Source organism: Mesoplodon mirus (genome assembly GCF_964341445.2).
Source record: "Mesoplodon mirus genome assembly, chromosome: 17".
Taxonomy (NCBI): Eukaryota; Metazoa; Chordata; class Mammalia; order Artiodactyla; family Ziphiidae; genus Mesoplodon; species Mesoplodon mirus.
Window position 1 is genome coordinate 75641601 of NC_138993.1, and position 144179 is coordinate 75785779.

General features: G+C 45.9%; 1 protein-coding gene and 1 pseudogene across 2 annotated transcripts; both read right to left on the reverse strand.

The window, feature by feature from the left end:
• Positions 1-52751: 52751 nt before the first annotated feature.
• Positions 52752-82962, reverse strand: IRS2 (insulin receptor substrate 2). The gene is made up of 2 exons (XM_082602323.1): positions 78803-82962; positions 52752-55197 (listed from the first exon to the last, which is right to left on the reverse strand). The coding sequence occupies exons 1-2, from the start codon at positions 82869-82871 to the stop codon at positions 55193-55195; spliced, it is 4074 nt and encodes a 1357-aa protein (XP_082458449.1). The 5' UTR covers positions 82872-82962; the 3' UTR covers positions 52752-55192.
• A 16497-nt stretch (positions 82963-99459) lies between these two features.
• LOC309792649 (proteasome activator complex subunit 1-like) lies at positions 99460-117029 on the reverse strand (annotated as a pseudogene). Its single transcript has 3 exons — positions 116013-117029; positions 111907-112015; positions 99460-99634 (listed from the first exon to the last, which is right to left on the reverse strand). The product of its transcript is annotated as a proteasome activator complex subunit 1-like (transcript).
• Between the last annotated feature and the right edge of the window lie 27150 nt (positions 117030-144179).

Here is a 144179-nt window from a genome sequence, read left to right on the forward strand (position 1 = left end):
CCGTTCCTCTTGTCTCCTGCATGGCGGCCCCTGGAGGAAACTTCAGTCATTCATTCAAAAGGGATTTATTCAGCCCTAGTACACACCAGGCACTCACTGGGCACCCTCACCAGGCACACAGCAGTGAAGGCACAAGTTCTGGAATTTTGATGCTTATTAATCAGCAATCCTATAAATCAGCAACGTAATTTCCGAGTGTGATGGGTATGCTGCGACTGTAGCTTTTTCTTCTCTATCCTCCAAGATCCAACCTAGGTTTTGACACAAAGGACACGCCCCATAAATGGGTTGAATGACCGTGAAATGGTAAGTATCAGCCCGATGATGATAATGAAGTGTTCAGTATAGAAAACTATGTGTAGAGAACATGGGATAAAGAGCAGAAAAGGGGGGCTTCCCTGGTGGCGCAGTGGTTGAGAGTCCGCCTGCCGATGCGGAGGCACAGGTTCGTGTCCCAGTCCGGGAAGATCCCACATGCCGCGGAGCGGCTGGGCCCGTGAGCCATGGCCGTTGAGCCTGCGCGTCCGGAGCCTGTGCTCCGCAACGGGAGAGGCCACAACAGTGAGAGGCCCGTGTACCGCAAAAAAAAAAAAAAAAGAAAAAAAAAAGAACAGAAAAGGAGAAGAGCAGAACTTCATCAACTGATGAGCTGATGAAGAAAAAGGCAGTGGTGAGCGTTTCCTTGAAGAGTTACAGGATGTCTTAGTCGGCTCAGGCTGCTGTAACAAAACACCATAGCCAGGGTGGCTCAAACCACAGGAATCGGATCCTTGCAGTTCTGTGGGCTGGAAATCCACAATCAGGGTGCCTGCATGACTGGGTTCTGGTGGGAAACACTTCCTGGCTTGAAGAGAGCTGCTTCTGCCTCCCAGTGTCCTCCTGTGGTGGACACAGAGCTCTGGTGTCTCTTCCTCTTCTTATAAAGACCCCAATCCCATCATGGGGACCCCACCATTGACCTAATCTAACTCTAATCACCCTCCAAAGGCCCCGATTCCTAATACCAGCACACTGGGGGTGGGTAAGTTTTCAACATTAGCATTTCGGGAGATGCAAACATCCAGTCCATAACAGAGGCACAACCTCCCCTGCCATGAACTTCAAAGAGATATGTGAACAGATAGAGTCCTTGGTGGGGAGGGGGTCTGCAAGGCCAGGGTTTGTCCTGCTGACTTCTGTTTTCTTTGAAAGTCTAAGTCAAGGTCACCTGCTCGGTTGAGGGGAGGGACAGGTTGGGGAATTGCAGGGAAACCATTAAAGTGTAAAATGACCCTTGAAGAGCATGGGAAAGGCAGCTTTTTCCAGAGGCCAGAAGACGACCCTCCCCCAGCCCCGCAGCACCGATGTACAGCTGTTTGGACATCACTCGACACAGTTGCGTGCTTTTTTGGGAAGGTCCGGGGGCATCGCGGGAAACAGAGAGATAGAGAGAGGGGCTCGTGGCTGAGCAGATGCTCATCACCTGGGCAGGGGAGTCAGGAGTGCAAGCAAACCACGTCAGGGTTAGCGGCTCTAGAAAGTGGTCCAGGTCTAGTGTCTGGGGATGGAAGTGGGGGAAGTCAGCACCGAAAGAATGATGCTGTCTGAAAGTTTTGCTTTTTAAACAAAAGAAGAGTCATTAAACTATATAAAGTCAGGTGAAAATGTAACGTGATTTGACCCCATTCCCAGAATACTGGTGCCCAACCCAGCAGCTTTCAGTTCTGATTTGTGTTTATTGTACGTCAGAAATATTTCCTAAAGTTGTTTCATGGCCTAGCGAACCTGCCAGCCCTGGACTTTAATCTCCGAGAGGCAGGATAACGCATCTGTGTAACAGGGCCCCTCCAGGACGAACCTGTAACTGCCCCCAGTGCTGAGCCCTCGGGGTTCATGGGCTTCCCCTGGAACATCTGCAGAACTGGGCACATCTAAGTCAGCCCACTGGGAAAGGGGAGCGTGTGGTCAGATGGAGAACCAACAAATTTTTGAAAATGGGACACATGAGAAATGACCTTTCCTCACGTTAAATTTCACTTAATCGAAATAAGTGTGGTATGGTTGTCTGTGGCCCAGAGGATAAAAAGCCTTGGGTACTGTCTGCCGGCCTGGGTGCCCATCCCCGCTTGGAAAGTCGAGCTGAGCGTGAGGCAGAGGATTTGCTCTGTTGTGAAAAGAACTGGGCTCATGGTCAAGTCCAAGTGTGTAATCTGAGCAGGAAGGGGTGGGTGTGTTTTGTGCGCACCAGCAGGTCGACTGGGGAAAAGGTGATGTTTACTGCAGGGCTCGGGAAACGTGAATTTTCTGCAGCTCCGGAGCTGAAATGACAGCAAATGAGGAGGGGCCCCAGCAAGCAGCCCCTCCGAGCCAGCCCTGCACAGATGGGCCAAAGGGGACAGTTAGGCAACCGTCTGAAAAAGGGAAGATTAAGATCAGGAGACACAGCCTGGGGCAACAGGCAAAAAGGAAGGGAAGGGTCATGAAAACGGACCGGGAGAAGACGCCGGTGCCAGCTGGACTGCCCGGTGCTGAGTAAATAGACTGGGATCCGCTCAGGATGGATGCCCAGGGAGGGAGGCCATGGGGATAGACACAGACCCAGCGGCTCTGATACAGGGGTCCTCGAGCTCCAGCGTTCGTCTGTTTCTGCTCCTGAAAAGTTGCCACTTGCTGATTGATTGCAACCAGCTCGTTACAAATCTCTTGGAGCAAATGGAGCCTTTCAAGGCCAAATATAAAAGATGTTGGCCCAAAGGTTCTGGGGCAAATCTGGACTTTTGTCTTGAAAGGGTAATGTGGTGGTTGACTTTTTCAACTCTAACAGAATGGCTGACATAACCGAAGTGTTGAACAGTTATTTGGGGCAATTTCGGGAAAGAACTCATCTTTATCACACAGGAAAAAAAGAAAGATGAACAATGTCAAGTGAAATGGACCCCTCCTCAAGTTCAATAACACATTTCTGGGCATAAATTGTCTTGGAAAAAAATGCCTCAATTCGTGTTTTTGACTATCCAGTAGAGTCATTTATTGAAACAGGGGTTCTTAAAATTATTTAGGGAGTGAACCACCAGAAAGTTACAGAGCCTAAGAGAAGATTGACATTCAACTCTATTTTCAAAACTAGGATCTTTTCCTTCTTAGTGCTTAGAAGAATGTCAATATCGAAAGTACGCAACACACAGTCACAACTACGAAGACAGCTCTCTATGAAAACCCAGCTGTCAAACGACATCCCTGAGCCATTTCCAAGGGATTCTGCTCAGGGTTTGTACTTGTTCACTCTTTTCTGTATCAGTTTAAGTGTTTTCTGGCAGATAAGCCATAGAATGTGCAAAAGATTTAAGGAAAAGTAGCTGCGGAAACTTTTTAAATTGAGAAATTTCTATCCATTTTCTCAACCTTGTGTGTGCCGTGAGAAAAGGCCTTTGTTTTATTTTAACAGTAGAAACCTTGGTTCAACCCGTAGAGCACATGCTTTCCACAAGAACACAGGTGGAGAACCATTGTCCTGAGATGTCTTTGACTTCCGATGTTCTGTCTTAGAATATATTAGAAAGTGGTTTCTAGAAGTGGTGTTTTCTTCCTACAAGATCAAAGTTCTCTTCTTTTTCACTTGGCTCTGACCTCATCATCTGTTTTGATCTTATTCCCTGTACATTTTGTGAGACATTCTACATTCCTGTTGAAAAGAGGTGAAAACTATTTAGATAAGACGCAAGAACAAAATTCGACGACCACCCTCACCCCCCAAAAAAGCAAACTTTGGGGGCTTCCCTGGTGGCGCAGTGGTTGAGAGTCCGCCTGCCGATGCAGGGGACACGGGTTCGTGCCCCGGGCCGGGAAGATCCCATGTGCCGCGGAGCGGCTGGGCCCGTGAGCCATGGCCGCTGAGCCTGCGCGTCCGGAGCCTGTGCTCCGCAACGGGAGAGGCCGCAGCAGTGAGAGGCCCGCGTACTGCAAAAAAAAAAAAAAAAAAAAAAAAAAAAAACAACTTTGGAATCAGAGGGTTTAGAGTTTTCAGAGTTCTGTTTCCTCATTTTTTTCTTTCGTTTATTCAACAAGTAATTAATGGGCGCTTATTCTACCTACGCCAGACACTATTTGAGGGCTGGGAATATAGCAGTAGATAAAACACACCAAGTTCCGGCTCCAGGGAACTGACATTCTGGAAGGGGTAAACAGGAGACAAACAATTAAATCACCTTTAGTAATACAACATGACAGGTGGTAGTATGGGCTATGATTAAAAACAAGCGGGGCCTAGGGGGTGAGAAGGAGGTTTTACCTAGGGTGCTCAGGGAAAGTCCCTCAGATAAGGTGACATTTAAACAGGAAAGTGAAAGAAAATTTCAGGGCAAGGCCTGAAAGGCTCTCTGGGGCAAGAGCCTTCCAGGAAGCGGGCTGGCAGGTGTCCGGCTCTGGGCGGGATTTACTCTTTAACCCTCCTAGAGCCGACGTGTCCATAAAGCCTTTGGAGGTTTCTACATCGAAAGAGCCTCCAGATGAGTTCTTTGATGGGATAAGTAGAAAGTCGAAGGCTTTAAGAGTGAATTTTTCTGTCTTCAGGCTCCCCATCTTAACTCCACCGGGCACCCCTGTATCCTCAACGTCGGACACAAGTTCTCAAAGCGTGCTTTCAATGGTTTCCTCTCATGTACTTTCACTGCACGGGGGGCAGAGAAGACTGAGCTCTGCAGCAAATTCACTGAGACCACGGAGCACGTCTGCTTGCAGACGTTTCCTGATTCCCGCCAAGGTCATCTTGATATTTTCCTGAAAGTTGTCAGAGAGCTTCCTCAGTTGACCCAGATTTCTTTGACACCGACAGGAAAACCACTGAGGGCGCAGGGCAGGGTCCCGGCTCCCCCTGGACTTGGTGTGGGAGCAGCAGCCATTCTCAGAGCCGGGGCCACAGGGTCCTCCGCAAAGGCCTGGGCTCCACGGTGCCGGGTCAGAGCCCCGTGCAACTTGCGGTAAAACCAGCCATGCAGAAACCCAAATGCGGGGGCGGGGCGTTTCCCCAAAGACGCACCTGCGCCACTGGCATGACGGTCACACCTGCTCACTTCAGAACACCTTGCCCCGCCTGTACTTCATCCCTCGCTGCAGACGGCAGAGGGAAATCCCACCCCGTCCCACGACAAGCCTCAGTCGGCCTGTGAACACGGCGGTGGGAACAGGGGCTGGCATGCTAGTTATGTAACAAAATGACACAGAGCGTAGGACGCAAACCCCTGCGTGGAAATGGATGACTTTATCCACCCATCCAGTCAGAAAGCGCCCAGTGGCCACTACTACAAAGTTACCTTTTCACAGAAATGCAGACAATACAACGACCACCTTCATGGGATTGAGGTCATATAACCTTTACATTCAAGCGGCTGGTGCGGTCTGTCAGGGCCTTCCTTTCTCACCCGACCACAGAGCCCGTGCGTTCTAGGTCATGGCCAGTTCCCGGCAACCCCCAACAGCAGGTGCTACCAGGGAAGAGCTGTCCTTTTGTTAACAAATGTATCTTCTCCGGTCACAAAACCAAAAATAGGGCTGAAACAGAAAAGACATTTGTTTGAAATCCACACGCATGTGAATTTCACACCCAACAGGCCTTGCAGCTCCTGTATTTCACCCTCAGAGAGAAACCCCTTGGGCAGAAATGTCAGGTCTTTAACTTTGTTGCTTTACCAAAAGAAAAAAAAAGAAAGAAAAAGAAAGGACCATTTAAAATATTTCAACCTATATGGGAAAAGAATCTAAAAAAGAGTGGATATATGCACATGTATAACCAATTCAATGTGCTGTACACCTGAAACTAACACAACATTATAAATCAACTCTACTGCAGTAAAAATTTTAAAATAAAATAAGTTATTTCAGAAGGGCTAGTAATTAGTAGGATGGGCTTCTACAGAATCTAATAGGTTAATTCTTTAAAAACTATCCCAAGCAAACATGGTAAAATGCTAGTAATACACAGCAATGCTGGGTGGTGAGGACAGAGTGTTCCTTGTATTAGTCTAGCTTTTCATACAGATATATTTTAACAAGAAAAACATATATATTTAATAATGAATATATAATAAAAGGTCATCAATATTTAATAATAAAATATATTAATGAAAATGCTGCTGGATGCTTTGAGCTTCACTAATATATAGGGTGGAATACATCTGTGTATCATTTATGTGTAATATTTGCTATTAATGTGTAGACTCCTCCCTCCTCTCCCCAGAGGTTCTAGGAAAGCAGACCCCATACCACTTCACAGCCGGCATCTATTTGTCCTTAGGTGATGATGTTATAAGACGGTGCCTCTAAAGCTTCCAGGATGCTGTAGCGTCCCGCCGCCATGCTGGGGACCAGACATTTCTTCCCCTGGGCTGAGATTCGCCTGCTGTGTGGACACCTAACAGCCGGCCACCCCCGGCGGGCTGTGGTCCCCAGACCCAGCAGACAGGGGCAGCTCTGTGGCCTGGCACCAACCAGCAAGCATCCCAGTCCAACTGCAGATGCCCGCTCAGGGCTGAGACACAGAGGCAGGAGACTGGTGACCCCAGGCGGCAGTGTCTCCTGTTTCTGTTAGTTTTCACTTGAGCTGCTCCCAGAGAGACCCTCCCAAGGAGAACGCATCAGACTGCAAAAGCAGGAGATTTTACTATCGCCTGTCGAGTGGCACTTCTCCATCAACCATCGCCTGCCTCAGCTTTACACACGGAGTTTGAGCTCTTGGGGACGTGACGGTGTTTCTCCACCTCGATTCTTCTCTGCCGTCAGCACTGGCCGCCTGGGCCACTGGCCAGACGATCCTCCACCTCGCCTCGAAGCCCTGTCAGTGCAGTGAGGTCTCCGGTGCTTGAGGAGTCCCGGTCCGCATCCCGCGCAGTGGGAGCCGCCGCCTGCACCGCGCACAGTGTACCCCTCCCTGAGGAAGGACAGGGAACACTCTGCTACGGAGGGAAGACTTAGGGGGTCGGGGGATCAGCCGGGCCGCCTGGGCACGGCCCACCCTCCTTCCTGCCAGTCCTCCGCACCCACAGTGACCCGTCTGCCTCGGCCGGGGGCCAGGGACAGAGGGAAGTTGAGACCAAACCCCACCATCCTAAGAGGGCAAGCAAGGAAGGACGAGCTGGAAGTTGCTGGTTTTCACCTGTCCTGAAGTCACTCTCACCTGGACGAGGCCTCAGGTACCTGCCAATCAGAGCCAGGGCATCTTAGCGGGACGCACTCGGACCTCGAGGTTGTCCCTTCAAAGGAGAGCTGGGCGTGAGCCAGAAATCATGCAACATCTGTCCACACACTGTACGCTGCTGCGCTGGTATTCTGCTCGGAGGAGAGGCGTTTCTTAAAGGTGGGCCAGCTGGTTGGAATTTAACACTTTATATATATATATATATATATATATATATATATATATATATATACACACACAAAACACTCTCAGTATCTATTCCTAAATGCTAGTTGGGGCTTTTTGAAAACTTAAGAAGCCCTTGGGAGGCCATTTAATTGCAAAATCTTTCTAGATCTAAATGCAAAATCTTTCTAGATCTGGTTGCCTCCTTATTTTCCACAATTGCCACACCTACACGTACTTAGAAAAAAATGTTAGTGACTCACCCATGTTCTCTCCAAAGCGTTAACTTCCTGGGAACAACTTTCTTCTCCTGTGACGGCTCTTTGTGATGAAGTATGGCAGCCTAGTGTACCTGTGTGTTCACGTGTGTGATGAGAAGTCACAAGACGCTGTGTATACTGTAAGTCACACACTCTGTTATGCTCCATGCTAGTCTCATGGAGTCGAAACAGATCTATTTTTTAAATGCAGGTCATGACCCACGGAAGTGGTTTAATGACCTGCAAATAGTCAGGACCCGAGCCTTGAAAAACACTGGTTTGCGGCTCTGAGTTGACATCGGGTGAAGTATGGGGGGCCTTCTCCCATCCCTTCCTCCCTGCCCTTCTTCCCACCTCCTTGTGATGTCCAGTATCTCAGAGGATGGAAGTATCAGGGATATTGACATAAATCCTGAACTCTAAGTAATAGTTTGTTTTGCAAAGATATAAATGTTCACAAATTTTCCATCAAGGCAGAAAATTCATACACAGAAAACTTCAGTGCCTCTTCCTCCGTGCTGTGAGCACTTACTCTGTTCTGCCAATTATTTTTTTCCTCCAAGTCAGAGGAAAACATGACATGTCTCGCTGCTTTGAGATGGACCCTTTCCACCCTGTGTTAGTTTAATTTGTTTATTGGTTTAATGTCATGACACCGGAAAGTAATTTCAGGCACCTGGGATTATGGTCTATTTTGTGGTCTCCTATTTAATTTTTAACGCATATGTAAAATTCACAACCTGCTTCCTACTGTATTTACATTAATATTAAAATTACTTATTGTCAAGTAAAATTCATAGTCCAGGAAGAAAAGCGGTGTTTACTCCAGAGCTTCAAGGACCCCAGAACAATAGGCCACCATTTCTCTTCATGGTGTTCTGGTTCTGTTTGAAAAGTACGGCCTTAAGGCAAAAGAAACTTTACGAGGAATTTCAAACACCATCATAAGCCAGCTGAGGAGGTTTGGGTCAGTGGCTCCGAAGGCCACGACAAGAAAACCAGATGAAAATGATCTGCTTTCATTATTACCATAAGCTAGTCATTGTGAACACAGTGACAAAATCCTCCTCCACCCACATAAAAGCATTTGTTGATCTAAGATCTAATAATTGCTATCAATCACTGTTGAGCTGTGTGTGTGTGTGTGTGTGTGTGTGTATGTGTTGAACTGTGTCCCCCCAAGACTTATGTTCACATCTTGACCCCTGGTACCTGTGAAAGAGTCTTTATTCTGAAGGAGCATCTCTATAGATGTAATCAAGTTAAGATGAGGTCCTACTGAAGTACCCTGAGCCCTGAATCCAATATGACGGATGTCCTTATAAGAACAGAAAGGAAACAGACACAGGGACAAGGCCACGTGAAGATGAAGGCAGAGACTAGAGCCACGTGACTAGCAGCCAAGCAACTCCACATATCGCTGGCCACCAGCAGGGCCGGGAGAGAGGCCGAGGCCGGGACCAGATTCTCCCTCACGACCTTGAACCAACCTTGGCCACCAACTTGATGTCATACTCCTGGCCTCCTGGACTGTGAGAGAATAAACTTCTGTTGTTTTAAACCACCCAGTCTGTGCTGATTGGTTACCGCAGCCACAGGAGACGAATACAGATGTGTAAACTCCCATGAATGCATTTGTATTTGTATCATTTAATAAACATTGATTCTACGTGAAAGTTCACCCAGAGAACCCCAGGTTACACAGTGGCCCCTGCACAGGAGGACCCAGCTCCTGTCTTCACTTGGTGGGGAGGAGCCTGAGGGTAGGAACCAGGTCAAGCTTGTTCCAGCTGCTTCTCCAGCCCCTGTGCTTAGACATATTCTTGCAGTTAAATCTTAGATTCTAAGTAAGAAGTAATAGTACATTGACCATAACAACAAAGAAACATACTTGAGTTATTTTAATTCTGTCTTTCATGGTGACCTTTTTGAGCTTTTATTTATGGTTAAAATTTAAAACATTGGGACAGAGGGAGGACTGCAAGATGGAATATTTCTGTTTGGTAAATGCAAATCTCAGTTCATTAAATATTTTACTGAATTTGAAAAACATTTTTTAAAATAGAAAGGTACTATCTCAAATGCTATTTGTTTTAAAACTAAAAAAAAAATCAAGAAAAGCATTATTATCACTGACTATGACATGGTCATCACTTCCCCACTGTGGGGAGGAAGGCCAGTCGGCACCCTTTGTCACCCCCATTTTTGCACCAATAAACAAGTATATGCTGGCACTCAGCTAGGTCTGAGGGATACAGAGATTACAAGAAAAAATACACACAGTCTCTTTCTTCAAGCAGCTTATAGTTTATGGGGGAGACCAACATACATGTGATTACACACAGCCATGGTTTCCAAACCTACTGTAGAGTGTTTGTGTGTCCCCCAAAACTTGTATGTTGAAACGACCCCAATGTGATGGTATAAGGAGATGGGGGACCCTTGGGAAGGTGATTAGGTCATGAGGGTGAAGCCCTCCTGAATAGGATTAGTGTCTTTACAGAGAGCTCCCTCATTCCTTCCACCAAGTGAGGACACATGGTGAAGATGGCCGTCTATGAACCAGGAAGGGGACCCCCCACCAGACACCAGATCTGCCGGCACACTGATCTTGGACCCTCAGCCTCTAGAACTGTGAGAAATAAATGTGTGTTGTTTGTAAACAACTAGTCTATGGTCTTTGTTACAACAGCCTGGACAGACTTAGACAACACCAGAATTAACTATGAGTCTTTAAAAAAATTATAGGCATCCACTCTGAAAAACGGCTTTATAGGTTCTTATAAAGTTAAACATACCCCTATCATATGACCCAATGATCCTACTTCTGGGTATTTACCCTAGAGAAATAAAAATGTGTGTTCACAGAAAAACCTGTACTTGAATGTTTACACCAGCTCTATTTATAATTGCCCCAAACTGGAAACAATCCAAATGTCCCTCAATGGGTGAATTAATGAGCAAAACGTGGTATCTTGGGACAATGGAATACACCTCAGCAATAAAAAGGAACACATTTGTGACACACAACAGCTTGGATGAATCTTAGAGGCATTGTGGAGAGTGAATGAAGCCAATCTCAAAAGGTCGTATTATATTTGCACGATGTTATTGAAAAGGCAAACCTATAATGGTGAAGAATAGATTCATGGTTTCCAGGGGCGAGCGATGGGGTTGGATATGACTGTAAGGGGATAGCCCCGAGGGAGGTTTTGGGGATGATGGAGCCATTCTGTGTCCTGACGGTCGTGGTGGTCACGGGAATCCATACATGTGTCCAAATTGATAGAACTGCAAACCCCCCCAAAAATCACCATTGCTGTGTGGTTGAAAGGTCTTAGTGGTAGAGAACAAAAGCTTGAGAAGCAGGTGAAGACAGAGCTGTGAAGAGCTGCAAAGAGGTTGTAAATGAATTTTGAATGCAATGGGGAAATGAAAGATTTTTAATCACGAGAGAAGCATGATTAGATTTGGGTTTTAGTAGGGTCATTCTGTTGACAGGATGGAAGACGGATTGGAGAGGGTTACATTGAAGGGGAAAAATTCAATTAGTATTCTATTGTGAGAGATCAATTAAGGGCAAGAGATAATGATTTCAGCTCTGGACATTCTGAGTTAGAGACATTTATGGACATTGAAGCAATGATGTGTATAGGGGGTTGAATATATGAGTCTGAAGCTCAGAAAGAAGCCTGGGCTAAGACTATCAATTTGCTAGTTGAATTCATACATACGGATGAATTTGCTTTTCATGAATTGTATACAGGGTAGCAGGGGGGAAACAAGCAGTTTGGGAATGCAACTAGGGGAATCACAGTATCTGAAAAGAACAGAGAGAGAAAGGAAGCTGAGAATGTATGGCCAAAGAGAACAGGAAAAGAACCAGGAGAAAATGACGTCCCAGAGGCAAAGGAGGAAAGAAGAGAGAATTCAACACGCTGTGTCTGGTTTATTATCACATGATAGATGGATGAGCAACCCAGCCGTTCACAGAGCCAGGAAGTCATCTGTGTGTCCCCCGGTCCACAGTCTCATTTCACAGCTAAAGAAACCGAGTCCTAGGGATGCTACTTGGCTTGTTTGAGAATCATGGCTGATTCATGGTAAGGCTATCACTGGCCACCAAAACGCCTGGAGGTTGGAATGAATAGTTGGATCTTTCAACGTCTTCCATAAAATATATCTATAAATATATATTTTAGTCAACACATTTCCCCATCAGTTTTTGTTACGTCCCCTTATGGGAGAAAAACCTCATCTATCCCAAGCCAAATAAGTCAGAGCCAGCATGAGTGGATTGATTCCATTTTTCTGTTTTTTTATGTGAATAATCACCAACCTACCAGGGTATTTCATTTGCCTTCCCCTTCCCATTCCATAGAACACAAACATCACTTTTGAACTACCCATAAAAGCCCCAAATTTGGCTCCTAGATAGGTTTCTTAGGTAATTATGACAGAAATTCTATTTTGCCCCGGCCTTGACTTTTCCATTTTCTTTCCCAAAATACTTGCCACTTGCTACCCCACCAGGGTACAGAGACGCTCTGAAGTGTATGGGATTTACTACGAACTGGGATAACTTACCCAGGCCTTCCAATAGCTTGAACACTACCACATAGCTTTAAAAAAAAAAAAAAAAAAAACCTTATATGTGTTTCAAACCTTACAACTAATCTATTATACAACTGAAATTATTCTATCCAGAAAGGTTAAATGTCACACATTAGAGCCTCAGATTCTCAGCGCACTCCGTTCTTCCCAGATAAATCTCAGTAAGTGGAAAAAAAAAAAAAAACATACATTGCCGACATGCCAAGTTTGCTCCCTGATTTATAGATTTCTTAAGAATTGGATTTTGCTTAGCAAGGTTGGAAGAAAGAAGAACATTGCATCCAAACACGTGGCGAAAGGATAACTAGTCTAGAACTGAAGTTATAGACATTTGGAGTAGTATGAAGCCACTCTATTCTTTCTTGGAAAAGGCAATAATGAACATTCTTTCCCATGATGTCATATCTTTTAGAAGCGAAGTTTTTCAACAGCCGCTGAAATAACGAAAAGCAAGTGAATGACAAAATCAAGGTGGACCAGAAAATGCAGGATGAGGTATCTGATCCGACCCCAGGGCTTGAGATGCAGTGCCATTCTGTCAGGCACATCCAGCCCACCACGAAGTATGGAGGTTCTTTTGGTATGGCAGAGAAATCCTGTTTCCTCTTTTAATTTACTTGTATTTGGGGGTGTTTGTTTTCTTTTTTTAAATTGAAGTATAGTTGATTTACAGTGTTTCAGGTGTATAGCAAAGTGATTCAGTTATATATATATATATATATATATATATATATATATATATATATATATATATATGTATATATTCTTTCTCAGATTCTTTTTCTGTTCTTAGTCCTTACAAGATATTGAATATAATTCCCTGTGCCATACAGTAGGTCCTTGTTGTATATCTATTTTATATACAGTAGTGGGCATCTGTTTTCATCTTTTAAACAGCTACTAAGTTGTTAGGACATAAATAGTTAATAAGTTGCTTGAATCTAACTACTTATACAAAGAGCAGTTAGGACCCACTTTTGGCTTAGGAGTTGCTATGAAAAATCACTGAGACACCAAGGGGCCAAGAACGGAGGAAGCAGGGAAATCTCTATGCTCTGTTATCAATGCCCTGGTTTGGCCCTTGGCCCAGGAAGGGGAGGGCCCCAGCATGCCCACTTGTTTTTCCTACTGTTGGTGCCTCACCCACTTATATGGGGCCTGAAATTAGCCAGTCACGGAAAATGCCTGCTCAGGAAACAGATGTGCAGGCTGCAGAGGAAACCCACAATCACCGCCCATGTGAACCAGCCCAGGCCTCCATTCATAAAAATTCAGCAAACCGAGGGCCACGAGACAGAAGGAAAACACCAGCACGGAAGATAACAATAATGATGAACAAATAAAACAGCTCACTGGAGAGAAAACAGAAATAATAATAATAATGAAAGAAATCCAAGGGGCTTCCCTGGTGGTGCAGTGGTTGAGGGTCCGCCTGCCGATGCAGGGGGCATGGGTTCGTGCCCCGGTCCGGGAGGATCCCACGTACCGCGGAGCAGCTGGGCCCGTGAGCCATGGCCGCTGAGCCTGTGCGTCCGGAGCCTGTGCTCTGCAACGGGAGAGGCCACAGCAGTGAGAGGCCTGCGTACCACAAAAAAAAAAAAAAAAAAAGAAAAAAAAAGAAATAATGCAAGAAATCCAATTTGATCTTGAAAGGTTAGAGAGGAAGTTGCACCCATAAAATTAGAATTGGGAGAAGGAAGGGGGAGGGGGAGGGGCAAAAGAAGACGAGATCGTAGGATCAGCAAAATAAAAATGGATGGAAACACCAAGCTGGTTATCTAGACCAGGGCCCTTCTCCACTGTGCAGACCAGACAGTCAGCAGATACTGTCAAAGCAATCTCCCAGATCCAGAAGCAAAAATACACAGACAAGTGAATAAATGAAATCTTAACAGTCTTGCAAGATATATCCAGGAGGGTCAAACTAATAGAGACTTAGAGACAGAAACGTGAGAAAGAAAGAGAGAAATAATAAGAGAAATAATTGAAGCATCATTCCCAGGGCTGAAGTTTCTTAGATAATGGTCCACCAAGGCCAGAACAGGATGAAGAATACATCCACATTCTGATAAAATATAAGAACACCAAAAATAAAAGGAACATTCTAAAAGCTCCCATAACAAAAAATAAGAGAGGGCCATGTGGTATGAATGAACCATTGGCAGCTATGGGAAGCTAAGAAAATTCACAAGGAAGTTTAAAGGAATCCAGAAGACCTTGGCCTCGGCTCAGTCTTCTTCAAGCGGTTGGACTGAGTGACGTGAATTACGTTGCCTTTGCGACAGCTTCCACCACCTTGTTTTGAAGAGGACAAAATGGAGTAATTATAAGACTATGTGCTGCCGTGGAGGGGCACGTACTGTGTGACAGAAACAAGTCGCAGACCAAATGGACAATCTTATCCTATTGAAGCTAGATACACACACATGCACATATAAACTGGACAGATAGAGATGATGATGAAGATAGATAGAAAGATAGATAGATTGATTGATTGATAGATGATAGATAGGTAGATAGAGATAAACATTTAAAAGCACAGAGTACACAGGTGGAATTTGGGAGAATACATTGGCTTTTTATCTTCAACATTTGATACTTTCTTTCTCTCCTTTTTTTTTTTTAAGAAGGAGTACAGATTACTTTTGAAACTTTTTGTTTAAAATGGGGGCTGCAGGAGCATGGTGTGCTCAAGCAGTGAAGAAAATCCGCGTGGCTGGTGAATGCCGAGAGTGGAAAGAGGCAAGCAGGAAGATGCCAGAGCTTTGGGCAGGAAAGGATCAGGTCCCCACGTTCAGATGGGGCCAGAGAGGGAAGCCAGGAGAGGACAGAGTAGGGAAAGGATGACTTAGCTCTGGCCCGGAACACGGAAATCACACATCTGACCCTCGGCAGGGTTTGTTCTATGACCTGAGTGGATTCACCCATCGTGCACAGACAGAAGAAGTCAAGCACCGTGAAGCCTGGATCGATTGTTCGGGGATCTAGACTCCCTGCCCTAAACCTTATTTCTCTACACGGCACCACCCCTAGTGGGGAGTTAAATTCCCGGACATGCTCAGAACCAAAGCAAGCAAAATGAGGGTCACTAGCCACACGATTATTCTCCTTGCCCTCCATGACTTTCCCATCAGCAATGGCACCAGCTACCCCTGGGTCTGAAATGCAGTTGAAAAAATGTCCCCAAACGTGGTGGAAAACTCTAGATTATCTTGGGAGAACAGAGCATTTGATTGAATCCCCAATCCCACCCATTCCTGGTCTACCGTATTGGGGATGCCCCTCAAATAGGTGGACATGTGGGAGTGAGCTAGAGTCACACAGGCGACCACAGCCCCGAGGTTTCAGGGTGGCCTGCTTTTGCCATCCCCGAAGAAATTATGAGTGAGGAAGGAAACTGGACTAATTCTTATTTACCCTTACCGCAGAACTGTGAGTTAGAGGGACAGATCATGGCATGTGATTTATTTTCCCACCATTTTGTGTATGTGTTTCTGATGCTCAGAGGCGTTTATCACACTAAAGACTCCCATAGACATAACCCCACATCTGCAGCGGGCAGGTCCCCAGACTCTCCAAAGGGCTGCACAGCTGAACCTCGTGCTCTGAGCAAAGACCTTAGCTGGTTCCTGGGGATTTCCTTACCCTCCAAGATCTTACCTTGGCATGTTGACCAGGATATCACTAGCGAAGAAGTATCAATGTGAGTCAAAGGCTTTTTTCTGAAATGTAATCAAAGGGCACCAGCAGAAGAAAGCATGATAAAAAGAAAGTATTGATAAGTACAATTCAAGTCCTATTGTAGCCTTTGTTTAAAAAGAAAAAACAAAACCACAGACATTTTTTGTATATAACTTTTTATTTCAAAGCATCTGATCCCCAGAATGTATTCCACAATAAGTGATTTTCTTAAACAAATCAGGACAGTCATCAGTAGGATATTAGTTCTGGGGTGAAGTTTTCCACAAGGTTCCCCCAGTACTGTGGATGGTATTTTAATCATCTGTCCTTGGGAAAGCATGAACACAAAATCAAGTCGTGTACTGAAACTTGAGTGTTATTCTATAAACAAAATGAGTTTTAAGCCTCAGAAAACACTTCAGAACAAAGAACATGTTTTTAATGCCATGAGAAGAAAACAAATATGATCAAGATGATGGGTGTAAAAGATGACTATTTAAAGCAGAGGTAGACGTTCTCCCAACGAAATCTTCACCAAGTCTGTTGTTGTGAGTCCCAGGTCCTGGGGGAGGACACTTTGTTTTTTTTTCCGCGTTCTGACATCATCTGATGCAACCTGATGCAAAGCCACATGCAACTTGTCACAGGAGGAAATAACTGCAGCCAGCATGGAAACTCTCAGGGAGCCCGGGGGCTGGGAGGCCAGCAGTTGAGGGTGGGGCAGACTGCCTCTTGGGGGAGCTCACAAAAACAGTGCTGCGGTTCCAAAGGGAAAGCAGGATCCAGTCATTAAAGAAAAGGGTGGGAATCCTTGCAGGCGGGAGTCATGATACAAACCTTTGGATAAAAAGTCAACGCTTATTTCAAAATGGCTGTGTGAATGCTCCACGCTTCCTGGGAAGAGGGCTTGGAGCCGAGCATCCATAGATACAAGATCCCCTAAGAACAGAGAAAACAGGGGTGATGCTAGTGGTCCTTGGTGCCTCTTCTTAGGCTGGGGGCCTTGGGGGCAGGACCGGGAGCATCTTCTTACTTTCCTTGCTTCCCAAGGAGCAAGGCCAGCCTGGTGAACATCACAGCAGGTGAGCACTGGCCAGGCCAGTGAAGAGAATTAAAGCTCCCTGAAATGTGCCCTGCATTGCTGGGGCCCTCGGGACGGCTCCATGAAAACAGCATGTGAGCCTCCTGCAGCCTACAGGGCCCAGGCAGGGAGACTTGCTCTCCAGGCCTTACATAGACATGTAGCACGTAGCACGCTGCTTCTCACAGAACATGCACTCAAGTAATATGTATGAGCACACGAATGAGAAGTAGCTATTAAAATGGTTTATTTTATCTGTGGATAAATGGATGAACTAAATAAAGAACAAAACCCAGACCAGCAAGATACTTCATGACGTTACTATCTTATTATAAAATTCATTTGTGCAATAATAAAAACAAGCACGTGTGCCAGGACTAATGTAACAGCTTCGTGGATTTTGAAGCACATCAGTCTTCACGCCATCCCCACTTCACAGAGGAGGAGGCTGAAGCCCCAGAGGTCGGGCAACATGCCGAGAACAGAGCAGCAATGAAGAGCAGGCAGGATTCGACCCCAGGGAGTTGGAACCAGTCACAGCTCTAGGCCACTCTGATGGGCAGCAAAGTCACAAGTTCAAGAATCCCTGTCTTTTCCTGGTTGTCATATTTGCTTCATCTTGTTCTTTATGTATACTCCAGATGTCTTTCAAGCTTTCAGGTTACGTGGTTAACAGCTTGGCCAACAAGAAGCAGACCGGGGCTTGTTTATTGCCCTCTACGCAGCTCTACAAAGATGGGTGTTAAACCTAATTTCCTCATTGCTAAGTGTGAGAGAATACTTAAGCTTGGAAACCTCCTACCTCACCGTTTAAGGCTCAGACAAAACAGGATCCATGAAACAGTTTCAAATGCCTTTCAGGGGTTCTGAACCCAGGGATTACCATCACTGGAGGGTTTTAAGATTTTATTTCAGTTGAAGCAGAATTAAAAGAAAATAAGTTTTTTTAATTTTTTGAGAAATTTTTCTCCACTGAGATTGTGAAAATATCATTAAACAAATTTTATATACCTACTAAGGACACCCAGGTGTTTCGAAATATCTAAGCATTTGGAATTGTATGTAATTAAGAATTATCAAAGAATACCTTTGCTGTGATTCATAAAATCTTTAGCAATTGATTAAGTAATTTTTAAAAATTATTAGCTCTTGAAAAAGACCTGAAAATATAACTGTTTCATAAATTGAAAATGGAATCCTGTTAATTGAAGATCTTCTCTGTAAATCACACCTGGGGAGCCATGGAGGAATTAAAGCTTTTCCGCAATCTTCCCCAAATGCACGCTCAGGTAAAATAATATTACAAGACAGGAAAAGAGATGAACTTTTATCCACCATCAATCATTTACTGATCGTGCACCTGGGACCAAGCATTGTTTCGGTTAAGCTTGGGATTCAGAGACCAGTGGGGCAAACTTCCTGCCCACAAACTTACTTCCTGTTCACAAGCTACTTCCTGTCCACAAACTTGACCCCTATCTACAACTACTTCCTGTACACAAACTTACTTCCTATCCATCAGCTTCCTGGTGGGAAAGGGAGGTGAGAAGGAGCAAAGTAGTGGTTGCCATGGGAACCAGGCCAGGGAGTCTCTGGGAGAGAGGACACCTGAAGATGGGCATCTGCACTGAATAGGAAGGGGCTACAGTTCCTGGGAAAGCACGAGAATTGGGGTGGGGGGGGTCTACAGAGGAAGTGAGAATTGTGCTTGCTTTTGGAGAACAGGTGGAAATTGGATACTCAGAGGGAAGCAGTGAGGGCCCAGGAAGCAGAGGGGACGCCTTGGTGATCCAATGTCAGGGTGACAATAATAATAGAAATCATTGTAACTGGAGAGAATGACTTTAGTAAGGGAGAAGGAGAAATGTAAGTTAGAAAGGCAGATTGGGGTCAGAATGTGGGCATTCTCAAATGTTAGACTGAAAGCATTATCCTGTAGGTATCAGGGAATAGTGGATGCTTTGGGAAACAATATTAACATAAAATAAATCACTAAAAACATATCGGAGTTGGAAATGGCTTTAGAGAATATCCAGCCACCACTCCAGCTCCTCTAGATTGAAGGCCCTTGTGTATAGAAGGCTGATTTATTTTCCCTGTATCCCCACAGTGCCTGGCAGAAAGTAATCACTCAATACAAATTTAATTTTAAAATGAAAGAATAGGAAAGTGTAGCCCACAGCAATTGATTTAGTGACTTGCCTAAGGTCACCCTGCAGGGAGCAGACCCTAGGTTCTCTGTTCATCCAGGACCAGAACCCATTTTGACCTCATTCGGTCTTAAACATAAGCTAGATATTTTATCCACACAAAGACAGCTATCTAGATATAGGAACTTCCAGAAAGTTGACTGTATTTTTCCAGTTGACACATGGACATCTGATGTCTTTCAAATATACACATTAAGTCATTAAGTTTAACATTAAAATATAGGTGTAAAACTTTCTGGAGTCAACCTTACCATACTAATATTACAAGGGTTCACAAGCTATATAATATATTAAAATACATTTAAGAGGAAGAACTAAGAAAGCCCTAATCCTACTAATCTCTTTCTCTCTCCTTCTCTCTCTCTCTCTCTCACACACACAGAGGAACACACACACACAATAACTGCTCACTAAGATTATTAATTCATTAATTCTCCCCTCTTTCAAGCACTTCATTTTTCTACTGTAACCCTGGGTGAAGGGAAATATGTGAAGCAAGACTGGTCGTGAGTTTATAACTGCTGAAACTAGGTGATAAATATATGGCTACTCCTTATACCTTGCTCTCTACTTTTGCCCATTAAAAAAATTTCTCATTAGAAAATGTTTTTTAAATAAGTGTGAAAAAGTAATATCCATTAACAAATAAATATTTCATGCCAAATTGGCTTATTGAGCAACATTCTGAAGAAAATAATGAAAACTGAAAACTGGGTGAACAGGGTATCTTTAGAATGGGTTCCTAGCAGGTGGCTGCAGGGGTCTGGATGCACAGAGTGTAGGTAATTTGGGAAGTTGTCACCCTAGAAGAGGAAACAGAGCTGTAGGATTTTCTATCCTATTGTACAACTGCCTGCTGAACAGAGAGCTGCCACGTTGTTTCAGGGACAAAGCCATTTTTTAACCCCAAGCTTAAAAACAGGGTTATTATTCAGAAGAGATTAAAAGCATTTCTAGCAATGTGAGTATTTGAAAACTCAGTGACTAGGAAGCATTCATCAAATTTTATAAATCGAGACTCCTGATTTTGTTTTTGCTTGTATACCAAAATAGACCTTTGCACATGGGCACAGCTCCCCGCAACCCATAAGCAGAAGCAGGTTGGGAAAGCCGGCTGCCATGAACCCCTTCACCACTGGTGCAGTCCATAAAGCTGACCATCTGCGCCTGCAGGTCTGTAGCGCCTATGTGTGTGAATGTTAAACATACAGGACGAAGCCCCTTTAGAAGGTATATTCTCATGTTATTGGCTATAATCCTTGACCAACCCAATCCGAAAGTAGACAGTTGTAACCCTAAGGACTAAAAGAGTCGAAAACTGAACTTACCTCCCTAAATTGTGAGCACGATTGTCTGTCTTCATTTTATCATTTGCTATTTTTGAAGGAGAAAAATGGAGAAAGATTGAAATGTGATAAGAGAAACCGTCAGAACCTAAAGTTCTATGTATACATTCCTGGTTGTATAACCAATGTCAAGGGTTGGCTGGGCATAGAAAGAACTCCAGAAATGTCTGCTCTTACTAGTATATATAGGATGGATAAACAAGGTCCTACCGGATAGCACAAGGAACTCTATTCAATATCCTGTGATCAACTATAAAAGAAAAGAATATGAGAAAGAATATATATGTATAACTGAATCACTTTGCTGTACAGCAGAAATTAACACAACATTGTAAATCAACTAGACTTCAATAAAAAATTTTTAAAAAAAGAAACGTTTGCTCTTGAGCATAGAAATCATTGTTATCAATCTCATTACATGAGAATAAGTTGAAAGTATAGGCATATCCTATATACATCTTAACACACATAGTTATATACAGTAGACAAATTGTTCATACAGACTTGAGCAGCAAAAAACCTTAGTGAGTGAACCCTGGCACACTGGATGCTTCATATTTCAGTGTGTTCAGATATCTGGGAAAGTAGCGAATCGAATTTGTAATTGCATTTTAAATGCAAAGCCTAAACTATATTACTATGTTTATAAGGTGTGAATAGTTATAGCAGGTACAGGGTCCTGGAAATATACCAATTCTTTCTTCACAGGCTGCTGAGGCATACTTTAAGAACAGAATAGTTTTCATGTTTCCATTAGGGATGAAATCAACCACACTCAGCCACAATCTGTAGCTAAGACAAAGTGAGTAAACTGGATTTTAGGCTGAAATTACTGTGAGGTGAAGCTTGAAAGGCAGGAAGTGCCTCTCAGAGTCCTGGGCTCTTGGGATTGGAGGGAATTATGTGCAGAAAGGCCCTCAGAGGGGGCTCCAGCTGAAGATGGAGTTAAATGGCCTGGAACTCAACTTACAAGTAAGTTAAAAAATAACAAGTGTCCTCCCTTTTCCCTGTTCCTTTAATTGAAGTATTTTCTATCTTGGAGGCCTCTTTTGAAATGCAATACTCCTGGGAGTGGTCACACCTTAAATTATCAGCTGACACTTTTGGAGAGATTAGCGACAGCCCACAGAGAGAAAGAATGGGATTTAGGCAAAGTGCCTGGGAGTGGAGGGACAAAGGGGGGAAGAAAGCCTAGTTGATAACCAGACAAATTCTCCTACTCAAGAGCGTTCTGGTCTACAATCCAGACTCCGAACCTCTGAGTGCTGTCCTTCGACCAAAAAGATAAACGATGGCTCACGTGTTGCTATGTAAGCTATTTCGGCACAATCTCCCAGGTTATCTTGGAAGCAATTCGAATTCCCTGAGTGGGGCAGGCAGAAAGGCAAACGAAATAAACCCTTAATACAATTGAAAAGCATTGACTTTTTACTTCAAACATATTTAGACAATCCCTGAGGGGTGTTTGTACACTTGAGATCAGACTTTAGAAAAACTATAAATGCACTTCAAGGTAAAGACATAGTCAACAGAATAGCTAGTACTGATAAATCTATATCCTGAAAACTCATCAGATTCTTCTAGCAATGCAACTAAGATACTCTACCAAAAACTATGTTGCTGAAGGATTAGAAAAATAAATTTCTGCTTCAAGAATCTATTCTTTTTTTTCCTTTTTCAGATGTACTTTTAAGATTTACTCTTTTAGCAGAATGAAATAATGCCATTGGCAGCAACATGGATGGATCTAGAGATTGTCATACTGAGTGAATGAAGTCAGGCAGAGAAAGACAAATACCATGTGATGTCACTTACATGTGGAATCTAAAATAGGACACAAATGAACCTATCTACAAAACAGAAACAGACTCACAGGCATAAAGAACAGACTCATGGATGCCAAGGGGGAGGGGGAGGGGGAAGGAGGGATGGATTGGGAGTTTGGGATGAGCAGATGCAAACTCATTATATAAGATGGGTAAACAACAAGGTCCTGCTGTAGAGCACAGGGAACTATACTCACTATCCTGTAACAAACCATAATGGAAAGGAATATGAAAAATAATATGTATATGGATACACATATATAAGTATATATATTTATAACTGAATCACTTTGCTGTATAGCAGAAATCAACACAACATTGTAAATTGACTATACTTCAATAAAATAAATTTTTAAAAATACTTATTCTTGGGCTTCCCTGGTGGCGTAGTGGTTAAGGATCCGCCTGCCAATGCAGGGGACATGGGTTCGAGCCCTGGTCCGGGAAGATCCCACATGCCGCAGAGCAGCTAAGCCCGTGTGCCACAACTACTGAGCCTGCACTCTAGAGCCCACAAGCCACAACTACTGAGCCCGTGGGCCTAGAGCCCGTGCTCCACTACAAGAGAAGTCACCGCAATGAGAAGCCCATGCACCGCAATGAAGAGGAGCCCCTGATCACCACAACTAGAAAAAGCCCACGCAACAAGGAAGACCCAACACAGCCAGGAATCAAGAAATAAAATAAAATTAATTAATTAATTAAAAAATACATATATTTACTCTTTTAGCAACTTTCAAATATGTAATTCAGTATTGTTAACTATAGTCACCACACTGTACATTACATCCCATGTCTAAAAATAATCTATTTTTAATTTTTCTTAGTACCCTGGCTAGAGTATTTATACATTACCTTCAAATGTCTGCTTGTATTGATCAATTCGCAACAGCAGCTTGTTGCAATGCTTCCTTGGAACCATACCACGCAGAGAAAATAATCTGTTGCGTTTTTTTCTCACTTCTTCCTATAGACTTCCTAGAAGCAATAGCACTGAGCAAGTTCTTCAAAGTTTAATTGACCTCACTGGGTCTGTAAGGGCATTGCTAGACCCTAACGGCCTTAAGTGTTACCAGAAGTCGCTGAGCACGGGCTTTGTAAATACATGTTTTGTGAATATTAGCTCCATTTCTCCAGGTGTGATAAGGGGCAGTGTGTACAGCACAGAGAGAAGAAACCAAAAGTTGCCTCCTAACTCCACTTTCACATCCATGTGTGTCTCCATTGCCACGAAACTTTTCACCATCACTAACAATGAACAGCAAAACAGACGTGAGTTTTAATTCATTTTCCTTATTTTCACACTGAGGTGACCATATTCATGAGCAACGGAAGGGTCAAAACTATTAGTATCCTTAGATGAGCAACAGAATCACTTGAAAGTGAGCGTGAAGGGAAAACAGGTTTGTTCTTTAAGTTTAATGTGGTAGATGTAGCTGAGCTCCTTTTGTGCACCAGACAGTGGGTTTGAAAAGACAGGGGAGGGAATACGGCCATCACCTTTCAGGACAGTATCATGTGGCCATGTGCAAACTGGGTCTGATTTACAAAATAACTAGTAACAGTGGAATTGTGCTGAGAAACATTCAACTAAGGATCAGGAGACTTGGCTTATAACCTCAGTGTTCTCAATTACTCGGTGTGTGACCTTGGACAAGTCACAGTGTCTGTCTCATGGGTTTCTCCCCATAAAATATGACATTTGGCCACGGCGAGATGGTTCCTTTCTGATCCAGGATCGTCTGATTCCATGTGAGTCAAATCCAGTGAGGGAGCAACCGGGGTTCATGGCTACAGCACCTGTCACCCGTTGGGTGGGTGACATGTGTTACATCCCTTAAAGCACCTCAGTCCCGTCCACAACCTCTCTCTGCTGAAGGTCCTCAGTTTAGACTCTTAACTGCTAAGGAAGAATAATTATTTAAATGTGGACCAATTGGTAAAACCAGCATATTTTAGAAAAAAAGGGGAGGAGTGTTCAACTTCTCATTATGTAAAAAATTCAAAATATCACATCGGATGAGGGAAATGTGTAATGAGGACCAGCACAGTCCCTGGTTAGTACAAGAATTCCACAAAACCGACAAATCAACTGATCTGATTTGATTGAGACAACCAAAAATGAGGTATTCTCTTGCTATTAGATTTTGGACTTTAAACAGTTTTAGGGGAAAGTTCTATTAGTTAGCTGTATAAATACTATAAATCTACTCTGATTTCCCCGAATCTTTGTATGGGAACCTGTGTGTGTAAGGTCAGTAAATCTTAGAGAAAGCAATAAATATTGAACAATCTGAAAAGGTAAATCAGAGAAATCCAATTACAAAGGCCACAGCTCACCCCCAAATGGATGTATTGGAAAGGAACGTGGCTAACACAGGCTCGTCAAAATGGATGACGCCCAATCTAGTGTCTGATTTTCAAAGCCTCACTCCCCTTCTGCGCCCATGGCCATTTCTAGGTCTTTCAAGAGGAGAAGGTCTTCTTCAGCTTCCTGGGGTGAGGGGTGCAGGCAGAAGGGAGCCTGAAACCCTCCATCTCCACACGAACCCTCAGAGATAGGCCGCCTGCCACCCCAGGCCCACACGACGGACGGGAAGTCAGGCTGCTTCCCAGGCAGCAGTCACTTGTGTGCTGTAAACAGTGACCCGGTCATTAAAAGTATATCCTACGTGGCAGCCACTGGCTTTGTTCAGGACCCAAACCCTGTGTTGCCAGAGATACCAGCAACCCTGTTTGCTCGTCAGCTCTGAGGTGATGGCCTACGGATGTGATGACCTTCTTTGTTCTAACAGATTCTCCTGCTGTTTGGAGACTAGGAATGAAGAACCCTACTTAGTTCAATGCCCCCTGAACATTAGACTGATTTGAAAAAATCGTCGTTGTTTGGACAAGGGTGTTGACATTTCAGACAGAAGAGCCATGCACGGTGGGGACGCCTTGGGCTCAGATCCAGTAAATTGGAAGGACTTCACGCAGACAGGCTAAGGGTAGCAGCTCTGGAGCATGAGGTGTGGTTTCCACCCTCATTTTCCACCTCCAAGCTGGGTGGTCTTGGGTGAGTTTCATCATCTCTAAATCTTAGTGGCACTGAAAGCATAAAGATGTCTGGGAGGTTTATAGGTGACAATGCACTGAAAGCATTTTGCTCTGTGCCTTAAAGGCACACAGTACCTGGCATATATATAAGAGATACATAATATACGTAATAAAAACTAACAATTAGTGCTGTTTTTATTCCATTGTCAGGGCTGCCATAACAAAGTACCATAGACAACAGAAATGGATTCTCTCACACTCTGGAGGCTGGAAGTCCAAGATCAAGGTGTCGGCAGGGTTGGTTCCTCCTGAGGCCATGAGGGAGGGTCTGTTCCAGGGCTCTCTCCTAGGCTTGCAGGCAGCCGTCTTCTTCCGTGTCTTCTCACATCATCTTCCCTCTGTGCACGTCTGTCTCTGTGTCCACATTTCCCATTTTTCTAAGGCCACCAGTCATATTGGATTAGGGTCCATCCTGGACCTCCTTTTACCTTGATTTTCTTGTTAAAGATCCAATCTCCAAAGACAGTCACCTTCTGAGATGAGGACTTCAAAATACGACTTTGGAGGGGACACAATTCAACCCATAACACTCTTGCTATAAATAACAATAATAATAATGGATATTTTTACTGTAATTATCATGATCATTTTTGGAACAGAGGTCATTCATTCCAGGGAAGTACATGATGTCTTTGAAACTGAGAATTCCTACCCACTATCTTATAATAGCTGAATGAGAAGGGGGTGACTGGTTAAATGAAAGAACGAATAAGTGGCTGAATTGTGGGCAGGATGTAAGTACCACTAAGGGTTTATAACCAACAGGACTAACAGAGCTCCCAGCATCCGAGGGAATGAGTCACAGACACGAATACGATGCCCCATAAAGAACCTGCAGTTCCAAGGCCATGGCAATAGGAGGACAAAGCAAAGACGTATGTCTCAGAGGAACCAAGGTCAGAAAGAAAGTTGCAGCAAAGCAGGCTTGAGGACTTCCCTGGCGGTCCAGTGGTTACGACTCCACACTTCCACTGCAGGGGGCACGGGTTCGATTCCTGATCGAACTAGGATCCTGCATGCCACGGTGTGGCCAAAAAATAAAAATGTATTAAAAAAATAATTCTTATTAAAAGGAGAAAAAGCAGGCTTGATGCTGAGTGGGGCTCCCTTTCCCCTCCCCCACTCCCCAGCTCTGTATTTCACCTCTCAGTACCTCAGGGTCCACAAAGTTGAATCTATGGGTAACTGTAAAAGCACCCAGCTCAGAACCTACACATCGCACCATCATATGCACACAAACATGTTAGGTTTTTTTTCCTTCCCACAATTATGTGAAGCTCCACAATTCTGGACCCTTCGGGATGGCCCCAGGAAGCCCAGGGACCAGCAGTGGAAATCCTGGAGGAAGTGCCCAGGGTTCTCCTCACTGAAGCAGGGGTGGGAAAGCCCTCCGAGCACAGAGTCCTCAGAATTTCCACAGAAACTACCTGAGGGATGACTCAGAGGACATGGGCCTGTTTAACTTAGGTTTCATTGTCACCAGGTTGAGAGCATGGGGGCAACATAGCGTTGGGTGCATAAGAGATTCAAAGGGTTTTGGGTTATACTTAGAGGGTTTGTTTGTTTGTTTGATTTTAGTATAAGAGAAAATTGCTTTATTTCAAAGGCCAAACTCATTTTCCTCAGAAGTCAAAATATTATTTAATATATACCTATTAGCCAACTGGAGTTGAATTATAACTTACAAATAAGAAATAAGAATGTCCTTTATGAAAAGCAATGGGGGGCTTCCCTGGTGGCGCAGTGGCTAAGAATCCACCTGGCTATGCAGGGGACACGGGTTCGAGCCCTGGTCCGGGAAGATCCCACATGCCACGGAGAAACTAAGCCCGTGCGCTACAACTACTGAGCCTGTGCTCTAGAGCCCGCAAGCCACAACTACTGAGCCCGCACGCCTGTAGAGCCCGTGCTCCACAACAAGAGAAGCCACCGCAATGAGAAACCCATGCACCGCAACGAAGAGTAGCCCCTGCTCGCCGCAAACTAGAGAAAGCCCACGCACAGCAGCAAAGACCCAACTCAGCCAAAAATAAATAAATAAATAAATAGATTTCAAAAAAAAAATCAGTGGGACACACTCACAAAATCTAAATCTAAATACCTAACTCAACAGGCTGATTGTAAATATGATTGTAAGTAGCCTGTGGGCTACTCCTACTTCCAACAAAATATGCCTTCTTCCGGGTGACAGCAAACTCAGATAAACAGGTAAACAGACACAGGGAGTCTGACTGATTAATACGAAAGGTGCTGGAAGGGTAGAGCTTTGGAAGAAGAGAAAGCAAAAAGGCCCCCCAAGAGGTATTATCAGTCTCCTGCTGATTGGACAAAACAGCCTCATTTATTCTTGGAACTTGGTTCACCGTTGATGGTGAATTACAGAAAGGGCAAAAAGATGAAAGTCCTTAAAGTATAATTCTCAAGGGTATGGAAAGGATTCAAAGAACCCTGTCAAACTGAACACAGATCATGCTTTGTTTTCAAGGAAAATCATAGTTGAATGACCAACCTAAATATTTCAGTACACTTTTATGAGATAGATATTTTCTTGGGATGATAAAATATGCGTTTTGCAAAAAAATAGAAAGCATGTCCAAAAGGACTGAAATATGTATTTAGGGGGTGTGTGTGTGTGCACATACACACATATGGACTTATATAATATAGACATCCATATGCATATGCACCACATACGTGCCCTGTATTACATTCATACACTATCTATCTATACACACACACTAGGAGTCATTATTCATACCAGACCTATTTCTGAATACTGTGATCCAGCCTCACAGCCCCCACTTAATGGAGATGCACTACCACTGTGCTAATCACCAGGGTAAAACACCTATAGTTAAAGTTTAGTTTTACACTTAGAATTCACAGTTGGTCTCACACACACAACGGGATTTGAGTATTTAACAGTTCTGAGAACTTCATAAAAACTAGTAAAAGAGAGATCCCATTGCTTTTGGAGAAGGAGAAAATTAGTGGTTTGTGCAATATTTATAATAAATGTAGATGGAATCCAAAACAAGAATTTGTCTTTAGGATGAACAGCTGAATTGGCAATACCTGGGCTAACAAAGGGTCGTGAACTCCTTGACCATATTCTGTTCAAGGACTTTGATAAAGGACCGGTCATGGGGTTTTGAAGGTCCAGTGATCTCATCAGGAAACATCCGACTCCCATTGCGACACTGCTCACTGTGGACAACGGATCCTCTTTGGAAGAGCTAGGACCTTGTTAGGACAGAGAACGGCTGCACCAGGGTCAGACCTGAGAAGCCAAACAACAGCCATGCACCCGCTCCCAGACCCTGACCAGCCCTGGCGTCTGGACATACAGAACCCAGAGCAGAGGTCAAGTCCTCTGCAAACTGGCAGCAAGCGTGACTCTCGGGCGATTCTGCAGACAGCCCAGTCACCCTCAGCTGGTTGGCTGAAGGATCGAATTTTACCACCTGTTGGAGACAGTGTCTGATTTTGTTCCAATATCTGAAGAAACGTTTAAAGCCAGAGTGCAGTCACGTGGTCTCCTTTCCACATCCAGTGGGGGCTGGGAGGGCAGAGACAGACACGACGTTGTCCTGCTGCCTGCAGTGCAGACGGTGTGCTGGGGACAATACGCATAATGGGAGAGTTAATCAAATTTCAGTTTTCAACTCTGAACCGTGAATGGAGCCCGCCTTGTCCCCAAGTCATCAGCTAAAGAGAAAAGGCTAAACCAAGAGACCACGTGGATACACTGATTGCTGACCTTGTGGATGTCGGACGTTGGAAAGGATCAGGGAGCTCAGGGGGTTCCCTGAAGAGGAGGGGTCCCAGCAGGGCTTTGAAGGAGACGTAGGGTCCATGAAGGCAAAGTGAGAAGGGAGGTCTTTCAGAGCCCCACCCCCAATCTATAAACCAGTCTTTCCCATTTTCTCATCAGTATTTGTCAGCATCATTTACCTTTAAAATTCTGTGCAAATGAAAACCATTAAAAGCAGTTCAGTTAATTCAAGATAATTATTTCAGTGGAAGAGATTTTTGTTTTCCTAACCCCCTCTCTGTCTGCAGAGAGGCAGCTCTTGGTTACACCTACCGTGGAAAGCCTTCGCTCTGCTTACTTTAAAGAATAAGCCACTGTTTGATTTGGTTTCTTGTTTTCAATATGTAAACCCTGGTCTCTTGTGTCTCCATTCCAGGAAGGAAAAAGAAAAGAACAAAGCTCTTTAAATATCAGAGTGATGGCTGCTTACAGATGCACACAGCCTCAATACTTTATGTAACAGCCGCTTAGGAGAATGTGTAAGAATTTCCAAGCTGGCAGCCTCGATTTGACAGGTGTACCTCCATTGAACCAATCACTTTTTATTTGGCTGCAATTTGTTTGGTTTTTCTGGCTGCATTGCAAGAGTGTGTATTTATTCCAAAAGTTCGTTCACCTATTCCACGGTTCAAAGGGACAATTTTGTTCATTTGAAGGGTGACTGTAATGATATAGGAAGACATAGCCAAGGAAGGTGAGTTAGAACTGTGAGTAAACTTAGGAGGAAAACTTAGGAGTATAAACCACGAAATACAAAAAACAAAATAAAAATATCGTTCCTTCGTTTAAAAAAATGAAAAAACAAACAAAAATCGCTAGAGCAAACCACACTGCAAGAGTTTTACTCTATACTAAAAGTAATAATCACAGCTGCTGTAAATACTTCATTTATTTGTTTGATTCATATTCTGCATTGGCAACATATTCTGTCTGCTTGATTTAACTAACCCACAGCAAATGAAAATAGAGATTCATATAAATTTGTACATAGATTGTAATGGAGTCCCTACCTGAACTTAGGGTTTACTTGATTGGATGAATAGTGATGTGTCTTACCCACCTCCTGTCATACTGCTCGCCACGTGACAGGCCAATAGGTCAAGAGACCAGTTGTTGGGACAAGGAATAGTGACTTTATTCAGGAAGCCAGCAGACTGAGAAGATGGTGGACTAGATGGGTCCCAAAGACCCATCTTCCCTGAGTTAGAATTCAGGCTTCTTTTATACTAAAAGGGTAAGGGGTAAAAGTCCTGGTTCTGGTCAGACTTAGGAGGGGATATGTTAATTGCTTCCTTCCTGCAGCCATTCACAGGTGGGCCTGGTCAGGATGTCTCCTGAGAGCTAAAAAAAGGTATCTTAGCTTATCGCTCATAACCTGGGAGACACACTTCCCAGAGATGGGCCAGTGTGTAGGAATTAAGCTTATAAGCAGCATCCCCTTAGTGATGAGCTCACAATAGAATACAAAGGTTCTTCTCTGCTACATGAATAGCTTTCCCTACCCCCATGGGCTGGCCCACTTCTGGTGAACAAAAAACTAGACTGTGGCTCCATCATCTATCTTTTTATTCAGAAAAGACCACTCTTGCAGCAACGATGAGGGCAAGTATTTCCAAAAAATAGCAGGTTTACTAGTTATGATCATATTCGACAAAAATCTTACTTGGCCAATCAAAGGCTATCTTCAGATAAGACAGGTGGCTGTCTTTGGTTGTACCGTATTAAAATATTTGATTTACATCAGATTTTTATAATCATACTACTGTGGTTTTCACAGATGTTTGGCCTGTAAAAATGCTGAAGTTTACAATTTATGTGCTACCATCTACCTGTATCTATGGAAGCTACGAGAAAGAAACCAGAACCACTTGGGAGCCAAAAAACATTTGAATGAACTTCATCATTGACTGCCATAGGACTTTCAGATCTGAGTCCCCTCTGAGTCTGATTTTCCTCAAATGTGAAAAGGCAGACAATATGACCTACAGCAGAGCTGGTGTAACTGCAGAGTTCACGTGGGTGGAAGAAGGGCTGAGCACGCTGCCTGGCAGGAGAGAGGTATTCGGTGATGCTCATCAGCGCCCTCCCCTGTAGAAACCTCCACATCGTCCCAGTGGCAAACACAAGCACTGACAGGTGTGTGTCTGACCCCTCGGCAGGTGTGCCGGGCTGGGAGCAGAGGTCAAGCATCTGGACAGCTGTATTTATCCACTAACTGACACCCTTAGGCTCAGCCTGAATATCTAGATGGAGAAGCCCGATCTCCCCTCGAGGTGGGAACGCAGAGTCATGGACGTGAAAGCAGATGTGGTGGGGTAATTACAGCTGTGTGCTGCCCATCAAGCCTTTCCTGTTATTTACATGCTCAGATGAAGTGGGCCCTGTTCACAGCCATGGCATCTACCCTGGGACTTGTACCAAACAGAACCTCGAACACAAACCAGAACAAACTGCGCTAATTTGCTGAACCCCAAATGGAGCCAAATTCAAAGCTTTTATTTTCGAAAGTGCCAGTAGAGAACCACAGTTTCAAAAACACCAGGAAAACAGTCTCAACAAGACATCACTACAGGAAAGATTCCTGCAATCTATTTCAGTGTGCTGTGGGTTTTTCTTATTCTACTTTCTCAAATTGCTGAATTCGTTATTAAAACAATGACCTAAGTAATCTGACGGCTCCTCCATGGAACCAGGCTTTATTTACCCTAAGATCTCTCAATCAAGTGGAGATATGATCAGTGTGATCAATTTAGAGATTTCTACGGCATCTGTTCTGTGACATAGTAAATCTATGTCTCTGTGAAAGAAGTACATTGATTTTTTTCCAGAGCAGGATTATTTTTTTCAGTTCTAAGAAAGAACTGCTGAGGGCTGCAGAACTGAGCAGATCGCCCCATGGAAGAATCTGCTTGGTTGATAAGATGGTTTAGAAGAAAAATCACCTTACTGCACATCCTGAATAACTGTCAGACTAGGTCACAAATGCTGTTTGACTGGACCATATCAAAATATTTAAGGTATCGAATATTCCAGAGCTCACGGTAACTGTCTTGCCCAAGACCTGGACTTCAGCTTAGATTTTCCCGTCATCACTTTGTTCACAGCAACCAGTCTGGGGCCATGTCTGTGGATCCAGTCTTTACTCTGTTGACCACACAGGGGTCTTTGTAATAATACCGCGTCTGATCTGAGTAAAAGGTAATCAGTAAAAGGTGATACTGAGTGCTGGGTGGTCATCACCTGAAGACAGGGTTCAAGGACCTAGCCAAGACCTGAAGCTGGATGTGACTAAGTAATTCTGTAAATCCTCAAACAAGCGCAGTGAGGTGTTTATCAGAGCAAAGAGATGCTCCTTTACAAAAGAAAAAACATTTTCTTGATCTGTGAAAGTGACAGAATGTCTCCCCTCTACCATGATGGGCAGCCTCTGCCTTGAACAGCAAAGTTGCAGATTAATGGGGGTAGTAAAATACAGCACATCCTCCTGCCTCCAGGTATAATATTTTATTCATAGAAGAGCTGTGTGAGCCTTGATGTATATGGACTTCCATTAATAGGCAAAATTCAATCTGAAGGTGTCACCTCCAGGCTCCCTTAAATTCAACTCTCAGTCAGATGTGCTGGGCGTCGCCCCTCCTCAGGTAATTCTTCCCAAAAAAGAAAAAGAAAAAACAGGGGAAAAGGAAAGACAAGCAGGTTAGAAAGGTACTCCGGCGAAACAACTTGAGCGCCAGTATAACTCATGCGGGTCCAGGTAGAGCCCTGAATCTCCCAGTCACAGAGAGAACAGCTCTAGGTTACAGTAGAGCCATTTTATTTTATTCTCTAAATTTGTACTCCCAGGTTTATTTATTTATTTTATTAATCGAAGTATAGTTGACTTACAATGTTGTGTTAGTTTCTGGTGTACAGCACAGTGACTTATATATATATAAATACATATATGTGTATATATATACATATGTATATATTCTTCTCCATTATGGTTTATTACAAGATATTGAGTATGGTTCCCTGTGCTATACAGAAGGTCCTTGTTGTTTATCTATTGTTTATATAGTCGTGTGTATCCGTTAATCCCAAATTTCTAATTTATTCCTCCGCCTCTTCCCCTTTGGTAACTGTTAAGTTTTGTTTTCTATGTCTGCGAGTCTGTTTCTGTTTTGTAAATAAAATTCACTTGTATCATTTTTTTAGATTCTACATATAAGTGATATCACATGATATTTGTCTTTCTCTGTCTGACTTACTTCACTTAGTACGATAATCTCCAGGTCCATCCATGTTGCCACAAATGGCATTATTTCATTCCTTTTTATGGCTGCGTAGTATTCCATTATATACATGTACCACATCTTCTTTATCCATTCATCTGTCGATGGACATTTAGGTTGCTTCCGCGTCTTGGCTATTGTAAACAGCGCTGCAATGAACATTGAGGTGCGTATAACCTTTCAAACCATGTTTTTCTCCAGATATATGCCCAGGAGTGGGATTGCTGGATCATATGGTATGGTAGCTCTATTTTTAGTGTTTTAAGGAACCTCCATAGTGTTCTCCATAGTGACTGCACCAATTTACATTCCCACCAACAGTGTAGGAGGGCTCCCTTTTCAGAAGAGCTATTTAAAATCTTCTCAGATAGGTAATGTGTGGTGTCAGATACATCAAAACGTGTGATTTATTTTCTCCATAAACTGTGAATGTTTTCCAGTTAGCCCCAAACCTTTAAGAAGCTCTAATTGGCCTTAAATAAAAATTCAATTACACATTTATCATCATTTCTATTCTCAAGTGTTTGATTTCTTTAGGTTCAGAGCCTTCATTCATCCACTCATTCATTCATTCACTTGGTTCTGAGCCTGACATCAGACAGAAGCAGAATTGCAGGAAGTGTATAAAACCATGTAGGGACCCCCAAATTGATTACTTTTAACTTTCTTAAACCATTAAAATGTAACTCAAGTACATAAATCTATCTGCCAAGAAAGGAAGTGGGGTGTTAAATTTTCTGACATATAGGACAGGATAGTGGACTCCTTGCGATTTGAAGCCCAGTATTTTAAGCTTCCGGCCATTCTAAGCCCTTGGCACTTGCCCATGACATTGGTGCAGGACCCTTGACCCGCCCCAAAACGGCTCCAGTCTGGGCTGAGGGCAGGGACAAAGGCCGAGCTGCCCACCCCACAAGCTCACCGCTGGCTGCCACTCCCAGAGAAAACAGAAAGGTCAGCTCTTCCTTATGCAACTCCTAAAATTAATTTGGTGCTTAGCCTCAGAGGTGGATCAAAGGGTGGATTACCTGAGGTTGCCTCTGTGCTAACAAAGGCATCTCTTCAGCGTGGTAAATCGGTGTGATGGCCCTGGGCCCAGAGGAGCGATTTGAGAAAATCACCCATGGCAACAATTAGGCCATGAGCCTTCAGTGACTGCCAGGAATCTCACTGAATATTGGAGGGAGAGAGAATTTATATGTAATCCAATTTAGAACAACAACATCAACTGAACATTCCCTGTTCTGCGAGGGCGAAACCCAGCCCAGGTCTGAAGGGACCCGATGGGTGTGCCTCCAGTGAGACATTTATCTCACAAAGCCTTGGCTTCCTCATCTATAAAATGGGATATCAACCTCACAGGCTCTGTGAGGCTTCAAGGCCGGCACAGAAGTGCTCAGCAAACAAGTTATTATTATCATGATCCTTCAGGCCGCTGTGATAGAAGGAAGTCCACACCAAGAAGCAAAGGCCTCCCAAACAAGGGAGCACCCTAACTGTCCTAATATAAGCCTCACAGAGATGCTCTCCGTGTGGAAGCTCAGAGGAGAGACCTGCAAGAAAGAGGTACAGAGCTGACATCATCAGCTCCAACAGGAGGGAAAATTCAACCTCACAGCCTTCTTGCAGACCTGTGAATATCCGAAGTCTTGGAGAAAAACTTCAACAAGGAAGAAATAGCAAAGCCACAAAAAATGAACTTTAGCAGCAGGAAGGAGCCCCTTTGGGCCCCAGCATCTCTGGCCAAATGGAAGCAGATCTTGACAGGCGCTAATTAGGTGAGTGCTTCTTAAACATATGCCTCATTTTCCAGTGGAGACCCTCAACCCTCACATGAATGGATGGAGGGCTGTGGTCACTGGTCAAGGAGCAGGAGATGTGTGAGGACGAATGATGGGGGAGGTTATCCTCAATGGGGCTGCACTCTGTCAGTTCCCAGGCATCTAAGGAACCACCTTTGCTGGGAGAGGTAGGGGTCCAGGACGAAGCAATCGTCCCTTAATAACTAATTATCTTTTATTCTACATATTTTATGTGGCAGGCAATGTGTTGGCTATTTGAAGCAGGTGATATTTCTAATCCCCTCAATGAGCCTGGAATGGAATATTATTGAATCAGTTAGCTGGATAAGTGACATGAGGCTCTGTGAGACTGAGTACCTTGCCCAGCTCAATACACATCAATACATGTAACATTTTGTCCACCCTGACGTCCTTCCTTTCACTAGGATTCTGAATGCGGGTGGGCAGGAGAGCTGTCACATAGGGTGGACTCTGACCCAGGCTGCAGAATCAGGCTACCCCACAGGGTCCCCCAGTGACTGGTCTGGGAGTGAGCATGCAACCCATACAGAACCAGAATCATCTGGAGGAAACTTTGTACGATGTTGGGAAAATCTCTTTTTGAAATTGCTAACTCTGAAGGGAATGTAGGCCTGGTGCTGCCAGGAGCTTACTGGTCAGGACTTCAACCCAGAGGAATACAACACGGAGAGGTGAGGAGAGGAATAGACTCCTAGGAATTTCATCCCTGGGATCCAGCAGTGACGGGATCTCTGGGCCAATGGTTCTCAGAGTGGGATACCCAGAGCAGCAGCAGCAACATCCCCTTGGACCTTGTTGGAAGTGCAAATTTCAGCCACCCCAGACTCAGTGAATTGGAAAACCTGGAGGTGGGGTCCTCCAGGTGAGGCTGATGCAAGTTCCCCTAGAAAACCACGGCTCTATGTCAACCATGGAGTCCTTATTTCATGAGCTAATAAATGCCTTTTTTTTTGCCTAGACTTTGACTAAAATAAAAGAAACAAAACCAAGATAGTTTTGAATTATTTTCATGAAAAAGTTAAAGTCTTTCTGCACATCACAAGCAAACAATTATTTTCTCATGAGAAGCTTTTCACTACAGAGGTGCCTTGGGGGGTGTTTTAGTTTTGTTTTGTGTTTGTTAATATCTCCCTGATGCTTACAAGAAAGAGGAATTTGAAGCTCCACAGACAGAAGTCATATTTGACTCCGTGAGTGCTTAACCGTGGAAAGCACTGCTGGGGATATGGAATCTGAGTGGCCGTCATTTACACAGGAAGCAGTTAGCAATAGGAGTCCAGGCCACAGAGAAAGGAGGGGCTGGAAGCGTAGATGTGGCCATGGGAGAACACCGCAATTAACACAAAACTCTAGTAAAGAAGAGAAAAATGACAGACGATGAAATCTTTGAAGAAAAATTTGAAGACTTGGAAATGACATGCATCCTTACCTTTGTTAAATGCATGGAGAAAGAATGGCCGAAAAAGATATAACAGGAGATCGGAGCAAGGAGAACAGTGGATGAGGGGACAGTTCTCATGGGCAGTGGTCCACAGCATACGGTGTTCCTAGAGAAGCAGGATGTGGCCAGTGGTTTAAAACTCCTCCCAGAGGTCCAGGGCTGTGGGCTTAGGAGCGTCCTCTGGATCTGCCCATGGAGAAGACTGGTGAGCTGTTTCAGCAGGGGATGGAGACGGGAGGGAGACTAAGCTGGAAAAGGAATGAGTAGATGCTACAGGCAGTTGTCCTGGGGATGGGGTGTACACCCCGAGATACTGGTTGTGGATGGCAGGTGGCTGACGTGGAGCCTGGAGGAGGGCGTGTTCTGGGAGAATGGATCGCCGCATGCTTATAAACTGAGTAGAGGAGTGAGTACGAAGCAATGGGAAAGAGAGGAGGTGTGAGGTATCCTATGAGGCAACCCTCTTGTAAAAGTGGGGAGGCTCACGGCTGCAGAGGTGTGTGAGAGAGAGAGACAGAGGCATCACATGGCTCTCGGGCAGAGCTGGGCTGGACCCCCTACCTTCTGGCTCCTGGGTTCCGTGCTTTCCCCTCATAGGTCTGCACTCTGTCCCTCCAGAGTCACCCATGTATTCATCCAACAAATGTTCAACGAGCACGTTCTACGCCAGGCAATGTGACCGTGCACAGAGACATAGCAAATCCCAAGGCGAGAGTCGTGTGACCAAGGCTGTCGCCCCAGAATCATACCCCTGCCTCTCCCTTGAATAGAAACCAATTACTGTTATCCAAGTTTCAGGAGGAAGCTACAAAGAGAAAAAAACAAGACCTGGTTCAAACCACCGTGACCCAAGATGGCGCAAGATTCCACTTGCAGTGGACTTTGAGCCTCATTACAAGCTCACTGTGATGCATCAGCTAAATGACACACCCACCAGCTGCACACCGTTGCCAGTTGCCATGACAACAACCGGAAAAGCCAAAACAAGGATTGAAAAGGAGGGTTGCGTCAATTCTGGGCCCAAGCCACAACCTGTTTCCAGATAACTCATGTATTCCTCTCACTCTTTTCCAAATCCCTCCCTTTTACCTCAACCTTCCTATAGGGTCTCCACCCGAACTGTGTTGAGAAGTTGATTTGCAAACTAGGTTCCCACTTCCGCATTCTTTGGCCACTGAATAAACCTGGTGCTGTTCCAGTCTCAGCATCAGTTTTGTTATTGGCTGCGTGAATCTCATCAGAAAAAGAACCTCCCCAACCGAGACAGGGGGTCTCCACCCGGGCTAGGACCCCAGCATGGGTCTGGTCAACCCATCTGGTAACAGTTGCAGGGTAGGGTCTGGGGCCTTAGCTCCTGCCCTGTGTAATCTCCAAGCCCTCAAGCCCCCTCAAATACATACTGGAGATAAGTTAGAAAATAGTATTTACCATGAAATTCAGCTTCCAGACAAGTGCCCTCCTCAGATCTCACCACCTCCCCACAGGTCCTCCCTGTAGAAATCCGGGGCTGCTCCTGCCCTGGGAGGTTTAGAGATGAAGGCACCGACGACAGAAACTGTGACTGCAGAAGCCCAAGGTCAAGGTAAGGAGGTAGTGACAATGCTGAACTGTGTAGAGCACAGAGGTCGACCTGGGGTGCTCCTGGGCGGCTCACAAGTCCATCGGAGCATGGAATTCCCAGAGGGAGTGAGAAGGGCCTGCGCCTTAGACACATAGGAGCCACCCATTTGGAGAAGGTGACTCACAAAGAGGCAACAGGATGTAGCACGAGGAGAAGCAGGAGGGCAGAAAGACCAAGTGCAGGAAAACCCGGGGCATTTGGCGTCCCCAGAGCAAGGGAGGAACTCCTGGGATCGTGAGGCCAAGCTGGTGCTGGGGCTTCATCGTGAAGGCCATCGGGAAGCCCCGGGACACACGGCAAGACACCTGCCAGCATCACGGATGGAAAAGAAACCAGTGCCAAGGCTGGAGGGTGAGAGTCGCAATCCAGGCAAGAGGCAGGTGGCGGGCGGTGTTGCCAACGGCAGCAGTAGCAGAGGAAATGGGACAACGGGGCAGTATGTGCAGGAGACAGCGTAACTGGGTTAGAAGGGGGCATGTGAAAGACTGTGAAAACGTGGGCAGATGTTGCATACGTGTGCAAGTCGGCCTTTCTTCCTGGGGAGAGTGGTCATTCTTAAAGATGTCCGTGACCCAAGAAGACGTCCTTATCTAATTTTGGAGATGCATGCTGTCCATTGGGCAAGACTGGATTTTTTGCTGGGTAATGAGAGGTAGTAATGGGGCGTCACTCTCAACACTTGTGGCTTCTCTCCAGGGAGCCCAGGAGGAGGGCAGCCTGCAGACAAGCCATGGAGAGGGCAGTCAGAGGGCACACGCGTTCACAGGTCAGCAAGTCTTAGCTGCACATGTTCTTTTGTGTGTTTTTTTATGTATGTATTTATTTATTTATTTTTAAACATCTTTATTGGAGTATAATTGCTTTACGATGCTGTAAACACTTAGTTTCTGCTATTCGTATACATATATCCCCATATCCCTTCCCTCCCATGTCTCTCCCTCCCCCTCCCTACCCCACCCCTCTAGATGTGGCAATATATACAATGGAATATTACTCAGCCATAAAAAGAAACAAAACTGAGTTATTTGTAGTGAGGTGGATGGATCTAGAGTCTGTCATGCAGAGTGAAGTAAGTCAGAAAGAGAAAAACAAATACCGTATGCTAACACATATATATGGAATCTAAAAAACAAAAAAATGGTCATGAAGAACGTAGGGGCAAGACGGGAATAAAGACGCAGACATACTAGAGAATGGACTTGAGGACACGGGGAGGGGGAAGGGTAAGCTGGGACGAAGTGAGAGAGTGGCATGGACGTATATACACTACCAAATGTAAAGTAGATGGCCAGTGGGAAGCAGCCACATAGCACGTGGAGATCAGCTCCGTGCTTTGCACGTGTTCTTTAATTGGGTTAATCGGTCCAGCGTGGAAGGAAGCTGTTTCAGTTCAACCCAGGGAAGACTTGTCAGCTCTGCTTCTTCAGGCACCTGACCTTGGAGGGACCACGTGAGCCCAGTGAGGGTGTGATACACTCTGCCCAGGTCGGGGTTGGAGACCTCAGCCCAGGAAAGAAGCTACAGTCTCACCCCAGGCAAGTAGGGTTTCCTGAGCCCAGAAAGACGACCTGCTTCACACGTTCCAAAGGTAGCCAGCAGCAGCGAGAAGGAAGCAGCAGGAAAGAGAAAGAAAGGCAGCCGCTCTCCCCCCATCGACGCTGCTTTCAGGCTGGTCCCAAACAATTGCCCAGAGCCACCGGGAGGCCCTCTGATGGCCTCACCAAGGGGAGGGTGCATTGCAGATTAAAAACAACAGCCTGCCAGTCAAAGGCAAGGCTGTTAAGCATAAGAAGAGGAATGCCACAGTGGGGAGCAGATCAAAGGGCTCTGAGCATCTCAGAAGCGGCTCACAGACTCACAAAAGCGCCTCTGTGCCTTTAACAGCAACCCCTGTAAGGGTCCCCGGGTTGCACAACCTGAATGCTGCCCAGAGTGATGTGGTTTGGAAATTAACCTGGCTTTTCTTCCCACTGCTGTTGTACATATTAATTAAAGTGTTCTCCCTGGATCTGGAATGCCTGCAGGCTGGCTGGGTTCTGCAAAGGCCCTTCACGCCTCCGGCTCTGCCGTGGCCCCAGGCTCCCTCACTCATGCAGGGTTCTAGGATTAAATCTCTCCCGAGTCTGCACGGGACCCTGTCCTCCCTGGCCGGTACCGTGCTAGAGAACGCACACTCCAATAAGGCCTTGAAAAAGTCACCCATCTCTTCCCCCAAAGATGACTGTGCAGTGCAATTTAAGGGAGCTGGGCTGTAGGAGAAATTGCTGGAAGGGCCTCCATCTCTTTCCTCCCCGCCAGCCATTCCTTTCTTTTCTTTTCACGAGAGCCTATTCCTTTCTTCTTCTTGTTTCCTATTCCAGCAGTGTTTGGAAAAATGTGCAAACAACTCACGTTTTAAGAATAAGCTGACTTGTTTTAGATCATATATTTTGAGGGAATCACAGTGGCTTGTTTAAAACCACGGAAACCTGAGCCCTCAACATGCAGAATCGTTCCACAGAGCTCAGCTTCCATCCGCCTGCTCCAATCTCAGGCTCTGTGTCCCCTCGTGCATCCTCGAATATCTTTTTTTTTTAAATTGAAGATGCATAGTGCTGCTTCAGCTATACAGTAATGCCAGGATTTTCTACTTAGATACATGTGGTTCATATATCTGTCACCAGGATAATAAAGTTAAGCCATAGCACTGCCTTAGGGTTTGGATAGTTCAGCCTCATACATCCTTTTCGGTTCTGAATTATAATTTGGACGGTATCCATGAACTTCTTGGATTATGTTAAACTTACGTATTTCTTTGTGATTTTAGAGAACTTTGTTGCCTATAAAATCAAGCATCAGGTGATTTAAACTCAACAATGCAAAATGTAGGGCTAATTGGTCATCTGTAACAAAGGCAACTCTGTTTCTATACCAAAGAGAAGATTATTCCAAAATGTATGTAACACGTGGAAGTAGATAGCAGTATACATAAGGAAATCCAGTTGATTTACTGAAAATAAAATAAAGCTACTCTCTCTATTTCCCTACTTAGCGTTCATTTATAAAATTCAAAAGAGATCAGTGAAGGTCAGGATTCATTGTAATGAGGGTTTAGGGGAGCCATGGAAAGGTGACCTCCACACCGAATGTGAGCTGTAGCAGCAGAAATTCCATCACCGTTGACTTATCCCTTGGAAGTATGTCTACAGTCTATACCACACGCTCACCTCCACCCCCGCCCCTGCGTAGTGAGAGGGCACCAGTTAGGGTGGCAGAAATCCTGTACCAAACTAGTTTAATTAATAAGGAAATGTAGCGGCTCCTCCGGACCATCAGTCCAGAGGCAGGGCCTGCTTCAGGGCTGGAGGGGCCGGGAGTCCTGTGTTTCCCCCTCCCCTGCCATCAGCCTCAGGTCTCCATTCTTCTGCTTGTTCATCCCACATTAGCTCCATCCCGGGCTGGCACCTCTTGGAGTCCTGGGCTGATTGCCTGAGGACTTACCTACATTCACTGAGTGAACTGCTTCCAGAAGGTTCTCAGCGGTGCTGGGGAAACCCTTCCATGATCCCTAAGCCTCCCTCACATGCCATCCGGGGTCCCGAACCACCCAGCAACGAGAAGACAGCCCCCCTGGAGCTGCAGGGGGACCAGTCTCCTTCCCGCATAAGGTCTGTCTGGGCCTCAGCATTCTCTTAGAAATGTCTGTGGAATGAAGCAGGGGATCTCTAGCAGAGGAACAGTGGTGCAAAGTTGCAAGTCCCCATCCCAAGAATAACTTAAGGGGACGGAAGTGATGGATTACCAGTCGGGAAGTTCATCCCAGGGTTTCCGTACTGAGAGCTAGGACTCAAGCCCAACTGAGGCTTCTTCCAACTCCAAGAGCCTGTAACGTTACACCTGTTTGAAGTGTCCCACTTTGTCAGGACAGAAGATTCACAAAGGATTTATCGAATGCCTACTGTGTGGAGGGGACTCTTCTCCTAGGGTCTGGATAGCAGGAGTGAGCAAAGCAGACCTCACTGCCCAGGTCACTTACGTTCTGGCAGGAAAGACGGACAACACACAGGGTCAGTACATGGAACGACAGAGGGACAAGCGTGAAAAAGCAACAGGTGGGAAAGCGGATAGGAAGTATGGAGGCAGCGCTGGAGCTTTCATTTTAAATAGTAGCCAGGGAAGTACTGACTTCGAAACTAACCAGCCCCCACAAGGATTTGGGTTCAATTCCTTTATTCAGGAGGCAACTCCAGGAAGTCCAGCGGGGAAGTAGGAGGTGAGCAGGGAGCCTGGAGAGTGAGCTGCACTGGGGCAGCTGGGACTCAGGGCGGCTGAGGGCCAGCGGGAACATGGGGAACACAGCTCAGGACGCCCCTCAGACGGAGGACCAGGCGGGACAGAAGGTTCTGGAGCACAGGAAGCTGCCCTCCGTGGTGAGCACGGGGGGACGCGCCGGGCACCAGGCCCTGCCTGGTGACTTTGGGAGATGCGGTGTGGCGTGGCCTGGGGGAGCAGAGCCGGGAATGGAGCCAGGAAGGTTTTCAGGACACAGTTAGACTTTTCCCCCGAGTCAAGTGGGGACACATCTGACCTATTTTCTTAACAGGGTCACAGTGCTTCCTAATGAAGAATGAACTGAAAGGCAGCGAGCGAAGCTGGGGGACCAGTCCAGGAGGAAACCAGGGCCCAGGTCAGGGAGTGGGCTCTTCTGAGGACCATGTGGGGAGGTGTCGGCCGGGGAAGAGTTGGGTCAGGGGGTCCCAGGCAGCGTTAGGTCAAGTCTGCATGATTGGAACATCTGCAGGAAGAGAGAGAGCTGGAAACTGGAGAGAGGGAGAGAGAGAGAGAGAGGAGAGAGACGGAGAGAAAGATGGAGGGAGAGACGGAGAGAGAGATGGAGAGAGAGGCAGAGAGAGATGGAGAGAAAGATGGAGAGAAAGATGGAGAGAGATGTAGAGAAAGATGGAGAGAGAGACAGAGAGAAAGATGGAGAGAGACGGAGAGAAAGATGGAGAGAGAGAGAGAGAAAGATGGAGAGAGAGACAGAGAGAAAGATGGAGAGAGACGGAGAGAAAGATGGAGAGAGAGAGAGAGATGGGGCAAAAGTACAAGGAAGTTGGAGGGAGACGGAGGAAGTGTGAACTAAAACAAATCTCCTTGTGTCGCCTTGTTTGTGTGTTTGCCTTTCTGACGCCAAGTCGGGATTTCAAACCTTAAATATAGCATAAGAGTGTGAAACATGCAGCTCACTGGAGTAAGGAAATCTTTGTATTTGCTGCTGATGGGGTAAGAAATGTGGATCTGGGGGATGATGTCCTTTTCCATTAAGATACCTTGGCCTCAGGGAAGGAAAGTTGGACTCCACTACCCGCCCCCTCACACCCCCGCCACGACTCAAATTGTTATTTTATTCCTCGTCATGTCTCTACATCCTAAAAAAATGACTGTGCATATTATGGGGTTTAACATAATTTTCAATGAATGAAAGAATTCGGGGAGAGGGTTTCTCAAAATGCCAATACCAATTGGTTAGATCTTCTGAAGATACAGCTAGGATTCTTTGATGAATAGATTTATTTAATCTGAGAGTCCAAATAAAAGAAGCGATACACACTTATGATATGTTTGTCCGAGTTACACGTAATCCTATCATTCAAGAACAGACCTGCCAAGATATAGAGAGCAGAGTGTAGCTGGCTAAGCTGAGCTGGCCACAAAAGTCATTTATCAAAATCCAAAGGTAGCTCCCTACAGAATGGCCTTTTCACACCGACCCACAAGTCCACAAATGATTTTGAAGACCCACACTTTGATATTCTTTGAGATCCAGCAGCTCTCGTGCAAACACTTTGACCAGGGAGAGGCCAGCCCCTTGCTAGGGTTAATCCCCCATCAAGCTGTTCGCGCCTCAGCACCCGCGGAGCTTACCTCCCCCGTCCACTCTTCTGGAGTATGTTCACGTCTCTAAAAGGACTATCCCTGAGTTATAAAACCACAGTTACCACCATACTCTTATTTTGAGTCAGTTTTCTAAACATTTACATCCGTGAAAGTCCAGGTTCAGGGTAGGCTGGACATTCGTCCATCCCTACCCTTGGAGAACGTACACTTTAGTAGAGGGGTGACCAGATACCTCAATTCAGGGGCAAACGTGAGCCGCCACCGCCACCCCCGTGCTATGGGTCCGTCGTATGTTGGAGGGAATCAGGGAAGTCTTCCGGGAGGAGGTAACAGTGGCGAAAGGCCTTCGAGCGTGGGTAGGCTTTTACCAGGCCGACTTAGGGGACAGAGGAAGCAGCATCCACAAAGACAGGGGCGCGTAAATGTGTAGGGAGGGCTCCTGATTCCTTCCCGCCGCCCTGGACCACACGGCACCGGGGACGCCCAGATGAGTCGCTGGAGATGGGGCTGAGTCGTAAGGGCCCGGAACCCTGAAGACCAGAGTTTAGACCCTGCTGGGTAACAAGAGGGATCTGTCGAGGTTTTGTGCGCTGAGCAGAGATGCGACCTGAGCTGAGCATCAGAACGATGAATCTGTGACGCCACAGAGGTGGGCTGGACGGGAGTCAGGCTGGAACAGGGAGTCCAGAGGAGCGGGCGCAAGAAGCAGCGTCCTATCAGCGGGGGTGGCCAAGAAGGTGTGGAGCTGAGTGCGGCCCCAAAGACAGACACTGGCTGCGTGTGGGGAGGGCCCAGGGGGCTGTCAGACGGAAGTCTCAGCCTCACTGACTCAGAGAAAACGGTCAGGACGTGGAACTGGGTTTCAGGGAAGACAATGATCCGTTTTTGGACCTGCTGGATTGAAGATGCCATCAGGAAAACCAGGTGAAGGCATGCTGCAGGCCACTGTCAATGCGAGACCGTGGCTTCTGGGACTGAGAGATGGGAGCAGACATCAAGAAGGAGGTCGCAGAGGAAGGAAACTCAGAGCCGGGAGGTTCCGGAAGGCAAGCTGGGCTTGATGAGGGTCAGAGGGCAGAGGACGCAGGAAGGGCTGGAGGAGGAGGACAGCTCCGCCACCAGAGCCCCGGGGGCAGGGTGGACGCCCTGCAAAGGTGTGGAGCCAGACAGACTCCGCGGGAGCCCTGGGCCCACCCTCCTGAGGCCACAGTACGGCGAGGCGCCCCCTGCCCGCATCCCCTTGTGTTCCAGGGGGAGGCTGGAATGAGACCACAGGGTCTGGCCCACGACCGCCCGCAGAAGCGGGGCTGTGACTTCATCACACAGCTGCGACAGTGGAGGCCACTCAGAGGAGCCGGGACGTAGGGCTCTGGTGGCCGGGAGGCTGTCAGCACCTGTGGCACCCGCTGGCAGGGGCCGGAGCCACTGCGGGTCGTCCCTTCTCTACCTGGAAGAAATGGAGACTGTCTCCCCGCCTTCCTTCCAAGCTATAACTGACAGTTTCTCCCTCGAATGCTTTCCTCAACTCTTCAAAGCAGAACTGGGATCTCAGCGACTGGCGTCTGCTGGTCTTTGTTCTTCATATGAGGCCCAAGGCGGGGCCACTGACTTTCTCACCAGCTGGTTTGGCACCGGCCTGCCCACACGGATTAGACAGAGAGAGACTCAAACAGGAATGATGTGCATGTCCTAGAGCAGGATCGGATCAAGTGCTGGCTGTACAGTTGGCTGACGAGGTTGAGGCAGGAGGAGGGGAGGGAGGAGGTCTTTGCGTGGTAGACACTCCGTCGCCCCCCCAGCTCCATGCAGAACCAGGACCCCTGGGGCTGGCTGGACGGGGAAAGGGAGGAAGAAACCCAGGCGGCCAGCGTCCTGGAGAGCGGGAGGGGCGGGGAGCTGTCAGTTACAGACCCGAGCGGGATGAGAAAGTGCAGATTTGACGTGGGGTGTCCTCGTAGCCCGAGGTCGGGAAGGCCCTGACCACAGGGGCCTCTGGGCCAGGAAGGTGAAACCTGTCAGGCCTTTCTGGGCTGATCTCCTGACTCCATTTATGCTTGCCCACCTGCTTCAGGATGAATGTGCACCTGAGACCACGGGGTGGCGGGGAGGATGGGCTGGGGACGTAGAGAGAAGTGAGGGGCAGTGTCGTCACCATGGACGGCATGGGGGGAGGGGGCTCGTTCAGGAGGAGACCTTCCTGTCACCGAACAAGCAGGGAAGCCCGGTGGCAGACAGACCTTCCCCTTTGCTCCGAAGGGCGGGCTGGGAGTCTCTGAGTCAGCTGGGTGACTTCTCGTCTAGCCTGGGCTCTCAGAAGGCTTTGGGACAACCGGCCTGACGGGTATCTGCTGTGTGTGGTCCCCCGTCAGCCAACAGACCAGCCTGGGCTTGCTCCACGGCCAGCCCCAGGCTCCAGGGGGGCAGGCGGAAGCTGCCAGCCTCGGGGACGACCAGGCTTGGTCCCTGTCACTTGTGCCAGCATCCTCCTGGACACAGCAGGTCACGGCCAGCCTGACTCAGGAGTGGAGAAACAGACTCCTTTTCCTGATGAGACAGGAGTCACAGCTCAGGGGAGAGATGCAGGCCGGGGCTGGAGAGGGACATACGTGGGAGCATTTTTGCAGTAAATCTATGCCTGAAGCTTGGGGAAGAGGAAGGAGACAAAGTAAAATGGTGCTACGGTGGTGTCTGTCATCAGGCAGGGAACTTCGGAGTGTGAAGTCTTGGCAATGGGTCATTTTCAACTCCTGATAAGGCCGAATGAGTTGCCACTTGATACGATGGTCTGTCATGTAGAATGTTGTTTAGGGAATTGGGGGAAGGATCTTCAGAGTTTCTTATATGATTTATTTTCGTGTTTGTCACTTATTATAAAATTAAGGAACTTTTATGAAAGACCTGTGCCTGACACAAGGTAGGTGATCAGTAGAGGTATTTGCTGAATGAATCTAATTCAATCCCCTTTGAGATCATTCACGTGTAAGGAAAATGAGGCCCAGAGAGGCAGAAGAGTTGGCTCTGTGTCACACAGAAGAACCTTTTCCCCCGAATGCTAGTTAAGCCCACCTCCTTTTCATTCTCTGTTAATTGTGTTTTTCTTTATAAGTGATAAGAAAAGAGAAAATGATTGAAGACACTGTAACATTAAGTCACGTAATATGTTTTATCATTTTAAATGTATTTAACCTAGCTTCGCTCAAAAGTTCTGTGGCTACAGTGGTATATTACACGATATGAAATAGATTATCCTGTAACATAAGGAACCAGTTTCTCTGCCGACTACCTACCACCACGCCTTGGGACATCAAACCCAAGAATGTTGTTCAATTATTTTATCAAATGGTACTTATTTTAGCCTCAGAGTTTTCCAGGACAGCTGATTCCATACTCACTCCAGATCCTCTCTTTAGGTCTGGAGAAGTCGTTTCTTGAATAACTCAACAAAGACTTCAGTACAAGAGGATCTCCTTGGCTTTTTATGCTCAATCTGCTGGTCAGTGTTTCCCTTTGTCAAAAGCAAGTGGGGATTCCATCCTCAAACTGCAGGAGGGCCCTTGGCTAAGAGCAGCCCTGGACCACAGAGCAAGATACTACGGAAGAAAGCCCAGGGGAAGTAGTCACAGACAAGGTTCCCGAAGAAGCATGTGCCACGGGCAGTAACTGGTGGACACGTGATTTGGCTGGGAAACATCTGTAGCAGCAAAAAAGACGTGATCAGCAAAGGATAGCTGTGTGTCCTGGGAGTGGATTTATAGGCATCACATCATGAAGGAAATCATGGGATACTATTTTTTCTATAAAGGATTCTATCCTTATGTGCTGATTATATAAATCAAAGCAAAGTGGGATTATTTAAAATAGATAACCAACAAGGACCTACTGTATAACACAGGGAACTCTGCCCAATACTCTGTAATAACCTAAATGGGAAAAGAATTTGAAAAAGAATAGATATATGTATATGTATAACTGAATCACTTTGCTGTACACCTGAAACTAACACAACACTGGTAATCAAGTATACTCCAGTATAAAAGAAAAATTTAAAAAATACAAAAACAAAGCAAAGCAGGGCAGATGGCTGGTGTCACAGGAGTGGCCATGTGGCTTTAACACCTCCTGACACGAGGCTTCACTCACTCTCTGGAGAGCCTTCATGCTTGTTCACCATGTTGAGGGCACAGCAGGGCTGGGAGATCTCCCCTCTACCCATGGCTGCCAAAGGGCTCCAAGCCATTCGTCCAATGCTGAGCGAGACTCGGACCCAGGCTTTGGTCTCTATCCTGGGCCCCGAGACAGCTCCCTGCAATGTCCAAGTGCCAGAGACTAAGAAAATCAAGCGCATCATTCTTTGCCGTCTCCTGGCTTTGACCTGGCTTTGACTTTGAATTGTATATCGTCATTTTAGCCATTTTCATATCCTAGGTGGGTGGGTACTTTACAAAAGTCTCAGTCCGTTTGGGCTACTGTAACAAAATTACCGTAAACTGGGCTTCCCTGGTGGCGCAGTGGTTGAGAGTCCGCCTGCCGATGCAGGGGACACGGGTTCGTGCCCCGGTCCGGGAAGATCCAACATGCCGCCGAGCGGCTGGGCCCGTGAGCCATGGCCGCTGAGCCTGCGCGTCCGGAGCCTGTGCTCCGCAACGGGAGGGGCCGCAGCAGTGAGGGGCCCACGTACCGCAAAAAAAAAAAAAAAATTACCGTAAACTGAGCAGCTTAAGCACAGGAGAAACCTATTGCTCATAGTTCTGGAAGCCGGAATTTCGAGGTCCACGTGCCAGCCTGGGCAGGGTCTGGTGAGGGCCTCTTCTGGGTTGCAGAGTCCTCCTTGTACCCACGTGGTGGAAGGGGGCCATCTCAGGCCTCTTTCATAAGGGCCCTAATCCCACCCACGACCCCCTCACCTCCCAAAGGCCCGGCTTCCCAACACCAACACCCAGGGACGTAGGTTTCAACAAAGGAATCTGGAAGAGATGCACACATCCCGTCTATAGCAACAAATAAAGATGAGAAGTTATTTTCTAGAAAATGACACAGAAACCATTTCAACCTATATTTTCAATTTCCTTACATGTTCATTTTGGTGCCTTTCAATCACTACAAGTCTCACTTTTCTACCAGATCTTGAATGCAAAGGAATGTAATGAAAAGTCTTATATTCTTCCCCAAGATACGAACGAGCTTAGCGAGCAGGGTCATGAAACCGTGAAGTCCAGAAAGAATGAGGACGTGTGAAACCCTCTTTCCAGAGAACTTAGGCAATCAGCACCCCAGCATCCTTTGCAACAAGCCAGCCACCTGGCCCCTGCATCCCTCCTGAGTCACCAGGTAAATAGCTCAGGTTACTGTGAGCATCGGTGCCCTGCCCAGCTGTCTTGCACGGCTGTTCACCGCCCTCAGGAGTAGATATTTACTCCGGGATTGAGCATATTTTCAGCCACACCTGGATGCCTCCAGGTAGTCAGGAGAAAACGTTTAGTGGAAGGGAAACAACATCCCTTTGGCTGATGGGAATCTGTGTGCAGAGGAGGGATAAGCGGGGGGAGGAGTTTACTCACTGTCCTTGCAGCAGAACAGCTTTGCTTGCTACTGGAAAAGTATGTGATGAAAAGCTTCCTGCCGTGTTCAGTTACCCTTTAGAGGAGGCCAGAAAGGGGCCGTTAGCAGCGTGACTCCAGAATTTAGGCAAGCACTGGAGGACCACCCCGGGGGCTGCCATCTGGCAAAATCAAGGTGGCTGAGGGCACGGCTGAGCTGGAGACAGAGGTATTATCAAGTTTACATCCCGTGGCCCAAGTTGGATACACTCCCCTTCACGTGAGTCTTCAAAGGTCAGCTTAGTAAGTAGCTCGGAGGAGAGTGAGAAGAGGATGCCCGGGCCTCTGTGTTTTTGCAGGACCAGTGGTCCTGCCGTTGGAGGGCTGCTCTGGCCACTGGCCGGACGTCGTTGGTCCAGGCCAAGCAGATGAAAGCAGGAAGCGATGTCTGTCAGCCAAGAGCTGAGTGTTTTCAAAAAATAGACCGGACGGGAGGAAGCAGCACGGGTTTGCTTTGAGAGCAGTAAACAACACTTTGGCTGCCTGCCAGGGAGGAGCTGACATCTCCAGCAGATCCTGGAAAGCTTGGCGGCTGCTGGGGCCTCGTTAGGGCTGGGAATGGGCAGCAGGAGGGCTGCTGGGCAGGGGCGGTGGCGGGGGTGGGGGGGTGCGGTGGGGGGGGGGTCGTCCCTTCTCCTCCCTCCCTTCCCAGGGAGGGCCATGGTCCAGAGGAAGAGCCCAGGCTGGCTTTGGTGTTTGGGAGAAACTCCATCAGGGCTCAGCTCCCTGATGGGAAAGCGGATGGAGGGAAACGGCCAGGCGGCATCTCCCGAACTCTGCCAGCCGGTGCTTCTGGCGGGACAGGAGCTCGTTCACGAGAAGGTCCTGTTACCACGGGGTCCTGCAGGGAGGGCCTGGCCGGGGCTTAGCCCAGGGCTTCCCGTCCTCCCTCACAAGGAGTCTGAGAGGGGCATGACCACATCCACAAGGATAAAAGAACTTTGCAAAGACAGACCCTTCCCTGGGGTGTGTCGTCTGGTGCCCTCGCCAATTAACTGGACTCTCTCGCTTTTTTAGGGGAAAACCTGCCTCTGCACATCCCGCAGGACACAGTTATAAACCGAATCTCTAATCTTGCAAAGTTGCCGTGGGCGTGACCGCTTCTGGGCATCCTCTGGCCTCGCTGAGTGGTGGCCTGTGAAAACACTGCGAGAGAGACGGCAACTTTATTAAAACCTTATCTTCGATTATTGTAACAGGAGGTGCCAATCTCCGCTCCTCAGCACACCTGGAAGTGTTCATTCCATGTGAGGACAAGGACCGTGACTCGTGTGTGTTTTGCTTTTTTTGGACAGCATGGCCATGTATAGCAGACATCACTGATCACCATAATGTGCTAACAACAATTTTATCAGTGGATGAAGAAAATACCCAGCCTGGCAATTTTGGATCACCCTGACTCATCACATGCACTCTCTTAAATGTAGGGCAATGGAAACAGCATCATCAAGATCTAAAGAAGCAACGAACCCCTTTGTCTTTCAACTGGTGGCACTGAAGAGCAGAAATGACCAATAAGTCAAATACTGGTATAGCTCAGGGTTGGACACACAAAGGAATGAACCGCCTGCCCAAGTAGCCTGCAAACTTGCCAAGTGATCTTTAACCTGGGACTCAGGGGCTTCAAGAGGGACTAGCTATGATCCTGCCGGACCCTTGAAGATGGTAACAGCATCACTAGATCACCAGGAGTCAATGTGCATCTTCCAAGCTGACCACTAATGGGTCAAACTCTCCCAAAACAGTGCAGGGGGGCCCTTGAGCCTTCAGCACGGGATGCCCTGGAAACTAGCATTCTCCTCCCAGTTTATAAGTTGGTTTCTGGTGAATAGTTCTAGCATCTACGGGACTTTGAAACAACTCCTCACTTCTTTATTTACAATCAACTTTTCTGGGTAAATACACTCACCGATTCCTGCCTTGTACGACTCCCTTAGAATGACAGCCCTCTCGTCACTAAAATAGCAGATTTCAGGGATTTTAAACCCTGCAGATCATGCCTTCTTCCCGGTGCCTAACAGGAGCCCCCAGGAACCATCAGTCTGGGCACCAACGGGCCGCACATCACCGACAAGTTCCCAGATGCCACACAATGCACGCCAGTCTTGTGACTTAAACTCCATCGTTTAAAAATCACCTTCCCCAGCGCTCTGATTTTATTTGTTCAAAAGAGCCGACACCCATGTTATGGCATTACTGTAATGCCCAGGTAAAGCGGAGGCACAGAAACACGATTTCTAACAAGGAGGTGGAACCGTCCTTGATGAAAACCAACAGACACCATTTCCAGATCTTCCGCCTCCTGAATTGCACCTCTTGGCTCTGCTGACTTACCTGCCACGTGCTCTGGATGTTATCTGTCCCATGCCTGTGTCTCGGGAGCAGGATGGCAGCAAGCACACGGGCACAGGTTCCGGGGCTGTGCTTCTGCGTCTGAGTCCTGGTTCTCTGCTGCTCGTGAGCTCTGTGCCCTCCGGCGAGTCCTTTAACCATTTTGTGCCTCAGGCTCCTCATCTACAAAATGGGGTGGCGATTGCCACCACCAAAGGGTGTGAGGGACGATGAAGGAATGGGTATCTGTACAGGACTGAGAACAGCATCCAGCACACAGGCAATGATTCTACATTTGGTGAAGTGAGGAAAATATTATTTGTTTTATTAACACATCGACTTTTCATAAATGTTGTGATGTGTGGGGTATTTTCTGGTTTCCAGAATACAAATATTAAATGAAGAGGCCACACAGTCACAAAGTGTTTTTAAAGAACCAAATATTTACTTAACGACTCCGAACACCAGAAGAGTGGCTTGATGTCAAATTCATTATCCACAGAGGAAAAAGCATTCTCCAGGCTTTCTTCATTTCATAAATAATGTATTTTATTGTATTGCATATGGCTATTAAGGAGAGCATCCATGATCATTACAGACTAAATACAATGCACTAGTCTAGTTCCATTGAGTCTGGTTTCCAGCAGTGCCATATAGGCCCTTATATACAGCAAGGACAGTGGAAGACAGCAAGAGAAGGTCAGTCTTTTGTCATATCACAATAGCAAGAAATATATTTAACATCTTGATCTCCAGAAACAATACGTACCCCAAAAGAAAACACTGTTTAATAACTGTTAAAGTTTATATAGCAAAAAATATTTTAAATTTAAGGTAAGTCAGGCAAAATGTACAAAGACCCAATATACATTGTGAAGTTTTAACAAACATAACATTTATACATTTTGGTTCCATTCTGTAAACTAAATTAAAAATGTAAATATTGCATATGCCTTTTTTTGAAATGTACAGGATAGAAGAAAATTTAGTATATTATCAACTTTTTACTTCGCTTGTTTAAAGTTGCAGGAGGAACATGAACCATGGGAAGGGTGGCAGGACCACGCGAAGGATGGGGAGAGCTACTTAAATACGAGTCAGACACTGCAATCAGCAGCGCCCACGTTCAGTCCTAGCTACGGGCGCGGGGTGGGGGTTGGTTTCCATAGCAACTCCATCCATCCCGAGTCCCAAAACTAAACCAGAACTTTAGGACTTTTTATACATTTTAATAAAGTCTCTCTATATTACACACTGAAAATGACCATCAAACTAACATGGTATAGTTTACGCACTGTTGTGCTGGGTGACTCTCTAGAAAAGTGAAACTTGGAAAATGCTCAGGGCGATCACTTTACATTCAACTTTGTCTTGCGGTACAATCCTCTGTTCTAAAAGGTCAGCATGGCAGGAGAAAGACTTTTGCATTGCGATTAAATATATGTTTAAGACATTGAATTTTTTGGTCTTCCTCTAGAAAAGCCTCATTTTATGAATGCATTATTCTATAGTGATATCTATCTATATATATTTTTCTCCCCCCCACCAAAAAAAAAAAAAACCCCAACTCGTATCTCCAATGAATTCATGTAACCTCTACAGGACTCTCAGAGAAGAGGCACTGGGGACCCAGCCACGGGAGGGAGGCTCTAGAGCTCCCCCAACGTGTCAAGGCAGCCGAGAGATGACGTGACATCCTGCAGGCCAAGGGCAGCAGTTTTCCCTGACACCCGCGATAACTGCCACCACACTGATATTTTCAGCACACTGAAAACATGTAAAATGGGGGTAGACTTGTCGGGAATTTTTTTCACAAGTGACATGTACTGTAAGGTTGTTTTTCTTCTTGTCTATTAATAACATAGGGGCCAGAATGCCTCTTTTATCAGTTCCTTTCCTTTTGTGTGTGTGTGTGTGTGTGTGTGTGTGTGCTGTGTGTTGCTGTTGTTGAGGGCAGCCTCGTTGCCAGACACAATAGCGTCGTAGTAAAGATAATATATTTTAAAAGAAATCTGCCAAACCCTTGAGCGGTCTTGAACCGCTAGCAGGCCTACGTGAAGTTTTGGTTAGAGAAATGCAAGCTCAAGATTAAGGATAGCAGAGACGCTTGAGCTTGTAAATAGGATCAAAGGCGTTTGCAATTTGAAGTACCTACATAAACATCTACAGAGAGAAGATTAAACAAGTCTGTTAACGGTAAAAAGAGATATTCACCCCCTTCCCAGACCCTGCCCCTCCCACCCCCCATCCCCCAATACAGTTGATGGTTTTCCAAAGTAGGTTGCTTCAGTTACATATAATAATTATTATTTATCCATCCATCTTCAAAGTCCAATCTCAAATTTCATCTCCGTTGGGAAACGTCAGTCCCACGCTGGGCTCTGTCTGTGAGTAAACACGCAGGTACCTGGGTTGGAGTCTGACAAGCAGCTGTGTACCGGGCCTGTCTGATGAGGCAGATGACCGCGCTGGGACTCTAGGTACCCAGAGGTCCTGCCGGCCCCTGACCACGCCGATCTGGCTTCACCTGGAACTGAGGTAGGACGGTGGTAGTTTTGAGAGGATGCCAGTAAATACCAGATTTTACCACTTTAATGCGAATTGGTAGAATCTCCTAGCATGCTGAGGGATATATCTGCTTTGCCAAAATGAAAGTTAAGGAGAAATTAAGACACTGGCCACAACGGAAAAGGCCGATGAAAACGTCCAATTTTCTCGTGAATCACTCCTTCCGCTAATTTTGTCGAAAAACAAAACACAACACGACCAGCACAAGGATGAATGCCCCCTGTGGGAACGAGGGATACAGATGGTTCCACGTCTAATCCAGAGGCGTCCACACGTGGTAATCGCTCAGATTCAAAAGGAAACTGAGCAGCTTCAGATTTTAAAAAAACGCTGAGCATCTTCTGTTCATGTTTTTCTCTGATGTGTATCATCACGGGGATCAAGCCAGGCAGATCTTCACTCTGAAAGAGGAAGGAAAGAAGTCAGCGGGACTGCTGTGCACACAGAGCCATCCTATCGCGGGAGACAAGGTCCCTCTTAACCCTCCTTTACCATCCGTGTCACTTTCAGGAAATGATCCGCTTTGGGAAGCACACTTTTACTCATTCGTTTTCCAGAGACAAGTTCAATGGGGAAACTCCCCTTCGGATTCCCCAGAAACAGGGCCACTGGGTTTACAGTGAGTTGTGAGATCCATAAGGTGAGGCTCACATGTTCGATGCAAGAAAACCATTCACGACTCTACCCTTGGGAGAGGGGCTGAGCGACCTGGCAGCAGCCCCTTAAATGCCCAGGTCTCAGTTCTTCGTGTGGACAAAGGGGGAGGAACCACTGCCTTCCTCACAGGGCTGCAGAGAGGATGAAAACCACGCCACGGGTCACCGCGTGTTCTCAGCTGCACAGATAATGCCAATGTGTGTCACGGTAAGAAGGTGGGAGAAGTAATACGTTCACACCTCTGCCCTCGGAAGACCCTTCCCACTGGGTACTCTATCCTGTTGCTAAAACGACCCAAGATTCCAAAATAAGCCCCCGTTACACACCCCCTTCCTCTGCCCTTGGGCAGAGCCAGCAGGACCCTCACCAGCTTCAACTGCTCCCCTCTTTCTGGGCTGAAAGATCAAACTTCCTTAACTTTTTCCCAGTCCCCAATGTTTTCAGCATATTTTTACTGGATGTGTTTGTCCCTTTAGAGGACACACCAACTGGAGAGACTGACATTTCACAGCATCCTGCCTTTTTTTCTTTTTAAGCCTCTTGGCTTTTCAACAAAAATGCCAAGTTGTTCATCACTCCCCGTGCTGGTAACGACTCGGTCACATGCGTGCCCGGTGGGTCACGCCCCACCGTAAACAACACAGTGTCTCCCTTTGCAGCTGTAGTTACTTAACCTGCACCTCTGAATATTCCTCTAAAATCACTCAGAATTCTGTGCTCGGTGCTCACCACACTCCTGGATTTGCTTTGTTTGTGTGTCTACTTCTTTTCTGTTCATCTTGAGTTCAGAGGACTAATCCCAGCAAGAGAGAAACTTCCAGTATCCCACAGCCAAGAGTAAGCACCTGCTCTGTAGCCCGGCAGTACGCAAACAAGATCCTGTGTAGACACGTGCTGTCTACACGCAACATAAATACTGTATCTTTTCATGACTTGTTCAAAAGTTCCCTACAATGTGACATTTTGAGGCAGTGCCACTTTATTATTTTTAAAGAAGCTTCGTCCTTTAAGAAATGTAACAAGTAAACGGTTCAGCACATGAAGCTTAATGGAGAACTGGGTCCCAAAGCTCCTCCGAAGCGAAGACGTGTCTCCAGCTAGTTTATTCATTATCGTGATTTCTGGTCCTAAGAGACTCTGGTGAGAACCTAAAGGTTCGTGTCCCTTAAATACAGGCATTTGCTAAAATCCACCTGGACTTGAGTCTCACCCTAAACGAGTTTGCATTTTGTCACTCCGGCCCTGACTGTGAAAAGAATCTGACGGCCACCCTAGAGGTAGTGCTACCCTGTGGGTCCACTTTCAGAAGGTTTCTATTCAGAGTTTTATTTTTACACTAACGATTAGCTAAATGTACCTAATTGTCTTCTGTTAACGCTAAAACTCCATTACCTTGAAAACAGCTAAGCAAGTAAATTCTTTAATCCCTCAAACTCAAACACACAGAGTTAATTATTGCTGAAAAACTTACATTCCTTTACTGCAAACTCATAGGGCCATGGACATTTTTGCTCTGTTTTTAAGGATGCATTATTGCTATGAAATAACTATCATTAGATCGTCATGAGCTCTAATCAAGTTGAATGTGTAACTTCATTTTTTTGAAGTACAAACAACACAATTGTCAAAACCTTAATTTCTAAGCACTAGCATTATGAAAGAAAAGAGCTGCTAAGAAGCAAGGAAATGATTATGCATTTATTCACACAATGACCTTTCAACATTACTTCCAATTCTGCTCCAGTGCAGGGCCTCTGTGAGGCACATGGGAGAATGATGAGGAAGAGAATGGGAGTCACATGACAGCTGTTTTCTGGGCAGGGAAGGAAGCAACTCTTTCAAAGGTGTGCTGCCCTCTGCAAACACCTGCATTCTGAAGGATGCTCGACTGCAGTTACCAGCAAAGGGAGAAGAAAGCTCTTCCAAGGGCACAAGAGAGATTCGGGCTGTCGGCCACCCAATGAGCCAACTTGATGTGGGGACAGTAAGGAACATGGTCCCCTAAGATGCTGAGCCGTGGGCCGAGCAGCCTCAGGCTTCCACGGAAGGGAAGGGCCAGGGATGTGGTCCCACACATGGCCAGGGAGAGCCACGGATGACTGGGGAGAGAGGCTGAGCGCACGCGCACGCACACACAGGTACCATCACAGGGAGGGGGATTCGTTCACGGCACGTGGGGAGGACGTGAGCAGCCTCAGGCCAAGGAGACCAGAAAGAGGACGGCCACCAGCTCAGAGACAGATGTCTGGGCGAGAGCTGTGCAGTGCTTCAAACACATATCTAAGCGGATAGATGTGCCCTGGAGCCAACACATCGACCCAACGTGGATGCAATCTGTCTCCTACTGGGTCAGATAACAGTGGCCTTGCACAGACACCTCGAGGCAGAGAGCCTCCGCACAGCCCCGGAAACGTCAGTCCATGCCACCCAAGTCACCTGCCACTGAAGCCTCTGGGGTTCAGCCCCAACTCACAGGGAGATCCTCCTGCACGCACTCCAGCGAGAATCCTGACCTAGGATCACCGGGAGGGGGCCACTCGGGGAAGATGCCTGGGATGCGGGGCTCAAGTGCGCCAAGCAAGCAGGCTCTCTGCGGTCAGGGGAGCAGCCAGCCAGCAAAGCCAGACCAGCCTGCCACGAACCGCCTCTCACTGATGTCACTCCATCCCGTGTCCCAGGAAGACGGGGACGGAGGCAGGAGCGGGGACCGAGGAATGTGAGCCCACTTTTGCCTTTTATTTAGTTACTTTTAGTTACTTTTAGTTACTTTTAAAGTAAGTTAAATTACCCCTCCCCCTGAAAATTAGTCTGGTTCAGCCAACTAGAAAAAAAAAATCTTCCAACACTGTTAGCCCATCACACTCAACCGTTAAATATGTATGCTTCGTAACGATGAGATTCCAGCAAAATTTTACTTATTTTATGACCTATGTTAATTCTACTGGAGGCAAAGAACCAATGATTAATTTCATGATTCCTCCACAGTGAATATCATTAAGATGGGAGACATTCTCTGAACTGTGAGGGTACAGGGGCCACACAGAGAAGAAATAAAGGCCAGAACCACACCACGTGTTGCTGGTGAACACAATTACAGAGTAACACACGCCAGTTCTGAATCTCCTAGATGTAATGCTTCTAAAATAATTTAAATTTATTGATACACATTGCATTTGTGGTATAATTACACACTACTGTTCTGTAGCCTAGACACTGCTTCGTAAAGAAACTCATTCATGGAAAGCATCAATCTAGAGTTACTTGATTGAAAAAAAAAAAACCGTTCAGCACAAAGATTGAAGTTGTTCCATACGGCATGTCATGCAGCCCAGCTATCCTTTTCCTTTTCGCTGTGACATATGACAAATGACGTTCGTATGAGGGGTACGGTTCCTTATGCAGTTATCGTAACTCCCTCCGGACCAGCGCTAATTCTGCCCTTTCTCTTCCATTTAAAAGACCAATCAGAATGCAAATGAGCACGGGTGTTGTCAACAAAGGCCCCACCTCCAATTTGCTCTACTTTACAAAAAAAAAAAAAAAAAAAGGAAAGAAAGAAAAAGAAAACAATCACTGAAAAACTTGGTCCTTGAGACCCAGTGGGGAAGCTCCCTAGCCACGGAAGGCTCGGATGTCAGAACACGGCCACATCACACCACCGCCGAGCTGGCCTCCAAGATCGCACACACTTCAGTGGAAAATGCAGTGAGCATCAGGTCGAGAAGGTTTTAGAAATCAATCAGGTAAATGTGCTCTGGCAAATAAACTCAAGCAGCATTCTGGGAGCATGTTCTGACTCACGGCTCTTTTTTTAATGATTTCTTATGATTATTTGAGTTTGGATGCAGACAGAGTCCCACGTGGGGCTCCACGGCACAGCAGGAGGGAACGGGGCGTCGTCTCATGGGCCTTGGGTGAGCAGCACTGGACAAAACAGACAGCAAACCCATGTAGCAGGTACAAATGACTTCATATTTTCAGGCAGATCTGAATGAGGAGCAGTGCAGACACTTATTTGCATGACAAAAATGAAACATTATACTTAAGATTAAAATTTATATTTCTAGTAGCAACTATGATTGAAAAAAAAATAAACCCTATGGCGAGCCCAAACATGTCCTTCAGGTCCATTGAGACTGTTTATGTTAAACACAGAATGACGGGAGAAAATAAACTTTTCTGTTACATGAGAAATTCCTAGAAAAGTCAACCTGATAATTCAGTATCTCCTCACTTTACTAGAAGCAAAAACACTCTTAGAATATACAAAAAAAAAAAAGGTAAGGTCGGGTGTGATAACAAACAAGCCAGGGATTCTAAGAAAAACGGTTACTTGAACTTTGCAAGTGGAAAAAAAAAATAACTTAAAAGGAAAATATGGAAGCACAGGGTCCCCAGGACAAACAGGCTCAGTAAGTGACTTCACCACCCCGACTTGTGAAAGATTCAGAAGCTTCTTGGAGTTGAGCTCATCATTTCCACTGACAATTAAAATCATCTCATCCTGAATGCTTGTTATTAAAGACATTTCCCAGCATCAAGTTGCAACTTGATGTTAATGACACAACGTGAAACAGGATGAGACAACCAAGTTTTCACGTGAGGCTGGGGTTAATGAAAGGCATCGCTCCTTCTTTAGCTCTTGTTTAATCCTTCACATAAGACCTGTCTTAATCACCAAAGACTAGAGCAATCAGGTGTCCTAGACTGTTATCGCACTTCAAATTTCCCCCATTGTCCAAGTTTCACCCACAGCAACCAGCATAAACTTTATAGTGAATAGCCTACACCAACTTTATGTTGTAATACTTAAGTATTCATTCCTTTTCTGTTTGTTATAGAAAAGTCTGGTGTGTGGATCCTATAAGCTACCCTTTTATGGCAAGTATTTTCTAGCATCATCGGAGAAATATTATCATGCCCTAACACAAACACCCGAGAGGCAAAAATGTCCTTAAATTGCTGGTAGACCCTTCTCTTAAATTATGAAACGTCAGACCTTTTCTAGGTAAAAACCAGATGAGGGAGCCTTGGTGACTTGCCCGCTGCTTTGGAGCTGATCAGCAGGAAAGGACGATCCTTAACTTCTCCCAGAACTTTCCTCACTGCTGCACTGCAGGCCGACAATGCAGCCCCCATTTTTGCAAATAAAAGACGGGAGGACTGGGGAAGGAGTGAGAGGAGGTCTGGAACTTCCATTTGGGTCCTGGAGTTTAAACCTTTACACGGTACCATCAGCTGTTTATAAACTCCCCAAAGACACCAAACCCTGCAAACTGTGCGTTTCTGCTTCGTGCACCTATCTCTACTGCTGGTCAAGGGCCTGGACCACCTCGGTCCCCAGCATACAGCACATGCCTGTTAGGTCCTTGACGAAGCTCTGACGAGCTAAACAGAAATAAAAACCCATGTGGTTTATGCCATTTCTCATAGGCAGAAAAGCAGAATAAAATCTTCTAAAGGAGCACAGAACTTTAGGACTGTCTGAGGCCCAGGAGAAAAGAAAACCTTTGTCATCTCACACGAGAGTGGCCTTCTAAGAGAGAGGTCAGCAAAGTACGGCCAAATCGGGTCCTTGCCTGTTTCTGGAAATAAAGTTTTATTGGAACACAGCCACGTTCACTCACTTGGACACGGCTGATTCTCACTTTAACAGTGGAACTGAGGGACGGTGACAGAGACACTGTGTCCCAGGACACGAGGAAGACAAGGAGGGGAAAAAGCGTAAATTTGTGAAAGTTACAACATATATTTCCATCTGCGTGTTACACCTGGAGACTAATTGATACCCCCTCTGAAAATTATCGGCAGGCTTACGTGCTTCAGAGATGCAATCCCATTGACTTAAAAGCCTGCTATCCTGTTACAGACCCTACTGAGGAGGAAGCAAGTCATAAAATCATTTATGAAGCTAGCACACACTTTAGGAATTAGTTTTCCTTACTCTTCCATTTGGTATTCCATGCATAATCCCACAGTACCGAATAAATCTGATTATTACTAAATATATCCTACAGTACTACTTGAACGTAAGTAAAGTTATATACGTTAGATCTGCAATTCAGAAAGGGCCCAAATCTCTTCTCTTGCTTGAGTCATTTGAGAATGTGACTATACGCATTATGTTCCTACCCTCTGAAACAATATTTGGGCCAAGTGATGGAACTTGTGTTAAAATTGCAAATATCCTATGAACGGTGTAATTCTCCCTCGGGTGTATATTTTTGTACACTATAAAAATGTTTATATTGTGTCTATCTGAGGTTCTCAAACCTAAATATTATAGTTTTGCTATAAATTTAAGGGAATGCAGAATAACAGTTTGTTCAAAATACATCCATCCCCAAATATCCTGTTACGTATCATTCAAATGAACCGTTCTTTACTTCCAATATTTAAATATTTAAGAGTTGCTACTGGGTTTTCTTCATTTTATAATTTGATACCTTTTTTGTTTTTATTATTGAAACTGAAATCAGCATTTTCTGGAAGTCTGAAATTATGCCAAATATAACTCAAATCACCTCTAGAATATCACTAATACGAAACGTACTTATGAGTATAGTTAAAAAGGTACACCTTCAGGAATCTGAAATTTACTCTGGTTTATACATAATGATAATGCAATAATTTGGAAATGTACTGAAAACGGGATTTGTGAAGTGCCTGTCTGTCATTACAGAAAAAAAAGAAAAAAGAAAGGATTAGAAAAAAAGGGGGGACACATATTGTGACCCACGGCCAGCCCAGCCAGTGACCCGAGCTGTCTTGCTGGGCACAGACCCACAGAGCCTGAGCAGCCTCAGCTCCAGACTGCGAGTAAATTCTCTCCCATGGATGACACCTCCCTGATATGGATGCCAGCGTCCTGGCTCGGGGGTAATAACACACCCTGTGCAGACGGGCACCTGGCCTTTACATTGAGATGCAGGATCTCCCAGCAAAGAGGAGGCTGAGGGCCGTGTCCTTTGCCCTGGCACAGGTGGACACCCATTCCTACCACCGGCCACCTCGGGAGCCTTGCTGGGAGCTCAGGAAGGACTCAGGGCAACCGTCCCCACGGCTCAAGGACAAGCGAGTGTGGAGAGCCGCTGGCCTCACCAGAGTCGGGGTCCCCAGGCCCAGCAGGCAGCACCCACCAGGCTGTTCCCCGTTAGGAAAATGGGGACATTATTCTTCTGCCCTAGATTTCTCACTGGGCACGGGGAAACTACCAGAAGAGATTTTATGCATACAGTATATAACTAAGTAGTACAAACAGAAAAAACATATATACACACACAAAAACTGGTTTTTCCACACACAGTAAGCACGTGCTGCTGGCAGGATGTGCACCTTGGGGCCGGGTCCTTCTGCCTTCTTCCCTCACCTTTAAATGATGTACACGTGTAACCACACGCTGTGTTGTGAATGACAACGCCCTAGGCCGGGCAGCCCTGTGCACTGGGAATCTCTGAGCACATCCATCTGCCATCACGGCTTCTCCTCCATTCAAAACTACACCCATGAATGACATCACCAGCAATTGCAACTTCAAGCAGTAAGTAAACAAGCCATGAATGCACAAACACGAGGGCAAAGAGCTCTCGGGAAAAAAAATGAATAAACTTGTTTTCATTGGCTAGAAGCAGAACAGAAGCAGAATTGTATTTTTTTTTTTGGGGGGGTGGGGTAACTCAGGGACATTTAAGGCTAACAGTTCTCAGACGCTGCCCAGAGCACCCTGCCTGGGTGCTTTCTGCACGCCTCGTGCACAGGCCGTGCGTGTCTCTGCATCACGGAAGAACGCACACATCCCTCTCCACATCGCACGGCCCTCGAGCAAAGATGCCGGAAGCCGGCAGGGCCCCAACTAGGCGGGGCCACCGGGCACAGGACCTCTATTCTCTCGGGGGTCACACAGGGCGGTGCCCCATAATGCAGATAGAAATTTAAATTCCTCTGTGAATTCCTCTGTGGCCGATGAGAGCGATTTACATCCAAATGGAGTACCCCTGATTGAAATTTCAGGAATGAAAAGTGGAACGTGCGAAGTTACAGACCATCTTTATCAAGTGCATTGGCTAAGAAATAAAGTAAGACAGCAGCAGCCGACAGCCACTCCTTCCCAGGAAAGCGGGGCCAGGGGGACCCGGGACCCAGGCCCCGGTGCCCCAGGCTGCAGACCACCCCCAGCTTCCCCGGCAGGCAGCGCCCGGACCAGCCAGGGGAACCCGCCCTGCACGCTCGTTCAGCCCAAATGCTGAAATGTTTTTAATGTCCTTCACAACTTGAGCCTCAGCTGGGTACACCTGCTGAAGAGAACTTGTGCAGACTTGTCAGAGCCTAACCTAGACATTCTGCTTGCTCGTTTGCTGGGAGGGACCCTGCACACCAGGGGCCTCGGACCCGGGACTTTCAACGCGCCATCGGGAGATCCGCAGAAGCCTGTGGTTGGAAACTTTGGCCCCCAGCCCCTCCTGGAGGGCCCAGGGCCACCAGCTGTCAGACACGGAGCAGGGAGGTGCCTGCCGCTGCCCCCAGGTGGGAAGCCTTCATGCCCGGGGCTGGAGGGCACCCAGTCCTGTCCAGACGGTGACACACAGGGGGACGCTGCTGGGACACCCCTGATCACAAACCCGTCTCATCCTTCCCTCTTCTCCAGGGAGGAGACAGAGGGCAGGACCAAAACACCCGGCGACGTAACGACAGCTTTTCCCAAACTGCTGAAGGCCTGGAAAGGTGGGAAACGACCCATCCATTCGCGGTAAAGACGGCATTTCCTACTGATTGACACGAAAACCTTCCCAGGCTCCAAAAGCTGGGCAGGGTTTCTCTACGACTTTTAAGAATGGATTTAAAGAAGACATGCCTTCCCAACCACCTCTTTAGGAATCAAAAACACAAACTCCGGACTGAGCAGACGACCACTTGATAGATCACAATGACGCCCAATACAACACACACACAGGCCCCTCCCCTCCAGAAGAGCATCACGCAGACAGGGATGTCCTGTCCGGAGAGGTCACTTCCGCCTTTTAACATCTAGCAGCTTTATGACTTTGTGACACTTGGTCTATATGAATTAACATAAAATAACTTATTTTCTCCATTCTCCTTAGAGGGCAGCTGGCCATTTTGCAAAATCTACTCGTATCGAACTGAACATGAATGGGGCGTAGGCTTCAAAGTGACCTAAACAGCGAGGAAAGCAGCAGAGTGAACTTGCCCATTCACTGTAACTGTTACTATATTTACAAATTGGTTGTTTCAATATGCTCACATAAAGAAATATTAATATTTAGCCATTGTCATTCTTTGGAGATAAGCTTGAATTGGAGCCTTATTTGACAGTATTAGTATTTTTTGGATTTTGTGGGGGGTTTTTTTGGGCAGGAGAGGGCAAGTGCTATTCACTAGTATTTTTGTCATTGATTTTATTCTCTTTCAACAACCAAAAACTTGAGGGAAACAACCGTAAAACTCAAGCGAAAGAAATCAAGTCTAATTCTAAAGTGTGAGTGTACAGTATTTCTACGATTTTATTACTTATAATAAAAAGATTTGGAATGTGTAAAAAAATTGGTTGTTTCAATATGCTCACATAAAGAAATATTAATATTCAGCCATTGTCATTCTTTGGAGATAAGCTTGAATTGGAGCCTTATTTGACTTGCCCATACTTCACACATTTTGCACAGATCTGACAAGACTACGCGTGAATCAAGTTATTTACAAGTCTATGCTAGCAATCTGCTTGTAGGGCGAGGGTGGCAGACACAGAGGGGGAAGCACAGCCCCCCGGCCGTGTGTCCCCGCTGAGACCCTGGGTGTTGGTCACAAACCTCCCCCAACGCGAACACGCAGCCTCCCGCCATCCGCCCATTCCTGCCCTGACTCCTTACACATCAAATTCTGAAGAATGACTTTAAGAGACCCATGAGCATAAGCGTGTTTCCTAAAATATACGCTGGACAGAGAAAATGCAAATTTCACACTTCCGGTCTGGACAAAGTAATAGCAACCCCTACGAGAAGGAACAACTACTAATACAGTAGAAATAAATAATTAGGATGAGATCATCATTTTTCTCTTGTTCGAATGGATGAGCTTCTTTAAGACACTTCATGCAGGCCATCCCTTTTTTACGTATCTCAGAAAAATTAAGGAAAACTGAGCTTACGTTCTGAAGGTAGACCTAAACCCATGTCAAGTGCTTAAAGTGACATAAGCTACAAATAGCCACAAAGTCCACGTACTAAAGGTGCGGTTTCTCCACAGACAGGCTAGAAGGAGGGGAGGGTCTTTATACCACATGCGGTACTAGCTTTTCTGGACGCCTTATACCCCTTAACTCCAAGCTCACCCTCATTGGTGCTTTCACGTTGAGGCCCAATCTCCATGAAATACACGGAATAATGACTTTTCTATCATTTTAGTTTCCCCATCAGCTGATGAAGGAAATCAATTTGTTGCAGAGCCTGAATTTCGGGCTCCTTACTGGAAAGCACCCTGTGCGGATGGATGCCCTGGGGAGGGGGAGTTGGGAGTAACTGACCCAGTTTTTCAAAGGAAGCCACTGGGGGTACTGAGAAGACACAGAACCAGGAAGCAGCGAGCGGACCAGAGCATCGTTCCCTACAGCCCGGCAGAGGCTCCCCTGAGGTCCACTGCTAGACCCCTTCACCCTCGGGTGGTTCTTTTAAAAAATAAGGGTAAGAGCAAGAACGTTCCCTCCTTGGAGGTTCTGAGGATTAAACACCATCTAAACATGTTATAAGGTGCTTTACAAATACGTCTGTGTAACCTAGCATGTAATTCCACGACTAGACACTTGTGCTCTGATGGCACTGTTTATCTTGTGACAATTTCCCTCTGCCTTCCCCAGTGCAAGGACATCTCAGCATCTTCCTTCCCCTAGAAACTTTTAGGTCTTTTCACCTTTTACATAATATTTTTAAGAAGGAAAGTCAGGAGTTGACATATACCACGCTAAGTGAAAAAAGATGCTATGGCGAAATGATATGAAAAGTTTTTAAACACTTCACATACTGTTCCAAAGAAACTATATTTTCCGTCTTGGCTGTTGAACATGAACAGTCTTTACAGTGGTTGACCAGGCTCTACATGTCACGGTTCATTGTTAGTTCCTTCTCATCACCTACTACTCTCTCCCTGCTCCCTCTTGGTCAGCTACACGGGTCTCCTCCTGATCCTGGGACACACCAGCAACTTTCTGCCCCAGGGCCTTTGCACAGTTAGTCATTCCCTTTGCTCATATGGACTCTCCCCCTAAATACCTACAGGACTTGCTTCCTCTCCACCTTCTCCCTCTCTCTTCCCTTTGTTTTCTGGAGCACTTGTTGCCACTTACACTACTTCATGCTCCGAACACATGTCAACATGACATTTATTTCCTTGGTTTCAAAGGTAGGCTTGAAGATTCGGTACTTTTGGTTTTGGGTTGTTTTTGTTTGTTTGTTTGTTTGTTTGTTTTAGCTTGGAAGCCAAACCTCTTTCTTTCTAGCCTGCACTGTAATATTTTTCAAATGGGTGAAATAGTTTACAAGTATGCAACATGTCACAATTAGCATCTCTGTAATGAAAAAATAAGAAAACGTAACCATTTGGTTAAATCTGAAAGCTGAAGGAAGATCTAACCTTCCCTGCCTCTGTCTCTCCTGCCCACAGGCCACCTTTCTATCCTCCCAAGGAGCCCTTAAGGGAAGTTCCTGTCATTTCTTTGTTGCCTTTTTCGGGGAAAAACAGATAAAACACACACTTTTTAAAAAGGCTCAGAGCTGCCTGCACGTGGTTTCAGGTATGTCTTAAGAAAACAGAACTCTACTTGGAAATTAATAGGACGTCTGAAAATTAAGCAATTTTGAAGCCTACACTATAAATAGAACTGTGATCACATGAAATGTCTGTGGATCATTTATGAGGAAAAAAACTAACTAAAATTGAAATGCTGACTTCTCATGGACAGGCAGCAGCACTGAACCCATCTTATGTGTGAGTTCTCTCAGCTTTGCAGCTACAGATGCGTAGGGAAAGGTGATAAGAGCAGGGGTGAGTTCTCGGGAAGCTTCCCATCGCACAGACTACAGGTGAGCATCCTTCTTCACCAAGAGCTGAGGGTGAGCAGGGAAGACTCAGAAGGAACGGGAAAGGGAGCCCACTAACCTCGTGAAGTTTCTGGAATCCGAAGGCTAACAGCAAAGACAGAGCACACAGAGAAATACTGGGAGTTCTGAGGCGAGGCTACCCAGAGCTCAGAGAGGCTGACAGCTCGGAGCCGGGACCCAGCAAGATCAAACCTGTGGTTTCTCAGAGGAGAAAACTGATGTGGAAATTCCACTTCATTGGATGGACCCCAAGTGTGTGTGGGGGGGACTGGGGGCACTATACGTTTGAGTGGTTCCACCAGACTTTTCCAGCAAGGACACCTGCAGTCCCAGCAGGGACAGCCCATCCTGTGTCTTTGGCCAAGAACGGTTCAAGAATAAATTCAAAGATGAATTCTGAACATTCCAGCTGAACAGCACAGACTCCAGACTCGTGAAGACGCATGCTTATCACCCAGAGTTATTCTAGGAACTGAGTTAAACGCGCCACGCGTTTAACTTGGGTTAAACTTGGGTATTTTACTGCAGTGCTTATTTCATTGAGAACTAAATCTACTCATAAACCAGCACTACCCACAAGCTAAACTGCAAATAACAGTAAGAAGTAAAACGGAATTAAGATCTGTCTATGCTACTGTGTCTGTACAATTTTGATTATGACCCTCAGCACCAAAATGTCATTCTATCAGTATTTGGAAGCCACTGTAAACTTTCAACTTGAAAAGAAAATGTTCATTTCAAAAATTTGTCAAAATAAATAAAATCGAAAGAATGTTTCAAAATTCATGAATGTTTGTATTTATAGAAGTGGGTCAATATTTCATATCGAATATTTCCACACAGTTCATTATTAAAAGTTTAAATTTTTTTTGTTTTTTCAACCAGTTAAAGTGATTTTTCTGAAGCTGACTGATATAAACGTCCACTCCTGGTTTTATAATATTCTAAAGAAAGAAGAAATACAGATTTTGCAGTTTTGCAACTAAGATATCTTGCGAAAACGCACCTAAATATTTTCAGCTGAACTGTGCGTTTCTTATAAGTCTAATTGGTGAAGTAAGAAGAGTTCTTTGTATTAGTTTTACCAAACTTATTTGATAAAGTATTTGTTTTAAAAATTTGATATAACTGGAAGAGCTTATGAGTAGCTCATGGATTTGTTTCCTGTTTCATTTGCATAATACCAAAAATATTATTTTAGGTCCCTTTCATGCTGGAAAACATTTTTTAAATTACCTGCATCATGTAAGAATAAAACAGAAGCATGACACCACCACAAATCACAGCAGCAAATTATCTTTAAAACAAATGCATCCAGGCTGTGGTACAGGAAACTGACCACTTTCCCTTTCTAGGAATTCTTGTTGCCTTAGTACTTCAGGAGCTCTGGTTGTACGTCCACCTCTGATTTTCAAACAAAGTCAATGTGCACAACAGCCTCTAGTCCATGCCCTGTTTAATCCTGCTTACCACCTGGAGTTTCTAAAGTACTATATGCACAGTTTTTAAATTTAGTAAGAACGTCCTGGCCTGTTTCCAAAACTTCTCCCCCACCTCACAATTCCCTCCATCCATCCGTCCATCCGTCTATCCATCCATCCATCCATTCATCCAGCCACGTCGGGCTCCGGAAGCCCTACAGGAAGAAAGAAGCAGGGGACCACAGGGGGGCCTGAGCTGGGCCTGGCAGGGCAGCAAACGGCTGCGTCACTCACATGATGGGTTGGGGAGGCTTCTACGACCTGGGGATCCACGGGCATCAGACGGTCACTGACCTCAGCCTCTATTTTCAGTTGCTTTCCATCACCAGCACGGGGCCGGGCAGCCAGAGCTCCATCCCAGGTCCTCCGAGGAAGACAAGTTTTCACAGAAGGGATCCAGACCTCATCCAGGGAAAGACTACCGGGTTTACTTACAAACACGCCCCACATAGCCCATCAGCATTTTATTCCCGTCCGCTGTCCACCTAACTGGGAAAGTGCTCCATAGAGCCAATGCCCCATGACAGGGTCCTCTGAACTTTGCTTTCTTCTTATCCTGAGAAGCAGTTTCATTACTCCATTCATTCCTGATAGGGGGACAAGCACTCCCGTTTTGTTATCCTGCGCCGCTGGCCGACAGCGATGCTGGGTGCATTACTGGCGCGCATGGCTTCTAATGGCAGGCGTGTGGCCGAGGCCGCCGTCTGCTAGGAAGGAAGTGCTCTCTCTGCGGATGCTGGAGAGACTGGCAGCTCGTGTAAACACAGCCCTGAACCACTCCCCAGAGCACAAGGCTATAGATTCCCCACCACGTTTTTTCAAACATGGATAGCTGGTGTGTGAATTGTTATGTTTGTTTATGTCTTCTTTTATGCCTTTCAAAGGGGGGTTAGAATCACATCTTAGGAAGGCAGTGCCTTCTGAAAAACCATTTCTCATCCCATAACAATGAAGTTAAATAAGTTTTTTCTCGGAAAATCATAAAAGATCTTAAAAACAAGAAGGACACTGGTGAGATAATCCACTTCCCAGAAGATCACCACCTAGCGACCACTGATTATTCATGGGTCCTTAGGCAAATTCTAAAACTGGTCGTTTTCAAAAAGACTCATCATCACATAGAGTGATGACTCATCATGAAACAGTTTCTTAGGAAACTGCTAATGGCCTTATTTAATGACGAGTATAGAATATTTCACTTAGAGAAGAAATGCACCTTAAGGACCCCTCAAGGAATGACTGAAAACACAGCCCCATTAGATGTCAGATCAGTGGCCCAGGATGACCCACTGATAAAGAAAAAGGACTTACATTCTCCCAGATCATAGAGGCCTTTCGATTTGAATTATCCCAAGAATTTTCTTTCTTCCTCTTCTTTTTCTTTTTTTTAAACACACGTCAGCATAAATATATTCTGAATGCTTGCCAGGCCTTCACCCTCTGCCACATCAGAAAACACTGCCCACGTGGGCACCAGCAGCCTATTTCTCTAACTTACAGCATTCGTCCTTATTCAAGTGTCTGCTTTTCTCTCGTGCTGTCCACCAGCATACCTTGTAGTATATGCATGAAGCAATTTCCTGCAAGACTCCAAAATAAAAAGACAAGTAGCACTTCTACAAACAGAAATCATTCTAGAGGGAACAGGCCATATCCTAGGAGAAAGGTATTCATCGCCACACAAAGGCCCACAGAGCCAGAGCAAACCCTACTCTTTCCTGATAATATTTACAAACATCTCTACCCACTAATTAAATCAGTGACCTTGGAAAAGACGCCCGACCTCCCTCGGCCTGTTTTCACAACCTTAAAATGAGTTACATTAGACTGATGGTTCTCAACTCCTCTCCCTCAGAATGACCTTGTATTTTTTTTTTCCTGTCACCACTCTGTGTGGAGAGAGTTTTCAAGTATTTGGTGGGGGGGGGGGCGGGTATCTTATCAAGTACAATATACAGTTTGCTTTACTAAAACAAAGACAGCTGGAGGAATGTAAGTTTTCCAACTCTGCAGACCACTGGAAGTCCAGGAAGAGAGCCTGAGAACCCCCAGAAGAGACGACCAACCAACATTTTGATTCAGCTCTAAAATTCACCAACATCACAAGAGCTTTGAAAACAATGTCGAATCCTGAGCTCTTCAAACTGGCAGGTGTGGAAAACAGTTTTAAAAATGAGGGGGACTTCCCCGGTGGTCCAGTGGTTAAGATTTTGCCTTCCAATGCAAGTGGTGTGGATAGGATTCCTGGTCAGGGAGCTAAGATCCCACATGCCTTGCGGCCAAAAAACCCAAACATAAAACAGAAGCAATATTGCAACAAATTCAATAAAGACTTTAAAAGTGGTCCACATCAAAAAAAAAAAAAAAAAAAAAGAGGGAGCTTTCTCAAACTAACATAACCTTGTAAATCAACTGTACTACAATAAAAACTAAAAAATAAAATGAATTTTTAAAAAACGACAGAGCTTTCCTTTATTGTCCAGTCTTCCTGCTTAGCTGTCCCCATCTTACTCTGAATGAATAACGTGTGGAAGAAAAGAGAGAGAAATTAAGTAACTCCCACCAAGTGAAATAAAAACCCAACTGTTAAGTTGAAAGCTGCCTAAGGCCGATCTACAGTAAAATCCCAAGGTCACTATTGTATATGAGCTTCCAAAGTAGACAGTGTGTAGGACTTGGATAAAATGGGATATAAAATAAAGAGCACTGGTAAAACAGCATCTTCGTGTGGTTCAACCCACCACTACCCTTTTCTGTCTCAGGGATTCCCAGGCAAGTCACTGGGACTCTCTAAGCTTCAGGTTCCTCGTTCCAAAAATGGAGATCCAGGCGGTCCTCCTATGACACAGGGCTTTTGGAGTATTACGTGAGACTTTATGTATGAAAATGTCTTAACGCTATAAAGTGAAAAAAAAATACTTTTTGGATTTTAAACACTTGTTTTGATTGAAAGGGGGGAGGGGCATGCAATTGTCTTTCAATATTGATCAGAACAATGGTTACGTTTTCACCATCTCATCAACTTTAGTAGCATTCTTTCAAAATCATTCACTGTCCACCAAGTTTTGGGGATTGTTAGTTACACTTATAATTTGGAGGCAAAAGATGGGTGGATTTAAGTAAGTACTTTTGAATTTGCATAGAGAAAGCACTATGTTGCATTCATAAATATTAAAGATTATGCACTGATTCTATGCAAAAGTGAAAGTCATTCTTGAGCTATACATATGGATTTTAAGGTAATCATTAAAATCACTAATATAATGAACTCTATCATAATACCTATTTTTTTCACATTGGAAAGATTGAAATTTAGTACTATATCATAGTAACTCACTCAAGCAGCTGTACTAAAAATACCATATGGATAGATTAAAGTAACACTAAAACTACAGTTATACTTAAGGTTATAAAGTTTTAACACGATTAGAGAACACATTATCATTCAGTATTGGAGCTTCAATTATGAAAATAATATCCACATCCAGCCTCTTGGAGCACAACTGGATGAGATATTATGAAACTACACACATGTACACACACACACACACACATCACCCCAAAATAGTAATTATTTATTCCCCCCAAATTTGGTACTCTTTAAAATTGATACTAAAAAGCCCAGTATTTACAAAATGCTGTACATGTAATCATTCATCTTTAAGGTATATCATGGATCACAATATTTGACCAAATATTCCAAATTTCAGTAAAATCACCATAAGCAAATCTCGTCTCTGGGCATAAATACCACGTATGGCATAAGAAAACTGGGCCAAGTCTGAAGACATGTTTGCCTGATCAACTTTTACAAAGCCTCTGGACAGGTAAAAGCGACTTGATACAAATTTCATATTTCCTAGTCCAAAAGAAAAGACATCCAGAGCTGCTAACTTAACCGTTGTATCATTTTGTAAAAGTGCAGCCTGTAAGTCTTAACCCAATTCCATTTCAGCAGAATGCAATGAATTCAGTTCTGATGCAATGAATTCAATTAAATGAGACGGCCAAGCACAGAAGTATCTTGTATAATTCGCACCCACAGAGCAAAATGCTAGTGTCCAACATAGACTCCAGCTCTCTCTATTCACACTTTCTTCTGTGCCCGTTATTTCAGTGCACAGTTCATGTAAGTCTCTGCAGCCATCTAGAAAGAAATGGAATAATCAGGAGCAATTATCAGCCTCAGCATTTCCTCGATCTTGAGTGATGACTTCACCAGTTCTCTTCAGAAAAAATCTACCACTGAACTCTGTCTACAATAATCGACCTTGAGTGATTCAGAATAATCACTGCCACCTTGAAGAATACGTTCAAATTAATGAAATTAACACAGAAAATCTTCCCACTGAAATGTGGCTATTCTCATAAAACCTACCACCTGATCGATAACATGTTTATAACCGCTGATCTTGGAGATTCAGAAAATTCCGTTTGGTGGATGAGAATGCCAGCATTCAAAGGCCTTGCCCAACTTGTACGGAAACATGCATTCTGCTCATGTCTGCAGTAGATAAAGTCTGCAGAGAATTCACCTATTACAGGAGCCCCAGTGAAGGCCGGGCTGTGGGGAAGGGCACGTTGGTCCGCTTTCCTCTGAGCTTCCCCAACTTGGTGTACTTGGCAAAGCAGATAAAGGAGTCAAGGTACATTTTCCCTTAAGTTTCTGAGGTGAAATGGGAACACCTGATTCTGTGCTACCCAAAAAAACAAAACAAAAAACCCTCTCCACTTGCCAAATCTGATACCAAAAGTTAACCGGCTCTTGGGACTCTGCTTCTACAGAAAACGCATTAGTGGGAATTTTAACAGAAAACCCATTATCCCTGTGCTGGTCCTGAAACTTTCACAAGTTCTTTTCAGAAAGAGATTCATTTTAATACTAAGAGTTCTAAAGAAAATAAAGCATTAATTACCTATGAAAATTCCTCTTCTGGGGGTTAGTAGGCCTCTGGAAGAACAAAAGAATCAAACGCTGGAGGTTTTCCTACCCAGTTTGACAACCAGACAAATCAAAACAGGGCAGGAGTGATCACCCTCATTAAATCAACCCTGAAGAGTGAAGCCCCAGGCCAAACAATGGCCGATTCAGCAACTAAAAGTTTAAGGGTTCTGTTTTCCTCATAAGGCGCCCCATATTAGGAGCAACACTGTCAATTTTAAAAAACCTATATTCCAGTTACACATTTTCATCTTGACACTATCTCTTACAACCACTTCGTAAAAGGTCATCAGAAAGTACGGTCCTGATATAGTTTCAGGATCAGACGCTCTTTTCCTTAATGGTTATTTTACTATGTAATTTAAAACACTACTTCATGACAATTGATAATTATCTATGAAAAGAAAAATCTCAAGTGAAACAAAGAGGGGAAAAAACAATGGTTCTTGGAGACTGGAGTAAAACCAGCCACCAAAACAGAAAAGGCCTGAATTTCTTAGGAAGATACCGGCTCCGTGTTTAGCAGCTATGAGCATCCTGGTTTCTAATTTAAGAACACCCGTTTACAAAAAAGTGTCTTTCCTGTACACGCTCATGGTTTCAAGGTAGCAAGCATCAGTAGCATCGCTGGATTTATTAACACGTTTCTTTCTTTTTTTTTTTTTTTTTTGGTACGCGGGCCTGTCACTGTTGAGGCCCTTCCCGTTGCGGAGCACAGGCTCCGGACGCGCAGGCTCAGCGGCCATGGCTCACGGGCCCAGCCGCTCCGCGGCATGTGGGATCTTCCCGGACTGGGGCATGAACCCGCGTCCCCTGCATCGGCAGGCGGACTCTCAACCACTGCGCCACCAGGGAAGCCCTAACACGTTTCTGTAGAGGAGCTGAACCGCTCCGGATGTTGACAACCTCCTGGGCCTCCCAGGGGCCCCGAGCACGGGAGGAGAGGGTTCTAAGGACCCCATTCTACAGACAGAGAAAGTGAGAAAGAGGGATTAAATGGCTTTCCTCTCTCGCACATGACTCACGAAGAACAGCAACTAGACACCTGGTTTCCTGATTCCTGGGTTAGTGTTCCACACACCCTGCTTCCTTCTCCGAAGTACTGTTTTGGTAAAGGTTTCTCTTTCAATAAAGGAACTAGAACAAGCCATGTGACTTTCATTCAGGAAAGCCTCTGTGTGTTTTCATTAGCACCTTAGTTGTCTGTTCCTGGGAACGGGGTGGGAACAGGGCACGGATGACCTTATTATGACAAGAGCTAGCCAACCAAAGCGGAAAAGCATGCACGACAGGAAAAATAAAGCGTGTGTGGTTTGTCAAGTCATCTCCTTGGAGTTCTAAAAATATTCAAGTCCCTGGCTTTAAGACTTCAACAGACAATACTTTTAAACACGACTTGTGGACTGTGTTCCCCCTTCAGGAACAACTGTGTTGCTCTCTCATCCCTTGATTCTTTCACTGTGGGAGGTGAATAAACAGTCCTTTTATGGAACAAATTTAAATACAGATGCTTTCCGGTAATTCTTATCTAATCTGCCTTGCACCTACACATAAACCAATTTGGGAACAAAAACCCCACTAAAGAGGAATAGTAAAATAGCACAGTTTATGGTGTACACCGATCTATAACTCTAACAACCAAATATATAAAGTTCATTTTAAAAAGTGGTTTTAAAGCACACTAAGTCCAGCAGCATACAGTTTCAGTTCCCCAACAACAACACTCTAAAGATTGCTTATACTTTTTCCCATACACACCCACAAAACCCAGGGTAGGTAACCTTCTCCCTGCTCCCAAGTAAGATGCATAGTTTAGAGTTCAGTTTGTATCGGCTCTGCGGGACCTACAAATACATACACACACATCTGTGTCAATCTAAGGCGTACTAACTTTTTAATTGGCTCCGCCATTGAAACCCCACCGCCATCCCCGATTCTATTGGAAACAACCATCAAACGCTGCTGGAACCTTACCTCTTTGTCACCACCTCTCCAAATACCAAACGCTACCCCCAAGGGACCCCGAATGGTTCCACTTCAGCGTAACTCGTGAAGTTTTTCCACGCGGAACCCAAGGAGCTGGATGTGGAAACACGGCCACTTCCGAGAGGCAAGGCAGCACACCCAATGACTCAGGAAGTTCATCTTCCATTTTATCTTCAAAGAGAACGCTTTGCAAGTCTTCCTTCCATAAATCATGCTCTCAAAGAACTTATCTCCTGTGAACTTTTTATTTATGAGCATCACAAACAAACGTCTACGCGTAAACGTGAGTTCAGTAAAAGTGGATGTTCATTCTGGGTTTCTCGACAGTCCCTTTCTGGCTCCACAAAATGCAATTTAGTTTCCCCGTTAATTAAGATGAGATGCTCGTCTTCCCTATCCTACTGTTCTCTGTGCTCAAAATTAGTTTACTAGAAATCCATTTAGCATGTAGTCCTTTTTTCAAAAAAAAAAAAATGTGGTTTGGGCACAATGGGTCAATTGTAGTTATCCATTTTGCTTAAAAATAGTCTTTTTTCCTTCTTAAGAGAGTGTTTACGTTAACGCCCACAAAGGCTCTGGACAATCAGCAATCCAAAGAGATCTCTCATCTTTGTTCACCCACCACCGAACATACAAACTGCTGTTTTGATTTCGGAATCCTGAATCCTATAGGTTGTAAGGAATTTTATACTGGTGGGAAATCTGAAACAAAACAGGCCAAATCAGGCCTCTCATAAACTTATCTCTTGCGGTTTAACATTTTCCCTCATCTGAAAAGGGCATTATATTAGACGTGAATCACGTTTCTGAAAGTATCTACTTTATCAGAAAGGCCTTGAATCCTTTCAGGCCTGGAGGTGCACACTCCAGCTCATTCGCCCTGTGACTGCAAGAAACACCTCCCAGGGCCCTCCTCAATCCAGTCCAGGTTTTTCCCGCCTACTCCACCAGAAGCAGTAAGAGGTGTTGTGTTCTCAGGCTGTTTTTCTGATTAGAATCAGATTTCAGCAAAATGTACTTTCGTGTTCACGATGGCCTATACCCATTCCTGTGCGTACAGATTTCTCCTCCACTCAAGTCTAGTTACGCCGGTGTGTTTATCTGGTCTGCATCTTGGACGGCAGCTAATCATCCTTCAAGTCCCAGACACACGAGCAATTTTTCAGATGCACCTGTAGGCCTTAAGTTAACTCCAAGCCAAGTGACCTTCCGCTGAGCGTCATCGTTTATGGGACACATCCTGACAACTTCCAGTGGGCTTCATTAGATGCTGAAGCACCATACTCTGATAGTTCTCCGTGACTCTTTTTATCTTGTGTTCCACAATTTTAATAAAAAAGCAGGTAGCGTTTCCTCTGTTACATTGGATTTCCAGCGTATCCACTCTACAGCTATAACTTCAAATCCCCTGGATACTAGAAAACGCGTGCTGGATTTAGATGGCATTAGAGGGCTCTGTTCACTTTTAGAAAAAAAGGTGTACGGATCCCCAAGCTAGCTCAGTCGTCACCCTGTAACCCTTGCAGACTGCTGACCTCAGGCCAGCATCTAAGCCATGTTCACTGCTCTGTGTTTTGCGGTTCCCACAAAGCCTCTATCTTCCTGACAACCCTGCACAGAAGCGGCTGCAAAATTAAAGAAGAAACTCTCTTGAACCCACTCGCCCCCCCCCCGACCTCTCCTCCACCTCATCATTCAAAGTTTGAGACAGTCAGGACCTCTGAGACAGGCAGGACGCACCTACAGGTGCAAAGCAAGCACACCTTTCTCCTTTTGGATCTATGATGAGACTGCAAAGAACAATACTGGACACCATCCCATCCAATGGTTCCTGAGAAGACCAGAATGGCCGTGTTTCACTGTCTCCTCTGAAGCCCAGATTCACATTACCTGGGCGGCTGAAAAATGCTGGGGGCCTGGGCCCCGCCCACTGGTCGCTTCACATGACTGCGCCTGGGCTGCCCCCATAGGCCATTTCTCAAGCATACTCAGGCGGTCTAACTGGGGCAGGTGCTCCCATCCATGGTCCCCAAACCGGCAGCACCAGCACAACCTGGGGGCTTCTTAGGAAAGCACACTGGGAGCCACATCCCAGACCCACTGCACTGGAGTCTCGGGGATTCACCTAGCCCGGGCGTCCGGGTCTCAGCAAACTCTCCAGGTGACTCCCAGGTGGGCTCGAGTTGGAGAACCACTGCTTTGAGCTGTGTTTAAGCAGCGTTACCATTTCAGCCTGTTTGGAGAAAAGGAACGTCTCTGGTGGAAAAGCTCCTACAGGCTACGTGTAAACTTGAAATGGTTCGCTGTTCCCTGCAGCAGTCACCAAAATGGATGTTCGTTTCCTAAACAACTTTTGGGCCTGTGTTTTATAAACTCTGAGGCTCGGCAAGAGTCCGCCGGGCCCGGCTCCAGGAAAACAAAAAGAAAGGTGAAGGCTGCGGCCTGGGAGCTGCTGGAACTTCAGGTCCCCTCCCGGCAGAAGTCTCCCACCTCTCAGATGGAGAAAACCCCCTCTGCCGCCTACCTCCCCCCTGGGGGGCTGACCTGGGGGCACCCGCCAGGTGTGTTCATGGGAAGACGGGGAGGCTGGGCCCAAGAAAACAAATCAAAAGTCTCCCGAGTCCGAAGATTCACATTCAACTCAAAGATGACCTGAGTGCTCTTGGCAAGATCTCTGGGGCTCCAGAGCTGACATCGGGCCAAAAGTGAAACAGAACAGGAAACCTGCGCCCGTACTCTGGCATTTAGGTCGAGATACCAAAGAACGGAAGAGGCTTTAGCCACGGATGCCCTCGCGTGCCCACCCTTCTTCCACCAGCCGCAGGGGTCTCACCTTTCACGACCGTGGCCTCTTTCAGGTGATGCGTCAAGAAGTCGAGGCTGGCGTAGGTGCTGGCGGAGGGCAGGGCGCCAGGGCCGGGCCCTACACACACCCCGCCGGTGCTGCCGGCCCCTACCGCGCCGATGAGACCCCCGAGGCTCCGGGTCCGGCCCCAGGCGCTCTTGTCTCCCGTCTGAGGATGCTGCTGAGGCTGCTGCGGAGTCGGCGACAGCCCCGGCTCGTCCCTCACGTCGATGGCGATGTAGTTGAGGCCGTTCTGGAAGCCGGCAGAGGTCTCCCGGCGCATCGGCGAGCCACTGCCCCCGGGGCAGCCGACCAAGCCCCCGGGCTGGCTTGGCGTCCAGGGCCGCGCCTGCGCGGGGAGCGGCGGCGGCAACTGGCGCGGGGACGTGGGGGGCTCGTCACCGCCACCCAGGACGCTGCCGCCGCCCCCTTCGCCGCTTTTCCTGAGAGACACGTTCTCCACCGAGGCCGAGTTGTGGCGCTTGGGGTTGTGGGCGAAGGACGGGGACACGGGGGTCACAGTGGTGGTCGAGGAGAAGGTCTCCGAGCTGTGGCGGCGGCGGCCCCCTTGCGGGTCCGCGCGGATGACCTTGGCCCCGCGGTGTGGGTCTGGGGGTTGGGTAGCCTGCAGGAAGGCCTCGACCCCCGACACCTGGTCCATGAGGCTCAGCCTCTTCAGGCCGGACACGGGGCTGCTCACGCGGGCCCCGTCGGGCTTCGGGGGCGCGGCGATCGGTTGCGGCGGCGTGGCAGCCACGCCGAAGGCCATCTCGGTGTAGTCGCTGCTGTCGCCCGCCCCCGAGGACGGAGAGGAGGCCGCGCCAGGGCCCTGGGAGGGCGGTGCCGGAGGCAGGCGGTACAGCTCTCCGGGCGGGGGCGGCGGCGGCGGCGGCTGCAGGGCCGAGGAGGGGGCGGCGGGGCGCGGGGGCAGCGGCGGGTACGCGGAGGCCTCGGGGGACAGGAGGGCGTCCAGGGAGCCCACGGGGTCCCCGGCCTGGCCGCCCGGCTGGGGTGACTTGGGCGAGCTGAAGTCGAGGTTCATGTAGTCGGAGAGCGGGGAGCGCTGCCGGCTGTCGCCACTCGTGCCCGGGGTGCCCGAGCCCAGCGACGAGGCCGGGCTGCCGGCGGACAGCAGCGACGACGACGAGGCGGCCGAGGCCAGCAGCGGGGGAGCGGGCGGCGACAGGCGCGCGCCCGCCTCGCCGAAGTCGATGTTAATGTACTCGCCCGGGCTCTTGGGCTCGGGCGGCAGGGGGTACTCGTGCATGCGGGGCAGGGTCTGCAGCCCCTCCAGGGACAGGCGCGTGGGCCGCGCGGCCCGGCAGCGTTGCCCCAGGAAGCCCTCCAGGCGGCCGCTGCCGCTGCCACCGGGCCTCCCGGGCGAAGGCACCGCCGGGTGGGGTGGCTGCGGGTGGCCGCCGCCGCCCCCTGGCCCGGCCGCAAAGGCGCCGGCTGGCTGCGTGGACCCCGGGCCGGCCGTCGACTCCAGCCGCTCCTCCTCCAGGATGCGCCCCACGGGGGAGCTCATGAGCACGTACTGGTCGTTGTCCCCGTTGCAGGTGTAGGCGGCCTTGTAGGAGCGCGGCAGGGAGCTGTAGCAGTAGCTGGGGACGCCCCGGAGCATCTCCCCGCCGCCGCCGCCGCCGTGCAGGGCGGCCGAGAAGAAGTCGGGCGGGGTGCCCGAGGCGCCCGCGTCGCCGGGGGACATGTTGAGGTAGTCCCCGTTTGGAAGCAGCCTGCCGTCGGCGGCGGTCTCCGCGGACAGCTTGGAGCCGCCGCACCACATGCGCATGTACCCGCTGTCCTCGGGGGAGCTCTCGGCCGGGGAGCTGGTCTTGTAGCCGCCCCCGCTCCCCGGGAAGGCCCTGCTGGCGGCAGACGCGGGCGTGGGCCCCGCGGCTCCCGCGGGGGGCAAGGCCGCGACGGCGGCGCGCGGCTGCAGGATCTGCTTCGGGGCGGACACGCTGGTGGGGCTCATGGGCATGTAGTCGTCGCTCCTGCAGCTCCCGCCGCCGCCCGCGAGAGCCACGCCGGGGGTCATGGGCATGTAGCCGTCGTCCGCGCCCAGGTTACTGCTGGAGCTCCTGTGCGACCCGATCTCGATGTCGCCGTAGTCCTCGGGGTAGGGGTGGTAGGCCACTTTGGGGGAGGACGCGGGACACGACGGGCAGAGGCGGCCTGAGCTGCCGGAGAAGGTGGCCCGCATCAGGGTGTATTCATCCAGGGACGCGGAGGAGGGCTGGGGCACTGGCCGCTGCCGGGCAGGCGTGGTCAGGGAGTAGGTCCTCTTCCTCAGCCCCCTGTCCAAGTCCTGGGCCCCGTCCCCGGAGACTCTGCGGTAGGGGCGGCCGCAGTGGCTCAGGGGCCGCTCCATGGTCATGTACCCGTACAGCTCGCCCCCGCTGCCGTCCCTGGCCGGGGGCGTCTCGGCGATGGACTCGGGCGTGTTGCTCCTGAGACTGCAGAAGGCTCTCAGGTCCCCAGGGCTCGAGCCGTACTCGTCCAGGGACATGAAGCCAGGGTCGCTGGGGGAGCCCGAGGCCGAGGCGCTGCCGCTGGAGGGTCGCTGGGGGTGCAGGGGGTGCTGCATGTGCGGGTGCGGGCCCGGGGGCGGCGGGTAGGAGCCCGAGCCGTGCCCGCTGCTGGACGACAGGCTGCCGGGGCTGGTGGCGGCCGCCGGGGGCGAGTGCGCCACGGGCATGGACATGGAGCGGCTGTGCTGCAGGGCGCCCCCTGCCGGCGCCAGCGTCACCTTGCTCGCGCGGCCGCCGCAGCCGCCGCTTAGCGTGTGCGAGCGGCTCAGGGGCGCGCGCACCGGCCCCGGGCTCAGGGGGCTCCCCGCCACCGACACCGGCCTGCCGCCCGCCGCCCCGGCCCCCGCCGCCACGCCGCCGTCGCCCTCGCTGGCCGTGCGCACCCGGCACGAGCTGCACTTGGCGGCCGGCGGTGTCGCGGCCAAGCTGTCGGTGCGCGAGCGGCGCACCAGGCCCGTCTGGCTGGGGGGCAGGTTGACCAGGTGGTGGTGGCGACGCGCGCCGGGGACGCTGATGGGGTGCGTGGCCGACGAGCCGGACGACTGGCTCTTGCTGCGCGGCCGGAACTCGAAGAGCTCCTTGAGTGCCTTCATGGCCTCCAGGATGGTCTCGTGGATGTTCTGCGCCACCACCGAGTCGTCCGCCTGCATCCACAGCTCACCAGGGCCCGTGACGGCCGAGCGGCCCACCTCGATGAAGAAGAAGCTGTCCGAGTGGCCGCAGCGGCGGATGTTCATGAGCTGCAGCGTCACCGACGGCTGCTCGCAGTTGAGCTTCACGAAGCCGATGGTGCGCGCCGACAGGCACAGGCGGTACACGCCCGTCAGGTTCTTGCTCTGGCCCAGGCCCTTGGGCTTCAGGTTCACCTGCCACACCTCACGATAGGCGGCCGTGGCGGGCGCCACCAGCCCGTAGCTGTCATCGGCCGCGGCGGCGGCGGCAACGGCGGCGCCGGCCGAGCCGCCCAGGGCGCCGGGCAGGGAGGCGCTGCAGGACGCGGAGGGGGCGGCGGCGGCGGCGGCGGCGGCGGCGGCGGGGGGCGCGTCGCCGGCGCTCGCTCGGCCCTCGCTGACCAGGTCGGTGAGCGCGCGGTACCAGCCCTCCTGCTCCTGCTCGTTCTCGGCCGCCACTGCGAAGTACTCGTCCTTGGTGTAGAGGGCGATCAGGTACTTGTGCTTGGCGTCGGCGCGCTTGTTGATGTTCAGACAGCAGTCGAGCGCGATGACCCGCTTCGGGGCGCCCGCTTTGCTCCGCCACTTCTTCTCGCTCTCGTAGTACTCGAGCCGCGGCGGCTGCGGTGCCGGCCCCCCGCCCGCCGCCGCCGCCGCCGCCGCCGCCGCCTCGTCGCCGCCCGCTCCGGGTCCGCGCAGCACGAAGAAGCGCTTGTGGCCGTGCTTCTGCTTGCGCAGGTAGCCGCACTTGCGCACGCCGCTGTTGTTGTTGTTGTTGTTGTGGTTGAGGTTGAGGTGGGGGCCGTCGCCACCCGCCGGCCCGGGCCGCCCGTTCATCGGCGGGCTCGCCATCACCGGCGCTTCAGGCCGCGCCGCCCGGCCCGGCGTGGAGGGGCCGGGGGGAGCGGAGGGGGCGCGGGCGGCTCCCTCCCCCCCTGCTCGCCCTCCGGAGCCCGCGTCCCTCGGGCCCAGGAGGTGGGGAAGGTTCGGGGAGGCCCGCCGGGTGGAGGGTGGGGGGCCGGCACCGCGCGGTGGCGCAGCGCCCTCCGCGCTCCGGGGCCCCAGAGGATGCCCGGCGCGGGCGGCGGCGGCGGCCGCTGCCTCCCGATCTCTCGGGCGGCGCCTGGGGCTCGCGGGCTGGGCCGAGTGTCGGGGGTCCCCGAGCCTCGGGGCCGAGCCTAAGGCGCGCCCGGCCGTACGGGTCCCGCCGCCGCGCCGCGCTCCGGGGTGCCGGGGTGTGCCCCGGTACTCGGGGTCTGCGCCGCCGCCGCCGGGGCTGCTGCTGCTGGTGCTGCCAACGGCGACCTGGGCTCGTCGCGGTCCCCGCCGCACAGTGAGTAACACATCGCGCACCGAGTGACTGAACTAAGAAGAGCAAAACAACATGTGACTCGGCGTTACGCAGGCACACACGGCGCGGCCCGCCCCGCCCCGCCGCCCGAATTGGTGCCGCGCTCCCCGACGGACGGCTCTCGCGGCCAATAGGCGCGGGGCGCGGGGGGGGCGGGGCGGGCCGCGCGGCCCGCCCCGCCCCCCTTTCTCCCGGGGCCGCGTTTCCCGCCGTCCCCTCCCCCTCCCGCGGAGGCCAGGGCCCGGGTCGGGTGGGGGCCGGCCCGGGCCTCATTAATCAGAGGCTCGTTGTGGATGCCGGCGGAGGAGATGCCACCCAGGGCGGGAAAAGGGGCGCGCGGGAGGGGCGGGGGCCGGCGGCCGCCGCGCGGAGGGCCCTGCCCTCCCGCCTTTGACTCAATTAATTGGGCTAGGAGCTTCCGCCGGGGAGGGGACTGGGGTGGGCGGAGGGGGAGGAATTGGGACTGCAGGGGGCGGGGGCCGGCGGAGATCAAGGGCCGACACCGTCCGCCAGGGTTCGGTGCTTGGGAGGGGACGGTGGCACCTCACTCGGGCCCCGCATCGCCTCGCCGCCGCCCCACTAGCGGGGGCCAAGATAGGGGCAGTGAACTTGGCCGCCCTCTCGGAATCCCCCTCCCCCCAGCACACACTTTGGCTTGCGGATCCGGCGCCCCGGCTTGGGGTGGACGCGCGCCCGCCCGGCTGGGCGGGTTTGCTCCTGGGTGGTTCCCGGGTGCCCGGCCCGCGGCTTGTTTACGAGCATCACGTTAGGCACCAGTGAGCTCTGAATCCATAGCAGTTTCGTGCCCCTTCCTGGAAGGAGAGCCGGGGTGCTCCCGGAGTCCCACCCGCTCAGGGGCGCCCTTCCCTCGCACCGGGTCGTGGGCTCTTTCCGGGGCGTCATCAGCGCCATTCACTTGTCAGGGTCTCGGGAAGTTGAAATCGTCTGTTGGATGTAATAGGAGAAAGAGAAGGCGGACGAGCAGGCGTAGAAAACTGCAGTTTCCTTAGTGCCGGGAAGAGGGCGCGCTCCAGCGAGCACACAGCCCTGTGAGCCGGGTCCCCGCGGCGGGTGCCCTCCTCCTGCTAGAGACCCTCCGCCCCACGCGCGGAGGCGCGGGAGTGGGCGGTTCCAGACCCGCGCGCCCTTAGCCGGCAGCGGCCGCCGCGTGGAAGGCGCCCATGGATGCTTCGAATTTTTACATCTGTGTGCCTTCTGTGACTTTCAAAGTCGATCACAAATAAGGACCCACCGTACAATCGCGTCTGCTAAATGACAGTGAGGGCTACTGGTGAGGGTGGGAGTCCCCGAGTTCAGATCAGAGCAGGCTCCGGATCCTGCAGAAACCAAGAAGACTAAAAGCAAGCCCTTGTCTTTGTTTTTTGTTTTTTTCAATTGTGTGTCTTCACGAAATGATTTGGAACAATAATGTTGGTTATTTTTTTATTAAGTCCTGGAAGTTTGCCTTTGAATGTCCTCTGTACTTAAAAATGTCTTTATTTTAAATGTAATAAAGTCTTAAATTTAAGAAAAATAACAAGATTGTAATATTTGAAAGGGTGATATATATTTTAACCTGTTTGTAAAACTGTGACCTAAAAATTCTGCTAGTTAATTTTATGGGCCGAGAGATCCCTACTTACAGAAAGATCATAGTAGTTCTGTTTGTTGTGTATACACATTATGATTATTGATGAGTAACAAACATAAGAATAATCAATGACACAAAAATCATCATAGAATTTGCCTCAAAGAGGTGTATGTAGGGCTTCCCTGGTGGCGCAGTGGTTGAGAGTCCGCCTGCCGATGCAGGGGACACGGGTTCGTGCCCCGGTCTGGGGCGGCTGCACCCGTGAGCCACGGCCGCTGAGCCTGCGCGTCCGGAGCCTGTGCTCCGCAACGGGAGAGGCCACAACAGTGACAGGCCCGCGTACCACCAAAAAAAAAAAAAAAAAGAGGTGTATGTAAAGTTGATCCTTCATTTTAAACCATGCTTTAAAAAGTAATACCTCTGGGAGTGCCCTTTTAAGTGTGCATGTGTATTGCTATGTGGGCATGGGTGTGTATATACATTTGTGTGTGTGTGTGTGTGTATGATTGTGTATGTGTTGGGGGCACCACCCTTATGGACATTGTGCTTGGGTTTTTTATTCTTTTTAGATCTTACTGCCCCTTTTATGGTAACATGTTGCCTAGCGATCTGCTAGGTAGTTAATATCCATTCATGTTTTCTTCTTCCTTGACCCTCTGAAAAATAAAATTCTTAGGAACTCAAAAAAAAGAACAAAATGAGAGAGAGAGATGAAGGGGTTCTTATCTGGGAGCTTGAAGAAAATGTGGCCCAATTTTATTGGCTTTGTGATGGTTTAGAGTAAAGCAGCCCTGCCTGTATGTTCAGTAACCCTAATGGGCATAGTATGATCATGGGGCAACGTGCTTTCAGCATCATGCCATAATAATTTCTTCTGAGAAAGTATCTTTTCTTTTTGATTTTGACTTTTCATACAAAATTAAGTTTTCAAATATTCACTGAATACTTCTTTGCTGTGCCCTTCAGATGTTAACAAGTCCATCTTGTATTTGTTTGTTTTTTCCCCTTAAAGGGATTACAGTGTTCAATGCCAGTTTCAAGTACAGGTGTCAGAAGCTCTCCTTTGGCAGTTGACACGTACCCCATGTAGTACTGCCTCAGTCACTGGTTAGGGGCAGACAAGGCAGGGTGAAGAATGATCTCCTCTCTCAGGGGCGTTCTCATACTGGAAGATCACAAAGCTACAGCAAAACTACTTGTCATTCTGAAGTCCTAGAACCTCTCACTACAAGTGTGGGAGCACAGTGTCCATTCTCATTAAGAAGTCAGTCCATGAAACCAGCAGAAAGGAGCTCTGTAATTAGAAGCATCCCAGTCTTCTTCCTCAGCGAAGGAACTCGTTGTCTTCCTCCCTTTCCATTGCCAAATAAGCTATTTATTTATTTAAAGCTTGTGTGACACCTTGTGATTTTCCAACTGCTCTCCCATACTTTTCCAGCAAAAGTCAGCTAAATAACATCTGCCAACCTGCTCCCCGCACAGGGCTGGGTGCTGCTGTGTGGCCTCTTGCCAGCAAGAGCCTGGATGAAATTTTTTCTCATGGTCCGAAAGCTTTCATCGGAAATTCTCTTTCCTTTCATGGGTAGCAAAATGGCCATATCTTTAAACAAGGAGGGATTTTTGTTTGGTTGGTTTTGTTGTTTTGTTTTGTTTTTTAACATAGAATCTTACACAAGGATTCTTTTACTAAAACCAAAAGTCCTTTCTGGAATAATTTAATTACCTTTCATAAAGTAGTCAATTTCACAAAAGTGTAGACGTTAAAAACGTATCATAAATCCATAACACAAATAACAATAACAATAATAGTGACCATCATTAATTTTCTTCTCTGTTTCATATAAGGAAGCATCTGTAGCAGGAGAAAAGTAGATAACATGAGAGGGGTTTTTTGTATTTTTGTTTTTTTTAATTCTTAACCCTGTAGCTGTTTGACAGTATTTTTGGTCTGGATGAACTCTTATCTAACTGAGTAAGCAGATCACTGAGTGGAATATTATGTGACCAGTTTTAAAATGTAGTTTAGCCGCATAGCACAGGGAGATCAGCTCGGTGCTTTGTGACCACGTAGAGGGCTGGGATAGGGAGGGTGGGAGGGAGACGCAAGAGGGAGGGGATATGGGGATATATGTATATGTACAGCTGATTCACTTTGTTATAAAGCAGAAACTAACACACCATTGTAAAGCAGTTATACTCCAATAAAGATGTTAAAAAAATAAAATAAAATAAAATTAAGATATACAGTGTAAACATAAATAAATAAATAAATAATATGTATTTTAGGAATAGAGATTTTAACATCAGAGGTTTACACTGTAGTCTTTAAAAAGAGTGGCAACATTCCATCAATTTTGCTCTGTTACATAATGTATGACAGTTGCTCATTTAATACATTTCCCTTTCTGTGATGAATGAACCCTGAGGACAGATTTTCCTCATCTCGGATTCATATGGGGACTTCCTACACTTTAGCAGCTAGTTTTTTTCTCTCACAAATATATTTGCTAATAAGTTTCAACTGAAATTTCACAAGGATTTTGTAATATTCCAGTGCTGTGCAACAGAATGATTTACATGAAGGAATGTAACTGCTGTTTGGATCATTCACTGTCAACGGGTGGCTTTGCAAATGTTTGAGAAAGCAGGATTTGTTCATAGATTGTATCGGTTTCTCGGAAGTTGTACAGGCTTTCCACTTCAGTATTTCTTTCGCTCATTAAAAATCCTGATATATTTTAAATAGTTCTTCCTTAAATATTCATTTGGGGAAGAGGGATTTTCTAAAATAAATGATTTCTCATGCGCACATATGCTAGAGCAAACTAACACTTAAAAATTATTCTGAAAAGTGTATGAATTGAATTAATACTGTTTAGAAAAATGTTCATTTATGTAGTAGGCACCAGGATAGGCTAATCCAATATTAAAAACATTTTTATTTTAAATAGAATTGTGTTGGAAGAAATATTAACACATAAACAACCAATTACATAGTGACTGCTGTCAGTGACTTGAAATTCTTATTCATTAACCCCTGAATTTTGTTGTGTTTAAATTTCGAGAATGTATTTCTAGATTAAAAACAAAACCAAACAGAACTTTTTTTTTCCCTAAAGACTTTCCATGATTGAAATAAAAATTTCACATGAATGGCTATATAAAATTACTGAATCATTAAAAAAACAATCAAACAAAAAACCTGTTCCTTCTTAAAACATCCCTCTTCCTTGGAATTCTTGGCCCTGAAATACAATATACTCACATTTTGCTTGACTAAATTGATGCATTGCAATGTTCTGGCTGCAGAGTTAAAACGTTGTTTATTGTGTTTGTTTGTTTTTTCCTGTCAGAGCAGAACAAAAGTGTCTGCTTCTCAATGTGTAGTTCAGGATCAGATGACATTAAAAAAAGGGGGGGGGGCTTTAAAATGACACAGCTATATTTTCTCGGAAGGGAGGGGGAATGTGCAGTGAGGCCCGCTGGGAGTGCCCTTGAACAGAGCGCAAATGGTAAGGATCAACCCGAGTTCATTGATCCCACTGTCAGTTCTGGGAACAAGCTTTCGCCCTGTTTTTGCAAACTGCTCAGGACACAAATAGGACACGGCTGCCCCGCTTTTCGCCAAATGCTCTGGTGTTTTGGGCTGTAGTCAGAAACCTTCCACTTTCCTGCAGTCGTTCACGTGCTGTTTCTAGGCTTGCCTTTCAGTCTGTTTTCTAGAGTTGTTTTGAAATCCAACCTAAAGATAAGAGAGGAAATGTGACCCGCTCTTGTGAATGCTGCCACCAACTGGCAACGCTTCTTCCCAAGGCAGGACCAGCTCCCAAGCGAGTTGTCACAGCCAGAGTGGTGCCTGCTTTTGTAGAAAGCTGGTTGCAACCTCACCTACACTTGCTCTGCACAAATCTTTAAATAAATCAATAGAAACTATTCGAAATAAAACAAAGAAATATCAACAAGTGAACTAAGGGCAAAGCCAGATGACAAATGAGGGATGAGTATATTAGTAAGTTTAAGAATTTTTTTTTTTTTGGATTGGGTATCAAGCTAACATGGTCACATTTTCTAATATTCTTTAATTCTCAATTTGCATCTCTAGTTACCAAGAACAGCTATTGTATGAAAAATGTATACCAATGTCCATTTAAGATTTTAGAAAACTACTTAGCCAACAATTTAAAAACAAGAATCTAAACAAGATTATTCTCGAACATTTCCTGGAGCAAACCTAAGGGTTACAATAGGGATACAAACTTTTGGTTGTTTTTCTCCACTGAACTGACCTAGCAGTCTCAATTTTTTTTTTTTTTTTTTTTTTTTTTAGAATAAGCCAAAGTCATCTTGAGAGATAGTGAAAAGTAAAATTTGAAAAAGTATGGAGGAAAGAAAATGTATTTTTAAAACTATAAATAACAACATTTTAAAAGCTATAAATGACAAATAGCAGTGAAGTGTCAACCGTGGCTATCTTTTTGATTAATTTGAACTTATGAACTCATGGCTTTTTTATCAAAGCTAAATGTATAAATTATACCATCTTTCATAATTGCTCCAGTCTCAGTTTTTAGGCAATGCCAATGACAGAGATAGTCAAGTTAGTGATGGTATTTGAGCTAAGGTACCCAAATAAGGTGAAGGGATCAGAAGATGGGATTTATTTGCTACCAAATTTGTTATTTTATTTTATTTTTTTTGGCTACGTTGGGTCTTCATTGCTGCAGGCGGGCTTTCTCTAGTTGCAGCGAGCGGGGGCTACTCTTCGTTGCAGCGCCCAGGCGTCTCATTGCGGTGGCTTCTCTTGTTGCGGAGCACGGGCTCTAGGCATGCAGGCTTCAGTAGTTGTGGCACACGGGCTCAGTAGTTGTGGCACGTGTGCTCTAGAGCACAGGCTCATTAGTTGTGACGCATGGGCTTAGTTGCTCGGCGGCATGTGGGATCTTCCTGGACCGGGGGTCGAACCCATGTCCCCTGCAGTGGCAAGCAGATTCTGAACCACTGCACCACCAGGGAAGTCCCCAAATTTGTTCTTCAGGTACCTTTATCCTGGATGAAAGAGGAAAAAAAAAACCCAATAGCAATAATAATAACAACTAATTAGAGTGGTTTGTCAGTGTATTTACATGTTACAGCATTTGATTCCCACCAATCTGTGAGTATCAAATCAAATAATGTAATATATATTATTATATGATTAATTAATATATTATAATTATTATAGTTATAGCTATATTATAATAATTAATAACATATATTATTATAATAGGTATCAATGTAATATAATAAAATACATCATTCTCCCATAATGCCAATATTATAAACATATGATTCTGACACAAGTGGGCATCCAGCTAGATCTTTAATTCCCATTCTGGGTTATCTTTAGTAACCTGAACTATGAACCCACATACAATGTTTAAGAATGATGAGCTATTTATATGTGTATGCTACTTCTTGCCTTGTTTAACACACTTAGAACACAAATGCTATTAACTAAACTGAAATAACTTGAGGCAAGAGGGATTCCTGAGGTTCACAAGAAAATAATTAGAGCAACAACTTGTGAAATTAAAGCAGATGCCACTATCGCCATTCCCCACTGACTGTTAAATGTTAAATGGAGATTTCAGTTCAGATAAACACATTCTAAGAATCCCTGCTGGGAGTGCACACATCAGCCTGCATTTTCACGTTTGCTAGTTCTTCATTAAAATGTCAGCCTATCGTCTCGCTAGAAGAGAGAAAAGAAATTAGAATTACATATTGAAAATTTCTTGAAATGACATTTGATACTATAAGAATGTCTTTTTAGGTATTTAGTAGTAAGAATTAAAAAACCATATTTTTCCCTGCTGTTAAACAACACACGGAAAATGAAATATATTGGTATTTTGAGACTTTATTATTCTGTTTTTATTTTGGCAAGTGTTTCCCTGATTTTAAAACTTCTACACACTAAAAGTGGATTCCAGTTTCAAAATGGTAACCATATCCCTCATGGTATCAGTTTAAAAGGAAATTAATATGCAGATTGTCAATGAGCAACATTGTTTAAAGTTACATTATTTTTCAGTTATAGAATGATAGAAAAGTAGGATTATCCTTTATTATGCAGGTGAATTTTTATCTTTCTCAATTTAAAATATGAAAATCAGGAAATATCAAATTATTAAACATATGTTAAGTATTCGTTTAAGCATCAAACATTTTAGGAATTATCTAGAACATAGGTTTTTGCCCCTTTGGTTTTCTATCTAAATAATAAATGATTTATGTTTGAGAAATTTCTTTCGTTACAATATTGTCACGTATAATTCGGAAACAAAAATTGTTATATGTTATTACAACCGTCATCTGGCATTTTTCTTAATTTTCTTAAAGCTGTATTTCGGTTCCTAATGTTGCTATTTTAACCTCTTCTAATTAATAATATATGGTAGAGAAAGTGATTTGCATCTTTAAGCCCAGGAAGTTTCACAAAGTATCTCATATCACATTAGATAACATTTAGGAAAATTCCAGGAAAAGGTGACATGAAGATATAATAAGAAAACAAAAGCTGAACTTCATCTTGGTTACATGGAACCATCTCCTGGTTAAAATTCTGTTTGTAATTAGAAGAAAGAAAGAGGATACATGAGAACAAGTAAAAGGTAAATTGAGGCAACTTTAACATTAATCTTGTTTTAAATGGCTTTTTATTTTATTTTATTTTCTTGATGGGAGGTGTTGAGCAGTTAACATTTAAATCGATTTGCAGGTGATCCTGAGCCATCAAAGGCCTTCCACCTGGTCTCACAGGAGCATGTCCATGGCTCATCTGTCATCATTCCATGTTCAGTTAGAGTAACAACCCCATTTTTAATGGTATTGAAGTTCCTGTCATTCATTTCAAAATGTTTCCTAACTGTAATTAAGCTGTTTGCTACAGCGTCTCACTGCTGTTTTCACCTGGTTCTTTTTCTTTTCTCCCCCCCCCACTTTAAATTCTTAAGCAAGTTCACTTTACTCTCTTCTCAGTGCTGTTTGCAATCTCCAGCTAATTTCATAGGAGGCGAAAACCCGTGTTGTCTTCCCAAGTTTGCTTTCTGGATGCTGTTCCCAATCATGATTGGACCAGAATTTCAAACATAACCATGCAAAATTAAAACATTTTAGTGAAAATAACAAAGTGCCCATTTTACAAACAAGGCACATCCATTTAAAAGAGATTAAGTGTACTTAAACCCTGTGCTTGCTTCCCAAGCTGAAAACTCCGCAGGGAATGGAAATTGTTTTTTTTTTTTTTTTTTTTTTTAAAGTCTCTAACTTTCATTTCATGGAAATTAGTTTTAACTAGTCAAACATTAGTAATTCTATTTAGACTATTTTTAGGTTAAAATTTTTAAAGCTAATACTTTAGACAATTGATCCTGAAGGTCTACAGTAGGAGGAACTATCTGCTTCGTAAGGAATACTAACAGATGGTCAGCAGTTAACGTTATCTGGTGATAAACTCATACTAACCCAATAAAATATTTGATTCTATCGAAGTTATCAAAGTCTTAAACCTCTACTTTGAGCTAAAGTCTGTGTGGTCCTGTTGGCACCAAAATGCAAACCCACAGCAGCCCCCAAGCTGTGCCTGTTGGGAGGGACAGCCTCCCACAGGTGTCATGGTCCCCATACCTCTTGCTGGGTAAGTGAGATGTGCAGGTCCCTGGCTCCCCTTTACTCAAGCCATTTCCATGGACTGCATTTGCAGCAGTCGCCCTAAGAGATAAGGTGATGGATGGCTCCTTCCAGGACAAAGAGCAGGCTTGCTTATTTCCTGCTACAAAAGAAGTGGATTTCCCAAGCCCAGTGAACCAGCTGTGACAGCCTAGCCCCTGCTGCAGGGACATCCGTTGGGACTCTCCATATCACCTCCATGATGCTTAGTGGGGGGGTGTGACAGACAGAAGCAGGTCTTGCTCTTTTCTGTGGCACAAGTCTCTGACCCGAGAAGCCCACGTCCTCTGCCAGTGAGCATGTCACAGTGACAGGCTAAGTGCTCAGCTCATAAGGAAAGCACAAGGAAATCTCAGCCTGAGATCCTGCCTTTCTGGAGGCTCCGCTTGAGGGGACAGAGAGCCTGTATGTACACAGCCAAAGCCAAGGGCCAGAGGCATTCAGTACAGAAATACATCCAGCTTCACAGGGTAAGTTGGTGTATTCTAAAGTTGGCATTTTATTTCGTTCCTGGAGAAGATAGACTATTTGATAAATGATGTTGGCATAACCGGAAAGTATATCTGAAGACACGCTATGGTTGCATCCCTATCTCCTTCCACTAAAAGGTCAGATAAATCAAAGATCTGCATCTTAAAACATGAAACCCTAAAACTTAGGAGAAAAGGAAAGAAATACTGATAAATTTAACTTTCTGAAACAGAATTCTGAGGAGAAAAATACAGTAAATACAAAATCAAAGTACAGACAGCAAACCGGGAAGAAATCACAGCCAATATCACAGATGAAGTGCTAATTTTGTGTTTATTTCATACCTTCAAGTCTCCTGTAAGGCAATAATAAAGAGACCACAAACACAATATAAAAATGGATGAAAGAGCTGAACACAAAGCTCACAATGATGAAAATAAATGCAAGAAAGTCTTAATGCAATAAAAGCTTGCTTAACCTTTCTCATAATAAGATAAATGCAAATTAAAACCACAGAGTGGTACAATCGTTCACCTATCAGATTGGCACCAATCGAGAAGTTTGATAACACAGTGTGTTTGCCAGAATGTCAGGAAAGGTTCCCATACAAGGATGCTGGCGGTATAGACTGAAGCAGCATCCATGCAGGGCAATTTGACTGAATCTATCAAAGTGACAAATGCCCACACTCCTTGACTGACAATTTAACTTCTGAGAATCACTTGTACATTTTGGAAATGATTGCTTTACAAGAGTATTTATTGCTGAGAATGAACCTGATATACATGTGTGAAATAATATGTATTGATTGGAAGACCTTCATTCCAGTCTTGTCTGGAAGAGCAAAAATTCGGAAGCTAGTTGAATGCCAACAATTTGGAACTGGTCAAATCATATATGGATGCAATACTCTGCAACTGAGGCATAAATGAGGCAGCTTTATTCGTACGGACCATAATATCTGAAGGTGCAGTATAAGGAGAGAAAATATAACCCAAGAATCTGTTAAACATTCAAAGGTGTAAAAGTCATGTATGTTAATGGTTAGTGGGTCAGTGGACCTTGCCGATGGTATGTCTGTGAGGGAGGAAGGGAAGACGCAAGAACAGCTCCTGAGAGGAGGGACCCTTCTGCACTGCTGGCGAGAATGCAAACTGCTGCCGCCACTATGGAGAACAGCATGGAGGGTCCTCAAAAAGCTAACGGTAGAGCTACCATATAATCCAGCAATCCCACTCCTGGGCGCATATTCAGAGAAAACTCTAGTTCGAAAGGATACATGTGCCCCAATGTTCACAGCAGCACTATTTACAAAAGCCAGGACATGGCAGCAACCTAAGTGTCCACTGACAGAGGAGTGGATAAAGAAGATGCGGCACATATATACAATGGAATATGACCCAGTCATAAAAAAGAATGACGTAGTGCCATTTGCAGCAACATGGATGGACCTGGAGATGATCATACAAAGTGAAGTAAGTCAGACAAAGACAGACAAATATCATAGGATATCACTTATATGTAGAATCTTAAAAAAAAAGATACAAATGAACTTACTTACAAAACAGAAACAGACTCACAGACTTCAGAAACAAACTTAATGGTTACCAAAGTGGAAAAGTGGGGGGAGGGATATATCAGGGGGTTGGGATTAACAGATACACTCTACTCTATATAAAATAGATAATGAACAAGGGCCTACTGTACAGCACAGAGAACTCTACTCAGTATTCTGTAATAACCTATATGGGAAAAGAATCTGAAGAAGAATGGATACACGTACCTATATAACTGAATCACTCTGCTGTACACCTGAAACTAACACAACTTTGTAAATCAACTGTACTCCAATATAAAATAAAAATCAAATTAAAACAACAACAACAAAGAATGGCTCCTGAAACGTCTTGCATGGGAACTGGGTGGTTGGCAGCATCCTTTCCTGAGGTGAGGAGACTGGCCACAGAGAGAGGGCTGGGGAGGGAGGTTGATTTGAGTTGCTGGAGGGTTTGGACATACCGTCAGGATCCAAGGAAAGATGCTGGGTAGACTGTCATAGAAGTTTGCACCGGAGGTATCAGTTTGGGAGTCACAGGCATAGAGTGGCATTTAAATCTGTGGGATGGGCTAAAATTGTAGTGAGAGAGATGACAGCAGGGAGAGCACCCAGGACACTCTCACATTTCAAAGTCAGTGACAGGAAGAGGAGCCCTCAGAGCACACTCAGAAGAAGCAGCCTTTGAAGCAGGAGGAAACAGCTGGGCGAGGCATCACGAGAGTGAGTGGAGGAGAGCCCTGCAGGATAAGGATGCTGAGTGACCCAGGGAGGTGGGTCTGGTGACACGGAAGCCGCTGTGGATCTGGACAGGAGCAGTTTCCTCATGGAGGGTGTTTTGTGGAGACAAGGAGGTTGGAAGGAAGCCCAGAGAAGGCATGAAAGATGAGCAGGGTCCCTGAGGATGAAATCGAACAAGGGAAGTACTTCCATTATGGGTTGAAAGTACTGTTCTGGCAGGAGCAGTGGGGACCAAGCAGGACACAGAATTCCGAGGGAAGCTGAGGTGGAGAAATAGCAGCATCCTCGGGGAGCACAGGCCAGCGGGCATCCTCAGGATGGAAGGAGGGTTCACATAAGACAGACTCAGGTTTAGAGTCAAACAGAAACTTGAACGAACCTACGGAGGAGTTTGGGAGATGAAGGAGGAAAACTGCGCTGGTTGGAAGGTGGTTTGGCAAACATCTTACAAAATGAAACATAATCTTACCATGCAATCCAGGAATCATACTTCCTGGTCTTTTTTCAAAGCAGTTGAAAACTCATGTCCATATAAAATGTGAACACAAACGGCTACAGCAGCTTTAGTCCTAACTGCCAAAACTGCAAGCAACCAAGGTTCACAGTCACAGGTAAATGGATAAACAAACTGTGGTATACTCACCAGTTCTTTTAAAAACTGAGCTATCAAGTCATGAAAGATATAAAAGCACATTAGATGCATGTTACTGAGTGAAGGAAGGCAGTCTGAAAAAGCTATTCACTGTATGATTCCACTTCTATGACATCCTGGAAAAGGCAAAACTAGGGAGACAATAAAAATGAATAAATCAGTGGTTTCTGAGGGAAGGGGAGAGACGAGTGAAAATAAACACTCTGTAGGACGTAATGATGGTTCTGTGTCATTACATCTTTATCCAAGCCCATAGAATAGAGAGCACCCTGAGTTAACCTAAGGTAATCTATGGACTTTGGGTGATTATGGTCTGTCGATATATGTTCATTGGTGGTGAAAAATGCACCATTCTGGTGAGTGATGTGATAACGAGGGAGGCTGTGAATGGGTGGAGGTGGGCAGGAGGAGATCTCTAAACCTTCCTCTCAATTCTGTCGTAAACCTAAAACTGCTCTAAATAATAAAGTCTTAAATTTTGTTTCAAAAAAAAATCTCCCGTGAGAAAGTCCTAAATGTCACTGAATTATGTATTTTAACATAGTTATTTTATGTTGTGTGAATTTCACCTAAAAGAATCCGCCGTGATTAAAGAAAAGCCTTCACCTCTACGGAGAGGGTTCAAGTAACGCCATGGTTATCCTACTGCAATAGACAAACAAACCAAAGCATAATCTTTCTTCCAGAAGATGTTCTTATTTCAAAAACAAGAACCAGAAGGAGAGCAGAAATGGATACAGAAAATGAAGAAAAAAGGGAAGGCAAGGCTAAAACGCAAAACGCTGACACTCCCAAATTCAGGAGAAGAGAACCAGGTAGTGCCCTAATCCCACCAGATCCAAAGACAAAAAGTTTCTGATAAACTGACAAGCTTCTCTTAGGGGTTTGTGATGCAGGTGCTGGGCCCTGACCTTGAAGCACCTGGGATGCACTCGAACAGAAGGCATTACGATCCACGATCCTGCATTAACAGTGTCTGAGGGAACGCTCTAAGTTGATTGCCCAAAGAGGCTTTTAACCTTCAACCACATAATTATTGCATAACAAGCATAGATCCCTCTTCCCCGTTGACTTCCCACAGCACACGCACGGTTTCACGTGCCACCCATCTACCCTCAGTGTCGTAACACGGGTTTGAAGAGGTTGGCAACGATTTCAGTTGCCGTGTAAAATGCCACATCTATATTCTGATTATTGAAGGAATAATTGCTTAGCGTAGAAAAATTTTTGACTATAGGAAAGTGAATAGAGGAGAATTAAAATGAGCCATAAGTGTGCACCCGGAGACAGCCCTTGTTAGCACTTTAAGGACATTCTGGCTGTCTATTTATATGCATATATGTTGTTGTGCAAAATGGAAACCACCCTGCTTTAAAATGTTTAAATGCCACCAATTTCTTAAAACATGATTTTTTTTTATGGCTACGTACCATTCCATTTCCTCACTGCAATTACCTGGTCCCTTCAGCCACTTGCACTCATTGCCCACGGGCTGCCAAGCTCAGAGCGTTTGGAAGAGCCAGATATGGCCTGTGAGCATCGCCACCTCTGTCTGATGGTCACTGTCCCCTAGGGGCTGCAGACGCAGCAGATGCTGACAGCGGATGTGGACCGCGGTCCGTTCAGTTCACTAAGCATTTGTTATATTTCTACATGCAGGAGCCCTGGCTACTGAGGACCCAAAGAGAAAGGACACAAAATGGAGTCAGGGAAATAGAAGATATAGCAAGAATGGTCCTAAATACTGCAGGTGTCATTATTCCCATTTTAGAGATGATGAAACTGAGGCACAGAGTGGTGCTTAACCTAAAGTCACATGGCTAGTGAGGGGCTGAGCCGAGTTTCAGGGCTGGCAGCCGAGCTCTGCAGGCCATGCCACCACCACCCCCAAAGCTGTGTGATGCCCGAGGCCACAGGTGGGCTCAGCACCCACACAGCCAGCTGGTGAGGAGTGAGGAGCGTTACCAGTAACTTACTTTTTCACATTCCCACTGTTAGCTAAGCAAAAAGGTCAATGGGGACCTGCTGTGCGCAGTGAACTGAGCTGTGTGTCAGGAGGGACGATGAAGCAGCCCCATGGGTCCTGCCCTCAGGATAAGAAACAGACGTAATAGTAACGGTACAGCGATTATGCGATTAAGCTTTGCTTATGTACCACGAACCCAGGTTAGGGTCCCGGGTTCCCCCGCTCCTCCTTCCTGGTGGAGAAGCTTTGGGTGAGGAAGATCAGGAGGGAGACGGTAAGGACAGGACCAGTGACTGGCCAGCCTGAGACCACCTCTAGCCCTCAAATTCTTTAAGGAACTGAGTTTGGTTTGAAGAATGCTCCGAGTTGCAGAGACTGACCCGCACACCCTTCAGCCAGCAGAGTGACACGCAGAAGCTCCAGGGGACCCCAGAACTTAGCCAGCCTCTCAGAACCTCTGATCCACAAGCCGTTTGCTGTTTGGATGCTTCCAAGCAGCCCCTGGCGAGAGGCGCTCCAGGGAAGCCTGTCTGGTGTCTTGAGTCCAAATGCAAACCTGGGCATAAACAAGCCCACAGTACATCCCCGAATATGCCCTGGCCCCGAGCCCTGGGCTCAGCGTGGTGCTTCCAGCGTGACGCTAAGAGGGTTCCTGGAAGTACCTGGCTGCAACTTGATGAAAACTTGGCCCAGGTATAAATGTTTGTAAGCTATTGTTCTTTGTCTGTAAATCTTTGGAACTGTTGTTATGTATTTTTCCTCCGACAATTTGGCAGAATTGGAAAAAGTTACCATGAGATCCAGGTAGAGCCCCAAAGGAGTTCTGGCCAAGAGGGGAGGAGGGGACTCAACCAGGCAGAAAGCTGGACTGAATGGAGAAAAGCAAGGGCACCAACTCCTTTGCACTGAAACCACATCAGCTAAGGAAAAGAAAGGGAACCCAGCAGCGCTGACGCCTTGGCACTCCCGTGGGTGGTCCTTGCCTCAGCATGACGGGCCCAGCTGCCCTCCCCAAGCCCTCCACAAGGCGGCTCTGCCGGCTGCTGGGCTGCTCCTCGTGGCTGCCTCCGTTCCTTCCCAGACTTCCCTCCACAGTAGGTCCTGACATCTGCGTCGGGATGTGCATTCTCCCATTCTGCTTCCTTTCATGGAGATCTTGGGGAAGCACAAGACCACCAGCTGAGCATGCTAAGAGCTTCCTCCTCTCCTCTGGAGCCCGACGTGAGTGACTCACGTAGTTCCAGCTGCTGGGACGAGATGGGTGATATATCCTGGATGCGTCCTCCCCGGGAGTGGGCATGTGCTCCTCAGCTTCTGCACTTCTGGAACCACTTTGGACCCAGAGGTAAAAGACATGTGTTGACGATGGCAGAGCTGCCTTACCAATTCTGCACCACCTACTTCTAGACTGATGCTGAGCCCAGGCCAGGCCCCTGTTTCGGATGCATCTGTGCTAAGCCTCCCAGCCTTCCAGGCTCCTCTCTGATTCTGGCCACGGTGATGGCTGGCAGTTCAGTGAGGCTGCAGCTTGCCTCATGCTGACGGCACCTCAGCTCATTTCCTTGGGCTTTTGTGATACTAAAGACACAAGGAAATGTCTTCTCATCACTCAGGCTTACGCTACGTGAAAGTCCCAGGACATTAGCATACCACGCGGCAACCCTCAGACAATGGAGGGTGAGAGCAATTGGACATGTGTATCTCCCACTTATAACACAGCCTAGGTGATGGTGGGCTAGGTGGGCTAATCCAATAGGCCTTGTGTCCTTATAGAAGAGAAGAGACACAGAGACAGACACATGCAGAGGGAGGATGGTGTGAAAACACACAGGGAGAAACCACCTGATGACAGAGGCAGAGATTGGAGTGTCAGGTCTGCCACATGCCAGAAGAGCAAGGATCGCCAGCAACAGAAACCAAGAGGAAGGTGTGGAACAGATTTCCCCTAGTGCTTTCATTAAGAGCATGTCCCTACTAATACCTCAATTTCAGACTTCTGGTCTCCAGAACTGGAAGAATACCTTTCTGTTGCTTTAAACAATCAGTTTATGGTACTTTGCTATGGAGCCCTAAGAAACTCCTACAATTAGCCTAAAACACGTTGCAGTTCCAGATAATTACTAAGCAATAAAAGACTACTAGGCTTATTTCAAAAGAACTAGGGAGCCAGCTTGACAAATTTCCCCCTGGTCAAAAGGGTGCAATTTGAGTTTTAATAAGGGCAGAAATGGCAAAGATTGACATATATCACATTGGCTTAAATCCTTGTGGCTATAATGATATTTTACAAAACCAAATTGGTCACTTCTTGACAGGCATGAATAATGAGCCCATTATTTTGAAACCCCAGTAAAATAAAAGGAAAGGATCAAGCACTTTTTATGCTTATCCTCCATCAACTATAGACATTTAACTAAAGATTAGATGAGGGGAAAGCTCTTCTTATAAACTTATTCCAGCTAATAAATGAAAACAAAATGATAAAATTTGGATGCAAGTATTTACCAATCTCCAGCGAATCTATGGATCAAGACATCGAAAAGGACAAAGAAACAGACATAAAATACCTTCTGAGGATACATCCCAGTGTGGTCTTGCCAAAGGAACTGAACCCAGATCTGAACGAACCTCTGAATCCAGCCACACACAGCGGGTACAGGATAACTGGCCCTAGGGAGTAGGGGACCTTTCTTTTGTCAAAAGGATGAAAGAGTCTTCTAAGCAAAGAGGCAAGCTCTAAGCTAAGGAAACATGGAAGTGTCCTTTGTCCCGAAATGCCTTCACATCTCAACAATGCACTTCTGTACTTTACAGGTAAGTATGGAAAATGCATATTCTGATTTTTAATGTTATCAGTGATGTCTTTGCAAAAGCTATTCCTGAAATAAATGCATTTTTTAACATCTTTATTGGAGTATAACTGCTTTACAATGTTGTGTTAGTTTCTGCTGTATAACAAAGTGAATCAGCTATACGTATACATATATCCCCATATCCCCTCCCTCTTGTGTATCATGATCTCCCAAAAGAATTTAATATTTATTTGTAAAAGTAGGCAGTAAATCTGAATTGTGGCATCATTATGATTTTTAGAGCAAAAATATACAAAGAATCATTTTTGGTGGCAAATATAATACTTTTGGATCAGTAAAGCTTTATGTAATTATTGCTGTGTGGTTTGTTCACGATATATGGCAATCAGCAAGATCTAGTCCTTGGGAAACACAACAGGACAAATGGCCCACATTCTTCAACAGATGAACAGTAAGAAAAGAATTGGTTGGTGGGAGTTGATGTGTGGACTTAAAACTTAATCAAGTTTAAGTACAGCAATAAGGAAATGTAAAGGAGCAATTAGTGTCAAAACCAGGAGAGTGGTGATTTTGGAAGGTGTGAGAGCCCGTGATGGGGATGAGGACACAGCCAGGGCTTCTGGGGAGGCTGGCATCGTTCAGCATGTTGACCTGGTTGCTGTAACAAATTCACTGTCTTTTAGCAGTTGACTAAGCCCCGCCTTCGTTTCGTGCATTGTGGTACCTGTGTTCCACGGGCTTGCCCAGGGGGTGCGCCTGTTGCCTTCTCATTGTTTGCAAGCTGATGGCAACTCACTGCCCTTTCTTTGAGAGTCTTCATTGTCTTTTATAGCATTTGGTAGGGTTTACCTCTCTAGGTTGGACATGTCTCTACAGAGACAGATGCACACTGTTGGGTGTAGGGGTGGAAAACGGTCTGACTATTGGCAGTAGCGAACATTGGTCATGAACGTTCACGTGGAAAGTTACTGACCTGACACATCAGAATGATGGCAGCGCATCGATCTCTGTGCTGACTTGTCTATTTATGCCTTCATCCAGCACTTGTTGCCAAGGAGTGGGAAAGAGAATATTTGGGACCTCTATATAAGCAGAGGGGATTTCCTAGGGGATGCCAACTGGACGACAGGGAATTGAAACAGCAGTAATAAACCTGACATTTATAGGGGCCTTCCAGGGGAGAAGCGAGTTTCTATAAACAGGAGACCCCAAGGCCTCAGGAATGAATGAGAAATAGGAGGTGTGCAGGTCAGGACTCCTTTGCTTGCAATAAAGTCAACCTAAGTTGAAATCGCTGTCATGGGATACTACATTAAGCTTTCCTCGTGCCTCAGAGGTTCAGGACAGTGGGACAGGATTGTCCTCATTATTAATGGGAAAAGCCACAGCATCTGCAGAAGGTCCTTCTGAGATCCTTTGCCCATCACCCACCACCAGCCAAGGTGAAAGAAGAGGAGAGAGTCAAGGAGGCTGATGGCTGAGCTTGCTCTCCTGGACGGGACTTGCTGGTCTAGTTTGGATTTTATGGCCTTTGTGCTCCCGAGTCAGCTGAGGGAAGTCCAGGAGAATCTTTGAGCAACAAGGATGTACTTTCAAGAAGAGGAGATACCCTCTAGAACCTCACAAGACCTGCACTGGATCAAGAAGTGATCAAGAAGTGCACCTCCAGGAGCCCCCAGGGGGCTGGCAGGCACCCCTGGAATTGGTGGGCATATTTGAAGGAAGAGACTGTTGACCTAATCTTACTTGGAGAAACAGGAAGGCTGAAGTAGCCCCCAGTGACAAAACAAAAAGACAGGCAGCAGAGGGAGAAACAAGCTCTTCCCGAATTGGGGAAGGGGGAGGGGCAAAGGTGCCAGGTTTTCCCAGGGACCAGCTGGGTACCAGGAAATGTCACCGAGCTGGATGGAGCCCAGTTCAAAGACTTCTCCCAAGAAGGCGGCGGGGAAAAGGCACGGTCAGGATGGGGCTCCTGCCTCCAGAATATAGAAACGCCCAACGTCTAGGCATTTGCAAACGAGGATTAAACACTCAGACCATGACACTGTTCAAGCAGGACGCTCTCCCTTCCCTTCTGCAGAAGTCATCGTCCCAAGGGGAAAGTCCTGACACCAAGAATTGAAGGGCAAATGCCAGCTTTCCTCTCTCATGGCTGGTCCCCACATTTCAGGGAATCCCTGAGCTGGAAAGAAGAGCTCTTTGACCAGGAAGAAAGGTATGGTTTTCATTTGTATGGGAGTGGCATTTGTAATGTCTGAGAAAATGAGGGTGCCGATGACTGAGGGTGACAGAAAAGTCATGGGACCGGTTTGAGTATCTTTAGGAGGCAGAAAGAGGAAAAGATGTAGAAGGTGTTTGAAGTTCCTGGTGCCCACTGGTTGCACTGACTTAATTAGAAAAGGCTTACTGACCTACAGCACGCAATCTGGACGGAATGCACATGTGGACCTGGAGCTTAAAGCTTAGATGGTATAATATAACCTGACCTCTCTCTCTCTCTGTCTCTCCCTCCCCTCTCCCTTCTCGACTTATTTCTAATAATTAATTTTCCTTGTTGACCCCGTTGTCCCCACCAGCAAGCAGACTCTCTCCCCATGGTTGGAAAGATGGCCATTTCTTTACAGCTAGTGCTCTGAAGGCAGAAAGAACCCCTCTCTCCCAGCATCTAGTATCAGTTGTCACAGAAGGACTCAGACTTGTCCTACCTGGGGGTTCCCTCTACGCCTCGAACCCATCACTGCGAAGGGCAAATGGGACACCAGGGTCGCCAGGCTCAGCCAGGTGCCCATCTTGTGGTTGGAGACGGGGGTCTCAGCGTTAACCCTCTAGCTGGAGTCATGTGAGATGGGCGAGGGTACGTTCTTAGTGGTAAGAGAAGTGTTGGGGCCGATAGACTAAGGAACCGGAGAGTTCGGGAACAGCAGAGGTAGCCCAGGAGCAATTGTGGGAGAACAGACCACAAAGGGCTCTTGACTCTCCTTCAGAAGTGATGGAAGGACTTCTATGTTTCAGCATCCACTTGGCTGGCATCCTCAGTGGAGCAGAAATGAGGTTCCACCTCCTCTCTGAGTCTTTGTTCCTTGGTGTCTGTAGCTTTGAGATGCTGAGTGGAAGGAAAAGAAAGTACTGAGGTTGCATGAACATTTTCAAAACACATAAATTGCTGAGAAAGCAGTGGACTGAAGGCCAATAACAGACACAGTCAGTCATGCTGGAAATTACACCCCACTCCATCCAAGGAGCTTTACTGAAACACAAAAGCGTGCATTCGAGTGGCCAGTAGTGCAGATGTTCCCACATATGACTAATATTTTCTCTCAATGTATGGCAGCCAAGGGAATACGAGGGAATGCGTCGTCTGTAAGTTCTCACCCAGCATCTAGCATACATTTTAATGCAAATTGCTACACAGGCTACAGTTCCTTTTCCTGACACCCGTCGCCCCTCCGAGTAATCGCCAGGTGACTGCATTTGCTTAGGTTGCTAAAAGACACAAAAATAATTGTAGGGTTTCTTTTTTTAAATGGTGTAATTTAGTGGGCAAAGCAACTAAGTTAAAAGAGAACAGATGTAATAATGCAGTTACTTTTTATTCTAATATTGTTTGATTCTTAAAATGTGTTCCGTAAAGCAAACTGTTCTAAATAACCGTTACTAGACACATTAACAGACACGTTAAAAACACGTATTTCAAAGTCGTTTCCAGCATGCCAGAGTTGACGGACATTTGCGTCAAGGAATGTTAGTTGCGGTAGCAGTGGTAGACCGGCGGACCACCTCGGTTCTGCTCCTGCTTCTGTGAGTTAACAGCTATGTAATCATGGGCAGCGCACGTACCCTAAGCATTTCCCATCTAAAAACATGCGGGTATCTGGTTAGACGCTTGCTGAGGCTCCTTTCTGCTCTAAAAAATTACGTTCCTCAACCATGTGTAAACCCAGAGCTCTGATTTTGTAAGCAATACAACCTTAGGGCTGTATTATTGCAGTTTGTCAATTCACTGGACAGGAATTATATATGAATTAAGTACTCCAGCAATTGAAAAATGAAAACCAACTTTAGTGGGAGCCAGAATTCAGTGCTTTCCCCACTTCTGCGTGATTTCCCAGCTGGCCCTCAAGCCCTCGCTTTCCTCGATAGATACCCAACTTCAATTCCAAGGTCAACTTATTTATGTCACTCCCTGGCAAATACCCTGTGCTGCCATGCCTCTCGCCCGCTGTAATGAGCCCACCTGTACCTCATGCAATTCTCTACCATCGGGCTGTGAGAGAAAACGGAACTCACTGACGGGTCTTCCGGGAAACTCACAAACACAAGCATCGAATGAACCCAGGACGCTGAGCAGCCTCCTGCATCTCCAGATCCAGCACCCCTTCCGCTCTCCCTGCCCCTGGCCCTCCTTCTAGAGACTCCGCCCCCTCCTGCCCCATCCTCACTCTCAGCTGATGTGTGAGTTTCCCAGAGCTGTTGTGACAACATACTATGCACTGGGGGACTTAAAACAACAGAAATGTATTCTCTCTCACACTTCGAAGGCTGGAAGTCTGAAATCAAGGTGTTGGCAGGGCCAAGCCCCCTCCGAAGGCTCAAGGGGAGGACCTTCCTTGCCTCTTCCAGCTGCTGGGGGTGGCCTTTGATCCTGGGTTGAAGATGCAGTGGTCCAATCTCTGCCTCTGCTTCCCACAGCCTTCTCCCTGCAGGTGTGTCTCTTCTCGCGAGGTCACTGATCACACCCTGATGACTTCGTCTTCACCTGATCATATCTGCAAAGATTCTATTTCCAACTAAGGTCCCATCCATAGGTACTGGGGGTTAGGGCTTTGACACCTCTTTGGGGAACACCATTTATCCCACCATGTAAAGGCTGTGCCTTTCTGCTCCCTCTGCACAGAGGGCTTTCTCTCAGTTGATACTTGGCTCCCTGTTTCATTCTGGGAGGAAAAAGTCAAGTTCTTGCCAAGAGAAGGCGAGGACCTCCAGCACGTGGTGCCTTGAGCTAGCTCTGGATGTCCTCCCATCCCCCGTCTCCTTCAAGGCTTTGCCCACGTGTCGCCTTAAGTATCTCTACCCTCTTCTACTTTATTTTTCATAACAAAGATCCATTTGTAACATGCAAAGACTATGTTTATTTATTATTTCTACGGATTGTACTGCATTTCCCACTATTAGAGTATAAAGTCCACATCTGGGGTGCTCACTGATGTCCTAATTGTCTGGAACCTGGTGAGTCTTCCTTAACTGTGTAATTTATCAGCGTGCACGATGATTCCTCCCAAACATTTTTTTTAGAGTCTGTCAAGTATTTTGGAGCATACACCCCCTTGGAAAAAAAAATGACTGGTTTCGATTTTTGTTCAAAATGATGTAATGAGCCACAAATTAGGCATAGCAACTAAATATGCCAGTAAAAAAAAATTAATATAAAACAAATGTTGAGAGGCCAAGCTGGAATATATTATTTTGGTCAAAAGCAAAAGAGTTGATAGATTTTGTTAAGAAGATTTGTACGAAAACTGTGGGGCTATTGAAAAGTTTCCAAAGTACTCTTTTTGTAGGGAAAGGGGAGGGGCAAACAGGTAGGCAAGTAAGAGGTACAAACTATTATGTATAAATAAGCTACAAGGACATATTGTACAACTCACGGACTGTAGTCAATATTTTATAATAACTGTAAGTGGAGTAGAACATTTAAAAATTGTGAATCACTATATTATATACCTGTACCTTATATAATATATAGTACAGCAACTATAAGTCAAAAAAAAATTTTTTAAGTATGCTTTTTTGTGACTAGAAACAACACATAAGGTGGAGGGTTTATTGGTGTAGTTGTCACTTCAGTTAGTGAAGTCAACACAGCATGTCCTGTTGTTGCTACTTACTGAAAATGCATCAAATATTCCTGCATCTCAAAATACTTTCTTGAAGCATTTATTTATTTTTCGGTCTAAGTATCATTGGGACAATATTCCTATTTATTCAAAACATTGTTAAGAAAATTTCTGCAGCTCATTTAATAATACAAATATAATATAAATACTTGTTGGTCAAACTTCAAATAGCGAATAGAATTTGGAAAAAGGAGAACAATTGGCATCTGCAAAACAGTTTCACATGAAAATAGCTCCATCATCAGTGGATTCCTGTTGGGAATGTTGTCTCTTGCGGACTATTTGAAGTAAAGATTCAAGTTAATAAATAAAGGATGTGGTTAAAAAATAATTAGGAATGACAATTTCTTTTAAATAACATTCCATATGCAAATAACTTTCATAATGAGATTTATATAAATACATTAAGATATTCTAATTTGGAACGATTTAGCATTATTCACCGTGATGATAATGTGTGTGAATGCACATTTCAGTCTAGAACACCCTATGGAGTACAGCCTTAGAAAGATGCTGCTTGATTAGAAAAAATGCCAACCTAACATAACAACGAAATCAAACATGTGTACTTGATTCACTTGTGTGTGAAGTTGTGGGGATGCCCTCACCCTGAGCCCCAAGTGAGTCCTATAGTTAAAACAGTCTTCCTGAATCACATGTGGGATTAATGAAGTACAAAGCTGCTTAAGAGGTTTGATTTGGATGGAGGGAACAGAGCTGGATCTATGACACACACATTATCAGAGGTCAGTTGGTGTCCCTTTGGTATAAGTTCGAAATTAGGGTCTTATATCTGCCCAATGTTAACAGTGGAAAATAAGGTTCTTCTAGCAGAGACATTCAAAATTATTTCAGAGGTGCTGAATTATGTAACAGTGAGTATCCTCACAGACAATAGGGCCATACCTGAAAATCTAGGCAGGGAATTTCTTGTTAAATATTAGGGCACTTAACAAGACTCACACGTTGTTTGCCTTGGAAACCTCCTTAAAGGTAGGCATTTACACCATTTGATAAATAATACAGTAGCATCCATGAAAAGACATTTCAAGTCATTATTTTATTTATTCATCTGAAGTCAGCGTCTCCAAAAACAAATACATTGCCTCCTACATTTCTTACCTGGGATATCCTACAGTCCTAGGGAATCAAGTACGAGCCCATTATTAGCCAATGACGGGGTCGCCAACACAGCTAATTATTTATTCACTGCTTTGTGTGTAGATCCAGATCCATCATTGCTTCTAACAGAGTAAATCAACGCTTGTGAAATAAACAAACAGGTGTGGTCTTCTCAACTGATGCTCTGGGGACTGGTGAGGAAGAATTTCCTTAGACTCAAGCATCATAATAGAACGACGAAACCTACCGCCTTTTCCCCCCACCACCACCCCGCAGTACCCAGCACGAGGTCTGGAACATGGGCGTTTAGGGTCTGGGGTAATTTGAGAGGGTTCAGTAGTCCACATCTTTCCAGCCCCGTGACCTTGAGCAAGGTAATTAATTTCTCAAGGCTTCAGTGCCTCACTTGTAGAATCAGTATACTAATAATGTTCACTTATAATGTCAAGTACACAATTAACACAGTGCTTACTAGCTAAGGGTAATAGCTCTTATGATTTTATAGACTGAGTAAATTAAATAAATATATATACATATTTTTTTTTCTTTTCATCGGTGGAGAATGAAGGTAAACCTACTATTTGTATGGTGGTCTGTATAGTTGTTAATGTTACACAAATGGTCCTCATGTGCACAAAGCTTGAAAATCACAATTCTACATGACAGTCTAGAATCATGGACTGGGACCTGCAGTCCAGACAGGCTGAATGCTATACTCAAGGCCATGGAGCTCATCAAAAGAAAAGTCAGAATCCCTCTTTTCTGGTATCTTGTTCAACCTCTCGAAACAGAGAAGCTGGTGGGAATCTATCCAGTGTCCGTACCACGGAGAGCCCACCAGTGGGACCAGGGTTATGTCCGTTTTCAGATCAAAACTTGAAAAAATGGTTTTGATCATATTTCTTGGTTATAAGCGTATCATAGGGCTAATGTGAGAGTAATATTTTTTCAAGCCTGAAAACTAATTGTTAAATTGATATTTTGACAGTTGGGTCCCTATGGATCAAATGAGATTTGTCAGAATAGCAATGCAATTTTACAAATTGATTTTGTTTGGATATAAGGCGGTATTATTGTTTTAGTCTGGTTAAACACTGGAGATGTTTATGTTTATCAGCATTACTTATTTTTTTCAAAAACTTTCCCCCCGTGACTTCATTCATTGCAGCCTGAGCTTCTAAGGCAGGAGACGAGGTACAATCAGGGCCCAAGTCAAACAAATCTCACACATACTTGTCAACAAACAGTTTCATTATTGTCAGAACTCCATTGTTATAACACTACTAAGAAGCTCATAAATTACTGAAAACTGTGTGCTCTGCCCTTTCCCCAAGAAATCTCCATGGAGAGCAGTGTAAATGGTGTGTAGCTGTTGATGAATTGTTCTGCTCTCATCTCTAATGTAAGGCTGAGCCTCTCTTTATTGAATGGTGGTCTGCCAAGATAGTTGGTGGCCTAATGGTCAATTAAGTTCCAAATGGACTTCAAAGACCAGGATTAGCTATTTCCCTTTGCTTTCACTTCTTTAATAATAATTCACACAAAGCCCTGAGAACATTTTACATATGCTCCATTTGCAGTCAGTGTTTGCGAATTATTAAATACTGTTTTCCCCAAAAAATTTTAAAAACAACCTTTTTAAGAGCAGATCTGACGATCATTACAATGATGACACAGTTAGAAATTAGCAGTGGCACCATATGGCACAAGTGAACTTACCTATGAAACAGAAACAGACTCATAGACATAGAGAATAGATTTGTGGTGGCCAAGGGGTTGCCCCACCTGGGTAGGGGAAGAATGGATTGGGAGTTTGGGATTAGTAGATGCAAACTATTACATATAGAATGGATAAACAACAAGGGAGCACAGGGAACTGTATTCAATACCCTGTGATAAAACATAATGGAAAAGAATATGAAAAAAGGTATGTGTATATATATATATATATATATATATATATATATATATATATACACATATATATATATACAATATATATATGTGTATAACATCAATTTGCTGTACAGTAGAAATTAACACAACATTGTATATCAACTATACTTTAATAAAATAATTTTTTTAAAAAAAGAAATTAACGGTGGCTGTGCCACCATGTCAAGAATGCAGCATCTGGGCTTCCCTGGTGGCGCAGTGGTTGAGAGTCCGCCTGCCGATGCAGGGGACACGGGTTCATGCCCCGGTCCAGGAAGATCCCACATGCCGCGGAGCGGCTGGGCCCGTGAGCCATGGCCGCTGAGCCTGCGAATCCGGAGCCTGTGCTCCGCAACGGGAGAGGCCGCAACGGTGAGAGGCCCACGTACCGCAAAAAAAAAAAAAAGAATGCAGCATCTTCACTGCACAATTGAAGATGCTTTAATCCTGCTCCATTGTTCAGATTTACGATTTGTGTATCTCAGAGGGAAAAGCTCCGTGTATACATTTCATGCCACAGGCGTTATGTCTTATAATAAATGTGACAATGATGCATAAAAGGTTTTCAAAGGAATATTTGGGAAAATACTTGAAAATTTCTTGTTGGGTTTTCCCGGTATCCTGTGATATTACTCATTTTACACAGGACTTTAGTGCCAGTGGGGAAAAGTACCTAGATTTCCTACACCTCCAATCAAAGTGACAGAGGCGGAGTCCCAGACTCCCACCCTCAGCCCCACAGGAGCCCAGAGAGCAAGCTCTGATTAGCTCTGTTATCACAGCAGGGATTTGTGTGAGACACTGAAAAGTACCTAGAAAGCCACGTACTTTAATACAAGTCGAAAAACTGTGAGTTTGTTCTCTAAAGTAATCTTGGTTAAGAAAGAAAAATGTCCATCTCAAGAGATCCGTCACACAGAGCTGTGGATGCTGTTACTGAATGCAAAACAGCAAAAGATGCCTTAAAATTATAGGCATCCTGGTCCTAGGGCTGATGTGCATGGATCTGGGACCCAGCAGAGGGGGAGAAGGAGTGGGAACCTCTCAGCTTTTCCAGGCTCCGTGCTCTTCCCTCATCTCGTTCCCCCAGAGCTTGGGTGACTGCTGCCAGCCGGCTGGGGTCGTGGAGGTGGGATACCCAGAAAGATGGGGAGAAAGGGCAAGTACCAACTAGGAAAGAGATTCTGGGGCTCCTTCTTTGTACAGGAAGTCCCCTACATATGAACGGGTTCCGTTCCAAGGGCACATTCGTAAGTCCAGCAAAGTTAGCCTAGGTACCTAACTAACACAATCGGCTATATAGTACTGTACTGTAATAGGCTTATAATACTTTTCACACAAGTAATACATAAAAAACAAACACTAAAAATAATGAAACCATTTTTAATCTGACAGAACAGTACGTTGAAAAGTACAGTAGTACAGTACAACAGCTGGCATCCAGGGGCTGGTAACAGTACCAGCTACATCACCGCTACTTTTATGCTTGCTTCTGGACCTCCTCAGCTAGAAATAAAGATATTGTACTACTGTACTCTCTACGGTACTGTAAAGTACACAAAAGCACAACCCCTTGTAGAGGATGCACGGACGTGACAACGTACGCCATACACGTGAACTAGCTTACGTGATGGGGCATGTGAACGCAAGTTCGCATCTTTGAAAGCTCACAACTTGAAGGTTTGTATGTAGGGGACTTACTGTACTTTAATTGTAGGTTAACAAGTGGTTACAAAAATTATGTAGAGAGGCCTCTGATACCCACAGGCCAGTTTCCTCTATGGTTAGATATCACATAACCACACTGCAATATCCAAACCAGGAAATGTACATTGCTGCAATGTGCTAGGTGCCATGTCATCATCTGTGTAGATTTCTGTATACGACTACTCCCTCACTAGACAGATCTCCCACTGCTGTTCCTTTCTGTCACACAAAGGGCTGTGGCAGGAACAGAGATAGAGGGTAGAGGCGAGAAGGGGACCCAGAAACTTCTCGTCTTCGTGGATACAATAGTTTTCATACGGCGTGGCACCTGCTTCTGATAAACCACAGCCCCATGACTAAACCCGTCCTGCATACTTACCCTATAAGAGAAAGAGAAGAGCCTACAACAGGCTCTGTTTGATCGACACAGTCAGACAGCGTTACCCGGAGAGAAATGGTGGGAAGAGTGTTGACGTGGATAATAGTACCTTGATTAAGAGAAGATTCCAGGGTACCACCAGAAGAGGCAGGTGACGGTGCTGGAGGGGAGGAGATTGGTTCATGATGCATGTAGTTGTTTTGGGTCCCCAGGCCCCGAAAGATGTGCATACTAACGTAAAACACAAGACCAAATTACTTGTATTGTTATGTACATATGTACCAAACCACCTGTTTGTCCAGCATCACTGAATGAAGTTTCCCCTCATGAGAATAAGTTGTCTAGATAAGTAAAGGTGAATACACCTTTAACACCTGGTGTATTCATTAGACCACTTAATGGAAATTTTTCTAAACTGAAATGTAAATCTCTCTGCTTCTTAAACAATACACTTCTTCCTGAAATACACATTTCTTGTTGGTACACTCTGTGCTGGAAAGAACATCACCCCACGTGTTTTTCAAAGGAGCTAAGTTCTGGTAGCACCTCTGCGTCCATTGAGCTGAGTTGCTAACAGCCACATAGGCTCATCAGTTCCCTTGCTCTTGAGGGTTGCTGTTTTGATCTAGAACCACCTAGAACCATCTAGAATGAACCGCTCTGGGCTGCCCACCTGACCCCTGCCCTCATTAGAGCAGCTCCTCCTTTATCTTACTATTTACTTTGTGGTATTAGAGACCTGCCTAAGATTTTGTTTGAGCATAGCACATGTTGATGAGAAATATTTTGAAAACCAACAGATCAGACAATCTCTTTATGATCCTGTGACTCTACTGTGCCCTCAGCGAGGGCTCACATCTGGAATATTGAGGTTCTCTAGGCTTGTAAAGATTTTCCCAGTAGATATTGCAGCTGCTCATCACCCTGTCTCTCCCACGTGCTGTTTGTGATTTCTGGAGGGAACAGGATTCCAGCCAAAGACAACGGTCTGGCCCTGCCCCCTCCCCCCAGACCACAGACTCTGCTCTGAGCAGCATTCCAGTTCCCTCTCACAAGGTAAAGATCCATCCATAAACACTGAGCTTCAAATCATTGGAGACAAAATAGGAACTGCTTGAACAAACAGTCAGGAAGTATCCAAGCCTTGATTTTTTTGAAAACTACCCCCCATTGGCCCAGAGTGGAATGAGGAAACACCATGGCTGATGGATAAGGAAACATAGCTGTCTTTCTGTAAAAGTAACAGATTCTCAGGTGCCGTAACGCGCCCTCCATGGCTCCCCTCCTCCAGGACGGAGCTCTCGCTCTCTTCCATCTGTGCCTGTCCACCCAGCAGCACTGTACACACCGTCGTCCGTCCCTTTATTTTAAAAAAATGAATCTCAGGTGAAGCAACTAGCACCTTCTCTTGCAGCTTCATGTCCTCGTTTGTTGATGCAACAGAAACAAGTCTCTGAATGTTATAGTTTAGCAGAATCCCAGGCATACATAATATTAAAAATTATATCTTTGATGTTGTGAGATGAAAACTCTGGCCCACTCCCTGGATAATGGATCATATAATGATATTTCCTTTGAAACTGTTGTGTAATATTTCAGATTCTAAATAACACCCTCACCCATGGCCTAAATCAATGGGGAAGTATTAATAGCCAGGAAAATCAGTAATGGAACCATCCGTAAAAAGCATATACAGGAAAGCTTTATTTTTGCCGGGTAAGCCTTTAATACAGACATAGTCTTTCACTGAAAGTAAAATTATGGTACAAATGGTCAGGAAAACAAATTGGCCATGTGTGCTTTTGCTGGTCCACAGAAAGAAATAGGTTAAGGGTGACAGCTTTGGATGCTCTAAAATAATTAACTTTTTAAACTCATAAATTCTTATTTTATGGCTGCCTACAGATTAATCAACATCTGTTTAAAAGTGGAATTTTGCAAACCTGCCTCATTAACATTGTAAGATTGTATATCTTTACCAAAATTCTTTCCATCCACTTTCTAAGCTGATGACAAAACTGTTCTATGGATGGTGGGCCTTGCACTCTGTTCCACTCTGAGGCTATTAAAGAATATTCTTAAAAGTTATATTTATCTTTTTCCTCCTCCAAAAGAGCATCTTTGGTATTATATGGTGTTATTTCGTATTTATAAATGACAAGATTATTCAGAGTTGCTTGCTGTCTATCAAAAATTAACCATCCAATCAGGGAAGACTGTGACCAAATTTGGGAGAAAAGCGATGACATTGCAATTTGGTGACAGTGGCCGTGAGACTCACCAGGGCGCCCTAGCTTGCCATCGGAGCACACTGCTCCCCGAGGTCTACCCCCTGCCCTGTTCTCCTGCATGGCTTCCTGGGCAACCAGCTTCTCAGCTTCCTCAGGTCATAAGGCCTGCGCTAAACCACAGCGCCAGGCCACTCTCGCTGTCAAGCTTTGCCAGCCCACACATGACCCCTGTGCAGACCAACGAAGAGATGGCACCTTGGACCAGCGGCAGATGGAGATACATGTCTATGAATCTGGGGTTCCTGCAAACACAAGAACCAAGAACAGCCCCCAAGAGAAAACGCAAGTGAGATTTACTTCCGAGGTGAGAATGGGTAGTTGGCAAGAGCCGTCCAATGACTGAGCTTGAAAAAAAGAGAGAAAAGGCCATGTTGCCAGCCAATCCCAGGAGGGAAGAAGCGCCATGGTGGCTGATGCCCACCCCGGGTCTCCCTCTGAGCAGTGTGGCCTTCCGTGTAAGGCGACCCTCCCCAGCCCCTCCTCGACTCCCCGGGAGAGGGAACCCCATCCACGCTCCTCTTCCTCTTCGTGGAGGCCAACGTTCAATGGATACCCAGCCTGTACCTGGCCCTGAGCTGGCCTGTCGCCTGGGCTGCCACCTGCACAGTCTCCTGCCATCCTCACCACCATCTCACAGAGAAGCGGAGCCCCTTATCTGCCTTCACAGAGGCAGAGACTCAGCATGTAAGTAACACGTCTGTGGTCACATGACTCCAAATCCATGTCAGAACCAGTAAAAACCCAATGGCTGCCTGACAGCAGAACTGCCTGCCCCCTTCTGAGCTCAGGCACTGAGGCTTCCTTGGCCCTCAGGCCGAATCTTCTGGTCACCAGCTGCCATCAGAGACTTCAGCCACCAGGGACACCGTGCCCACCTTGAACGCAAGGGAAGTGTAAATACCCTTCTTCCTAGTCTTTATCCAGATAACCTCTTCGTCTCCACAATTCTCAGCCATTAGTTAAGTTGTACGCCTTCACAGAAATAAAAACATTCATAAAAAATTATCGACTTAATTTCCCACTTTGACCATTGGATAAAAAACATGTGAAATGCTAACATTTTTTGCATTCAAATGTACTCTTCTTAGGGGCAGGACAGGAATAAAGACGCAGACATAGAGAATGGACTTGAGGACACAGAGAGGGGGAAGGGTAATCTGGGATGAAGTGAGAGAGTGGCATGGACATATATCCACTCCCAAATGTAAAATAGATAGCTAGTGAGAAGCAGCCGCATAGCACAGGGAGATCAGCTCGGTGCTTTGTGACCACCTAGAGGGGTGGGATAGGGAGGGTGGGAGGGAGGGAGACGCAAGAGGGAGGGGATATGGGGATATATGTATATGTACAGCTGATTCACTTTGTTATACAGCAGAAGCTAACACACCATTGTAAAGCAATTATACTCCAATAAAGATGTTAAAAAAAATGTACTCTTCTTTCTAGATGTTAATAATTACAAGCAGACAAACCTGAGTCCAAGTGTAACCTGAACAATAAAAGACCCGCCGCAGCTCCCTTTGGCTCGTTGTCTGAAGTGCCGAGTTTATTAACCGGCTTTGATTTGCAGTCACCTTACAAACTCAGACCCTTACAAGGTACTGAAAATATTTGTTCTTATGTGCTTGGACACGTTTCTTCCTTTTTTTTTTTTTTTTTTTTTTGGTGCACAATGGTATGACTTTATTTATTTTGCCTGGGAGGCAAGGTGAGGGAGAAATCTCAACAGACAGAGGGTGAGAAAAGTCTGGAGTCCCCTGTAAACGTCAGAAAGGTCTCTGCTGGACCCATCACAGAATAGGAGAGGAGGCCAACAGGTCACTCCCTTTGCCTCTCCCCTGGGCTCCTTGAGCTTCTCGAAGTTCTTCAGGATGATGTCATAGAACACAGTGTAAGCCTTGCGGGTCTCCATGACCATAAGCCGGATATCCCAGCACTCTACCTCATCCAGCTGGTGCACCCGTCACCCATAATCACCCACGTGGGGCTGTTTAGCTGCTTTGGTCATGGCATCAGAGCGCTCAGAGAAATATTTGGAGATTTGCGTGTGGAAGCCTTCCGGCTTAATGTGAAGGGTGGTCATCGGCTCGAACACCTCCTCCTGGACAGCCACTCCAAAACTGTTCCCATCCTCAACCCGAGGTATCCTCAACCTGCGGCAGCCAGGTGGTGACCAGGTTGAGCTTCTCAGTGACATCCTTGATCTCAGGCTTCAGGCGCTGCAGGGGCACCTTGTCATTGCAGTTCACTGGGCCACAAAGAGGACCTTTGTCTTCATCTTCCTCTTTCTTTTCATCCTTCTTCTTCTCCTGCTGTTTCTTCCACTGCTCCTTTTCTTTCTCCTTGACTGGATCAGGCCCTGGGATGTCCAGGGGGCCTTCAGATTGCCCAGGTTGGCTTCATTGAGAGCTGGCTCCTTCAAAAATGCATCCACTCAGAAATCTTCTTGGGGAAATAGCGGGTTCTCTGTCTTAGTACATAGGTCTTCACAGAACACAGCCACCTTGGCTTGGGCTTCGGGCAGGACCCTGAGCGTGGCCATGGCCAGGGCGGGGGTCTAGTGCCGCCCGCGGAGTCAGGACTGGGCACAGGGAAGGGAAAGAGAAAGCAGCACTTGCTCTCCTTCCCGCGTGGCCGTCCTGCGGAGTCGGGGTTCTGGAGGAGGCGGGGTCGGGGGGGGGTGGGCAGACCGGAGAGAGACTAGGAGCCGAGGGGCGCGGGCAGGCGACCCAGCTGGGGCTCCCCCTAGAGCCCAAGAGGTGCGTGCCCGGCGCCCAGCCTCCCCGGCGCCGCCCGTCTTTCGACTCGGACACGTTTATTTCAGTCATAGTTTAGTACTGAAGTAAAGATGGAAGGAATTCCATTTGCCATTTTGGAATCTTGTTTCCAAGACTTGGAGGAAATTAGAATTCCAACATGATGAAAAGTTAACGTGTGTAGCCCAAACGGTACATATCGTGTGAAACTTGGAAAGGGAGAGAGAGCGTGCTATAAATGCATAATTAAATGTACTCCTCAGAAACTCACTTTCAAACTACAGACAATGTTTCAATTTCACCAACAGTTTGGTCTTGTTCCGGGAGGGCAGCACAGGCCTCTGGGAATGCAATTCTAATCCTAGCCTTTCTGGAATCCTCTATCATCTGAACCTATAACCGGTCTTTACTTTGCTGTGCTTTGCTCATGGGACCATGTGAAGTTAATGCCAAAAGGAATGTAGCATTTCATTAAAAACTGTGTTAAGCTGTCACTCTAGTATATGAGTAAAATCATTCAAGAAGCATAAAATGCAAGGGCTAAAGAGACCTCAAAATCCACTTAACTCAGTCACCTCATGTTATAGGCAGAAACTGAAGCTGGGAGACATGGGCTCATTCAAGGGGGTGCGGCCGACTTATCTCGTTGCTGATGGGGCGCCAGATGGTGGGGAAGCGTGGGATTGGATGGGACCTGGAGACCCAGGTGTGGGTTATAACTCTTGCCGCTTCCTGGCTCTTGGGCTATTACCTCCCTGGGTCTCAGTGTTCTCATCTGTATAATGAAGATGTGATTTATTCTACAGACATTAAACAGAAAGCTGTATGTAAAATGCCTGGTTTATGGAGTAGACACATGGAAATGTTCTTTTTCCCTTTTAGAAAATGTTATTTCTTTCTTTTTTTTTTTTTTTTTTTGGCTTCATCAGGTCTTTAGTTGCTGCACGCGGGATCTTTGTTGCGGCACTCTGGTTTCTCCCTAGTTTCTGTGCTCGGGCTTCTCTCTAGTTGTGGCGTGAGGGTTTTCTCTCTCTAGTTGTGGCACGCAGGCTTCAGGGTGCATGGGCTCTGTATTTTGTGACTCGCGGGCTCTAGTTGAGGCACACGAGTTCAGTAGTTGTGGTGCATGGGCTTAGCTGCCCTGCAGCATGTGGGATCTCAATTCCCCGACCAGGGATCGAACCCGCATCCCCTGCATTGCAGGATGGATTCTTTACCACTGGACCACCAGGGAAGTCCCTAGAAAATGTTATTTCTAAAAGCATCTCGAGCTGGCAGATGTGACGGGACAGTGTATCTCACGTCATTCTTGCGTCATCCTCTTCCACAGATCAGCTGTATCGTGTGGTGCTGTCCTTCCTCAGGCAGCCCTAGGTGCTGTTACATAGGGTCACCGCGGAAGGCATGATATTCCATGATAGGACCCAGTGATTGTTCCTGGAGGGCTGATCTCCTAGACGTACCCGAATATATGAGTTCCCCGAATGACAGCCCTTCTGGGCCCGTGGGTTGAAGACGTATGTGGCTTCTCCTGCTTGTTCAGGACTTATTAGTTGAGAATGCTCTTCTCTTCCCCAAATCCAGCTTTGCAACCTTTAATACTGACGACCTCCCACCTGCCATAAACCTAGAGTTGCAGTGGAGATTTCCAGTACCCCTGGAGAGTAGCAGAATCTTCTGGTCTTTCTGTGAATTAAGGGCTCCTCATTCTCTAGATGCTCAAGGAAATGAAGAGCTTAAGTTTCCAAAATGCCAAAGATTTTTTAAACTTGTCTCCCCCTTGTTACAAGGAAATTTCTGTTCATCACAGAAAACTCCCCAATCCAGAGAAACATACAGAAGAAAATGAAAATCATCCATATGCCTACCAACCAGAGATGATTACCAATTTTTTTCACATTTGGGATCATAATGTAATAGAGATTCTAACACACTTTCTTATTTTATATACGACGTAAGGCCAGCTTTTTCTATTGTCATTAAATATTCTTCTACAATATCTTCTCTTAGTGGCTGTAGCATAACATATCCGTGTTTGGCAGGGCAGACACTAAAATAAAAGACATTTTCATGAAACCATGAGCAATCAAAGGAAAAATTAGTGCCCTTGTCTTGAATGGATTAACTATACAGTGGATCAATTAACCTGAGCAACCAGTTTTTGATATATCATGAAATTTGGGGCAGGGATGATATGTAACATTTCTGTTAAGTTTCAAATAATATCTGTTATGTAACTTGATAGTACAATAGGCTAATATATAACTCAATCTAAAAAAGGCAGCCTCTTTTTAAAATTAAGCAAACCAATAGAACATAGGCACAGGAAGTACTTTAAAAATATATAATTATGGAAGACAAGAGCCATTTCAGAGAAAACAGGAAGAGTGTGCAGGCATGATTAGCCTAAGCATGGAGACAAGAAAGCCACCATGATGTGTGAGGTCTACTTCCTGTGGTCCAGGAATTGGTGCTTAGCTGGGGCGGGGGTGGTGAGAGCAGGGGTGGGGGCCACAAGCTGGCAGTCAGCATCCCCATCCTGCTGAATGACTCCCGGGCTCTTGTTCATCTCAAATACTTTTTTTTCAATTGAAGTATAGTTGAGTTACAATGTTGTGTTCACAGAGCACCAAGCTGAGCTCCCTGTGCTATACAGCAGGTCCCCACTAGCTTTCTATTTTACACATGGTGGTGTATTTATGTCAAACCTAATCTCTCAATTCGTCCCACCTTCCCCTTCCCCCACCCCCACCCCGTGTCCACACGTCCATTCTCTACGTCTACGTCTCTATTCCTGCCCTACAAATAGGTTCATCTGTACCATTTTTCTAGCCCTAGAAGGGGGGGGAGGGTGGTAGGGAGGTCCAAGAGGGAGGGGATATAGTTATACATATAGCTGATTCACTTCATTGTACAGCAGAAACTAACACAACGTTGTAAAGCAATTTTACTCCAATAAAAAAAAAGAAAAGAACAATGTTGTGTTAATTTCTGCTGTACAGCAAAGTGATTCGTTGTACATATATATGCATTCTTTTTTTAATATTCTTTTCCATTATCACAGGATATTGAATATAGTTTTCTGTGCTACACAGCAGGACCTTGTTGTTTATCCATGCTTGAAGAATAGCTGGCATGTGGCAGGCACTTTGCCGGGCTTGGGGACACAGAGTTGCAGGGCTGACCTCTGCTCTCCAGGACTCAGCTGTGGTGGGACAGGCAGGAAACAGACCCCGGGTGACATCACCATCCTGGATGAAGGGTTTGGGGCTCGCAGGGGGCTTTCGGGGTAGGGATATTCGCCCAGAGGTATGATCTGAACCGACACACAGAATGAGCTGCACAGCTGGACAAGCAGAAGGATGGCCAGCTCCCATCTGAGTCCCAGAGGAAGATGGAGGACAGCACCGATCCTGAGTCTGGTCATCAGGATCCCCTTGCCACCTTCCCTGCGGCTCAGCCATCCTCTTGGCCCCCATCGTCCCCCAAACGTTCACAGTCACATTCAGGAAGGGCTCACAGAGGCGGAGAATGGGACTCAGCTGACACCTGAGGGCCGATCTGGGTTGCGCACACACCTGTTTGCAAATGTGGTCTAAACCCTCTCACTTAGAACAATTGCATGTTCCATTCGCTTCACTCTTTACTCTCAGAAAAGTCCCTGCTGATCTGGGTGGTGACGTCAGTGCTACAGCCACCCTGCAGCTGTAACTTGAGAGGCGCAACTGGCCAGGGCCCCTGCGGCCCCGGAGTCACAGGCGTGTGAGACGCCAGCCCTGCTGCTCCCCACGCTGTGGGATTTCTTTCTGAATGTTGCTATAGAACCAGCACAGACAAAACACCTTCAGCAACAAGATCCCGCGCAGTTTACAGACAAAATATTACCTTAGCGATACCAAGACTGACGCACGCAGACACACAGCAAAATAGAGCTTCTCTTCTTCACAATTTTGAAACTGATTGAAAAGTTTGAAATTGGAAAGCTTGTATTTTAATATGACAGGGTATTATTTTGTTGGTGTTGGCGGTGGTTTTTTCATCTTGGAGACACTCTTTAGACCTGCCCTCTACAGAGGGCAGGAGTTTTTGCTTGGAGTTGTTGTCAGCCATCAACTCACCCCCAGCATCAATGACATGTATTCTTTCTCAGCTTTGTTTGCACTCCAGCCACGTGGCAAAGCCACTGACTACATATCTAGGGCTGCACTGGGAACCACTGATCTGGAGGCTCTCTTCTGGGAAATGGGGGGATGTCACACACCCTGCAAAGTCTCCGCACCTGTGCTCTCTGCCAGGTAACTCAGGAATGCAGGAATGGGGGCGGATCCTGAGAACATTCGGGGTCGTGTATGTACGTGGCAAACTACTGGTTTATCTCAGAACAGAGGATTTGTGCCCTTGATGTGATAAATACAGCATTGCTTAGGTCGGAGGCACCCAAATGAGGTGATAGCTCGCCAAGATTCCTCTGTTCTTCTCGCCTTGCTTCCAAGAAATAGCTCTGCGGAGTAGGGAAAGCCCTAACCAGACTTAGCCCTCGGGGCTTCCATTCCTCAGCTTTAGAAAGGACAAAGGCTTCCAGAGATCCCTCCTGGCTGTGATACTATGTGATGAGATGAGTTAGAACTGTTAGATGTTATTATGAATGGTTATACTGGTCCACAGGCCTACTCTGCAACATAACTGCCCCAAAGGGCTTTGGAAATGGTCCCTTGAAGAATAATCCATGGAAGATCCCTGGAGTGACATAAGTACTACCAGAGTGTGAAGCAGGGTCCTCGCCCGCTGCTCCCCCGGGTGCTGCTGGGATGTCCAAGCTGAGCTGGGGAACGGGTGCACTGGGAGAGAGCCACCTGGCATCCTGAGGGCTGCAGGGGGGCGTCTGTGGGCCAGCCGGGCAGGGTCTGCAGCGGGGAGAGCTTCCCTCTCCTCCCCTGCCCCTGGGTCTGGCTAGTTCCTGCTGAGCCTTCAGGCGTGGCCCTAGACACCCGTCCTGCAGAACCCTTTTCCTGCGTAGCACTTACCATGTTGCTGGACTCATCCCTTTCTGCCAAGTCTCTTGGGGGTAGATCTGTTCCCCACTACGTCCATCCCCTGCCTGGTACAGAGTTTGGCCCCTAGAGGACGGCCCGTGGCCTAGGGACCGGTCAGTGTCAGCCCTAGGCTCTGCCCGCTGGGGTGCTGGCTGAGGGGCACGGTCCAGGCAACCCCCCAGCAGGACCCCACGGCCACGGAGGACACAGAAAACACTGTTACCAAACGCCTGTGATTCGCTCTCATCCTGGGACGAGTCATCTCGAGGGAGAGAGAAACAGCCCCTGCTCCACTCGGCCCTGGGAACTGGGCAGAAACTGTTGGTTTTTCACTCCAGTCACTGAACTCCTAGTGGAATCGGGGCTTGAAGCTTCCGAAGTGTGCTTGGGTGCCAGCCTGGCACTCAGATTCCTTGTGGACAGAGGGCCAAGAGCGGAGTCATGGGAACAGAATTGGCATCCACTCTCTACACTCCTGTCTCCCTGGAGAGGTTTTGTAGGGCTGCGAGGCAGGGACACGCCGAGAAAGTAAAGAGGAAGAAGCATGTGGCCTCAGGCTTCCCTGTAGAACACAGTGCAGAGACGCTAAGCAATTCCAGTGCATGTCTTCACTTTAAGAAACAACATAAATAGACTGTGTTTTTAGTACAGTTTTATAGAAAAATGGACTGGAAAATACAGAGTTCCCATAACTAACCACCCACACCCGGGCACTTTCCCCTGTTAATAACATCTTGCATTGATGTGGTCCGTTTGTGACAATGGATGAGCCAGTGTTGATACTTTGTTATTAACTGAAGTCCATAGTTTACATTAGGGTTCACTCACTGTGTTGTACATCCTATGGGTTTAGACAGATGTATCGTGACATGTAGGCACCATATAGTATCATATGCAGGACAGTCTTGCTGCCCTAAAAGTCTTCTGCAGTCCATACATTCATCCCTCCTCCTCCCAAACCCCTGGGGGCCACTGATCTTTTACCGTCTCCAACGTTTTGCCTCTTCCAGGATGTCACATAGTTGGAATCATACAGTGTGTAGCCTTTTCAGACTGGCTTCTTTCACTGAGTACCACGCATTTAAGATTCCTCCATGAAATTAACATATACACACTACTATATATGAAATAGATAACAAACAAGGACCTGCTGTATAGCACAGGGAACTCTACTCAACATTATGTAATAACCTGTAAGAGAAAAGAATCTGAAAAAGAATATATATATATTCATATATATATGAAACTGAATTGCTGTGCTGTACACCTGAAACTTACATGATGTTGTAAATCAACTATACTTCAATAATTTTTTTTTTTAAAGAAGTAGGGCTTCCCTGGTGGTGCAGTGATTGAGAGTCTGCCTGCCGATGCGGGGGACACGGGTTCGTGCCCCAGTCCAGGAAGATCCCACATGCCACGGAGCAGCTGGGCCCGTGAGCCATGGCCGCTGAGCCTGCATGTCCGGAGCCTGTGCTCCGCAATGGGAGAGGCCACAGCGGTGAGAAGCCTGCGTACCACAAAAAAAAAAAAAAAAAGGAAGTAAACGTGAGAACTCTGGGCCAAAAAAAAAAACCCTCCATTCCAGCATGCCAGTTTGTGGATTGATAGCTCATTTCTCTTAATCACCAAATAATACTCCATTGACTGAATGGACAAAGTCTGTTGATCTGTCTTCTCTTTTGAAATGAAGAAAATGACAATTTTGGAGGGAGGTAGAAAGAAAATGCTTTCTTCATCCATCAGGTTTTTTTTCTTTTGTTTCTCTTCTCTACTGCCTTGTACCAAAGTAATAAAATGCTTAAATGTAATGAAACTGGATGTTGGTGAACAGCGGGGTCACTAAAGTGTAAGCTTGTACGTCCCTGTTTTGGTGGTAGGGCTGCCCCAAGGGTACATATAAATACTCCGTGACCTCACTTATTAAAAATAGAGCCGTAGGCCAGGTCCCCACTGCCCTCTCACAGGATGGCCTGGAACACGGCCTCCAACTGCTGCATTGCATTCTGCAAAAATGCTCCAGGGTACAAGTCATTCGATGTGTTTCATTCACCACTCATCTCCCCGACTCTGCTAGACCTAAAGTTTGGCAGACACACTGAGTCCTTGATGGAATCTCCAGCACCAAGGTGTCCAGCCTGAGTCCTGGACAAGGCACACCGGCCAGACGCCTGCTAGATGATACCAAGCTTCCCTGCCTGACCTGCCAACACTGAGCCACTGGCCTTCTCCTGTCATGTTTTCATTTCAAAATATGCAATACTTTGTTCTGTAAAAGCCGTTTGAATGCAATGCTTTTAGTGAGTGTCACTCAGATAACTCACAGGAAAACAAAACAGATCTCAAAACACGTGCAAATTCTAGCCTGAGTGCGGTCCTCCATCCCGTGCTTCGGAAAGAATCCAGCCTTTCCCATATTTGGGAAGGATGTGAATTATGTGTGGTGCCCGAGAGAAAGCACTGGTGGCTGAGTGCCCGCCCCGGGTGACTGATGGCCGTGAAACCCAAGACAGGACAAGGGAAGCCCAGCGTGGAGAGCAGGCTGGCAGGTGGGTCTCAGGACCCCCCGTGGGAACCGTAGGAAGAGGCAGCCCCTCCAATCCCCTTGGATCCGCTGGGCAAGCTCACCTGCCCTGTCCCTGCCTCCGGTCCATCCTCTGTCCACCCATCTTCCCTGGGCAGCTGCACATTCCTGAGCAGGGAGATCCTGGGCCAGCTGATATTTGACCAAAGGTTTATGCACATATGTGAATTTAGTGCAGCACATTTTATTATTTCTGAAGAAACCACTATGTTCTGTGGCGTTCCAAGGCATGGGAGTGCTTTACATACCATCTGCCCCAAATATTTGTTCATTTGGTTTCTTTGTAACTCCCTCTCTGGAAATCCTCTTATTATTATAATACCCTTTTTGGAAAATCACCCATAGGACTTTAAACTTTGCTTACTTACTAGGTAATAAAATAAATAACTCATTTATTTCCTCCCCGTTTTATTTCCAGGGTAAGAAAACATTTATTTCCTTAGTTAAGTCCCTTTCTTGGGGAATTCCATACTTAAAACCTTCATCAAATAGTTCAAACTTGTCTATTTTCTGATCTAAAAAATGGAACACTATTTTTTCTATCAACTTTCATTGCTTCTAAGAGAATCTATCAAATTATCCTTACCAATACATTTATTGTTTAGTTTTACACAGAAAGAGCTAAGTGACCAGCTTTTGTGCCAGCTTTAGCTGTTTTTAGAGATGCCTAGAATGAACTTTTCAGACATCCTCTTTCTTCGTTTTTCACGCCTGAAGAAAATTTGCAATTCTTCATCCTATTGGGTCCCATGGTCCTATTAGCTTCTTATTTTAAAAGGTTAAGGGACCATCACAAGTGCCAGAGTGAAGGTGGCCGTGACCATGAAATGATAAGAGTTCATTACGAGAATATCAAAATAGCTGTCCCAGGAAAGGAAGGCAGGTGTGAACGTTATTGATTCCCTGAATCCAATGACATTTCCAAACAAGAAGTACATGTCAATTGTATAAGTCAAGGCTTCGGCCCACACAGTTTTGTTTTCTTTTAATTAAGGGGGAAAATGACCTTACCCCTCCGTAGGGGTTGCCCTCCGAGCATCTTAATTTACTGCCGTGAGAGCGAAGCTCATCTTACTTTGTTGGTGCATTTCCTCCCCTGATGTGTCTTTGGATAACACTTTTGGAGCGACCATATGCTCAGTGGACAATATCCACTTACTGCAGTGATTCCTTTTCTGCATGGAGTGTCTGGATAAATTCATTACATGCAGAAAGTGAGTTTTCCCAAGTATAGAAACCACAGTAATGCTATACCTCCACATTTCAATACTAACTAAAGAGTTTTGAAATTTTATTTCTCTTCAGTGGTTTCTTCTCCACATTGGTGTTTCCGAATCCTAACATTGTTCTCATAAACAGAAACCAAACACGTGCAGAATCAGGCTCCCTTTCACATAACCCACCTGCCCTGCCCAGGGCAGTTCACCCGCCCAGGAATGCAGGGTCCCATTTCAGTATGTAGCTTAGGTTTTCCTTTTTATTTCAGGGGAGAGTGATTAAAGTTTAGTTTTCACCCTTTTTGTCATTGCTTTCTTCTTTAGGAAATTCTGTCATACTTATTCTGAAACTTCTTTGCCTATGGTCTAAATTTTTCCACTGTTTCTTGAATTCCTTCTTTTTGATTTTAAAACATCCCCTTCTTTTCACCTTCTATGAAGGCACTTTGTATTTCTCCTAATTTACATCTCATTTCTAAAATGATTTTTTCTCTTCATCCCTTACTACTGGCACCACCTTCCCAAGATGCACTAACTCTGAGTTATGTCATTCTTTATTATCTTCTGTTATTTCCTTCACCTCATTTGGTTCATGTTCAAGTATCACGGGTTTTGTTTCTCGTAGGGTTTGTGGATGGCTGTGTCTTGCAGGCGTTGGCTATAGGAATGTCATTCTCTTCCTTATTCTTTGTCTGAGGATAACATTGTGTGGAATTATCCTGCGATCCTGTTCTGTGGCCCATTTTCACCGGAGGTGAGTTCTTCTGTTTTCAGGAGGGCGGAGAGGGGTTCCAAGAGCTTTTCTAGACTCCTGGCTCTCGAGCGCCCTCTTCAGTGGTTTTCACGACTGATCAGGGGGTCAGGGTGTGGCTGGTACCTGCAGAGACTTCCTGGCTGTGCTCACCAGCCCCATCGCCCCCTCCCCGACTGGCTCTGCCCTGCTCACTTCTGACTGTATCCCCAGCAGCTTCTGTATGTTGGAGTCTGTCCTGGAAGGGAGCCTGGCTGGTCAGTTCGAGGGGGGACCCTTGCACTCACCCACAAATCAGAGTTTGCCAAGCTTCTCCTGTTTCCACAGCTGGAAGCTGACTCCCGTGCTTTCCAGGGAGTCGCAGGCTCTGTTTGCTCTGCTGTCCCCACATCCATGGGCTGCCTGTTGCCTCGCCCCGCCTCCTGCCAAGCCAGTTATGACTCCCCTGAAGTCTTGTGGCTGTCATGGGTCCTTCTCTGGCACTCTGAAGGCCATGGGGGTCTTATCACCTAGTTTTGTAGCAGATGCTCTTCCTGTCATCTCTGTTGTGCTGTCCTAGTCGTACTGTGAGTACTTACTGGGCAGTAGGTGGAAATTCAAGATGACTCAGAAACGCCACCACCTCTTCCAAAAGAATCGTTTTTAAAAGTTTTGAAATAGCATACCACTGGAATAAAAGGCTAAGGAATATTTTTCAGCCAGCTGCTAGTGTATTGGGGGAAATGGTAATCTATCAAAACAATAATACTCAATATAATATACTTTATTATTTGAAAGAGTCAAATCCTAAAACTATGTAGAGAATAGGCTGGAAAATTCAATATGGCATCTTGGCAAATTAAAGAGCTGCTTAAATAGGGCGCAAAACATTTTCTTCCTCTTAACTTGTTTGGGATTTTTAAAATGGTTTTCATCACTGTTCAGAATATCAGTGAAGTCTCACTCCCACTGAGGATGTGTAAAGTGCCTAGTTGAAAAATCAGTGAAGTCAGGCTTCAGAGGCAAAGTAAGTATGCAAAAGAGCATCTGAGACCACACAGCCATACAACTGCACCCATACATTCACACACACACACACACACGTGTATGCTCATGCTTGCACGCACATGCACATGCACACACACGAATCCACACGCATCACTTTATGATCTTCTCTTAAATCTAGACAACAAATATCCCTTTATGATACATATGGAGACCACTCTGTTACTTGCCTTCATTCTATCAATAAGAGACCAATTAAGTTAATGCATCCCCTGGCAAGTCTTAATTCCTAGAAGATCATATTTTACTGAACTTCTTACATTCACTTTCATCTTTGCTAAGTTGGAATGAAAGTGAAATCCATTATGGATATTACAAGAAGGGCTGCTTTTGCAAAGGAAAGAATGTTCTCTCACTTTCAGTTTCCCCACAAATAGAGATGGTTCTTTGCTAGGGTAGGGACTTAAGATGCCACCTGCTAGAGACCATGGCAAGTGGTGTGCCCTTGAAGTTCAAGGACTCTTGTCTACTCCTGTTCTAATTTTCATACCACCAGGGCGGGGACCTCATTCCCTGAGTCTCTGATGTATGGAGGGTCTTGGGCATTGATGCTTTGGTGTCTTAAATCTCCACAGGTGATTCTAATTACAGCCAGGGTTGAGAGTCACTGATATAGAACATAGACCAGGAGGATGAGGCTAAGAAAAACGATAGGCTTTAAACAGATTAGGAAGGAATATGAAAGTCTTTCATAGAAATTTGGACCTTGGTCTATAGGGAATAGGGAGACGTTGCATTTTTTAATTAAGGGGATTATAAGACTACGTATTTTTTGAAAGAAAACAGGTCACAGTGGACTGAGACTTGGGACAAGACTCCAGTTAAGGCCACTGCAGAGGTGACAGCAGACGAGGATCTGCACTGCATTGGTACCTCAGAGGGAGGGAGAGTGGGTCACAGGGGGACCCTCTGAAATGATGCAATGTGGCTCTCAGAGAGGGAGGAGGTCGGGGGGCTCACTGGGCAATTCTGACACCATCTGGCTATTAAATAGAATTGATAGGCTTTGGTTACTAACAGGAAAGAGGAAACGAGTAGGAATCAGAGTTGACCTGAGGGTGATTGCAGAGATGATGATGCCTCCTTCAAAAGCAGAGCGGATCCTGGGGCTGAGCTGGATTCTGCTGTGCTGGGGGCCGTGTGCCCGGCGGGACTGGGAGGCCAAGCTCCACTTGGCAGATACAATTACAATCTGGAGTTCGAGGGAGAGCTCTGAGCTAGACACAGTCCAGGTTCAAGGATGTGTAAGTGACCACGGGAGCCACATGGACGAATGAGGACATGCTAGAAGAATGGGTTGAGTTTCAAAAGAAGGGGCCTAAGAAGAGAGCCCTGGGGGATCAAAGTACAAGAAGGGGCGAGGAAGTAAACAAGCAAAGACATGAGAACCAACGTCCAGGGAGGCAGATGTGGGTCCGGAGGGCCAGCGCTGGAGATGCCTGGAGAAGAGGATGGGTGTCAGTGGGAGCCGTCTGCTCAGACTTTGGATGCGCACAGAACACGACCTGGATCTGCACAAATGCAGGTCCGATCCTACATGTCTGGGGGCTGAGTCTACATTTCTCATGGGCTCCCGATTGCCATGGCAGCATAGTGATTTATTTAATATTTGATCTTTTCAGATCTATTGTGGGTACATTCAGTTCCACAAAATCACATGATAACTCCTTGTTGGGAGATAGAATTTTAGTTGTAATAACTCCTAGCACTGCATTTCTTAGGAAAAATCATGTAGAGCCATGTAAGTGTGAAAATGCTGAATTAAACAAAATCAATCATTTCTTTCCTGAAGACTTGCTTAGAGCCTTTGATATACCCATTTTCATTGTAAATCTTACAGAGGGGCTTCTGGTCTGCGTCATTTCCAAAGCTTCTTTGAAGACAAACCCCTTCGTGTAGAGTGAAAACTCTAAGGTATTAAGCAATCAACATTTTTCACAGGTAAGAATATGTGGGGTATCCTGAAATATATGAGATATAGATATATATAGAGAGAAAGATATATGCAACTCATACGTGAATGGAATTTATATATTTATATATGAGTGGAATTTTTCTATAAGTATATACATATATTTACTTATGTAATATATATATAAAGAAATACCTACAGGAAATTTTATGAAAAGTAAAAAAATGCAAATGCAGACATTTCCAGGATGTAATTAAATGTAAGCGCTGATGACATAATCCTAAAATGATGTCTCCTCTAGACTGTGAGCTTATTATCATGTTATAAAGGTACAGATCACAGGTAAACCAAGGATGCGTTTATTGAACTGAAGGCTGTAAAGCTAGTAACATGGTCTCAATAAATATTTGTTGAGAAAATGGATTAATAAATGAATAAATTAAAATTAAAAGTTAGCTAGGGAAGATCAACATAAACTACTTAAAGCCTTATTAGTCAGGGTTCTCCAGAGGAACCAGCAGGATGGTTGGATGGGTAGATGATAGATAGATGATAGATAGATAATAGATAGATAGATAAATAGAGATTTATTGTGAGGAATTGGCCAAGTAATTGTGGTGGTTGAGAAGTCCTACCATCTGCCATCTGCAAGCTGGAAACCCCAGGAGATCTCAGGTGTAATTCAGTCCAGGTCAAAAGGCTTGAGAACCAGGGGAGCAGGAATCCCAGTCTGAGGGCTGGAGACGGATATCCCCCAGCACACACAGGTGGGCAGGCAGGAAAGGGAGCAAAGTCCTCCTCCGTCCTGCACCTTTTATTCTATTGAGGCCCTCAGTGGATTGGATGATGCCCCCTCCCCTCCAACTAGGGGAGGGCAAGCTGCTTTACTGAGTCACCAATTCAAATGTTAATCTCATCTAGAAATGCGGTCCTCAGACCCACCCAGAAAGAACCATAATCCGGGCACCCCACCTCCAGTCGAGTTGACACATAAAATGACCCTTCACAAAAGAATCTGGTAGCATGTTGGTCTGTGAAGAAGTGATCTAACAAGATGGAAGAGTGTAGTGAAGAGGACAACTTAATCATTGTGAGTGACCTGGGATGTGGTCACAGTCTTGAAAGGCTACAGAGTTCAGATAATTCTGTGGAAACAGAGAGAAAAGAGCAAACACAGGGCTGATAAAAGTAAGTAGATCCACTTCATTGCAGTAAGCATCATCTACTTCATATTTATAGCTTTGACTAGATGTGTTACTATTTGACACACTTTATATATACAATCACTTAATTTTCACCATAAGTTTGTAAGGTGATATGGTTACACCCCCTTTACCTGTGAGGAAACTGAGGCACATAGAGGTTATTTCAGTGTCACAACCTGTAAGTGATGAAGCCAAATTCATACTTTTAACCATCATGTCGTATGACCTCTGAACTAGATTTTACATTTTGGAAAGAAGAAGGAGATGGGATTGGATAATAAGGTGAGCCCAAGTAATGGATGGACTTGACAGTTAGGCAGAGGAAATGAAATATGGTTGTCCAGGTGGTATGGATCTATTATGATCTCTTTGGAACAGAGTGCCCTGATTACATCTTGATTCAGGAAGATAACTGTAGACACATGCAAGGTGATTGCAAGAGGAGAAAGGACCTGAGAATCAGCAGGAAACAATGGATTCAAGAGCTGGTCAGAGGGGATGTGATGGAAAGGAAATGTCTAACCTGTGGTCAATTTTGGGGGAAGAAATAATAGCCGTTGTTGGCAGAGAAAGAAGCAAATGAAAGAAGTGCAGATCAGACACTTGTGTCAAGGTTTCCAGCCTGGGTGTTGCGTTGATGAGAAGTCCAGTGCATTGTGTCTGTCATAAAAGAGTTTTCTCCCCTGCTTTCCCAAAAGGGCTAAGGATGTGAAATATAATCGGGAGAACCGTCTAAGCTCCTTCTTGGTTATATTTCTCAGCCAATTCAATAAGTCCATCTCAAGCATCTCAAGCTGCAGCTGATATATTTGAACTCGGGATTATAGAGGCGAACTCGGGATTATAGAGGCAAACTCTGAAACACTGACCTTCGAGAGGCAAAGCTCTCCAAGGGGTGGGGGGAGGGAACACTCACTGACCACATCCTTTGATTTCAGATAGTAGATTTATTTTTAATATGCAGAAAGTGGAAATTCTAATCTTCTAAGTTGGAAGGCGACCCATACTTCCCTTTCTACTTAATCTTGTTTATCCCCAACTCTGAGCTACTGCTTTCTTAATGCTTCCTGCTTTAGACTTCCTTACAGAATATCACACTGATATAGCCTGACCTTCAGATGACTCATTTCACTTGAAAAACTGGTTCTAAGAAGTACACATACTTTACAAGTTACTATGGGCAATAATAACAGGCTCTAGGGGATTCCATTCCACATTCATTTATTGAGCGTGTCTGCAGAGATCCATGTAAAATACTGACGAGGTGACCGAAAAATGCTTTCAACAAGGGTTGCATATTTCAGGAGCTGGCATTCCAGTGAGTCAGGCAGGGAAGGACACAGGACACTATGCACAGAAGAGAAATGGAGAAATGAGATAGGATCTCCGAGAAGGGACAAACTCTGGGACCATGAAGGGCTTTAGGAAAGTTTTCAGAGAAGATGCTAAGAGGGGGCTGAAACAAAAAGAATAACTAGTGTTTGGTGAGGAGGGGCAAGTGTTCCACGCTGATGGCCCAGCCTAACATCATGACAGTGAGGGGCTATGCTAAACATTTGGTGGCTGTACACACAGTGTATGGGGTGATGAGGCAGGATACAAGGCTAGGGCTTGGTCACGGGGCCTCAGATGTCACGGTAATATGTTTGGACTTTATTATGTAGGTCCTATGAAGCCACTTGAAGGAGTGACGTGGGTGATTGGACTTTACAAACAATCTTATTTGCGGAGGTGAGATTAGAGGCAACAAGACCAGTTAAGAGTCTGTTGACATTGAGCTTGGCAGTCCTTTCTGCGAAGGACCAATGAGAGCCTGACTGAAGAAAGTGAAAGCACTAGGAGAGAGAGAAAGGATGAATGGGAGGACTTAGGACCATAGAAAGGAGAGTAAACCTTAACAGTACCTAAAACACTTCTGCACTCCTCTACAAAGAAGAGCAGGTCTACCTCCATTCTAGACCTCCCAAGGATTTGAGGGCATCAGATGAACAACGAATCTACTGTTCACAGATTGGCTGCCACTTGGCTTGACTGATAACATGTCCCACTAATACAGCTTGTCTTTTTGCTGATGGCTACGTAAGTGTTCAGAACTTTAAAGTTCTTTCACTTCTTCTCCAGGAAGTGAATGGAGTGAATCAAGGACCACAAGTGTTCTTAATTGCACCCAAAATTAAATTAGCAGTCACCAACCAACAAAAGAGGGATATGATTTTTTTGTAAGAGTCCATAAACACCTACTGAAACTGAAAATATGCTTGGCCATAAAACATGTCTCAAAAAATTTCAAAACATTGAAATGGTAAAGATTGTGTTATGCGGCCACATTGGAAACAACCTAGAAATTAATTTTAAAAAATGTAGCCAGGAGCTGCCAAATACTGAGAATTAAGTAATACACTGAAAGAAAACCTATGAGTTAAACAAGCAGTCTCAAAGGGAGTTAGAAAATATTTTTTACTAAATCATAATGAAAATAAAAATACAACATAATAAAACTTGTGAGGTGAAGTGAAAACTGTACTTAGAAGGAAATTTATAGCCTCAAAGTTATACATTACAAAAGAAGAAAGGTTAAATATAAAATAATCCCTGTAAATGATCAAGGAGTTTGAAAACCCAAACCCATTAAACACAAAGGGAATAGAAATAATAGAGATAAGAGTAGAAATTAATGAATAAAATCCAGATATACAATAGAGATGACAGGTAAGTCAAAAATGGTTTTCTTGTAGGAATAGTAAAATTGTTACATTCCTGACAAGATTTATAGAATGAGAGAGAGAAAGAGAGAAGACAAATACTACCAAAATTAAGAATATCACTAAAAAAGGAAAATTGCAATAGGCTTTACAGACATTGAAAAGATGGTAAGGGATCTTATATATAACCCTTATATCAGTAAATTTGAAAATTTATATAAAAAGGCTAAGTTCCTAAAATAACACAGCTTACCAAAATGAAGACAAAAATAAATAGAAAATTTGAGGAGCCCTATATCTTACAAATAAATTTATTAATTAAAAACCTTTATTCCCCACCCCCATACAGATATCCAGACCATATGGCTTCACTGGTAAAAATTTCCAAACTTTTAAGGAAGAAAAAACACTAACCATATACAGACTATTTCAGGTCATAGAGATATAGGGAGTACTTCTCAACTTTTTATGAAATCAGCATAATGATAATGACAAATTTGATGAGGGCATTCCAAAAAAAGAAAATTATAAGCTATCACTTTCACATAGATGCAAAAATCCCTGAACAAAATACTAGAAAACTGAGTCAGTCAATATATGACATATGTAATCCATCAAACTAAGCTGAGATTTATTCTTGGAATACCAGGTTGATTTAAGATTCAAGAATTGATCATTGTAATTCCCTATATTAAGAAAAAGCAGATCATCCTAACAGATACAAATAAATTGTTTGATAAAATTCAACATGCATGTATGATTTTAAAATCACTAGGAATAAAAAGAAATTTCTTTCATCTGATAAAGGTGATCTACAGCATAACCTATATAAAACATCTTTTTTCATTGTAATGTGCTGAAATATTTCTCCCCAAGATTAGTAATGAGAAAGCATGCCTGCCATCACCACTTCCACTGAATAGTTCTTTTTGAGTTCCTAGCCAACGTTTTAAGGAAAGAAAATGTATAAGGATTTGAAAAGAAGAAATAAAAATGTATTCATTCACAGACAACATGATAATACGTACAGAAAATCCAAAAGGGTCCACAGACTAGCTACTAAAATGAATTTGCCAATTTAGCAATTTCACTGATGAGTTCACATACAAAAATCTATTTTATTTCTATATACCAGCAATAAACAAATAGGATATCATATAAAATATAATAGCATCGAAAATACAGCAACTAGGAATTAATCTAACAAAAGTAATTAAGCTGAAGGGCCTCCCTGGTGGCGCAGTGGTTGAGAGTCCGCCTGCCGATGCAGGGGATACGGGTTCGTGCCCCGGTCTGGGAGGATCCCATGTGCCGCGGAGCGGCTGGGCCCGTGAGCCATGGCCGCTGGGCCTGCGCATCCGGAGCCTGTGCTCCGCAACGGGAGAGGCCGCAGCAGTGAGAGGCCCGCATACCGCAAAAAGAAAAAAAAAAGTAATTAAGCTGAAAATTTTATAGAAATAAATCAAAGAATACCTAAATAAGTAAAAGGATATACTATGTTCATGGAAGGAGAGACTGAAAGTCATCTGTGATTTGATCTAGAGACTCAACACAACCTCAATCAAAATACCATCAATTGTTTCAAAAATGTGAATATCCAAGATAATCTCAAAAAGGAATAACAAAATTGGAAAACTTGTCCTAGAAGATATCAAGGCTTTTATTACACAGTTTTTGAAATAGTGTATTATGGTCACAAGGATAAACAGGTAAACTAAAAGAAAACCTGGAAAAAGGTCCATTCATATGCATTCACTTAATATAAGTTTAAGGTGAAACAGTAATTGTGGGGAAAGGATGATCTTTTCAATAAATGCTACAGAATTAATGGAGTGTCCATGTTTTACAAATACATTGTGACTCCTACCTCATAATATATACAAAATAAATTCCAGGTGGGTTGTAGATGTAAACATGAAATGTAAAGTATCTTTATGACCTTGGAGTAGGCAAAATTTAAAAAAATAGAATGCAAAATGTGCTACCCAGAAAGGGGGGCAAAGATAAAACTCTCCTTCATTAAAATTAAGAACTTCTGTTCATGAAAATATACCATTAAGAACTTGGAAATGCAAACTCCAAAGTCGCCACCAAAGATTTTACAATACATATATCTAACAAGAGAGTTGTCAGAATAAATGAAGAATTCCTGCTTATCTATAAGAAAAAAAAAAAGAATACTATTAAAAAAAAAAGAAGGCTGGACTTGAAATGGTACTTCACAGAAGAGTCTATCCAAGTAACCAATAAGCATATGAAAATATGAGAAGATGCTCAAACTCAGCAGGGAAATGAAAATAAAATTAAGTAACAGTACATATTCACCAGAATTGCAACAGTCATGAAAAATAGAAAAGAAGAAAGGCAAGGAAAGAAGTAGAGACAGAGAGTGAGAGAACAGAAGAAAGCAAGCAAGAAGAAGGAAAAAGGGAGAGAAAGAAAGAAAACATTTGGAATGAGTGTTGGTGAGCCCACAGAACTGAAACTCTCGTAGAAAATGGTAGTATTTTCTACAACTCGACGTATGCACACTTTACAATTCAGCAATTCTACTCCTTAGCAGATGTTCACCCAAAATGCACACAAATGTGCACCAAAGTCTTAAACGAAAATATTTCCAGCAATATTATTTGTGGTAGTCCCAAACTGCAAACAAATGTTATGACCTTCAGTAGTAAAATGACAAATAAATTGTGATGTATTCGTACAAGGGAATACTGTCTAGCAATGAAAACAAATGAAATGTCGCTACACCCAACAGAATGGTCGAATTGCATAACATAATACTAAGGAAAAATGTCAGATAAACAATAGTACGTATTATATAATCCTATGTTTGTAAATTTCAAGATCAGCAAACTAATCTGAGTTGATAGAAATAAAAGTAGCAGCACCTTTGGGAAGATGGTGAGTTGTGGCTGGGAGAGGGGCCTCTTGGGGTGCCAGTCATGTTCTGTTTCTTATTCTGGATGGTGGCTCACAGGTGTGTCCACTTTGAGAAAGTTACCAGTTTGTACACTTACTATATGTGCACTGGTCTGAATGTATATTTCACTTCAATAAAAATGTATATAGATATATATAAACAGACAAGAAAAGGATTGTGGATACAAAGCAAATTGCTAAACCTATCATCTAATTATCATCTATCTGTCAATCATCTATCTGTCAATCATCTATCCATCCATCCATCCATCATCTGTAAATTTATACTGGTTTGCTGGAGCTGCCATAACAAAATACACAGACTGAGGTGCCTAAACAATAGAAACTTATTGTCTCACAGTCTGGAGGCCAGAAGTCTGAGATCAAGGTGTGGGCAGGGTTGGTTCCCTCTGAGGCTGTGAGAGAAAATCTGCTCCTCTCCCCAAGTTTCTGGTGGCTGGCAGGTGATCTTTGACAGTCCTTGGCTTGTAGACATATCACCCTGGTCCCCACCTTCATCTTCACATGACATTCTCAGTGTATGTGCTTCTGTGTCCAAATTTCCCCTTTTTATAAGTCATAGTCAGATTGAACTAAAGCACACCCTAATGACCTCATCTTAATTTGACTACATCTGCAAAGACCCTATTTCCAAATAAGTCACATTCTGAGGTACTGGGGGTTAGGATTTCAAAATATGAATTTGGGGGGAACATAATTCAACCAATAACACTATTTGTGTCTACACACACACACACTCTAGCAAGCACATAGGAAGGGCCATAAAATATTTGCAGTCCTTTAATAAAATCCTGCCTTTTGATCAAAGCTTGTTCTTGGAAAATACAATTTTATTCCAATACCTAGTGACAAATTTTTATAGTTCAGTTCAAAGTACATATATATTTTGTATTTAACACATAACCTGGGACAATAAAAAAAAATGAAGCCACAATAATTGAGCTCCAGATGTATGACTAAAACATGGAGAGTGGTCCAACATCCTTTTTAAGCAGAATTGTTGGTCCTTAACCAAAAATTACACAGGGGAGGAAATGGTGTCACTGGGAGTAACTACAACTAGATTCGTTTGCTGTTTCAGACTAACTTATACAGAGAAATGTCAGCTTTTATTAAAAATTAAGCAAACACTGTTAGAATTGATGCTACGAGGGTTGTAGGCAATGGAATTTCTGATTGGAGTCTGCTGCTCATCTGGATGCAGGGGTCATGGGTGATAAGAACTAAGCTCTTGCCCCTGGCCAGCTGCCATGCTCATGGTCACAGGGGCTGCTGGTACCCCCGCTAAGGAGCGTGTGCTGAGATGAGCAGTACTGACTTTACCCTGCTCTGGACAAAACACCCCTGCGAGCCGGCGCTCTGAGCCTTGAGTCAGGACTGTGTTCAGACAGAAGCCAGGGCAGCAGCATTGCACGTCTCTGTGCTGCTTTGCAGGGTTGCAGGGAACAAAGTCCTCCCATGGAGGCCACTTGTTTTGATGCCCAGGACCATCTCTGGGTTTAGTAAGGCAACTTAATTATCCTCCATTGAAACCACATTAGGCAGATAAGGTGAGTGACTCACCTGCCCAGGGTGCCCATGAGATGCAAATGTGACAATTCCTGCTCCGTGCTGAGCACAATTCTTGGCACGGAGAAAGGACTCAACACACGCACCTTAGTTATTAGAAGGATTTTACTGTTATTACTTCCCCAAGATCACATGGCTCATAAAATTCTGAGAGAGAAATTGACCTTAGGTCATCCGGCTTCAAAGTACCTTGATTGCCTCGAAACGTTAAAAAAACAAAACAAAACAAAACAATAAGATGGGAGCAACGGGGTGATGACTTCATGCTGATTCATGTCAACCAGCTGCATTGGCTGTCATGTGACTGTCTGTCTAAGACGGATGAGGAAAAGAACTAGCTGTCATCATCATTTCTAAGAAAATCCCAGCCTGGAGTAGCTGCACAGGAGACGCAGAACGAGGGCCGGGCTAATGGCGTTCCCATCTGCCAGGCAGGTTCACGGCAGGACACGGAGCAGACACCTGGCCTGGCCGCCTGGTTACCTAGAGGCCGAGGAAAACACCATTCCTCCCAAAACTCCCTGTCCTCCTTCCCGAAGGCAGACAGACACAGACACAGCAGCCTCCTTCCCAACGCAGAGGGAAAGGCCGCGTTCCTGGGAACAACACAGAACAGTCGCTCGAAACATAATCAGGCATCAGCTGCGAGGAAACCATCTGCAGTGCCCGGTCCAGGAGGCGAGGACCGGCCGAGAGGAGAGGACGTGGACTCCGGAGTCGCTCTGTCATCTTTCTGGCTGAGCACACCCATGACGGGAAGAGAAGAGAGAGTGCTTTCTCGAGTTGCAGGCACCCGCTTGTTGCCAGGCAACGAGGGCAGCCGCGGCCCAGACAAAAGGCAGCCGGGCATCCTCGGGTGCGGCTCGCATACAAAGGAGAGCAGATGCCGGGGCCCGGCCCGGGAGGAGGGGCTGCGCTCACAAAGGCGCCACCCTTCTCCCCCAGCCCCCCAGGCCCTTCCTGGGCTCCCAGAGGATGAACGGGAAGCTCTGAGAAACCAGGCTAGAAACGGAGCCGGAATCTGAAAGGAATCGACCAGAGTGTCAAAGGAAGGGCGGAGACTGAGGATAAAGGCACGGACTCTGTTTACCGAGGAAGCCCTCGCGTGAAGGCGGCAATGAAAACTGTCGGTCGTGTAGCTACGATTATTAATAAAAATGATGCAGCAACAGCATCCAGCTGTCCTGGAGACAGGGCCGGCACCTCTCGGGGGACGCGCTGGGCTTCTCATCTGTGTCCCTCGCCCCGGGGTGCAGCCGCCCCAGAAGATGGTGGTCCGGGAGGGAGGGACAGGGAACCCTTTCTCTCTTCAAACCCGGCTACTGGTCAGCACGAGCTCAGGAGGCCCCAGGGTTGATGCCGGAGCTGTCACTTCACCTCTGGGCCGCATCTCCTCAGTCCTACACCAGATCACACGGAAGGGGTTATTACGACGGTTACACAAGTTACTATTGGCCCAGATTCTTTTTTTTTAATTTATTTTATTGAGGTAGAGTTGATTTACACTGTTGTGTTAATTTCTGCTGTGCAGCAAAGTGAGTCAGTTATACACATTCATGTATTCTTTTTCATATTCTTTTCCATGATGGTTTATCCCGGGATACTGAATACAGTTCCCTGTGCTCTACAGTAGGACCTTGTTGTTTACCCATCCTATTTATAATAGTTTGCATCTGCTCATCCCACACTCCCAACCCACTGCCCTACCCCACTCAGCACAAATTCTCACAACAGCGCCTGTGTGCTCTAACTGCCTTGTTGGCCTTTGTTGAAAAGACAGGAGGCCCACCCAAACCTCCAGGACAGAATTTTGGGGCCCGGACCTAGGAAACCTGGTTTAGAGAGTTTCTCCAGGAGAGTCTGGGTGGAGCTACTTCGTGACACTCATGTTAGAACCGTTGTGTCATGTAATTTGACAGTCTGTCCACCCGTCAGTGACGGCCTTAGAACTAGGACCCCTCCCATGGCCCCCAGTTATCTCTGCGATGCCCTTGCCACCTACCCGTCTGCCCTCTGGTCTCACCTTCCCCTCTCTCCCAGGGGCCGTCCAGCGCACTGTGGGGACTTGCTCTCGAGTCCCAGGGACACTGTTTCACAGCTGGTGCCTCTGCCTGCATTGGTTCTCTGCCTGTGGGGCTGTTCCCTGCTCTTTGTTGGACAAACTCTTATTCATCCACAAAACTCTCCGTGATGCTCTGGCCCTGGGCCCCTCTGTTGCACGCACACCCCATCACAGCTTGTCACCGTGGATCGTATGCACCAATTTCCTCCATTCTGTCATAAAGTACATCTGGGTTTTCTGCTCTGTGGCCAGGCCTGGGACAGAACAGCCCCCACTTGTGAAGGTGGGATAGGAGTTCAGACGTATCACAGGCAAGTACAGGAACACAGCTTGAGACGTGCGTGTCCTGAGAACAGTGAGGAGGAGGACCCAGCCGCCACTCAGGGGAGCCAGGAAGGAAGGACTTCCAAGAAGAAGGGAAGCCTCAGATGGGTCCTACGAGTGAAACAGGACCTGACCAGGCAAGGTTGGAGGAGGGGGTCCCGGGAAGCCGCTGGTCCCCTCTGGCGGACCCCAGGCCTCTGGAGCACCAACTGTGTTCCCCTGTCCTCTCTTCTCAGAACCTGTGAGCCCTGGATAAAGGCTAGAATGAAGCCCGGGCACCGCAGCTGTGGCACGTGTGCGACACAGCTTAGAGGGCGGCAGGGGAGAGGGCTCTTTTAAAATTTTGTAGCTCATCCATTCATCTGTTGATGGGCATTTAGGTTGCTACCATGTCCTGGCTATTATAAATAGTGCTGCTATGAACACTGGGGTACATGTGACTTTTTGAATTATGGTTTTCTCTGGGTATATGCCCAGTAGTGGGATTGCTGGGTCATATGGTAGTTCTATTTGTAGTTTTTTAAGGAACTTCCATACCGTTCTCCATAGTGGTTTTATCAGTTTACATTCCCACCAACAGTGCAGGAGGGTTCCCTTTTCTCCACACCCTTTCCAGCATTTACTATTTTGGGATTTTTTGATGATGGCCATACTGACTGGTGTGAGGTGATACCTCACTGTAGTTTTGATTTGCATTTCTTTAATAATTAGTGATGTTGAGCATCTTTTTATGTGCCTCTTGGCCATCTGTATGTCTTCTTTGGTGAAATGTCTATTTAGGTCTTCTGCCCATTTTTTCATTGGGTTGTTTTTTTGATATTGAGCTGCATGAGCTGTTTGTATATTTTGGAGATTAATCCTTTGTCCGTTGCTTTGTTTGCAAATATTTTCTCCCATTCTGAGGGTTGTCTTTTCATCTTGTTTATGGTTTCCTTTGCTGTGCAAAAGCTGCAGGTCAGGAATAGAAACACAGACATAGAGAACAGACGTGTGGACACAGCGGGGAAGGGGAAGGTGGGATGAATTGGGAAATTAGGTTTGACATAAATACACTACCACGTGTAAAATAGATAGCTAGTGGGAACCTGCGGTATAGCACAGGGAGCTCAGCTCGGTGCTCTGTGATGACCTAGATGGGTGGGATGGTGGGGAGGGAGCTTCAAGAGGGAGGGGGATATATGTATACATAGAGCTGATTCACTTCATTGTACAGCAGAAATGAACACAACATTGTAAAGCAATTATACTCCAATAAAAAAAATTTGTAACTCAAATTCAAAGGTTCTTTCAGCACAAAGCAGAGTCTGTTGATCGCCGTGCCATGACGGCACATGCGCCCTCAGCCTCAGGCATCAGGAAGAAGAGGTGAATCCACATTCTTCCTATTTCCATAGAGGTGGGGAAAAGTGAAAACAACCTACCAGATGTTTTTGCTGGTTAGTACTGTAAAACACGAAGACAGCAATCCTGTAGGTGACATACATTTTTACTTATTGAAGTCTAGTTGACATACATGATTATATTAGTTTTGGATGTACAACACAGTAATTCAATATTTTTATAAATTACACTGCATACAAAGTTATTATAAAATATTGACTATGTTCCCCGTGCTGTACATTTTATTCTCATAACATTTATTTTATACCTTGGGGTCTGCACCTCTTAATCCCCCTCACCTATTTTGCCCCTTTCCTCACCCTACTCCCTACTGGTAACCACTAGTTTGTTCTGTGTATTTTTCTGTTTCTGTTTTGTTATATTTATTTGGTTATTTTTAGATCCCACATATAAGTGAAGACATACATTTGCCTTCCTCAGTCTGACTTGTTTTGCTAAGTATAATACCCTCCAGTTCCATCCATCTTGTCGCAAGTGGCAAAATTTCATTCTCTGATATACATTTTAAATGATAAAACACTGCAGTTTTATTCCTTGCAGTTATATTTAGAACTGGCTAAATACAGGACATCAGAACCATGTATGCATATTTTCTCTTCATTTTTATTCTGAGCTCAGCAATGTAAATGTGTTCCCTCTTAGTTGAATATGTCAATTAGAAGCCTTCTTAGGTGAACGCTGTCATGTCCCTGACACACACATCTGCCTGAATGGTAACCAGAGAGAATGGCAACTCATCCCACGACCCCTTCGTCCTCTTTTGTCTCTGCTTCTGTTCCACATAAAAGTCGTTTCTCACCGGAAGATTCGAGCAGCACTCGTGACCTCCGCAGAGGTGAGTGGACATCTGGTGACTTGATTTCCTAGTGACCAGCTGACTTGTCTCTAAATGTGACATGCTCTGCTCAGCCACTCTGTGAGCACAAGGCGAGAGAGGATTCAAAGTGAGGGAGGGGTGCTCAACAGATCAGGGAGGGCACTGCTGAGGGGAGGTTATTTTTTAAGTCTTATGGGAAAAGCTGGTCATGCTTGTTCTTTCAAATCATCCCATGAAGACCCTGCTAAGGTTTCTTTTGCAACAGCCCGAAGGAGGTTAATTTCCAGTCAATGAAAGGTGAGCAGGCTGGAAAGTACAAGACACCTGATCCTGCGGAGTCTGGGGCTCTCGGGCCATTTTAATTGAATCCACTAATTGAATCACCCGTATCCTTCTAAAGGGGACACAGAAATGGGGGAAACAGGTCTCTGTTTAGGTACACTCTCCATTTGTCACGGTTTGTCAACATCCATCCTTGCATGTTACCAGAAATCACCGATTTTCTTCCCAGTGGAGAGAGCAGGCAGAAGCCAAAGGTAACCTTCCCTGGAAGTAATAAGTTGTTACAGTTCCAAAAAAAGTGGTACTCGAAGACCCAGTTTCCCAGTAATGTCCGCCGATTCTCTCCCTAACCTTATTCCCCAAGTGTCTTTCGGTATAAGCCTGCTTTTGTTGTCCTCGTGGGGAGCATCGTAAAGTCTTAACAGGGCAGCCCTGCCCCTCCCCCTGCACCCTGCCCCAACTCAGACACCTCCAGGTGGAGGGGTGGCGGCACCCAGGCAGGGGCCCACCTCCAGCCCCTGACCTCAGGCTCAGATAATCCGTGGTGCCCGAAGGTGGCAATAGGTCAGAGACCCCAGGGATCCAAGGTCACTAAAAATAAGTCCAAAAGGAAGCTGTATAGAAATGGTGATTTGGGGCTTCCCTGGTGGTGCAGTGGTTGAGAGTCCGCCTGCCGATGCAGGGACACGGGTTCGTGCCCCGGTCCGGGAAGATCCCACGTGCCGCGGAACAGCTGGGCCCGTGAGCCATGGCCGCTGAGCCTGCACGTCTGGAGCCTGTGCTCCACAACGGGAGAGGCCACAGCAGTGAGAGGCCAGCGTACCGCAAAAAAAAAAAAAAAAAAAAAAAAAAATGGTGATTTGACTTTGCTTTGTTTTCATTGGGGGGAATGTTCGGCCCACACCTTCTTCATTCATCACACGCCAGACTCCGAGCTGGGGGGCACATGGCTGGTGTGAAGCCTTCCCACTAGAACACCTGCTACCAGCATCCACCTCCCAAAAGCCTCACGCCCCGGGTGAGCCTGACCACAGAGGAGCCAGGACTCGGGCTGGGTGCGTGATCACGCCACCCGGCCTGCCTGGGGTCACCATCCCCGTGCCTCTGGCCCAGGCCTCATGGTGGCCATGTGGGGAAGTGCCTTCATGTCCTTGGATGATTCATTCTTTGTTGGCTGACCCCCCTCCTCTGTTGTGTTTCCACATAAACTATTTGCACACAAATCCCTGTCTCCTGATCTGCTGTGTGTGGGGGGGCAGTGAAGACACTGCCCTCCAGGCCTCTATGGAATAGGACAGGAAGGGGACGTGTCCTGGCTCCAACCCTGGTGAGCTGATGTACGAGAGGTGTCCTGCAGGGCACACACACCTGATGGCT

What these genes read in the sequence shown, in the direction of transcription:
- IRS2 (XM_082602323.1), bottom strand. Translation starts at nt 82,871, where the DNA reads ATGGCGAGCCCGCCGATGAACGGGCGGCCCGGGCCGGCGGGTGGCGAC.